This window comes from Notamacropus eugenii, chromosome 5 (genome assembly GCF_028372415.1).
Source record: "Notamacropus eugenii isolate mMacEug1 chromosome 5, mMacEug1.pri_v2, whole genome shotgun sequence".
Taxonomy (NCBI): Eukaryota; Metazoa; Chordata; class Mammalia; order Diprotodontia; family Macropodidae; genus Notamacropus; species Notamacropus eugenii.
In genome coordinates, this window is record NC_092876.1 from 169,837,094 (window position 1) to 169,981,272 (window position 144,179).

A 144,179-nucleotide genomic window follows, 5' to 3' on the forward strand; every position below is an offset into this window, starting at 1 on the left:
AAAAAGAACCCCCAAATATGAATTCTGACAACCAAAAAGGAGATAAAATTGGAAATAAAATAAAAATCATTGGGTCAAAAAATGAAACTAGGAACTGACCTTTTAAAAATAGCTAGTAAAATCAACATACTACCAGTGAATTTTATCAAAGAAAAGAAAAAACAAGTTACCACATGAAAAACTAAAAAGAAGAAATCACAATAGATGAAGAAAGAAGAAAGGAAATTGTAAGTATTTTGTCAGCAAAAACTGAAAAGTTAAATGAAATATATGAAATTTACAATGCAGCATAAAAATAAAATTTAGAAAAGGTAAACAATCTGGCATCAGAGAAGATATCAAACAATCTGTAAATAATATGACATTATATATATATATATATATATATATATATATATATATATATATATATATATATATATATATATATATATATATATTTGTAATGAGACTATCCCCTACATATAGCAAATGTCTTGTGAGTATTCAAAGGGAAGTCAGAATAAACTTATCTCTTGGGACTCCTCAATTAATCAATTGGCAAGCATTAATTTATTTAAACATTTTATTTTGCATCTTCTTTTATTTATTTAAAGATATATATTTATTTAAACATTTATTAAGGGCATATGGTGTGCCATGTAATTCATTCAGTAGTGGGGATTTTTTTTTTTAAACAAGAAAGAAGCAAAAGACTGTCCCTGATGTCAAAGAACTAATGGGGAAAACAACATAAAAACAAATGTATACAAAATGATACACACATATGTGTGTGTGTGTGTATACATATATAATAAAAAATTTAAAAAGGAAAGTCAATGGAATTAAGAGGAGTTGGAGAAAGTTTCTTGTAACTAAGTTTCTTAGTTGGGACATAAAGGAAATCAAAGAGGTCAGTACTCACAGCAGAGAAGGGTAATAACTCCAGGTGTAAGGGACAAACAGAGAAAATGTGTAGAGTCAAGAGATGCAGTGTCTTGTTCATGGAATAGCTAGGAAGCCAGTGTCACTGGATCAAACACTACATATTAGGATGTAAGGTATAAGAAGACTGTAAAGGTTGGAGGGGATTGCATTGTGAAGGGCATTGAATGCCAAACAGAGCATTTTGTATTTGTTCCTGAAAGCAATAGAATGCTACTGGACTTTACTGAGAGGGAGAGAGTGGTGGTATATAATAAGATCACTTCTGCACTTTAGGAAAATCACTTTATTTATATCATGGAGGATGGATCAGAGTGGGGAGAAACTTGAAACCTCTAGCCTCACCAGGTGAGCTCTTTTATCAGGATGCGCAAAATGTGGGCATCTGTGTAGGCAGCAGGAAATGAGCCGGTAGAGAGAAAATGATTGAAAATAAGTGAAAGAGTCAGGAAAACAGAGGGATCAATTTGTTGGAGGAAAGAAGATAGGGTCATTTTAATAAGTGGAGGGGTGAGTTTATCATGTGACACAGGGGTTAAGGGAAAAGGCCCTGAAAGTCACAGGAAGCATCTGAGTCAAAGGAGATCAGGAAGTGTGGAAAACAGAATTCACAATGAATGGCTTTATTTTTTTCTGTATTATATGAGATAAGGTTCTCAACTGAAAGAGTGGATGGAGGGGAAGCCATGGGATATTTGAAAAGGGACGAAAAGTTTTGAAAGAGCCAATGTTGAGAGTGGGATAGTGAGTTGATAAGGAAAATACAGTAGGATTATGTAGCAGCGGTAAGGGCCCAGTTGAGGTTATATAACACAAATTTTTAGTGAATTCAGTCAGAATGATTGTGTGATTTTCTCCACCTTTATTCAGTGCTACATGTGTAGGAGCAAGGGTGACAAGTAGTCAGAATAATCCAAAGCTGAGGCTTGACTAGATGTGATTGGTGATATGGTAATAGGTATAGACATTCAAGAAAAGTATAGAACTGAATTGGTTTACCAAGTGATAAAAATGGAGAGATGAAGAAAAAATGGTTAGTCCAAGAGAGATGGCCTGAGAAAGAATTGAGGGGCCAAAGGTTTGGAGATCACAGTGTAGATGAATAATAAGATTTTGAAAGGGAAGGGAGAGGGAGAGGTGAAAAGTTAATAGAGTATAGTCAGGTAAGGGGATTCCAGAATTCTTGATTATAGAGGTGATGCATTTGTTGGTGATGGGATGGTCATGGGTGTAATTATCTTTGTGTGTGGCTGAAGTGGAATGGAGGAATAGCTCTTGGGAAGTCAATAGGTTAAATAATTGAGGGAGAATCCATACGTGTGTTGAAGTCTTATGTTATGAGGTTAGGAGTTGGAGAGGAGAGAAATATTGTGAGCCAGGCAATAAACTTATTAAAGAGGAACAAGTAGTGACCTGGGGGTCTATGGACAAGAACTACATGGATTTTGATTGGGTGGGATATATAAGTGGCATTAACCTCAAAGGATGAAAGATTATTGAGTGATGGAGGAAAATGGAGAATCTTTTGGGGAGTAGTTTGGAATTATGCCCAATGAGCTATTAAACTGCCTATACCCTTTGACCCAGAAATATCACTATTTAGTCCTGTTTTCCAAGATAATTAGGGAAAAAGGAAAAGAACCTTTATGATCCAAAATCTTTATAGCAGCTCTCTTTTTGATGGCAAAGAACTGGAAATTGAGAGGATGCCCATCAATCGGGGAATGGAACAAGTACTCTAAGAAATGAAAAGTTTGATGATTTTAGAAAAAAATGGAAAGATATTCAATAATGAAGAACAAATTGAGTAGAACCAAGAGAAAGTTGTATATAACAACTACAATATTCTTTTAAGAACAACTTTAAGTGAGTTGTCATCTTGACTATTATAAATATCAACAATAAACAGAAAGGACCTACGAAGGAAGAAACTATCTGCATCCTAAGAAAGAACTTATAAATATAAATGGCATGGTTTTCTAGACAGACAGACAGACAGACAGATAGATAGATATTGATAGACACACATTTGTGTCTAATGATAGCTGTCTCTATGGTGGTTTGGGAAGGAGGAGGAAAAAGAAAGTTACCTAGTAACTTTATTATATATTTAAAAGAAAAACGACTTGTACATAATAGATCTGCAGTTTTATCGCAATCTTCTTCTATCATGTTTGATAAATTCTTGTTTTGTTTTCTAAGTTCAGGATAAAACATTAAATTAAAAAAAGAAAGTGGAGAGCATGGAAATTGCAATGGTGAACAAAGAGTACTGTCCCCCACCCCCACATCTAAACTAGTGAGCTAAGGAAAATGTGTGAAGGTTCAGCCAGTACTAGAAAGGTGTCCAGGTATGCTGTGTCAACAGGGGGAAACCAAGTTTCAGTAAGAGCTGGTAGATGGAAGGAGTGGGAGAGGAATATATTTAAGATGAAGGGAAATTTGTTGCCAATGGACTAGGCATTCCAGAGGGCACAGTGGTAGGGCTGGGTAGAATTAGGATGAGACTTTGGATTGGGATGGTCGAAGAGGTTGGGAGTGGGGAATTTGGTGTTAGGGTGTGTGGAATGGGGTTTGGGTGATATTCAGAGTCACTGGGATGTTAAGGGTATGACCAATGTGAGAATTCTCATCACTGAGGGAAGGGTAACTCTTATCTACCCTCAAAGGACAAGTGCATTAGGAACTTGAAGGGAAACTCCTGATTTTCTACCAAAAAAGAAAGCAGGAGGTCAGGGCTGGAATTTACTACTAACTATTACTACTAATCATTCTGTTTCTTCAGAAAATCAGAGTACAAGGCTAGACTTATATCTATTTACTACCTTAAATATTATTAGTCTAGGAGATGTAGTTTTCAAATTTAAATTAAACTCCTGACTTCTCTTTCTTAATGAGGAAAAGAAGACCCCCCCCCAAGCTTTATATCCAATGCTTGACCCCCTTCCCTCCACATACCAGTTTCACAATGAGTACATATATCAAAAGGCAAAGAAAACCATTTATCTAAGTTATTAGAAAGACAGAAGTCAGAGGAATACACATATGAGAATATATACGAGACAATTTGTGTTGAAGGAGCTCTTCCATTGGGAGTGAGGTAACACAGCTCAATTAAGAGAGAGTTCCAGGTCTCATCCAAAAGAGAAATTGTCTTAGTATAACCAAAGTCTCTTAGCATAGCCCTAAAGACAGTTTCTGAATCAAATATCATTCATTCTAAGACCAGATCTCTATTTACTATCATTTATAAAATAAACACCAAAAAGCATAGAATTTAACTTCATAATAAGCTCTAAATGATTATATGTCTTCATGGTGACCATGTGCCCGCTTAAGGGACCTAGACTTTGGAAAAAATAGGGTTGGACAATCAAAAGCCCTCACCTTTAGGTTCTGTACCAATGGAACAATTTTGCCAATTCCTCCCTTTGCATCTAATTGTGCATCACCCAGCAGAGAAACATGCTCTCCATTGAATCAAATAATTAGGTAGGAGTAGTTGTAAGTACTTTAAAGAACAGCAAAGATGGGATGGGTTCAATGCCAATCTGAACGATGGATTGGTAATGCCATATTTTGCTTTGTACTGGACTATGTGGTCCCTCAATAAAGATATGATATCTATTCAAGACCAACTATATTCCTTGTGCAAGGATGATCATCCAGCTAACCAAAGTGGTCCTTAACCTCTTCCCAACTGATGAAATGTCTTTTTTGCCCCTTCTTTGAGCAAGAAATTTACCCCAAATCATCAATAGTTGTATCAACATTCATCTGATCTTCCAGGATGGTGCAGATAACTCCTTCCCAGAAGGTCTGAAGGACAAAGAGATGGTATTAATAGAAAGTGCCTTGGGTTTTTAACAGTATGCAGACATACCATTCTATTTAACCATACCCTATATCTCTCATATAATCATGGTTAATGTATATTTGCTTGGAAGGAAAGGGATCCTTAAATTAACTTGGGGATAATTCATGATAAATCTGTAGAATAGTCCATGGAAGAAGATTGCTGTCCTTTAGAGGCCTCTAAGGAGCGAAAGATTTAGTATCATCCCCCTGTTGATTCAGGTAGATGGCATAGTAGACATTCCCAGGATGGAGTCAGGAAGTCACTATCCAGAGTTCTCATCAGAGAGGATCAAATGGAATAATGTTTGTAAAGTGCCTGCCACATAGTAGACATTGAATAAGGACTTTTTTCCTTCTTTCCTGATGTAATGTAGCTCCCAAGGAGATTTTGTTGGGTGATCTGGGAATTGAGTGAGTAAAAATGTACAGAAAGTCTCAGTCTTAACTTAGCTCTTAGGACTAGCTTCATGCAAAAAATTTATGATCTCTTAGCCATTTTACTACAGATGACCATGACATATGAAAAAATGCTGATTTGTGCTGCAGGTGTGGTCCTGATTTTCCTCATGCTCCTCTTGCCTATCATTACCACTCTGCATTAAGAGGCCCACTACAAACTATAGATATTAGACATCATTCATTATATGGACCTGATTATCATAATCTAAGACTGTTATTGAAGTGGGAAGGAAAAGCCCAGGAATTCAGGCTCTTTTCCTCCAGGTGGTTGTTTTTATCCTACCTTTTCCACATGATGACTCCTTGAGAAACCTTTTTCTTTTTTTATAATTATTGTTCTGTCTGTTTTCTTTTTCCTTTCCCCTCCGTAGGTATACTATCTCTTCCTGTAGGCCTGCTCACAAAATGCTACAAATGCATTTAAGTGGTAAAGGAGTCTTCATAAGATAACTCAGAACCTTGCGCAATGGGGTCATATGCAATAACATTAACATCTACGGAGTTCTGCTCTCTCTCCAAAAGACAGGTTGAGCTAAATCTTTTTCCTAAGAGGTGAACCAGTGACTCCTGATATTTGATTGGTCCACAGGATAAGGACCAAGCTATTCCTACATTCCTACATTAATACACCTTATTATGGCCTCTGACCATGTTGGTGTGTCTTCCTTATGACCTAGAAGCATCAAAAATTTTACCCTCATGTAGTCATATTTGGCATATACTCCAACACCACGTTACCACTCCCTGACCTGACCTGATTTTGTATCAAAGTAGAAGTCTTCTCAAATAAAGTTCTATACTCTCATTGAATATCCTTTCCGTTCTGTGACTATTAACTTCCTTTTGTTAACTGTTCAATGACCTAGGACTTCCTCATTTAGTTTTAACATCCAAACTGAACTAACAGGATAACTAACTGAGGCAGGGCTACTCCTACCTATCACATTGGTAATGTTATTTGACTCTGTGGAAGAGGTATGATACTGATGAAATTAATGATTTTTTGATATACGGAAATATTGCCTTCTCTATGGTATCAATTTCTTTTCAAAAAAGCCAAAATACTATTTGCCAAAATGGAAACTAAAGTGATTTTTTTCATTTGTTTGATGCATAATATAAACATATAACAACAATAAGAGCAGCAGCTAGCAATTCTATAGCATTTACTATTTGTTAGGCACTGTACCAAATACTTTACAAATGTTATTTCATTTTATCCTCACAACAAGCCTGCGAAGTAAATGCTATTATTATTCCCATTTTATAGTTGAGGAAACTGGGGTTCATATAGATTGAATAACTTGCTCAAGCTAGCACAGATAGTTTCTGAAACCAGATTTGAACTCAGATATTCCAGACTCCAGACCAGTACTCTACCCACTGGAGCACCTAGCTCTTGTCCAAAGAGTAGCTGAATTAGGTATTAACCTTTGATCAGGGTGTTGAATGACTGAGGAAATATACATACTGACCATGTGTCACTACATTTAGCAACACACCTGTGATGAATAACTGATTGTACTAATGTGTGTAGACCCAATATGTCATCAGTCCTCTTTCTACATTGAACATGACACATAGGATTCTAACTCATAGGATATTATAGCTCAAATAGAACTTGGAGATAATCTATTCCTGTATCTCATTGACATATTCTATATTTTAATTTGTATTTTCCTCAATTGCATGTAAAAACAATTTTTAATATTAATTTTTTTCAAAATCTGGGGTTCCCAATTCTCTCTTTCATTTTCTCTTCTCCCTGTTCCTCTTTAAGAAGGCAAACAATGTAGGAAAACAATACTATATGTCAGCCATATTAATCAATATAGTTTTAGACTATTTAAACTAATTTGACAATATAAAGTTAGAATATTGTTGTGGTTTAGGATATGATGAGTTAGTAAACTTAGAAAAGTATGGAAAGACTTGGATTTATGAAGGGAGGTATTATCTACCCTCAGAGAAACAGAGGACAAGCAAGTATAGTATGGTTCTACATAGATGCATATGAATATATAGGTCTAAATTTGAGCATGATTATAGATATCTAAGTATGTGTATTTGTAAGTGCATGCATGTGTAACTGCATGCATTTATATATGTATGTGTGTATAGATTGTGTATGTACATATATATGCAGAAATATACACTTATATGTGTGCATATACATATATGCGTGTGTATCCACACTTAATTGTAGCTTTCTTGGAGGTGAGCTGAGAAAAAGAACAAAGTAAAAATGCCTAGAAGAGAATAAAAGAGAATAAAAGAAAACTTAGGAAGCAAGGAAAAGGTGGACAGCTCAGAACACAATGTGTAGTATTTATTACATAGGCTTTCTTGAAGTGTAAATTTATTGCTGTATATTTTGATTCTTCTCTTTCTGCTATGCACATGACAATGATTTTTTCTATTCTTAATGTGTATTTGTTTTAGTATTTAAGTTTATAATGTTTCTTTTTCTTTTCATATTTTGTATTTAAGTTTAAAATAATTGAATAAAAAAGAGGGCAAGCAATTTGATGTAGATTATATATGTGCTGTCATTCAAAACATATTTCAATATTAATTATGTAGCAAAAGAAAACAGACCAAAAACTGCAAGAAAAATAAAGTTAAGGAAAAAGGTATGCTTTGATCAGCATTCAGATTCCATCAGTTTTTTCTCTGAAGGTGGATAATATTTTTCATCATAAATTCTTCACAATTGTCTTGGGTCATGGTGTTGCTGAGAAGAGTTGGTATTTCACAGCTGGTCATTATTACAATATTGCTGTTTCTGTGTATAATATCTTCCTGGTTCTGCTTGCTTCATTTTGAATAAGTTCATGTAAGTTTTTCCAGGTGTTTCTGAAGCCATCCTGCTTGTTATTTCTTATAGCACAATGGTATTCCATCACAATCATCTACCATGACTTGTTCAACCATTCCCCAGTTGATGGGCATCCCCTCAGTTTCCTTTTTTCTTTGATACCATAGAAAGAGCTACTCCAAATATTTTTGTACATATAGGTACTTTCATTTACAGATTTGAAAAAAAAAGCATTTCCACAACAGGGACATGACTTGCCTAAGGTTACACAGTTAGTTAGGTTACACAGAGCCAGCTATTTTATAAATACTTTAAATGTTCTTTTCTCCAAATATCTCTAATAATAATTTTTGATGGTCCGTAGGTTTCCTGAGAGTAAACTATGTATTTGGGGTACAGGGAAAGAATTGGATCCCATCTTATAGGGAACATGAGGACTGACATAAAATTAACAGAAATAAATCAAAAGGATCCTGGGAGGATGCTGGCGTAGGTCAGAAAATTTCAAGCTCTCAAGATTTTCCTCCGAAAAAGAGATGAAATAGTGCCTCTGGGCAAACATAGAGCCATGAAAACAAATAAGAGTAAGGGTCCTCTTGGGATAACAGGAGAAGATCTAAAGCAAAAACCCAAGACTAGATTTCCTCCCTGTGAAGAGTAAGCATCTTCAGGCTAGAGTCCCATTTAATTACAAGTGGCCAGCTGCTTAAACAATAAGCCGCAAACTCTGGGTTTAGCTGGGTTGGGGTCTGCCTTGGCCCCAGCCACAAGAACTTTTACCCCCTGGACAGTGAGGAAAGTTGGGCAGCTAACTTGGGGAAGATCTAGGGAACCTCTCCTGACAAGAAATGCCAGACCCAGCTGCGCTGTGCTGCAGTGAGTGGTAGGGTGAGAAGCAATCACCACAGGCCTCATGAATGCAGAAACAGTGGGGAAGGAACATCGCTGAGTGTATGGGCACTTATGGGAGGCTGGAGGTCTTGTTTTGAGTTCAAGATCAGAGGGGAGAACTGAAAAGGATCAGAGGCCAGAGGCACCATTCCCTCACCCCAGGACGAGAAGTGATTAAAAAACTAAACTATTAATAAAAAATGCAAAGGCAAAGGGGAAAGAATCCAACGATAGAGAGCTACTATGGGAATAGAGAAGATCTGGACTCATCCTCAAAGGAGGATATTGAAGCAAAGAAACCCTTTTCTACCCTAAAGAGTAATTGTCAAGTGGTCACATGTCCAAAAAGAATTCACTGAAGGACTTAAAAAAGACTTTAAAAATCAAATGAGAGAGGCTGAGGTAAAATTAAGAAGAAAAATAAGAACAATAAAAACAAGATGATTATGAGAAAAAATGTCAACCAATTAGAAAAGGAGATTCAGAATCTTAAGAAAATGACTCTGAAAATCAGGATTGGAAAAGGTGAAAATAGCGAATTTATAAGAAATTTAAAAAAAAAGTATAAAGAATGAAAAAATAGAAGAGATGTGAGATGTATCATAAGGAAAACAATGGATCTAGAGAATAGATGAAGAAGAGAAAACATAAGAATAATTGGCTACCTGAAAGTTTTGATAAAAAATCTTGATATATTAACACAAGAACTAATTAAAGACAATTGTCCTGAAGCATTAGAACAAACAGGAAAAGTAGAAATTAAAAAAAAATCCATTGATCATCACCTGAAAGAGATCCTACAAGGAAAACTCACAGAAATGTTAAAGTTAAATTCTGAAACCCCCAGATAAAGGACAAAATATTATAAGCAAAAGAAAAAGAAAAACAATTTACATATGATGGTAACACAATTAGAATCACACATGACCTAGTGTTGGTGACACTAGAAGATCACAGGTTTAGGAACACTATATATCAAAGAACCAAAGAACTGAGCCTCCAGCTGAAAATATTTCCAGTAAAGTTAAGCAGAATTCTGAATGTAAAAAAAAAAAAACATACATCTGATCAACTGTCAGACTTTGAGGACTCTGTTAAAAAAAAAAAGCCTGAACTCACTAGAAGATTTGACATAAAAAAGCCAAGAGAAATCTAAAGTACATACCAATGACCATTTACAAGATACTAAATAAGAATAGAATGTTTACCTTCTATATATGGAAAATGTAAAACTTCTGTCTAAGATTGTTATTAGTAATTAGGTAGCTTATATGAAAGATTGGGGTAGATCTGAGTATGACATGACTTCAGAAAGTAAAACCATTCAAGATCACCTAAAAGTGTAATTATTTTATACAAAGAAGTGCAAGAGGAAGAATCAATACAGAAGAAGCAATTAGATGGAGGGGAGTTTCTGTTAGTTCTGGAAACCTACTTTCATCAAGAAAGGGTTTAAGAGGGGAAAATACATATACATCTAGAAGAGTATAAAAGTCTTCTAAATTTAGAAAGAAATAAAACTCTAAGGGAATAGGGAAGGGAAGGAAGATAATGAGGGAAGCTTTAGAGGGGAGGGTAAGGGAATAGGTTAAAAGGAGGATATAGAAGGGTCTTTAGATTTAGGGGAATGGAGGATAAGGGAGAGATTGCTGGAGTGGTGATAGGTTAAGTAATAAGAGGGCAAGGTAGTAGATAGGAGAGACAGAAAAAAAAGACATGCACAAATATAAAAAGCAAGATGAGGATCTCTTAGGGAAAGTAGACTTTTACATATGTATGTATGTATACATGTATATATCGGTATAGGTATAAATGTATATGTGTATGTATATATCAATACCTATATATTAATATATCTATGCGCAATTGTAACCTTGGGATGGTGTGTAATGGGGGAGGAATGGAGGAAAAAGAACAAAGTAAAAAGTGTATATCAGAGAACAAAAAAACCTACAAGAAAGAAAAGACAAGACGAATAGCTTTCAATAATAATACACAGCATTTAATAAATTGGCTTTCTTGAAATGATGTTATTGCTACATAGTCTGAATCTTCTCCTGTGTTCCACTGTGCACATGACATTTTTTCTTATTTTGTATTTAAGTTTATAATGTTTCTTTTTCTTTTATTATGTATTTAAATTTTAATATCTGTCTAAAATTAAAAAAAATTTAAAAAGATGTATATCAATGTAATAATTACAAAAAGGTATCAATGAATAAACTTGAGTGAGTGATTATACTTTCTATTTGAAAATGTGTTGTGCTACTCAAGGTAACCTTCAGTTCTAATTTTAAAAAGAAAGATTTATTATGGTGGAAAGGAGAAGTTTTCACAAATGAATCACATGAATTCTAGGGGGTAGTTTTTCCCTCTTTTCCCCAAGCAACATCATGCCCAACTTGTAGATTTAAATATATAAAGTCAGACAGCAGTGATGGTAACTTGTAATTTCCCAGAGAGTAGCACTTCCTGAAGTTCTCTCAGTTTCATTTCTGTAACCCTGCCACCTTCAATTGGAATATGGGGGTGATAGCTAATTTATCTGGCAGCAAAGTCATGGGGCAGTGAGTTATTAAAAAGGTAAGTTTTGCTGAAGTAAAGGATTATGGAAGGCCAGGGCTAGGTGAATGGGATAGATAAAGAGGGTTTGGGAAACTAGGTTAAATTGGGGAAACAACTGATGTTGGGGTATTTGGGTGAGAAGAAGGAATGAAAAGAAGTGGACACTGAAAGGGTGTATGTCATAACTCTATAGCAGAACGTAAACTTTTAAGGTCAGGAATTGTTTTATTTTTTTCTTTACATCTCTAGTACCTAACAAGGCAAATTTTTTGAACTTAGTGCTGAATTAATATTTGTTAAATGAATGTTTGAATGAAAATTAAAGGTTCTGAAATTGTAGCCTCACCATCTTCACAATGTTTTCCAAAGGTAATCCTCATTTCATTGGGAAACTGGTTATTTTTTCAAAGTAGAAAGAAAAATCAAGATTATTATTGCTTTTACTTTTTCTTGATGCTACATAGGCCTGGAAAATATTGTACCTCTCATGATTTTCTTTAGTACATCCTTGACATCCTTATTCCTCATGCTGTAGATTAGGGGATTCAGCATGGGGATGACTGCGGTATAAAATATAGAAGCCACCTTCTCTTGAGTCATGCTACTGCTTGATGGTGGCTTAAGATACATGAAAATAATGGTGCCATAAAAGATACCAACAGCTGACAAGTGGGAGCTGCAGGTACTAAAGGCTTTAGACCTCCCTTCAGCAGACTGGATGCGAAGGATGCTAGTGAGGATGAAAGCATAAGAGATGAAGATGGCAGTAGTGGTTGAGAATACATTGAATGTACCAAGAACCATCAACAGAAGCTCATTGAGGTGGGTGCTAGAGCAGGAGAGCTTGAGAAGGGGGATGATGTCACAGAAATAATGTTTAATGATGTTAGGACCACAAAAATACAATCTGGCCATGCAACTTGTGTGAACCAGAGTGGTAAAGGTACCCATAGCATACACCCCTGTCGTCAAAAAGGAGCAGACCAATGGAGACATGATGACATTATAGAGCAGGGGCCTACAGATGGCAACATAGCGGTCATAGGCCATGGCTGTCAGCATAAAACATTCAGAAACAATAAAGAAACAGAAGAAAAAAAGTTGTGTCATACACCCATTGTAGGATATGATGTTTTTACCCCCTATGAAACTCACCAGGAGTTTGGGAGTAATGGCAGAGGAGTAGCAGAAATCCACAAAGGACAAGTTGCTGAGGAAATAGTACATAGGAGACTGTAGTTGAGGGCCAATAGCAATTAGTAGGATCATTCCCAAGTTTCCCACCACAGTGACCACATAGATGCCCAGGAACAGAATAAAGAGGAGCAGTTGGAGGTCAGGCTGGTTTGTTAATCCCTCTAAGACAAACATGATTACAGTCGAGTGATTCAGTGAAGGCATTTCTTTGTAGTGTATCACAAAGGCAACAGTGTGGGGAGAAGACACATAGAAGACATAAATTATTTATCATTGTTTGACATTCTTGTGTTTGTAGTAACTAAATAAATAGATATTAGAAAATGGTGGTACTTTAAGATTTACAATACACTCTATATACATCATTTCAGCTGGGTTTCACAATAAAACCTGAATCCCAGTACTGAGTATTATTATGCTGCAAGCAACTTGAAAGCCCAAACTATATTTTGATTTTCTTTGTATCCTTAGCCAGAGGAAAAGAAGGAAGGAAAGGAGGGAGGAAAGGGAGGAGAAGAAAAGGGAAGGGAGGGAAGGGAAGATAAGCTATTTCTCCAGTCCACCTCAACCACATAAAAATAGTCATCCCCCTCATCTTGCCATCACCCACAAATGTACCACCTCTATGATCAAGAATTCTGAAATCCATTTGTCAGACCATACTCTATTAGGTTTTTCACCTCTCCCTCTGCCTTCCCTTACAAAATTCTACTCTTCATCTGCACTGTGACCTCCCTTGACTTCTCAATTCTCTCCCAGGCCATCTCTCTTGGACTAGCTACTCTCTCTTCTTCTCCCCCTCTTTACCTATTGGCAAACTGATTTAACTCTGTATTTTTGTTTATTGAATACTTATCCCCATCATCATATCACCAAATAAGTCCAGTCAATGCAGAGTCTTGTATCACTCCCACCATTTGTCACCTTTGCTCCTACATGCATACTGCTGAATGAAAGTAGAGACAATCACACAACCATTCAGACTTGGCCTCCTACAGATTTATGTTCTAAACTCAACTGAGCCCTCCCTGCTGATAAGCAATTCTGCTATCTCTTCCTTATCAGCTCACTTTCTAAACCTTTTTCATCCCTCCTTAAATCTCCTATGGTTCCCCTTCCACTCACTCTCTCAACCAACCTAAAACCTTACCTCATATATTTCAGAAAAAATATTGAGACCATTTATTGTGAATTGTCTTTTCCCTACTTCCTTATCTCCTATGGCTCAGGTGCTTCCTATGAATTTCTTTTCCTTCATTCTCTTACATGATGAAGTGATCTTACTCCTTACCAAGGCTAACCCTTCTACTTATTCAAGTGATGCTATTTCATCCTTTCTCCTCCAAGAAATTGACCCATCTGTCATGCCTATTCTTTCACTTATTTTCAACTTTCCCCTATCTTCCATATCATTTACTGTTGCCTACAAACATGCCCATCCATTCCTAAACATGCCCATATCCATTCTGATAAATGCCCTCACTTGATCCTTCCATCCCCACCGTCATCCTATATGTCTTCTGTCCTTTGTTGCTGAACTCTTCAAAAAGTCTGTTTACAATAGGTGCCTCCACTTTTTGTCTCTTTTCTTAACCCTTTATAATGCTTCTACCTTATCCCATGGAAACTGCTCTCTTTAAAATCACTAATGATTTCTTAGTTGTCAAATTCATTGGTCCGTTCTCAATTCTCATTCTGTCTGAAACCTCTGAGACTGCTGATTCCTCTCTCTTCCTTGATACTCTTTTGCAGATTTTTCAGGACACCATTAGAATACTGCTTCTCTTCTTAAGTATTTGGGTGTTTCTCTGACTCTCTTCCTAGATCCTCTTCCATATTAAACCCTCTAGCCATAGCTATTCCTCAGGGTTTTTTTCCTGGGCCCTCTTCTTTTTCCCTTTTATACTGCTTCATTAGATGATTTTATCTGCATCCATGGGTATAATTACAATCTCTATGTTAATGATTCTCAAACATACCTATGCTTTCCCAATCTACCTCCTAACCCCTAATTTGTTATCTCCAGGTGCCTTTCAGATATCTCAAAATGGATGTCTTGTAGACATATTAAATTCAATATGTCCAAAATAAAATGTACTATCTTTTCCCCTAAAACCTCCATCCATCCTACCTTCCTTATTAGTATAAAGGGACATGCCATCAAAATTCACCCTGGATTCCTTTCTATCCCTTTCTCCCCATATTCAAGCTATTGCCAAGGCCTGCTGGTTTCACATTTGCAACATCTCTCAAATATGTCCTCTTCTCTCCTCTGACATTGCCACCACTTTATTTTAAACCCTTATGACCTTAAGCCTTCAGTACTGCAATGGCATCCTGGTCTACCTGGTTCAAGTCTCTTTCTATTTTAATCCTTCCTCTATTCAACAACCAAAAATATTTTCCAAAAGTGTTTTTCTGATCATAAAATTTTTATGTTTCATTTTCTGACATGTACTTTTCAATATGACTTCCTAGCTGTCATACACCAGATACTTCATCTCTCAGTTTCAGGAATTTTCTCTGTCTCCCATGCCTAAAATGCTCATCTTCCTCGGCTCTAACTGTTAACCTTCCTGGCTCCTTATAAGTCCCAACTAACCTTCAGTCTTTCACTGGAAGCCTTTCCCAACTTATCTTAATTTCTGTACCTTCCCTCTGGTAATTATTTCCTTTTTATCCTACATATAGCTGTTTGTTTATCTGACATATAGAAATACATACAAATAACATGTCTGTATCTATATATTCTCTTGCATGTTGTAAGTTCTTCAAGGGAAGGGGCTCATTTTTGTCCCTTTTTGTTTACCCAGGCTTTAGTACAGCACCTTTCACATAGTTGTTGTTTAAAAAGTATTTATTAATTGAGACAGGAAAAGTAGGTTGGACAAGCCTTTCAAAGGTAAAAATAGAAGTTTATGTTTTTTGTCCCAGAGGCAATAGAAAACCACTGGAATTGGTTGTGTAGTTTCATGGGTGTCTTTTTTGACTAAGGAATATGACTGTAGCTGCAGTGTGTAGAATGAACTAGGCTGGTAAAAAGTTGAGGGAGGAAGAACTAATCAGAAGGTTGTTTCAATGATTTATGTGATGGATAATGAGAGCTTGAATGATAACGATAGCTATGTGAGTGTAGAGCAGTGATTGTCTTTGAGGAATGTTGTAAAGGAAGAGATGACAAGATTTCACAAGTGAGTGGATATGTTAAGTGAGAGAGAATGAATAGTCTGAGAGAATGACAAAATTACGAACTGAGGCACTGCCAAGATAGTGCTATCTTCAATAAAAAAGAGAAAGTTTAGAAAAGTAAGATTTTAGAGGGAAAAACCTTAAGCTCCATTTTAGACATGTTGAGTTTAAGATATTTCCAGAACATCCAGTTTGAAACATAAAATAGGTAATTAATGATACGAGACTCAGACTTAGGGGAGAGACTGGAGGTAGAAATCTAGAAGTTGTAAAGATGCGTAAAGATGACCATGGGAAATGATGGGATTACTGGAAGAGTGAGTATAGAGGGAAAAGAGAAGAAGACTCGGAATCATATCCTGTGGAAATCCCACAGTTAATATATCCATATAAATGATAAGTCATCAAACACGTTTGAGAAAGAGGAGCCACACAGATAAGAAATAGCCAGGAGAGAGTGTGTAATGAAAACTCAGAGAGTTCCCTTCAAATTTTAGCTCAAGCACCACTTTCACCATAAAATTTTGTAAAATCTTCAGCTGCTTCATGAAACTATCTTTTATTTATTTATATTATTTCTTAAATGCATATTTGTATATGTTGCATTTATCCAGTAAATTACAGTGACTTTTTTTATTAGTTGATTGATTTATGATCTTACACAAAACAATTTAACTCCTGAAATTCCCAATTTTCTTGTTTCCAAATCAAGTAGTTAAACTAATCAATTCTTTTCAACTATCACATCCTATGATTCTGTGATTAATCTTCACTGAGTTCCCAGAGTCTATTGAATAACTATGAATGCAAAACTCTGCATTATTTCACTCACTATACGTTTGTAGCATTGTCTGATACTATGCATGTCCATTGTCTTTCCTTTTGTCTAGCCAAAACATTCTTTTGATTCCCCCAAGAATCTCCCAGTTTTTTAATAAAAACGACAACTATGTTTTTGTCCATGTCATGCTATGCCTGAAATGCTTTTCATTTTCAATTGGATATATCTAATTCTTACCACTTTATTACCCAGCTTAAAGCCATCTCCTCCATGAAGTCTTCAATTATCAGGAAGGCATTTTCATTTCTCTGATCTCAGTTATTAGTTAATCCTTTTAAAATCATATTTCAATATTTTATTGATATATTTTATCTCCTTAATATCATTTCCAAATATAATCTTTACCCCTCCCCTACATATTAAGCTATTTTTGTTAGCCAAGAATTTAAAAGAAAGATAGTAAAAACAATTCAGTAAAACTAACAAATACATCAACTGAATGTGAAATGTTCCACACCCAGGGTCCTTTACCTTTGCAAAGACAAAAGGCATATACATCTTCTCATTTTTATTTTGGGATCAAACCTTGTCATTAAATCACACTTTAACATTATTATATCTTGCTTATATATTTCATATCTTCCATCATAAATTTTAAAGTTCATGATGACAGAGAATGTGTTTTATGAATCTTAGTGTGCTTTCACAGTGCCTTACCCATAGTTTTGTCTCAATAATATTAATTAAATTCAGTTAAAAGTAATTGTTTGAACTCACATAATATCCTTTGTGAGTCTGAAACTAAATTACAAGCAGAACAGAACTTGGTGAAAAGAGCACAACTCCAATTAGAATAAAATGCCTTTCAGGCTCTGCTACCTTTCTTTTCCCTTCCCTTCTATCTTATCTCCTTCTCTTTATTCTTTTCAGGAATAGTTGATCATTTTTCTTTCCTCACTTAGTAGGCTAGTCCTTTCCTAATAAATTATACTGTGCATCAATAAAAAGTATGGTTTCTTTCTCAAAATCAATTCCACTATCCAAGACTCAAATATGGTGATTCTTACTGACTTAGATCCTGGAAATCTTATGAGCAAGTGGGATTGCTTTATCTTGTAATAAATGGAGCCAAGGTGAAAGTGGGAAGGAGAAGAGGAATCATTTTTCAAAAAAAATCATCAATTTTTAGGAACAATGAACTTTGGTAGGAAAATATTTGAAAAGCAATTAAAATTTGTTACAGGCTGATGTCAGTCCATGGCTGCCAGTCAAAAAATAGTGCTGTTTATCAAGGTGCTACTTTTCCCTATCTTCCTACTCCTATAACTTCTAAAAAAAACATTTAAGATCATCTTCTTGCTGTAACTTTCTTTTTCCTTTCTTAACACAATTTTAGTTACGTCCATTCTTCTACAGATTCTAGAGCAGCATCACATAGAGCCACTGACAATTGCATACATATCTTCTACAGATGTTACAGATCCTAGAGCAGCATCATATAGGGCCATTGAAAATTCCATATATATCTTTCTTCATATCTTACCTACACCTTGTCTTCAGTCATGCAAGATGGCTTATAGATGGAATTGAAATAAAAGCTAGTTTGAGTTCTGCCAGTAATACTGACTAATTCATTTCCTACCCATCTCTAACTAATTTGTATTGTCTCCAACTGTTTCCTCATCTGTGAAATCAAGATAATCTTACCCAAGGTATCTAACTCAAGGAGTTTTTTTTGAGGTTAAAATGAGAATATCCATGGGAAGTCTTCTATGAACTTTAAAGACACATTTAATTTTTGGTTATTCTTATTTTCACTGTACTCAAACCTTGAGTTTACACTAAATGACAGATATGCAGCTAAAAATCCACTCAGCTTTTATGGTTCTGCTGGTGTTAGTCATGTTCACCTCCTGCCTGTGCTGCTGCTCATAGAAGGTAAGATTTGGGGATTTATAACTAGAAGATCATTTAGAGATTCTCTCATTCAAGCACTTCATTACACAAATAAGTAAAAATATGTTAAAGGGTGAATAGGGGAAGATATTATTGAACTTTCAGAACTAAATGTAGTTTATATGCTTCATACAATCAACAGCTTAGGGATTACTTAATCATTAGAAATAGGTGAAAGGAAAGATTTTTTTCATCTTCAGTAGACAGAGATCAGGAGTGGAAAAGTAAGAAGAGAATCCATAAGCAAGAGAACTGATGTATGGAAGGTAGAAAAGATCCTATTCTGTCTCATCATCCTTGGCTCACATTCCTATGGGAACAGAAGAGACAGGGTGTATCTCTAGTCTCTTCTTGATAAACTGCCTATTACCACATTGTGTACATTAGGAGTAGTTCTTTTGTAAGGGAACTTTCTACCTCAGTTCCCACAACCTGATTTATTCCAAACATTTCCTGAAGATATAGGGAAACTTGGTTACTTACCTCGGTCTTTTTGGGATTAGAGGAGTCACTCCTCTGACATAACTATGAGGCAGCAACAAGATGTTATAATGGATAAAATTCTGAAATTTGAGTCAGAAAGAGCTGCAATAATATCCAGCCACAGGCATTTAATAGCTCTCTACTCTTGGGAAAGTCACTTAAACTTTGTCAGTCCCAGTTTCTTCATTTATAAAATAAGGATAATAATAAAACCGAGGTCCCAAGATTTTTATGACAAAAATGAGATATTTGGAGAGTTTTTTTTCAAAACATTAAAATGTTACATAAATATTGGTTATTATTATTTGGACTCTTGTAATATAAAAATAATCTGTGGGGCTGTTTCTACAGCAAATTGTCACTGATCAGCATCCCAAAGAAATCATGCTTAGAGAATGGAACTTCTGGTGTTTTTAAATGAAAATATAATTTCCAAAATAGGAACCTTTCATTCTCTCCAAAGATACCAGACAGAAATGAGATTTGAAAGCATGCAAAATCTGAGCTTCTTAATTGAGGTGAAACAGAGTTTTCATTTATTTGTGGTAATGAGATCTTTTGGTCCCAAGAATGTTATTAAAGAAAGAATCCCCCTAGGATCCCATAACTTCAGATTCAGATCCCAAGGGGAAATGCTGCCATGATGAAATGGAAAAATATTTTTTTAAATATATAAATTGCCTAGGTAAGCACAAGAAAAAAATACAATATGTAATAGACTTATTTTAGAACATGAGATTGAACAGGCTGTAAATGGACTTCCTACGAAAAAGCACCAGGAGCAGATGGGTTTACAAGAGAGTTCTACCAAACTAATCAACTAATCTGAATGTTAAATAAATTATTTGGAATAATAGACAAAGAAGGGATCTTGCCAAACTCCTTTTATGCAACAAATATGATACTGATACATACCCCAGGAAGAGTAAAAACAGGGAAATAAAATTATAGACTAATTTCATTAGTGAATATGGATTCTAAATCCTAAATATTCTAAATGCTAAAATGAATTCTAAAAATTCAAAATAAAATATGAGATAAAAGATTGCAACAACTTATTGCAAAGATTATACATTATGATCAAATGCGAATTTTACCAGGAATGCAGGGATGGCTTAATATAAGGGAAAATTATTAACATAATTGATTATATCAATAATAAAAGTAAAAAAATGGGATTATTTCAATAGAGGCAGAAAAAGCTTTTGATAAAGTGCAGTATTCATTTCTATTAAAAATACCTGAAGCTATTGGTATAAATGGATTTTTCCTTGAATAAATTTTTTAAAAAACATTTACCTAAAATCCATCATCAAGCATTATTTATAATGTAGCTAAGCTAGAAGTCTTCAAAGTAAGATTAGATGTGAAGCAAATATGTCCCTTTCACCAACATTATTCAATATTATATTGGAAATCCTAGGAACCCCTAATGAAAGAAGAAAAAGAAATAGAAGGAATTATAAGAGGAAATAAAGTAATAAAACTATCTCTTTTCAAAAACAATATGATGATGTAATTGGAACATCCCAAAGACTCAATAAAAAAGTTAATTGAAACAATAATTTTAGCAAAGTCCCATGATATAAAGTAAATTCACACAAATCAGATCCATTACTTTTTAAAGTCTAGATAATCAATGAAACAATAAATCCATTCCTGAATTTTAGTCTTTCCTGATATCTGAGGGTATAAACGCTAACTTTGAAATTTTAAAATTGACTCTTGGTGCTGGTTGGAGCTGGCCCTAGCACACCCCTTTAGCCCTAGGTTAAGAAATCCTGCTTTAGATAACACTTTTTCTAGGTGACATCATATTGGTTTGATATGGAAATATCCAAGGATTCATTGATAGGTACTGTTGTCAATTGTACTTATCAATGCATAGATTTATTTTTAAGAATTAGTTTTTATCAGAAGCAGAGCCAAGATGTCAGAGTGAGACCAACAACTCACCTAAGCTCTTAGACAAATTCCTTCAGATACCTCTAAAAAGAGAATCTGACCAAATTTTGGAGGTGCAGAATCCAATAGGAGATAGACTGTGGCAGATTCAAAGCCCAGGACAGACTAAAAGGTCCATGGGAAGGATCTGTTCTGCGGGGGTGAGCCCATAGCATAAAGCTCAGTGAGTCCAGCACAGAGGAGCAGGAGGGCCCCAGAAAATCTGGGACAGCAGCAGGCAGAACCAGTGGAGCTGCAGCCCAGGGTGAGAGACCAGCAGAACTGAGCAGTGATAGCCACTGAGCACCAGATATCAGTGCAGCAGCTCCTGAGACTTTCAGCCCACAGATAAATGTCTGTAAGTCACCTACTTGAACTTCTGGGAGCCAGGATGGTGGAGTGATCAGTACATGCTCTCTCCTCTCCCCTTGATGACCTTGAAAGAACCATGAAATATTTCCCCAGAAAAATCCTGGATCAGTGGAAACAGCAGAGGGGGCAAATAGTCTCATAACATGTGAGGCTAGGAAAATAGCTAAGGGGGATTCCTCCTACTGTGGTGGAGGCAAATTGGAAGGAAAAGGGACCAAGGACAGAGGAAAATCGCACTAGGACCCAGGTAAGCCTCAGCACCAGGAGAGGAACCCCAGGAGGGGTGGAAACTCACACTAGCATCTAGGCATACCTCAGCACTCCCAGGGAAATGGGAAGACAATAGGGCAGCTGGGATCACCATCCCCTGAGCTTGGCTTTGCCTCAGTTCAGCTGAGGAGATCTCCCCTGACCAGACCACCCTCCCCCCCCCTGCCCCAACTTAACAAGCTAACTCCGGAGCTGATCAGGGAAACATGAAACAAAAACCTATTCTTAGTTTTTTTACACAAGTCAGCTCAACACCAAGTTCTGCAGCTTCCAACTGAAAGAACCAAAATCCAAAACACACAATCACCATTATGAACAAGAAAAAGAAAAAGAAGGGAGAAAAAACCATTGAATCTTTCTATGGGGACAAAGACCAAAACACAAATACCAAAGAGGTCAATGGTGTGACTGTACTTCCATCTGAAACTTGAGAAGAGACCATAAACTGCTCACATGCACAAGCAGCTCTCCTGGAACAGCTGAAGAAGGAAATAGGAAAAAAAAAACCTGGCCAATGATTTTAAAAGTATAAAAAAAGCATTCACTGATGAGAACATATCTTTGAAAAGGAAAATTGAACAAATGGAAAAGGAAGTACAAAAATTAGCTGGAGAAAATAACTCCTTAAAAGGAACAATTGGACAGATGGAAAAGGAGATACAAAAGTTAACTGAAGAAAACAATTTGATAAAGATTAGAATTGAGCAAGTAGAAACTAATGATTCCATGAGAAAACAAGAACCAGTCAAGCAAAATCTAAAGAAAGAAAAGATAGAAGAAAATGTAAAATATCTAATTGGAAAAACAACTGACCTGGAAAATAGATCCAGGAGAGAAAATTTAAGAATTATTGGCCTGCCAGAAAGCCGCAATGAAAAAAAGAGTCTGGACAACATCTTCCAGGAAATCATCAAGGAAAACTGCCCAGAAGTGCTAGATCCAGAAGGCAAAATAGTCATCGAAAGAATGCACCGTTCACCTCCCAAATGGGATCCCAAACTCAAAACCCCAAGAAATATCGTTGCCAAATTCCAGAACTACCTAGTGAAGGAGAAAATACTACAGGCAGCCAGAAAGAAACCATTCAAATATCAAGAAGCTACAGTCAGGATCACACAGGACCTTCTAGCTTCTACATTGAAAGATCAAAGCAATTGGAATCCAATATTCCATATGGCAAAGGAGTTGGGAGTACAACCAAGGATCAACTACCCAGCAAAGTTCAGCATAATATTTCAGGCAAAGAGATGTTCATTCAATGAAATAAGGGATTTCCAGACCTTCCTGACATAAATGCCAGAACTTAATAGAAAATTCTATCTTCAAGTGCAGGTCTCAAGAGAGGCATAAAATGGCAAATGGGGTAGGGGGGGAAACTTGTTACTCAATTTGGGCAAACTGTTTACCTCCCTATAAGGGAAGATGATACCTGTTAATCTTGAGAACTGTGCATCTATTAGGAAATGTAAAAGGGATATACATAGAGGGAACAGGTATGAAGTAAATGATGTCATGTTAAAAATATGATTTAAGTATGCGAAAGGATTGTAATAGGAGGTGTGAAAAGTAGGAAACAGAAAATGGTAAATTAAATCACAGGAAGAAGTGCAAAATTATAGTAGAGGGAAAGAGGGGAGAGAGATGAGCACTCTTTGAGAGGTACTCTCATCTGATTTGGTTCAAGGAGGGAACAATAAACTTTAGTATATAATCCTAACTAGCTCTATAGACAGTAGGAGGGGAAGGGGGAAGAAAGGGGAGAGAAGCTAAAAGGGAGAGAAGAAGCAGTAAGGGTAAAGGGGAATAAAAGGGAGGGGGGCTAAAAGAAAGAAGGGAAGGCTGCAGGAGGTGGTGGTGAAAAGTGAAAACTACTGAGGAGGGGAAGGGAGACGGGAGAGCTAAAAGCACAGACGGTGGGAAAGAGGATGGAGGGAAATACACAAATTGTAACTGTAACTGTGAATGTGAATGGCATGAACTCTCCTTTAAAACGGAGATGGACAGCAGAATAGATTAAAAGCCATAATCTAACAATACAAGAAACACATTTGAAATGGGGGGATACACACAGGATAAAGGTCAAAGGTTGGAGCAGAATATATTGTGCTTCCACTGGTGTAAGAAAATCAGGAGTAGCAATCCTAATCTCAGACAAAGCAAAAGCAGAAATAGATCTAATCAAAAGAGATAAGGATGGAAACTATATCCTGTTAAAAGGCACCATAGACAATGAAGCAATGTCATTACTAAGCATGTATGCTCCAAGTGATATAGCATCCAGATTCTTAGAGGAGAGGTTGGGGGAGTTGAAGGAAGAAATTGACAGCAAAACTATACTAGTGGGGGACCTCAACCTCCCCCTCTCTGAACTTGATAAAGCTAACCTCAAAATAAACAAGGAAGAGGTTAAGGAGGTAAATAAAACTGTGGATAAGGTAGATATGAAAGATCTCTGGAGAAAACTGAATAGGAATAGGAAAGAATATACCTTTTTCTCAGTGGTATATGGCACATCTACAAAAATTGACTATGTACCAGGACATACGAACCTCACAACCCAGTGCAGAAAGTCAGTCAATGCATCCTTCTCAGATCATAATGCAATAAAAATTATATGTAATAAAAGGCCATGGAAAGATAAACCAAAAATCAATTGGAAACTAAATAATCCTAAAGAAGGAGTGGGTTAAAGAAGAAATCATAGAAACAATCAACAACTTCATTCAAGAGAATGACAATAATGAGACAACCTACCAAATCTTATGAGATACTGCAAAAGCAGTTCTTAGGGGAAGTTTTATATCTTTGAATGCCTACATAAATAAAACAGAGAAAGAGGACATCAATGAGTTGGACATGAACCTGAAAAAGCTAGAAAAAGAACAAATTGAAAATCCCCAAGTAAATGCCATATCAGAAATACTGAAAACCAAAGGAGATTTTAATAAAATTGAAATTAAGAAAATTATTGAATTAATAAATAAAATCAATAATTGGTTTTATGAAAAAAACTAATAAAATTGGTAAACCTTTGGTCAATTTGATTAAAAAAAGAAGAAAATCAAATTACTAATATCAAAAATGAAAGTGGTGAACTCACCTCCAATGAGGAGGAAATTTAAACAATAATTAGAAATTATTTTGCCCAACTTTATGCCCACAAATTCAATAATCTAAACGAGATGGATGAGTATTTTAAAAATACAAATTGCCCAGATTAGCAGAGGAAGAAGTAGAATACTTGAACAACTCCATTTCAGAAAAAGAAATTGAACAAGCCATCAATGAACTCCCTAGGAAAAAATCTCCAGGGCCAGTTGGGTTTACAAGTGAATTCTATCAAACCTTTAAAGAACGGTTAATTCCAATACTATATAGACTATTTTTGAAAATTGGGGAAGAAGGAGTTCTCCCAAATTCTTTCTATAATACAAATATGGTTTCGATACCTAAACCAGGAAGAGACAAAACAGAGAAAGAAAATTATAGACCAATTTCTCTAATAAATATAGATGCAAAGATTTTAAATAAGATTTTAGCAAAATGAATACAGCATCTTATCATGAGAGTAAAACATTATGATCAGATAGGATTCATACCAGGACTGCAGGGCTGGTTCACTATTAAGAAAACTATTAGCATTATTGATCATATCAACAACAGAACTAATAAAAAGCAGATGACTATCTCAATAGATGCAGAAAAACTTTTGACAAAATACATCACCTATTCCTATTAAAAATACTGGAGAACATAGGAATAAAGGGAACTTTCCATAAAATAATAAGCAGTAACTACCTGAAGCTTTCAGCAAGCATTATATGCAATAGAGAGAAGTTAGATACATTTCCAATAAGATCAGGGGTGAAACAAGGATGTCCATTATCACCACTATTATTTAATATGGTACTAGAAATGTTAGCTGTAACAATTAGACAAGATAAAGAAATTGAAGGAATCGGAATAGGCAAAGAAGAAACTAATTTATCACTATTTGCAGAAGATATGATGATATACTTAAAGAATCCCAGAGATTCAAGTAAAAAAACTACTTGAAATAATAAACAACTTTGGCAAAGTTGCAGGTTACAAAAAAACCCCATACAAATCTTCTGCATTCCTATATATTAGCAACAAACTTAAATAGCAAGAGATAGAAAGAGAAATCCCATTTAAAGCCAGGATAGACACTATAAAATACTTGGGAGTTTACATGCCAAAACAAACCCAGGGACTATATGAACACAATTACAAGACACTTTTTGCACAAATAAAGTCAGATTTAAGTAAGTGGAAAAATATCAGTTGCTCATGGGTAGGCCGAGCTAATATAATAAAAATGACAATTCTACCTAAATTAATTTACTTATTTAGTGCCATACCAATTAAACTATCAGATAATTATTTTCTAGAGCTGGATAAAATAATATCAAAATTCATCTGGAAGAACAAAAGGTCCAGAATATCAAAGGGACTAAGGAAAAAGAATGCTAGGGAAGGTGGCACTGCGCTACCAGATCTCAAATTGTATGTATAAAGCAGCAATTATCAAAAGCATTTGGTACTGCCTAAGAAACAGAGAGGTAGACAAGTGGAATAGACTAGACCCTCAAGACACAGTAGGCAAGGAATATAGCAACCTCCTACTTGATAAACCCAAGGACCCCAGCTTCTGGGATAAGAAGTCACTGTTTGACAAAAATTGCTGGGAAAACTGGATAACAGTGTGGTGGAAACTAGGCATAAGCCCATGCCTGACACCGTACACAGAAATTAAGTCCAAATGAGTACATGATCTATGTTTAAAGACTGATACCATGGACAAACTGGAGGAGCAAGGAATAGTGTATTTATCAGATTTATGGAGAAGGCAAGAATATTTTACCAAAGAAGAGATAGAAAGCATTATGAAATGCAAGATGGATAATTTTGATTACATTAAACGGAAAAGTTTTTGCACAACCAAACCCAATGCAACCAAAATTCAGAGGGATGTAGTAAATTGGGAAAGAAATTTTACAGCTAATTTCAGGGATAAAGACCTCATTTCTAGAATATATGGAGAACTGAGTCAAACGTACAACAACACAAGTCATTCTCCAATTGATAAATGGTCAAAGGGTATGAACAGGCAATTTTTAGAGGAAGAAATTAAAGATATCTATAATCATATGAAAAAATGCTCTAAATCACTTTTGATTAGAGAGATGCAAATCAAAACAACTCTGAGGTACCACATCACACCTATTAGATTGGCAAACATGACAGAACAGGAAAATGATAAATATTGGAGAGAATGTGGGAGAGTTGGAGCACTAATTCATTGTTGGTGGAGCTGTGAGCTCATCCAACCATTCTGGAGAGTGGTTTGGAACTATGTCCAAAGGGCTACAAAAATGTGCATACCCTTTGACTCAGCAATATCACTACTAGGACTATATCCCCAAGAGATCATAAAAATGGGAAAGGGTCCCACATGTACAAAAGTGTTTATAACATCACTCTTTGTAGTTGCCAAAAACTGGAAATCAAGGGGATGCCCATCAATTGGGGAATGGCTGAATAAATTATGGTATATGAATGTAATGGAGTACTATTGTGCCATAAGAAATGATGAACAAGATTTCAGAGAGGCCTGGAAGGACTTATTGATCTGACGCTGAGTGAAAGGAGCAGAACCAGGAGAACTTTGCGCACAGCAATGACGACAGAGTGAGAGAGTTTTTTCTGGTAGACTTGGAACTTCGTAGCAATGCAAGGACTAAAAAAAAAAAAATTCCCAATGGTCTTCTAAGGCAAAATGCCTTCCACACTCAGAGAAAGAACTATGGAATTCATTTGCAGAATGTGGCAGATCATTTGTGTGTGTGTATGTGTGTGTGTGTATTGTGTTTTGATTTGTTATATGATTTCTTCTATTTATTTTAGTTTGACTACACAACATGACTATAGTGAAAATGTATTCAATAGGAAAATATGTGTGGATCCTACATAGAATTGTTTTTCATCTTGGGAAGGGAGGGGGGTGGTGGAAGGTAGGTAGGAAGGAAAAATCTAAGTTTTATGGTAGTGATTGTAGAACATTAAAAATAAAAAAAAGAATTAGTTTTTATTATCCATCATTAGAACATAATCTCAGTCTTCTAAATGACCACTGAACCCCATATAAAGTTTTCATTAAACTTATGTAGTTTCCAGTTACATCAGGGAAAAAAAAAGATATAATTGGTAATTACAGTTTCTAAAAGGGAAAGATTTAGATTTCAAAGATAAACTTGTAAAATTTATAACAGATTATTGGAAAAGTATATTTGAATATCAAATGTAGCAACAGAAAAGTTACCTCAGATCAAATGGTAAATTGATTAATAAATAGTGAGAGAAATCGTGCTAGAATTTACAACCAGCAAAAGGTTATTTTAGGTCTTAGCCACAAATTCTTTAGTCATCTTGAGTTAAATTATTGGAAAGCCTATCAGGAAGGCCTCAGTCAGTTGTCTGATTTTCCTTACAAATAGAATCCTGGAGCTAACTAGAAAGTAAATTAAAAACTTTGAAATGATAGGTTGCAGCAAACCCCCAAACACTTCAGAGTCTCAAGGAAGATATTTGTATTCATTCAAATACTTTGGGCTGCCCATCTAAACAAGACAAAAATATGGATGAAGGATCAAGAAATCAATCAACAAGCACTTATCAAGGTCTTACTGTGTGTGAGGCATTAACTAGGCATTTGTTATATAAAAGTAGAAAAGAAAAAATTTCTGTCCTCAGTGAACTCATGTTCTGTTGGAAGGAAGAAAAAATGTTTATATTCTCATTAAACATATATGAAATAAATCTAAGATAAGTGAGAGAATCAAGAAAGTTCTCATATACAAAGTTACATTTGAGTTTAAAGAAAATTAGATATTCTGAGGCAGAGATGAGCAAGGAGTGCTTTCCAGGGATGAGTGGCAGGCATACTATGCATAAGCACAAAGAAGGGTGATAGAATACTGTGTGAGGCACAGTGAGGTAACAAGTTGGTTAGACTAGACTGTGTGAAGATGCATAATGTAGAGCAAAGCTGTTAGGACACACGTTGCAAAGAATTTCCATTTTCCACATTATGATACACAATTGGGATGGATAACCTGTAGACCCACCTTGTCTATCAGTGTAAATATTTGGGCATTTGAAATAGCCAGTACAGATGGACAAGGAGTCAAAATCATTCTGTAGAAGCAGAGCTGAAAATTGTTTTGGGGAAGGTGTAGCTTTCTTTTGATGACCCAGAATTTCTCCCAAAGAAGCCAATATTTTCATACCAACATTTATTAAAATGCAGTATGGATAGAGCACTTTGAGAAGCCAATATGACAGTCAGAGTAAGCAGTAAATCGCCATAACTCTCCCATATGCAGCTCCAAACAACTATAAAAAGCACCCCAAAACAAATCCAGTATAAATGATGGGGTGAAACAATCTTGTAGGCCAAGAAGCTTGGGTGATTCCCAAGAAAGGCATTTGGGCAAAAGCAGAATGCAGTCCAGGACAGGAAACATCTCAGCAAGCCACTGGGAGATCTTGAGCCCCAGTGCCATAGAGCAGGCTAATGGTACCCCCTCTAGCCTCAGTATAGCAAGGGAATGGGCAGATTCTAGCTTCAAGAATTACCATATGCTTCAGCATTGCCCAGGGCAAATAGGCAGTTTCAGGAAAGGTATTCAAGTGCTAAGTTGTGGTTAGTGAAATTTTTGCTATTTAAGGTGAAATTAAGACAATTTAATGTAAAAATTCCTGTAATTTACTATTGTTTTGATTATAGGATTAATTGTCTGAATTGTCACAAAGCTAATAGTAGAAAATGGCATGTACTGCAGTCTCTTCCTGAGAAAAGTTTTGAGGAGGGCCTGGTTATGACCTAGGTAGGATCTTCCTGACTTTATTTCTCCATTGTGCTATTTCCTTTCTGAAAAAGAAATTTTCCATCTGGCTAATTTTGAGCCATGCTTTTGGCACTCTGTGATTTGGCACCTACATGATTATCTCTCAGATGTGACTTATGCCTGGAATAAAAAAAAGCTAAGGGAGTTTTTCTTCCTGTTATAATACAAGACATTATTATAATTGTGTCCCTCTTTTTCCTTTTATAGCAAAATTGTATAATCAAGAAGTTATGTTAGAGTACTAAATCTATTAAATAACAGATTGATAATGGAACATCTCTAAGTTAAAATAGGAGACAAGTATGAACATACTATAATTTTAACCAGTATTTTTGGTCAAATTAAATTATAGAGATTATATCCTCCTAAGAGGGAAATGATTAGACAAAATAATAAGAAAAATATGAAATGTGAAAGTTTTCTAATTAAGTGGAATAGCAAATCTTGAGAAAAGTAATACTATTAAATTGTTTTTTCCAAGAACTATATACAGAAGATTAGCTGCAAAAAATTATCTATTGTGGAAATGTAGACTTGGAGTACATTTTAGTAATAAGTTCTCAAAATTGGATTAAGGATTTATTAATTAAGGATTAATGATTTTATACATAAATTTTATTGATAATTGTAAAGAAATCCATTTTGAAGTATTTGTCTAATAATTTCAAAAGACAGAATAGGCTATAAATCAACTACTTGAGAGAAGTCACTATGACTAGATTGATTTGCTAATGAATTCTATCAAACATGTAGAGATCAACTAATTCTAATTTTAAATAAATTATTGGCAATAATAGGCAAAGAAAGGATCCTATAAAACTCTGGTTCTGTATGTAGCCTGGTGAATAATCACAAGATTCAGTGAACCTTAAGACTTAAGACAATCACAAGGCTCAATGATTCTGATAACTTGGAAACTGTTCCCCCAGGATCCAAGAATGCCTACCATGGGACTGTTTATTCAAAACCTAAAAATGACTACATTGGATACTACCTCTTTGTGGTTTTCATGCTTAAAAATCCTACCCATGCCACTGCTTCTTAGGAAGACTTCTATTTGCAAGTGTTTTCTTCCCTTAGAAATTAAGCTTCTGTTTGATCCCTGACCCTCCTGTCTCTAGCCTGCTGTTTGGCTGGTTCTGGTCCAGTTGACAAAGTGAATCACATTTGTCTTTGATGTCTTCCTTATTTCTCCTTTCAGGGTCTCACTTTCCCTTCTTCATATCTCAACTACCTCTCTAGTTTTTCCTTTCCAAAAGTGTTTGCATATTGACAGGGGACTCCTGAAACAGAAAAAATAATAAAAGAAGGAAAGGAAGCATATAATCCACAATGGTGCTATTTCAAGCTGTGAAGAAATTTGTGGTTAGATACCTTAACAGTACATCTCATATCTCACTATATCTAAACTATTCAATACTTCTGCTACTCAGGCGCCCAGTCTTGTCAGCTAACTCACCACCTTTTGAAGGAGGCCTTACTGGTCCCCTAGTCAATGGCACCTTCTGCTTGGAGGCTACCAAGAACTGCATTGTGTATATTTTGTATGTACATGTTATCTCTTTAAAATGTAAGCTTTCTGAGGGCAGGTACTTTTTCACTTTTATATTTTTATCTCTAGCATTTAGCATGTTGCTTGGCATATGTTAAGTGCTTGAATGGTCTCAATAGTTGTTGTATTCCTTTAGGGATACAGTTTTTGTTTGTCTTTTAAAGCTCTCTGTGACATGGCCCCAACCTATAAATCCATGCTTATTTATATGTTGTTGTTCTCTCTTTTTCAGTCATGTCTAACTCTTCATGATCCCATTTGGATTTTCTTGGCAAAAGTATGAGAGTGATTTGCTATTTTCTTCTCATTAGAGAGGAGGAACTAAGGCAAACAAGGTTAAGTTACTTGCCCAGAGTCGCACAGCTAGTAAGTGCCAGAGGCTGGATTTGAATTCACAAAGATAATGTTGGGGTTTAGGTTTTGCCCACTCAGGAATGTCCAAAACTGTTGCAGTTTCATGATGTGTTATGGTGGCACCATCTCAAAGAATTCAGAGTCAGACCACCTCTAATCCAAGTTTAGGCATTTATTGAGATTGACACCTCTCATGAAGCAGGATAAGTTCTAAAAGCAACCAGCAACTTCAGAGAAAGCAAGATGAATTTATATAGTAAAGATTCAATTACATAACAGAAATTATGAATATTAAAAAGGTAAGAGGAGGTTGTTAAGGGATTAGGTAATAGGGGAGGGATCCCAGCCAGGGTGGAACTGTGTATGCTATTACCCACAATGCTTACAGAAAAACCCATATTGTGGTGTATGTATGATAATTACATTATAGTAAGCCTCTCTTTGTCATAAGTTCTTTACTATTACTGAGCCAGTGCCTATTTAGGGAAAGTCCCTTCTATTGTTTTGGGGTCCACATCGTGCTTGGGTGTCCTGATGGTTCTACTTTCTGATTGGCTAAATCTTATGGTCCTGTCTGAGACTAGATGGATGTGGTTGGGGTTGAGTCCATGGACACACCTACTATTCCTGTGGGAAATATGATAAATGGTACTAGGGGCAGTGGCTAGCTAGAGGCAGTGACTGGAATCTCATCACATGGACACATGTGCTTTTTCTGTGAGAAATATGAGTTCATGGATACATCTGTTGTTCTAATGAGCACTCAGGCCTATATGAAGATGTTGGGATATTGAGTGGGGGGAGGTGGCTGGGTAGGAGCAGTGGACCTCTAAGGAAGTTAGAATACTGGGGCTAGGGGCCTCTTTATTAGGATTCCATCAGATAAGTCTTCCTTATTCCAACCTTAGTACTCTATTCATTGCATTAACTAGCTTCTCCTTATTTACATACTATTCTCCTTAATAGAATATATGGTCCAGTCAATCTGGCCCTCTTGCTCTTTGTCATGTGTGGAAGTCCATTCCCCAAGTACAAGACTTTGAATTGTCTCTTCCCCTTCTTCAGAATGCACTTTCCCCTTAATTTTCAAGACTCAACTCAAGTGTCACTTTGTACATGAAGCCTGATTTCCCAGACTGCTAGACTGTTTCCCCAGTCACCCTGTATCTAATGTGTATATGCCTATATGATATATATTTTCTCTCTCAGGCATAATGTGTATATGCCTATATGATATATATTTTCTCTTTCAGAGCAGACTGTTTTACATTTGTCTTTGTATTCCCAATACTTATCTTAGTGCCTGGCACAGAGGAAGTTCTTGATAGATGCATCTTGAGAGATTTTGATTGATTGATGACTGAAGTCATGCTTAAAGAACATCTTAGCAACTTTCAGTGAGCTGCCACTGCTTTTTCCACTCTTGACCTCCATGATGAACTTGATGACTTCTCTCCATTTGGAGCTTCTACAGAGTGTAGTGTAATAGAAATCACACTTGATTTTGACTTAGTGAACCTGAGTATGAGGAAACCAGAAATAAGCAGAATCTTTGAAATGTAAACAAAGGGGACAAGAGAATCTTCAAAAGCTAAACATATTTGATCAATATGAAGGAGGATAAATTATGATCTGGAACCTACCTCTTAATGGACATTGGGGGGGTGGTGGTGGGAGAAGCAGATAATTGTTCCTTTGGACTCTAATTGTCTGAAAAAGTAAAACAAGGAACAAAGACCAACTGAAGATTTGGATGTATGTGATTGAAGAAAGAAAAGAGAGAGAGATCACTGTGGAAGAAATGAGAAATAAATAATTCAATACTTCTCATAATTAGGACATGACAGAAGAATACAAAAAAATGTAGGCAGGGGGACCAGGGAGAGCAAGAATCTCATGAAGTTCACTCTGATCTAAAAAAAGCAAAGTGTTGAACATATATATACACAATGAGTTTAGGATAGAAATACATAGCAGTTAATAAGGAAATACGTATGAGAGTGAGCAAGAAGAAGGACTAAGATTTAAGAAAAGGAAAAACTGAGGAAGGGAAAATGACAAGCCAGATAAACTTCATCTATGGATACTCTCCTGAATATGCTCCTCACCTCTAGTCTTTGGCACCATGCCTCACCAGTTTTCTAACCTTGAAAAATGCCTTCTCCCATGAGGGCTTCTTATCCTGGATAATCCCTCTCTGCTCCTGTGTCCCCTTCTTCTAATTAGTAAGTTTTTCCTAGAATCTCTTTTTTAAGGAAGTGTCTTCGTTCCACTCTGCTTCTGACTCTTTAGAATTCTCTCTTCAATCTCTCCTTCTCTAGGTTTCTTCTGGGTACTCATGTGTTGTCTTCCCTCATCAAAATGTGAGCTTCTTAAGGGCAGAAACTATCTTTCTTTTTGCTTGTCTTTTTTTCCCCAGGGCTTAACACAGTTCTTGATACAGAAAAAATGCTTAATTTATTCTTTGACTTGATTAGGCTATGGATGGCTGACGAAAAAGAAGAAATTGAAGAGAGAAAGGAAAATGATAATATTTATACCTGGGTCTAGGTTGAGTGAGGAAAGGGAGAGAAGTAAAGTGGGATAAGATCACTCCAATTCCACATTACTAGTCTTGATCTGATTCCTTTTTTCCCTCAACTTCTTTGTCTTTGTAAAGAAGAAGGTGAATCACAAGCAGAGGAAAAAGTATAATAAGATATGAAGGAGGGACAAATATGTCTAAAAATATAACTAGGAATGACAATGGGTTGTCACCAAGAAAGACAAAAGGATGACAGAATGTATTAGAAAGAATATTTTGTTTATAAGAAACGTTAATGATTGTGAAACAGAAATGACTAGAATAAAACCTAAAACAAATTTCAAAAAAACCTCAACATATTAACAATATAAATGTTCACAGAGTTAAAATGAGAGTCTGGAGTAAGAAACATTTCCTGTAAAGTGAAAAAAAAAAAGCAGGTGTAGAAATCAAGATCCCAGATAGTAATCATAGATGTAGTTAAAAGAGACAAACAAGGAAATTACATCATGCTTAAAGGACATACTGGTAACAAAAAAAATTAACACTAAAGTCAAAATACTGGGAAGAGTAGATAGTGAAAAAAAATTAGTGGGAACTTTAATGTGCTGCTTCTAGACATAGATAATTTTTTTTAAAAGCCAAAAAAAAAAAAAATTAAGAACCTAAATGGAATTAAGTTAGCTAAGATAGACCTCGGGCAAAAATTGAGTAGGATTCATAAGGATTACATGTGTTTTGAACTTTGCATGGCATATTCACCAAAAAAAAAGATTTGGCACTGTTACAAAAAATTGTTAAATAAATACAGCAAAATTATTAAACACATCTCTTTCTGACCAAATCACAATTAAAATTATAAACAAGGAGAATTAGAAGAAAATATTCAGACATAAGTGGACTTAATAAAACAATCCCAATGAATGAATATGTCAAACAAGAAATGAATTATTTTATCAAAAAATGACAATAATTGTGAAATATATTGAAATTTTTGTTATGTAGACAAAAAGTCTATTAAAAAATCTACATATCTAAGCATTTTCATGAACACAACAAATGAAAAACACCTGGAAAATCAACTAATTAAAAACAACCAAAAAAATTGAAATTTTGACAAAGAAGACATAAAATTGAAAACAAAGCAAAAAATCAGAGTTGAAAAAATAAAAGCAGGACCTGTTTTTTAATAATTAACAAATTGACAAATGACTATTTAATTTGATAAAAAAAAGGGTGACAATTTTTCATATAAAAAATTAAAAAGTAGAAATCATAATGGAAAATAAAGAAAAAAATTTTCAGTATTTTACCAATAAAAAATGAAAACTTAAATGAAATGTATGAAATCTACAGAACTGAAAATGACCTGATTAGCAAATTAGACAATATAAACAACCTGTCATCAAAGAAGATATTGAATAATCTGTAAGTAATATGATTTATATATCTGTATTCAGATTGTCCCCTACATATAGGAGTAATAGGTGTCATGTGTGTAGCTCAAGGGGATGTCTGGATAGACATATCTTTAAGGTCTCCTCAATCAATCAATTCATGAATATTTATTAAGTGTATATGGTATGCCAGGCACAGCACTAAGTACTGGGGATAAAACAAGAGGTGAAAGACAGCCCTTACCCTCAAGAATTTTATAGTCTAATGGTGGAGAAAACATAAAAACAAATATACAAAGTGATATGTATATGCATACATATATATGTGTGCATATATATATATATATATTTAGTTGTAAATTAGAAATAAGTAAAAGACTACAGTCACTGGAAATAAAAGGAGTTGGGAAAGAGTTTCTTGTAGCAAGTGGGATTTTATTTGGAAAATAAAGGAATCCAAAGGAGCAGAATGTTCTAGGCATGGGGGATGACCAGAGAAATTATTATCTAGATCCAAGGGATGCAGTGTTTTGTTCATGGAACAGCCAAGAAGCACGTGTCACTGGATCAAATAGTATATATTAAGGAATAAGGTGTAAGAAGAGTGGAAAGGTAGGAGGGAACCAGGTTATGAAAGGTATTAAATGCAAAATAGGATTTTGTATTTGCTCCTGAAAGCAATAGAAAGCCACTGGACTTTATTTAGTGGGGACAGGGTGTATGGTGGTATGTGATAGGATTAAGTCTGTACTTTAGAAAAATCATTTTGCTTATTGCATGGAGGATGGATTGCAGTGGGAGGGAACTTGACATCCACAGACTTATGAGGCTATTTCATTAATCAAGACATGAGGTGATGAGGGCCTGCACCAGAATAGTGGCAGTGTCAGAGAAAAGAAAGGTTTATTCAAAGGATATTTCAAAGGTTTCAGCAGTTCTTGGCAAAAATTTTGATATGGCGTATGTGTGTGTGTGTGTGTGTGTGTGTGTGTGTGTGTGTGAGAGAGAGAGAGAGAGAGAGAGAGGGAGAGATATGGGTATGCATGTAGGAAATAGGAAATGAGCCAAGTGACAGGGAGAGATTGACAATAAATGAAAGAAAAGGGATGACAGAAGGGGCAATCTGTTGGGGGAGACAGGATAGAATAAGATTAACTGAATAAATAGAGGGATTAGCCTTGGTATGGAGTAAGGTCATTTCATCATATGAGACAGGGGTAAAATAAAAACACCTGAAAGTCATAGAAGGCATGTTAGTCATAGTAGATGAAGAAGTGAGAAAAAGAGAATTCACAGTGAATGACATCATTGTTTCCCAAAATATATACGGTAAGGGTATCTCCTGAAAGAGTGGATGGAGCCATAGTTAGTCTGAGGAGAGATGAAAAAGTTTGGAAGAGCCAATGAGGAGACTGGGATAGCGAGTTGATAAGGAATGTATAGTTGGATTGCCAAGTAGCAGTAAGGGCCCAGTTAAGGTATGTAAAATAAATTTGTAGTAAACTCAGAATAGTTGTGTGTTTTTCTCTACTCATTCAGCAGAATGAGTGTAGAAGCAAAGGTAACAAATGATGGGAGTGATCCAAAGCTGAGACATGGCTCAGTGTAATTGGTGATATGATAAGGGTTGGGTAGGGACTCAAGAAAGAAAAGAAGAGCTGAATTGATTTACCAAGAGGTAAAGATAGAGAGAAGAATAGAGAGAGGCCAATGCAAGGGAAATGGCCTTGGAGAGAATCGAGGAGTCAAGGAATTGGAGGTCACAGTGTAGATGAAGGATTGGATTTTGTAATGGAAGGTAGAGGGAGAAATGAAAAGCTAATAGATTATGGTTAGATAAGGGGATTTTGGAATTTTTGATAATAGAGGTGGTACATTTGGAGGTGATGGAAATATTATAGGTATGACTGCCTGTGTGTGGCTGAGGTGGGATGAAGTATTAACGCATGAGAAAAAAGTAGTTGAAGTCTGAGTAAGGGTTTTTGAGGGAGAATCAATATGTAGGTAAGTCTTTTAGGATGAGGGCAGGAGTTGGAGAGGAGAAAATAATTGTGAACCAGCTATCAAACTCATTGAAGAAGTAAAAGAAATGACTGGGGGTATGGTATCTATATATGACAACTACTTGGATTTTTGCTGAGTGGTAGATGTTACTGACATGAATCTCAAAGGAAGACAGGTTATTGAATGGTGGTGGAAGGTGGAGAATATGGAAATTTCAGTGTAGAACAAGAAATATTCCAATACCCCCATCCTCAACTAGTGAGCTGAAGAAAATGTGTGAAAGTGTAACCAGTATAAGAAAGGTTGTCCAAGTAGATTGTGTCATCCAGAGGAAGCTAGGTTATAGTAAGACCTAGAAGATGGATGAAGTAAGAGAGGAATAGATTTAAGATGAAGGGTAGTTTGTTGCCTAAGGAAGAGGCATTCCAGAGGCTATAATGGAAGATTTGGGTGGAGCTAGGAAGAGACTTTGAGGATATTTGAAGAGATTGGATGTGAAGAATTCAGTATTGGGTGATGTAGAATGGGCTTGGTGTGATGATCTATAGGAGTCTGGGGTCACTGGGATGTATGACCAGGTGTGAGAATGCTCATCACTGAGTGAAGGGCAGCATTCCTTTACCCTCAAAGGATAGGTTAAGTTGGAAGAAGTTGAATGGAGATTCCTGATTTTCTTCCAAGAAAGAAAGCAGGAGGTCAGAACTGGCATCTACTGCTACTCTATTTTCCTCAGAAGGACAGGGTGCTAGGCTAGAATTATATGTATTTACTCCTTTAAAATTATTAATCTAGGAGAAGTAGTTTTCAGATCTAAGTTAAACTTCTGACTTTTATTTAATGAGGAAAAAAAACCCCAAGCCTTATATCCAGTGCTTTACTCTCTCTCCACATACCAGTTTCACATTGAATACACATATCAAATGGCAAAGAAATACATTTATCCAAGACATTAACAAAACATATACCAGAGGAATACAAATACATATATCAGACAATGCAAATTGAAGGAGCTCTTTCATTAGGAGTAAGGTAATGCAGCTCAATTAAGAGAGAGTTCCAGATCTCACCCAAAAGAGAGATTCTCTCAAATCTCTTACCATAGCTCTGCAGACAGGATCTAAATCAAATATTCCTCATTCCAAGAAGAGGTCTCTATTCACTATTATTTATATAATAGGCACTAAAAAGTATAGAATTTAATTTTACAATAATTAAATTGCAATAATTACAATAATTCTGGCTGCCTCATTGGATCGTATTCTGGAGAAAACAGGACCAAGTAATCAAAATCTTCCACTTTGTGTTCTGAACCAATGGAACAATTTTGTCAATGCCTCCTACTGCATCTAACTATTTGTGGGGCATGTTATCACTTATCAGAGATACATGTTCTCCACTGAAGTAAACAACCAAGTAGGAGTCATTACAAGACAAGCAAAGACTGAGGAATGGGTTCAGTGCCAATCTGAACATTGGATAGGGAAAGTTAAGTAAGGGGTTATACTCTGAATTTGAGGATGTGCGATGATACTCAAGTCAACCTTGATTTCTGCTTTTAAAAAGAAAAGACATTTATTATGGGGGGAAAGAAATGTTTCCTTGGATGAAATCCATGCATTCTAGGGGATGACATCCCTCTTTTCCGTAAGCAACCACCATGTTGTAAGGTTAATGGAATAAAAGATCTTCCCTGTGCATTAAAAGACCTATGTGACCACATGTGTTCCTTTTCTCCTTTGGAACATGGGCTGTGTTCCCAGGTCTAAAGGTACACAGATATTTCAATCACAGAAGTCTTATTGCTTTGAACTCTGGCCCAGCTTCACAGCTGTGACACATCCTAAGTCACACAGAACCTGACACATAGCCAGTCAGGCTCTGGGCCATGGGAACTTTCATGCCTTTCCAATTAAGTGCTGAGTCACATAGATTTTCAAGCTTCTCTGTGCTAAGCCACTCTGGTGCTGAGTCTTAGTTTGAAAACTGCATATATTCTTTGAGGGGACAGGAAGTGGCATGGTAGAGGGAGGAACTTGCCCAAGGGGACTTGCTTGCGGGAAGCTTGTTTGTGGGCAGGCTGAACTGGAAAGAACACTTGAGATGTTGGTGTTCCCTGGATTGATGATGTGTACAAATATTTCTATTGCTTCATTAAGTTTTGCCTTCTGGTATCTCAATTGTGATGTTCTGAATAAATGTTTTGGTTTGGTCTTGAATGAAGAAAGCTTATTATATTTTGGGGTTCAACCTTGCTATGAACATCACATTAGTGTTATATTTGGTGATGAGGATGGGATTGCAGAATATAATGCCTCTATTTGGAAATGGAAACTCTAGAGAAAGAAATGAGTTTCCCAGGATGGGAGGGTTTTCCTTATTCCTCCCTAGTGAGAGAATAGCCTAAAAACACAAGACTTTGTGAAAACTGGGAACTGAGGCTACAGAAGGGTAACCATAGATCTAGAACAATGTTTTCAAGAAATACGAGTAGAAATATTGAAAGTAATGATAGGGGTTTGTAGAGGTTACTGTATTATGGTTGAAAGTAGAGACAAATTGTTGGAGAGAAAGGTTCAGGAGAAAAAGGAGTTAGCTGATTTGCATGAGAAGCTTTCTATGTCAGGAGGTCAGAACTTCCTTTTAGAGGAGCAAAGTATCAGGTGATAGAAGAAAAGCAGTTGTGAGAATAACTGCATATATATCAGAAAAGGAGTGGAAAAGTTAGCTAAAAGAAAGTATATGTAGCCCTTCTACTTGTGGGGCTGGATTGGGACCCAGACACATGGGAAGAAGATATATGGGAGGATAAGGAAGATGAAGCAAACGAGGAGGTTTATGGGTATCATAAGGAAAAACATTATGAGGATGCGGATGCTTGTCCAATAATATGGAAGAAGCAGGAGAACTGGGGGAAGAGTGTTTAAGGAAATAACTGAGGATTTTACACAATAGGAAGTTGCAGATATATTAATCTGATTCACCCCCCAAAATTGGAGAATCCCTAGTATCTTGGATGGTGAAAATCAGTGATAAGAGAATTGGAGGAGTATGGGTAGATAAAGTAAATTGCTTGATATTTATGGGTATCAGTCAGAATCCCTTTCTACAACAATCTTTTAAGGATTACCATATTCAAGGAGTCAACAATGGGACTAGTTTGTTAGCTTTAGCCACTGAAGCATGCGATAAATAGTACCCCACTGATTCTATGTGGCTGAGTAGAGACAGACCTTGCTATTCACTTAGCATGTGATCATGTGAGGAAGTCAAAGGAAGAGGTGATGAAAATTGTAATTATGGTAGGGATGCAGACACCTATCATAACACTCCCTTAGTGGTTCCTCATAGAAATACAATAGTACAACGTGCTCCTTCCATTTATGAAAACACAATTCTGACTCTAGTAATTGCGGAAATAGGACACCCTCTTTCAGAGGTACTGGATAAAATCTGACAGTTATGTGACCTAGGAGAATGGGGAAAAGATAATTATCTCAAGATAAAAAACAAAATAGCCAGAACATTCAAAGTCAGTATAGATTAGCAAGGTGAGAATTGTTTATTGCTTTACTGAGAGCAGGGATAGATTGTGGGAAAATAGATGGTGCTCCAAATAAGAAATTGTATAGAATAAACTGGGAAAAGGGACTTGGTATTAGACAGAATAGGGAAGTAAAAACTGTCCCTACAGCTCTTCTTGAACCATTATATCCAAGTTTATTGCACCTAATGGGGGATAGGAAATTAGACAAGCCACAATTCAGATTAAAGAAGTACACAGATGGTATTACAGACCCCACATCAGTTTAATCATATCCTAGAAAAATGGATCAACCACTGTAGCTTGGGCATTAATAGATCCAGGGACAGAGGTCTCACATATATGGAAACCCTAATAAATTTAAAAAGGGAACCCCTATTAGGATCACAGGACTTGGAGGGGCTGCAATACCAGCCAGACAAGTTAAACTAATGATAAAAATTGGGCAACTACCTGAAAAGGAATATATGATGGTAACTGTACCTGTTCCTGAATGTATCATTGGAATATATATGAAAGGTATGATTCTAAATTTGCTGAGGGAAGATACCAATTTGCAGTAAGGAAGAATTAAGGCAGCCCTCATGGGTAAAATAAAAATGGACCCAGTGATTTTGCCCAAATATTCTAAAATAATTACTTTGAAATAGTATAACATACTGGTAGACAAGCTGAAATTACAAATGCTATAAAGGAATATATTGAGGAAGGGGGTGTTAGTCCCTACAACCAGTCAGTGGAATAATCCTGTTTGACCAGTGGAACAGTCAAATGGAATGTGAATAATGACAGTGGATTATAGACAATTGAATAAAGTGACTCCTCTCTTGTATGCTGCTGTTCCAGATACTGTTACCTCAATAGAAAGGACCCAGAAATATGATTTGACTTCATACGCCAATGCTTTCTTTAATATCTCAATAGATTCTAAACAATGGGACCAATTTGCTTTTACTTAGCAGGGTAGACAGTACATCTTTACGTGCTTGCCACAAGGATATCTGCATAGTCCTACTATGTGACGTAGTTATGACCTAGTCATCATGGAATTGTGGCTGAGCATTTGGATGGCAAAGAGCTGCAGCTTCCTCACTACATACATAATATTGTGTTACAAGGAAAAAATGTAGAAGAAGTGGAGGAGTCTGATGCTTTTAATTGAGCATATGGAAAAGCAAGGATAGGAAGTTAACCCTGCAAAGGTTTAAGGACCAGCTCAAACACTGAAATTCTCAGGTATACAATGGAATAAGGGCCTAAGAGAGATTCTCCCACAAGCCTGACAAAAGATTCAGGATTTTCCTATCCTTACCAATAAGAAAGAGGCCCAACAGTTTATAGGATTATTTGGATATTGGAGATATCATATACTGCATTTAAGACAGATTCTGAAACCCTTATATAAGGTTGCTAGGAAGAAATATGAATTTTATTGGAGATCTGAGCAGAGTAATGCTTTTGAAGACACCAAGGCTACCATACAGTTGTCCATAGATTTATGGCCTATGCAAAGTGGTCCAGGGAAATTACAAGTACAGGATGAATATGCAAATTAGGGGTTACACAAAAAGAGCAAGGTCAATATGTACCCTTAGGATTTGGGTCTAGGAAACTTTCTTCATCTGGACTTCAATAAACCCCTTTTGAAAAGCAGTTAGTAGCTGTGTACTGGGTCTTGATGGAGACTGAACAATTAACTCTGAATCATGAAGTAATTTTAAGACCTGGAATCCCAATTATAACCTGGGTAATTAGTACCCCAGTTTTCCATGAAATTGAACACGTGCAAGAGGCTAGTATGATTAAATGGAAATGGTACGTTCAAAACAGATCTAAAGTAGGTAAAAGTGGATTTTCTGCTGTACATGAAATCATAGTTCACATTGATACTGAAGGAAATAATTCATCCCCTAAACTAAAGCAACAGTTGGTACAGTCCTTGGTAAAATGGAATGAGGGATATGATAGATTAAATGAGGAAAAAAAATATGCATGATTTATGGACAGAATAGCAAAATATTTAGGCCATAGAAGACACTGGAAAGCTGTGGCCTGTAAACCATGTACTAGGCAGACTTTGGAAAGTACTGGAATAGGTGGAAGTAGTCAATATGCTGAACTTATGGCAGTACATCAAGCTGTTCAAACAGAACAAAGAGGACAGTGTCAAATATCTACAAATTCATGAGTTGTAGCCAACAGGTTAGCTACATGGATGCACATGTGGAAGAATAAAAATTGGGAAAATTCATGGTAAACAAGTCTGGGACAAAGAATTATGGGAAGATATATGAGATATGTCTTAGCTTGCTAATTTGTCAGTTTTTCATGTAGATGCTCACATTACCCTCACCACACAAGAGCACAAGTGCTGACTGAGTAGCAAAGATTTCTACTCAGCATGTTGTCCCTGCTTTGAAGCCAGTTGATGATCTGATACTAGCTAAATGGGTTCATCAAACAGCTGGCTATTTAGGAGTCCAGTTCACATGCAGGCTATGACAGTGGGTTCAAAGACTCCAGAAGCATGGCTGAGATCAATAAATTCCACAAGCCACTCAAAGGGAACATGATCCTCTACTATTAATAGGTGGAGTTTTGTATCTGAGAAAAAGCTGTGAGGATAATCTTAGTGTCAATCTTGGACAGAATCCTCCTGGCTTAGTTTCCTCATTGTGTTCTTTTGAAAAGGAATATTTTCCACCTGATTATTCCTGAGTTGGGCTATGAGGTCAAATTAATACTACACAGTTGGAATCGCCATCACATTTCACATGGTCCTATGTGAAAGATACCAGCCTGTATTTACCCTGCTTCTGGTTATTGACTCTTTCTTCTTTTTGACCTTTATTTACTTAGCCTTTTTGCTAAATTTGTCTCCCCCAGGCTTAGTGCTCTCCACTTGTAGATGCCCCACTGCTTAATCTGGATATTACTCTCTGTCTGAGACCATGATATGTCACCCCTGGACCTCGCATTGACCACACTCTGAAGACTGGCTAAGGAACTGACCCCTTGAATTGGACCTCTCAAGTCAGGGACAGCTCTACATCCAATCTCAGAAGGAAGTAGTTTTAGAAGCTGAGACCTTTGCCCCTTACTCCAAGGGATTTTGGGTCCCATTCATTTGAGGGGGGAATGATGGGGTGCTTGTGCTTAGGCCCCTACACTAAGATCCTATAATGTTTATTGTTTTATTATTCTTTGATTGATGCATATTGTATAAGCTTTATGATATAATGATTTTGTGTTACTTCTTGTGTATTGATATGAGAATTATGTTGATCTGATATATTTTGACTTATTTTTAAAAGCTTTCTAGATGCAGGTTCTATCTTCATCATCATCATTTTTCTCTACCAGTCACTGTTCTGAATGTCAAAGAAAGAGGTTTTTCTTTATTCTCTTAATAATTAACATTCTGGAGGTGGCTACTACCTCTTTTCTGGTTGGGATGACTTCCAGGATCTGTGCAACAGATCAGAATGGGACCAGGGGAAAGAATTTCAGTTCCTAGATTTGTGGTCTGAACTGAGTCTCCAAATGTACATGGCTCTCAAGGAGAAGCATAGGGATATGCATATATAGGTGTTACATATATAAGTAGAAACATTTAGCACAGAGAGGGCCACTCTCATGGAGGCACAGGAGCATATACTCCTTTGTCCTACACAGAGTCATATGCCACAGACTTGTGCAGATTCATGGACACACATTTCCTCTTCTCTGTGGACTTGATTGGACAATCTGAGCGTCCTTGGAGAATTCCATTCCCAAAGAATCAGAAAGCTTCATTCCCATCCTACAGGTTTTCCCACCTCAGTTCTCAAACCTTTGGAATGAGTATGATTTTGGAGACATTAATTATTAATGCCATTTACAAGAAATTGAATGCAAAAAGAAAAGAAAAAGCAGAGATGAGTAACTCATTTCCAATGGCATTAATTATTAAAACCTTTTGGAAGGTATTTTATGACAGTCCCCTGGCATAAAGGAGTCCCTCTTGGGAGGATTTAGAGTTCCCATCTTGAATATAGCTTTCTACAATTAGACTCTCAATGTTCAACTCTCCCAGAGTAGGTGTAGCTGTCAATAGGTTAAGTCCTTGCTGAGACTTCCAATTTATGTCTAAGGAAAGGTCAGTGGACCAGCCAGAGACCTTGGGGCAAACAACCCCTTAATAAGTTCAGGTACTGAGAATAACATTTAAAATAATGGGAATTGATTCAATGCAAAACTTTATTGCAACCAATGGGGAACAGGGGGAAGGAGAAAGGAAAAGCAAATTCATCATACAACTCAGGCATACAATCTAGCAGTATAATTTGCATAAGGGCAGTGTTGTATTGGGGAGCATAGAAACAGACCTATATTGAGCAGAAAGGGAGAGTGCTCCTGCAGGAAGGTGTGCTCCTCCTGGAGGGGAGAGTGTGATCCAAAGTATCTTTCCATTCTTTCAGAGAGTGGGGTACTTATCTTAAGATTTTGGATGGCCTTCTTGGAGCTGGCCAATTTGCATATCAGAGGTCAGGGCAAAAAAAATATTTGGTGGGGCTTGTCATCAGGGAAACAAACAAGCTGTTAGTAGCCAAAATACTAATTGAGGGACACAGCTGTACCAACTTTTAATAAGTGGTATTGTAAGTATTTTTCCATGAGTATGTGCTATATGTTCACACTCTCTTTTAAAGGGAGACTGTTATGGTGGTCTCAACACTTGCAAGACCAGTCTTATAACAGAAAGTTTTCTCATCGTTGGGAAAGGTGAACAAAAACAGTAGTTTGGATTTAATTGTTAATAAAAAATAGAAAACATGGAGACTAGATATACCAAGATCATTCTGAAGTTTTTGGAAAACCTTTGCCATCATATTCACAGCCATAATCCTTGGGGAATATCATCTCAAGGGAATTTGGTTGTTATTCTAATCACTAACATACCTTAATGATATATATCTGGGGGACAAACAATGAGTAATTATTTGCTACCAAGAAAGCCCAACCTTTGGGACATAGAAGTCTTGTGGTGGTTTTGTCCCCGTCATTTCCCTGAGTCTCAAAGAACAAATAAAACTCCCTCACTGGAGGCTTGGTATTTTAGAGGCAGCGGAGTTCCTATCCTTGGTTCTGGCTAACAAATCCAGTGCTAATGAGGATGCTGTCCTTCATTTCCCTTTGCGTCCAAATGTCTCTTGGATTTTAAAACAATCCCATAAATAACCTTACCCTTTAATCAGAATTTGCAAGGTACTACATTTATAATGATTTGCCAGGTGAAATGTGCTCTCTTCCCCTTTTAAGAGAATGAAGGTAAAAAACCAAGAAATATCAAATGACTTCTCTATTTCTGAAAAATCTCAGGTCAGTATACAAATTCCACCTGATTTTCATAAGATATTTGAAGTGAAATGCAATTCCTAAGAAAATGACACATTCATCTTCAGGAGAGCTGTCCCAAACTTAGAAATATATGGCCTTACCTTAACAGGCAGTGTGATGCAGTGTATATACTGGTTAAGAAAGGCTCATAATTTCACATCTCTCTAGACTAATCTGTAACTCCAGAAACTGAGGAGATATTGCTGAAAAGCATCGGTAATGAGTGTTTTTTCATCTTGGAGTTCCCCATACTAATTAAATTACTGGTACATTTCTAGTCCCCTATTTTCTTTTAATAGTAAGCTATACTGTGAGTGTTTAAGCAACATGATGGTACCTCTTTTTCCTTTTATATGTTCTGTGTATCGTGTTGTTGTCGATGATGTTCAGTTGTTTCAGTAGTGTCCAACTGTTCATGACCCTGTTTTTTGGGTTTTCTTGGCAGAGACATTGCAGTGGTTTGCCATTTCCTTCTACAGCTAATTTTACAAATAAGCAAACTGAAGCAAAAAAAAAAAAAAAAAAGCAAGGGTTAAGTGACTTACCCAGGGTCACATAGTTGGTAAGACTCATGAAGAGAGTCTTCCTGATTTCAAGCCCAGTGCTCCATCCACTGTGCCACTTAGCTACCTCTGTGTCATAACACTTGATTTTTCCATCTTACTTTAGTTTCTCCCATATGTTGTCTATACCTCTTATTGGTCATTTGACATTAGACTATATATAAAAACTTCTCTAAACCTCATTTTTCTCATCTTTGAATGGGGTCCTGGCTATGTCTAGAGCAATAAGGTGTTATTTAAAAAATGTTGGACTTCTAGTTAGGTGTTGACTTAAGTTTCAAAAACTGCCTGACTATGAGAAAGTAGCCGATGATCAAATGACATGTAGTTGCAAAGTTTCATAATTATATATATATGTATATGTATGTATAGATATATACATACATATACATATATACACTTACATTATTATTATTTCTGCTATTAATGTTATTCATTCTAAGTCAAAATGTTCTTCAGATTACAAGCTATTCTCGTATTTATTCTTTGCCCATGTTGGCCTTGTAAGAGCCACCAGAGATGACCTTGTGATATCCAAGAAGGGGATATGCTCTCTCTTTGCAGCCACCTCTCTTTCTGTCTGTGAGCTCTAGAGGCACATTTTTAGCATTATCTTATCAGAGGAATGCACTGTTCCATGCACTATTCATCTGTATGTTACTATGACACTGATGGTCTTTCTTCAAGCAGGAGATCAGCTTTATCTTTGGTCATGCTCCGTTTGTTTTTTTAAGGGAAGCAATGGGACATTGCACCAGAGATCTAGGATCTTCCTATCCTGACACTCAGTAAAATGTTTTTCCTTAGACATTTTAATCTGAGCGAATACCACTCTCGGGGTTCAACAGTCTTCCTGCAAGGGATCTTTCTCACTAAGTGTCAAACAAGTATAAGATCTAATAATTTTGAAAGGACCGCAGACGATTCAACATTAGTTATTAGTTTAAATGCACCTTTTTCACAAAAGCGACATGTACCATGAAAAATTCAAAATCAGATCTTTGCCAACTGTGTCATATTGTTTGTTGCTTTATATTCATTTTAAATTAGTTTTTCCTTATGTGGCTGTATCTAAGTTGTTAACATTAGCAAGTGGACTACAGAGGGAAGGGAAAGTAAAGTTTAAATATGATCACAGATTTACAGCCAGAAGGGGTCTCAGAGACCATCTACTCTGCCACCCTTATTAAAGAGAAAGAAAACAAGGCCTAAGAAGGCTAATTGACTTGGTCAAGGTCATATAGGTAATAACAGTTTGAACTTGTATCTTCTGACTTTCAAGCCAGTACACTTTGCATTGCACCAAACTTTATTCCCTTGTTAGATGTCACCTATATATTAGGAATATGTCACAGAGAAGCAGTGATGTATGTCCACACCCCTCACAGGACACATAGACTAACATACTGAAAGGAGAAAACCCAGATACACAAAAAATTGGAAGGGATTAAGACAGTCAGTGGAAAAGGTACCATAGAATACAGCTACTGCCAAGGCACTTAAAATAAATATTAGGTACTGGAGAGCACTCTGTGGCTAACTTGAATAAACTGGAGGCAAGTTGGCAGAGGAGAAAATTTGGCATCTGGAGAAACTTCCTATTACTTAATGATAACACCACTGATTAAAACATGGTTCAGGTATGGCAGTACCAGAAAGAGAACTCCACCAGGGCACATTTCCTCACTGCATCTTGATAAAGGCTAGAAAAAGCGACATTGTACTAGTATAATGTGTGTGTGTGTGTGTGTGTGTGTGTGTGTGTGTGTTTATTCACTGGGTCTTCCAGATATTGAATGTATAACTTTAAAATATCAGTGATTTCTTTCATGTGCAGACTTCTACACATTCAGATTATGATTCTTCCCCATCTTGATATTTGGTTTAATGAATTGTCATAGTCAAAGCAATATAGCTAATATAAATAAACTTTCTGGTGATGAGATTCAGTTGATAAACATATAATTCGATTACCATAATCCTGTGCAAATAATTTCCAGCACCACAGAAACTTGGGAGGCAGCATGAGTGTGAGGAAACAAGGATGGGTCCTGATCAGAGGACCTGAATTTGGATCACCCCCCTACCACTTAGAACTTTGTGACATCTGTGTCCTCATCTGTCAAATGGCAGGATGAGGGGTAGGGTAGACTACATGACCTTCTAGTTTAAATCTCTGATGTTAAGAGCTCTCCCAGAATACACAGATGCCACAACTTTTGAGACTCCAGAGTAATAAGAACCAAAGGTAAGACTTTAGTAATGACAAATACTAATTGACAAGGATTAAATTGTTCTGAAGAAATGAAATTTCCCGCTTCGTTCTGTTAAAAAAATTACTTGTTACTATAAAATGACTATTTTATTTCTTTGACTTTTTTCTTTCCCACAGTTGCCTAGAAATGGCCTCAGAAAATCAGTCCTCCGTAACAGAGTTTTACCTTGAAGGATTAACCAATGAACCAAGCCTTCAGTTTCCCCTTTTCCTTCTATTCCTGTGGGTGTATGTGATCACTATGTTGGGGAACCTGGGCATGATCTTCTTAATTGCTGTTAGTTCTCAGCTCAAATCCCCCATGTACTATTTCCTCAGTAACTTGTCTTTCATAGATATCTGTTACTCCTCTGTTGTTACCCCTAAACTTCTGGTGAATTTTGTAGAGGATCAAAGCATTATCTCTTATGCTGGATGCATGACACAACTGTTCTTCTTTTGCTTTTTTGCTATTGATGAATGCTACATGTTGACAGCCATGGCTTCTGATCGTTATGTTGCAATCTGTAACCCACTGCGCTATAATGTTGTCATGTCCCCAAAGGTCTGTTCCCTACTAGCAACAGCAGTGTATGTGATAGGGACTGTTGGTGCTCTTGCACACACAGGATGTATGGCCAGATTGTCTTTTTGTGGTCCTAATCTCATTAACCATTACCTCTGTGACATTCTTCCCCTCCTGAAGCTCTCCTGCTCCAGTACTTACATTAATGAGCTTTTAGTGGTATTTCTCCTTGGATTCAATGTGTTGGTAACCACTCTGGCCATCTTGATCTCTTATGCTTTTATCCTTTCTAATATCTTCTTCATTAACTCTGCTAAAGGCAGGTACAAAGCCTTCAGTACCTGTGGCTCCCACCTTGTTGCTGTGGCCATTTTTTATGGCTCCATTATGTTTATGTATTTTAAACCAGCATCAAGCAGCAGCATGACAGAAGAGAAAGTAGCATCTGTCTTTTATACCACAGTGATTCCTATGCTGAATCCCCTCATCTACAGTCTAAGGAACAAGGATGTGAAGGAGGCATTGAAGAAAATCATAGGGAGGAGGATTTATTGCACAAAAATATAATTTAAAAAATGAAGACCCTAGCAATATTTTACCTTTTTCTATCCTACATATTATAAGTGAATCACAAAAAGTCAGATCCATAGAAGCGTAAAGACAGAATATAAAGAATCTGAGAGATCATCTGACCCAACCAATTTCAGGGGACTACATAGCCAAACCATGTGATAAAGTCTCTCTTCGAGTGAAAGTTGTGGATGGGGATGAGCAGTGGATTCTGGCAGAAGTTTTCAGTTACAATTATGCTACTAACAAATATGAGGTGGCATATTTGCCTTCTCATTGGTGAGAAAGGCAAAGAGAGACATATCTTGAGCCAAAGACGAATCATTCCACCACCCCAGTGGAAGGACAACCCTGGGACAGACCCTGAAACTTTATTCCAGAATGATCAGCTTATTCTGGCATTGTACCCCCGTGTGACTTATTTCCACTCAGCTTTGATTCACATTCCCCCATATTAGCCCCAGAAAGGCTACTCTGTCCTGTTTGAAGAAACCTTCTATGTAGATGGCTACTCTTTTCCTCTCAGTGTGGCCCAAAGGTATGTTGTGGCTTGCAATTAACCCAAAAAAAAGTGAGGTTTGCTTCAGCTGAATCATGGACTTCTATTACCTTGCCTTTGTTTACCTGATTCTTCTGCCATTCTCTTGGAAGGGTAGGGGAAATTAATGTATCATTCTCTGCAGACAAATAAATATACAGCCTTGTTCCACCCCCACAATATCTATCTATCTATCTATCTATCTATCTATCTATCCATCTATCTCTCTATCTCTCTGTCTATCTGTACATAAAGTAAGCAGCTCCAAGGAGTTAAAGTGACTTAACAATGTTATATATCATGTTCTTTTTGATGAACAATTTAGTAATCTCAGACAGATCCCCTCATCTCACAATGTGGATTTTGTCTATTTAATCCTGATTTTCAGGTAGCTGAACAAGGGTTTCTTCCTATCTTTTATCTTCTAGCACTTAACCATGAAGACATTCAAGGAAAGGTGTGGCAACATGACGAGGATGGTAGGATGCTAGAGTTTGAATCAGTAAGACTTGAGTTCAAATTGCTTCTCTCTGAGCCTGTTTCCTTATAAGTAAAATGAGATAGTTGAATAAGATGGTCTTTAATTCAACTTGTAAGTCTAACAATCTAGTTCTATGATAAGAGGAGAAGAGTATATTCTGGATCCACAAACAAGAATGAATTTAGCTGAACCTTTCAACACTGAGTCCACTCTGGCAAAAATTAAAAAGTGAATCACATTGGTCTTTGATTCCTTCCTGATTTTTCTTTTCAGGGTTCTATTTTCCCTTCTTCATATCCCAACTACCTTTCTAGTTCTTCCTTTCCAAAAATATTTGCATGTTGACAGGGGAATATTGAAATGGGAAAATAATAAAAGAAAGAAAGGAAGCACACAATCCATAAAGGTGTTAGTTATTTCAAGCAGTGAACAAAGTTGTGCTCAGAGACCTTGACAGTGTGTTTCCTATCTGACCATCTACATTTACATAGCTGTTGAGTACTTTGGCTACTCAGGAGCCCAGCTCTGTCACCACCTTTTATAAGAGGCCTTACCTGACCTCATGGTCAATGGCAGCTTCTGCTTTGAGACTACCAAGAACTACATTGTATGTATTTTGTATGTACATGTTATCTTTTTAATTAAAATATAAGCTTTTTGAGGGCAGGTACTTTTTCACTTTTATATTTTTGTCTCTAGCTTTTAGCAAAGTGCTTGGCCTATGTTAAATGCTTGAACATTCTCAATATTTGTTGGATTCCTTGAGGGATGCCTTTTTTCTTTGCCCCTTAAAGCTCTCTGTGACATCGCTCCAACCTACAAATCCATGTTTATTTAAATGTTGTTCTGTCCTTTTTCAGTCATGTCTAACTCTTCATTATCCCATTTGGGGTTTTCTTGGCAAAGATGTGAGAGATAATTGCTATTTCCTTCTTTAGCTCATTTTACAGAAGAGAAACTAAGGTAAACAGGGTTAAATGATTAATCCAGGGTCATATAGCTAGTAAGTGTCAGAGGGTGGATTTGTACTCATGAATATGAGTCTTTCTGATTCCAACCCCAGTATCTATTTCATCAGCTAGCTGCCCCTTATTTACAGACCACTCTCCTTAATACAATGTGTGGTCCAGTCAATCTGACCCTCTTACTATTTGTCATATGTGGAAGTCTATTCCCTAAATACAAGGTTTTGAATTGTCTCTTCCCCTTCCTTAGAATACACTTTTCCTTTAATTTTCAAAACTCAATTTAAGTGTGACTTCATACATGAAGCCTTTCCAGATTCCACAGACTGCTAGATTGTGTTTCCCTAGTCATCGTGTATCTAACGTGTATATGCCTATATTACATATATTTTCTCTCTCAGTCAAATGGAAGCCCTTTCAGAGAAGTGTTTTACTTTTGTCTTTGTATTCCTAATACTTATCCTAGTGCCTGTCACAGAAGAAGTGCTTGATAGATGCATCTTGACAGATTTTGATTGAGTGATGACTGAAACGATGCTTAAAGAACATTCTAGCAATTCTCAGCTAGCTTTCACTGTTCATTTCACTCCTGACCTCAATGATGAACTTGATGACTTTACACTATCCATTTGGAGTTTATACAAAGTATAGGGTAGTAGAAAGAGCATTTGATTTTGAGTCTGAGAACCTGAGCATGAATTGTGGTGAGAAAACCAGCAATGGGTAGAATCTTTAAAATGTGAACACAGTGGACAAGAGATTACTCAAAAGTTAAATATATTTGATCAATTTGCAGGAGAATAAATTATGATCTGAAATCTACCTCTTAATGGACATGGGGAATGGGGAAGCAGATCATTGTTCTTTCAGGCTCTTACTGTCTGAAAGTATAAAAGAAGCAACAAAGACAAACTGAAGATCTGGATGTATGTGACTGAAGAAAGAAAAGGGAGAAAAAGAGGACATCACTATGAAAGAAACAAGAAAGACAGAAGAATTTGACATTCCTCATAATTGGGGCATGCCAGAAGAAGAATACAAAAAAAATATAGGCAGGAGGACCAAGGAGAGCAGAAATCTCAGGAAGTTCATGCTAATCTAAACAAAGCAGTGTGTTGAAGACATAAATACACAAAGAGTTTAGAATAGAAATTCATAAAAGGTAATAAGGAAATTGGTATGAGAGTGAAATTTAAGAAAGAAAGAAAAATTGAGGAAGGGAAAATCAAGCCAGATAAACTTCATCTTATGGACATTCTCCTGAATTTGCTCCTGACCTCTAGGCTTTGGCACCATGCCTCACAAGCTTTGTAACCCTGAAAGAAGACCTACCATGAGGTTTTTTTTCCAGGATGATCCCTCTGCTCTTATATCCCCTTCTCCTAATTAGTAAGCTTTTCCTCAAACCTTCTTTTCAAAGAAATGTTTGCTCCAGAATTTCTTATTCCATTCTGCTCCTGACTCTCTAGAGTTCTCTCCTCAATGTCTCCCTCTCTACCTTTTTATGGATACTCATGTGTTGTCTTCCCACATTAAAATATGAGCTCCCTAAAGACAGGAACTATATGTCTTTTTGCTTATATTTTTATCTCAAGGGAATAGCACAATTCTTGAGACAGAGAAAATGCTTAATTTACACTTGTTGACTTGATTAGAGTATGGAGGTCTGGTGAAAGGAGCAATTGAATGGAGAGAGGAAAATGACAATACCTAGTACCCTGAGTCTGGGTTGAGGGAAGAAAGTGAGAGAAAAAAGTAGACTCAGATCATTCCAATTATACATTACTATTGTTGATCTCATTCCTTTTTTGCCTAAACTTTGTCTTTGCAAAGAAGAAGGTAAATCACAAGAAGAGGAAGAAGTATAATAGGATGTGATGGATTTACAAACATATCTTAAAATATAGCTGTGAATGACAATGGGTTGATGTCACCAAGAAAGAGACAAAGGTGACAGAATGTATTAGAAAGTATAATCCAATAATATTTTCTTTATGAGAAACATATTAGCAATATAAATACTCACACAGTTAAAATGAGAAGCTGGAGTAAGAAACATTTTTGTCTCAGGTGAATAAAAAAAAATCTTGGCAATTAGTATCTCAGAGTAGGAGGTAGTAATCACAGTCATAGTTAAAAGAGACAAGCAAGGAAATTACACCATGTTTAAATAACCTACAAATAATAGTAATAATAATAATAAAATATTAACACTATAATCAAAGTATAGGGAAGAGTAGATAGTGAAAAATTCAGTGGAAACTTTAATGTGCTGCTTTTAGACCAAGATAAGTTACACAAAAAGCTAAAAAATAAAGATATTAAATATCTAAATGAAATTTTAGAAAAGTTAGCTATGAAAGACTTCTGGCAATTACTGAGTAGGATGCATAAGGAATACATGGATTTTGAACTTTGCATGTTACATTCACAAAAATAGAAGGTACTAGGTCACAAAAAATCTATTAAACAAATACAGTGAAAACATTAAACACATCTCTTTCTTACCAGATCACAATTAAAATTATAATCAAAAACGATAATTAGAAGAAAATATTCAGATGTAAGAGGACTCAATAAGTGATTCTAATGAATGAAAATGTCAAAGAAGAAACAAAAAAGAATTTTATTAAAGGAAATGATAGTAATTGCAAAGCACTGAACTTTTTGTGATGTATACAAAACAGTCTTTAAAGGAAATTTTACATACTTAAGCTTTTTCACCAACACTGCAAAGAGAGAAAATGCAGGTGCATGAACAGGGCATATAACTGAAAAACAATAAATGAGAAAAAAGAACCCTAAAATACAAATTTTGACAATCAAAGAAGACATAAAATTAGAAACAAAGGAAAAATCATTGAGTTGAAAAATAAAAGTATTTTTTTTTTTTTACTAGTCGTGAGGTACAGCCTAGATGGCAGAGTGAGAGTACAGATTCATCTGAGCCCTACCACAAATTCCTTCTGATACCTCTAAAAAGAGAATTTGAACAAGTTTTTGAGTGGCAGAATTCATTAGGAGGCAGTGTGTGGCAGATTTCCAGTCCAGGACAACCTGGAAGGTTGGTGGGAAGGATGTTTTAATTTTTTTTAACTTATTTTTTCCTAATTAATTAATTTATTTTCAGTTTTCAACAATTGCTTCGAAAAGATCTAAATTTTCTCTCCGTCTCTCCACCCTCCTTCCCCAAGATGGCATGCAATTTTATACGGGTTCTACACATACATTCTGCTTAAACACATTTTCACATTAGTGATGTTGCATAGAAGAATTAAAATGAAAGGGAGAAATCATGAGAAAAATCAAATCAAACCAAAACACAACATAAGAGAAAATAATCTGCTTCATTCTGCATTTCAATTCCATAGTTCTTTCTCTGGATGTGAATGGCATTTTGCTTCAAAGGGTTTGGACATTTTTATAGCCCTTTGGGCAGAGTTCCAAATTGCACTACAGAATGATTGGAATATCTCACTGCTTCACCAGCAAAGAATTAGTGTTCCAACTCTTCCACATCTCCATTTATCATCTTTCTGTTTTATCATGTTAGCCAGTCTGATAGGTGGGATGTGGTACCCCAGAGTTGTTTTGATTTCCATCTCTCTAATCAATAGTGATTTACAGCACTTTTTCATATAACTACAGATAAGTTTAATTTCTTCCTCTGAAAACTGATTGTTCATATCCTTTGAACATTTACCCGTTGGGGAATGACTTGCATTCTTGTACATTTGACTCATTTCTTTATATAAAAATGAGACTTTATCACAGACTCTAGTTGAAAAATTCTTTCCCAGTTTTCTGCTTCCCTCCTAATGTTGGTTGCATTGGTTTTGTTTGTGCAAAAACTCCTTAATTTAATGTAATCAAAATTATCCATTTTGCATTTCATTGTTCTGTATCTCTTGTTTAGTCATAAATTTCTCCATTCTCCATAAATCTGACAACCAAACTATCCCTTGCTCCCCCAACGTGTTTATATTATCATCCTTTACACCTAGATCATGTACCCATTTGGACTGTATTCTTGTGTATGGTGTCATTTAATGGTCTATACCGAGTTTCCACCACACTATTGTCCAATTTTCCCAGTAGTTTTTGTCAAACAGTGAGTTCTTATAAAAATGTGCACACCCTTTGACCAAGCAATATTGCTTCTAAGACTGTCCCACAAAGAAATCCCAAAAATGGGAAAAAGTTTCGTATATGAAAATATTTATAGCAGCTCTTTTTGTGGTGATCAAGAACTGGAAATCAAGGAAATGCCCATAAATTGAAGAACGGTTGAGCAAGTTGTGGTTTATGAATGTAATGGAATATTATTGTACTATAAGAAATGATGAACAGACAGGCTTCAGATAAACCTGGAAAGACTTATATGAACTGATGCTCAGTGAAATGAGCAGAATCAGGAGATCATTATACACAGTAAGAGCCACAGGGTGAGAGGATTGTTTCTGATAGACTTAGCCTTTCACAACAATGCAAGGACCTACAACATTCCCAAAGGACTCTTGATGCAAAATGCCACCTACATCCAGAAAAGAACTATAAAATTGGAATGCAGAATGAAGCAGAATATTTTTTCTTATGTTATGTTTTGTTTTGGTTTTTCTCATTGTTTGTCTCATTCATTTTAATTCTATACAACATCACTAATGTGAAAATGTGTTTAATAAGAATGTATTTGCAAAACCCATATAAGATTGCATATCATTTTGGGGAGGGAGGGAGAAGGGAGGAACAGAAAATTTAAAACTTATAGTAGTGACTGTTGAAAACTGAAAACAAATAAGTTTTAAAAATAGTTAACAGAATTGACTAACTACTATCTAATTTGATCAAAGAGTATGAAAGTTTTTCACAGGAAAAATTAAAAAGGAGAAATCATTATAGATAATGAAAGAAGAAAACTGTCAATATTTTGCCAAGAAAAAATGAAAACTTAAATGAAATGGATGAAATCTACAAAACTGTAAAATGACCTGATTAACAAAAGAGACTTAGATAATATAAACAGCCTGTCATCACAGAAGCTATTGGATAATATAGAAGTAACATGATTTCTATGTCTGTATTGAGAGTGTCTCTTACATGTAGCAATAATAGGTGCCATGTGTGGTTCAAAGGCATGTCTGAAAAGACATAGCTTTAAGCTATTCTCAATCAATCAATTCATAATTGTTTATTAAATGTATATAGAATGCTGAGCACTGCACTAAGTGCTAGGGATAAAAAAGGGGTCATAGTCCCTCCCTCAAGAAGTTTGCCCTCCACCATTAGAAGGAGACAATATAGAAATAAACATACAACAATAGACAGATAGAAAGACAGAAGACAGACAGACAAACAGATAGACAGACAGACAGATAGATAAGAAATAAGAAAAAGAAGGAAGACACTAAAATTAAGAAGAATTGGGGAAGAGTTTCTTGTAGCATGGGATATTTTATTTGGAAAATAAAGGAAGTCAAGGAGGTCAGTACTCACAGCATGGGGAAGGTAGTATTCCAGCTATGGGGGACAAAGAGAGATAATGTCTAGAGTCAAGAGATGTAGTGTCTTGTTCATGAAATAGCCAGGAATCCAGTGTTACTGGATCAAATAGTATATATTGGGACATAAGATGTAAGGAGACTAGAAAGGTAGGAGAGGGACAGATTACAAAGGGCATTGAAAGCAAAACAGGATTTTGTATTTGCTCCTGAATGCAACAGGAAGCCAGTGGACTTTATTTCATGGGGAGAGAGTATATGGGTGGTGTGTGATATGATCACATTTGTACTTTAGAAATATCACTTTAGTTATTGAAAGGAAGATGGATTGCAGTCGAGGGAGACTTGATTCCCATGGCCTCATGAGCAGGCTATTTCTTGGATCAACATGCGAGGTCATCAGGGTCTGCACCAGAGAAGTGGCAGTGTTAGAAGAGAGACGAGGATGTATTCAAGAGACATTTCAAAGATGAAATCAGCACGTCTTGGTAAAGACTTGAATATGATATGACATGTACTTGTGGTGTGTGTGTGTGTGTGTGTGTGTGTGTGTGTGTGTGTGTGTGTGAGAGAGAGAGAGAGAGAGAGAGATGCACATTCATGTAGAACATAGGAAATGAGCCACTTGAGAAGGAGAGATTGAAAATAAGTGAAACAGTGGGGATGACAGAAGGGTCAATCTTTTGGATCAGACAGGATGGAATAGGATCACTTGAATAAGTAGAAGGGTTAGCCTTGGTAAGGACTAAGGCCATTTCTCATCATGTGAGACAGGCATGCATGAAAAGAAAAAGCCCCTGAAAATCACAGAAGTCACCTGAGTCATTCACAGTGAATGACATCATTGTTTTCTAAAATATCAAGGTAAGGTTCTCAGCTGAAATAGTGGGTGGAGGCGGAGCCATGGTTAATCTGAGGAGGGATGAAAAGGTTTGAAAGAGTCAATGTGGAGACTGGGATAGGGAGTTATTAAGGAAGATACAGGAGGATTGGCAAATAGTAGTAAGGGCTGAGTTGAGGTTATGTAAAATAAATTTGTAGTAGACTCAAAATGGTGGTGCTATGATTTTCTACACTCTTATTCAGCAGTATGTGTGTAGGAGTAAGGGTGAGAAATGAGGAGAGCGATCAAAATCTGAGGCTTGCCTTGGTATAATTGGTAACATGATAAGGATTGGGTAGGGCTTCAAGAAGGAAAAGTAGAACTGAGTTGGTTTACCAAGAGATAAAGATGGAGAGAAGAATAGAGAGTAGCCAGTGCAATGGAGATGAACTTGGAGAGAATTGAGGGATAAAGGGATTGGAGGTCACAGTGCAGATGAAGAGTAGGATAGATTATGGTCAGTTAAGAGCGTTTTGGAGTTCTTGATCATAGAAGTGGTAAATTTGTGGATGATGGAAGATCGTAAGTATGATTGCCATTTTGTGAGGCAGAAGTGGGATGGAGTATTAGCTCATGAGAAGTAAATAGATTAAGTCTGAGCAAGAGTTTTTGAGGAAGAATCAATATGTATATTAGTCTATTAGTATGAGGGCAGGAGTTGGAAAAGAGAAAATAATTGTGAACCAGCTATCAAACCCATTGAAGAAGGAAGGATAGTGACTTGGGCAGGGGGTCTATAGATAACAGCTACCTGGATTTTCATGGAATGGTAAATATGAATGGCATGAACTTCAAAGGAAAAGAGATTATTGAGAGGTGGAGGAAGGTGAAGAACCTGGAATTTGCAGTGTGGGACAAGGTGTATTACAATATCCCCATTCTCAACTAGTGAGCTGAGAAAATGTGTGAAAGCACAACCAGTATGAGAAAGGCTCTCTAAGTAGGCTGTGTCATCCAGAGGAAGCCAGGTTACAGTAAGACCTAGTAGATGGATGGACCAGAGAGGAATAGGTTTAAAATGAATGGTAGTTTGTTGCCTATGGAAGAGGAATTCCAGGGGTTGCAGTGATAGGTCTAGGTGGAGTTAGAGACTTTGAGGGGGTATTTGAAGAGATTGGAAGTGAGGAATTCAGTGTTGGGTGATGTGGAATGGGCTTGGTATGATGACCTATAGGAGTTTGGGGTCACTGACCTGGCGTTGGAATGCTCATCATTGAGTGAAGGGCAACACTCCTCTACCTTCAAATACAGGTACAGTTGAAGGAATTGAAGGGTGACTCCTGACTTCCTGCCAAGAAAGAACTCAGCAGGTCTGTACTGGGGTCTAGTACCACTCTATTTTCCTCAGAAAGACAGTGTGCTAGACTAGAATTAAGGCTATTTACTTGCTTAAAGATTATTAGTCTAAGAGATATAGTTTTCACATTTAAGTTAAACTTCTGAGTGCTATTTCCTAATGAAAAGACCTTCAAGCTTTAAATCCAGTGCTTGACATCCTTTCCCTCCACATACCAGTTTCACAATGAACACACATATCAAATAGCAAAGAAATGCATTTATCCAAGTCATTAGCAAACAGATATCAAAGGAGTATGGATATATGAATATATACCAGACAATACAAATTGAAGTAGCTCTTCAACTGGGAGTGAGGTAATGAAGCTCAATCAATAGAGTTTCAGATCTCACCCAAATGAGAAATCCCCCCCCAAATCTCTTACTATAGCCCTAAAGACAGGATTTAAATCAACTATTTGTCATTTCAAGAACAGGTCTCTATTCACTATTGTTTATATAATGAACACTAAAAACCATAGAATTTAAATTTACAAGAAGTTCTAATTGGCTACATGACCCCCGTTGGCTGCCTCAGTGGATTGTGTCCTGGAGAAAACAGGATCAAATAATAAAAAATCGTCCCCTTTGTATTCTGAACCAATGGAACAATTTTCTCAATGACTCTGGCTGCATCTAATAGCTTGTGTCGCATGTTATCACTAATCAGAAGTACATGTTCTTTATTGAATCACTCAGCCAGGTGGGAGGACAATAAATGTTGTGGAATAGGTTGAATGCCAATATGAACGTTGGACAGGCAAAGTAAAGAGGTTATTCTCTCAGTGTGAGGACGTATGGTTTTACTCAAGTCAACCTTCAGTTCTGATTTTAAAAAGAAGAGAGATTTATTATGGTGGGAAGGAGATGTTTCCATACATAAATCCATAAATTCTAGAGGGTGGCTTGTCCCTCTTTTCCCCAAGCAACAACCACATGCAACTTGTAGACTTCAATATCTAAAAGCCACAGATAGTAGTGATAGGCAACTTGAAAAAGAATGTTAGGAGTGTTGTAACTTCACAGAAAATGGCATACCTTGAAGTTCTCTCAGAGTTTTACTTTTATAACACTGCTTCTTAAAATTGGAATTTGAGGGGAATGGCTAACCTACCTGATAGCAAAGCCATAGCGCAGTGGGATATTAAAAAAGTAAGTTTTGCTGAAGTTATGCTGGCATTATGGAAGGCCAGGTCTGGGTGAATAAGGTAAGCAGGGAGGCTTTAGGAAACTAGGCTAACTTGGGGAAACTGAACTAATTTTTGAGTGTTTAGGTGAGAAGAAGAAATGAAAAGGAATGCACACTCAGTGGGTGTATCTGTTGTAACTCCACTGAAGAAAGTAAACTAAGTTCAGGCATTGTTTTGTTTTCTGGTACCTAACAAGATGTATTTCTTAAAGTTGATGCTTAATTAACACATGTTAAATGAATTACTAAATGAATGAATGAAAACTACAGTTTTGAAGTTATGGTTTTACCTGTTTCACAATGTTTTCCAAAGTTAATCCTCATTTCATGGGAAATTATTGACTTTCAGAAAAAGTAGAAAGAAAAATCAAGATCATTGTTGTCTGTAATTTTGCTTGGCGCTACATGGACTTGGAAAATATTGTACCCCTCATGATTTTCTTTAGCACATCCTTGACATCCTTATTCCTCAGGCTGTAGATTAGGGGATTCAGCATGGGGATGACTGTGGTATAAAATATTGAAGCCAACTTCTCCTGAGTCATGCTACTGTTTGATGGTGGCTTAAGATACATGAAAATAATAGTGCCATAAAAGATACCAACAGCTGCCAGGTGGGAGCTGCAGGTACTAAAGGCTTTAGACCTCCCTTGAGCAGACTGGATGCGAAGGATGCTAGTGAGGATGAAAGCATAAGAGATGAAGATGGCAGCAGTGGTTAAAAATACATTGAATGTACCAATAACCATCAACAGAAGCTCATTGAGATAGGTGCTAGAGCAGGAGAGCTTGAGAAGGGGGATGATGTCACAGAAATAATGTTTAATGACGTTAGGACCACAAAAGGACAATCTGACCATGCAACTTAGGTTAACCAGAGTGGTAAAGGTACCCATAGTGTACACTCCTGTCACCAAAAAGGAGCAGACTCGTGGAGACATGATGACATTATAGAGAAGAGGCCTACAGATGGCAACATAACGGTCATAGGCCATGGCTGCCAGCATGTAGCATTCAGAAACAATAAAGAAACAGAAGAAAAAAAGTTGTGTCATACATCCGTTATAGGATATGACGTTTTTGTCCCCGATAAAACTCACCAGGAGTTTGGGAGTAATGGCAGAGGAGTAGCAGAGATCCACAAAGGACAAGTTGCTGAGGAAATAGTACATAGGAGATTGTAGCTGAGGGCCACTAGCAATTGGTAGGATCATTCCCAAGTTTCCCACCACAGTGACAACATAGATGCCCAGGAACAAGATGAAGAGGAGCAGCTGAAGCTCTGGCTGGTCTGTTAATCTCTCAAAGATGAACATAATTACTGTAGAGTGATTTAATGAAGCCATTGATTTCCAAAATACCAAAGATCAACCCTGTGGAGAAAAGAAGACACGTAGAAGATGAAATATTATTTACCATTCTTTAACATTCTTGTGTTTCTGGTGGTAGGGGAAGAAAATAGGTTATTAGGAAATGGTAGATAGGAGCATATGGTTTACAATGCACTTTAATACATTATCTCATGTAAGTTTCACAATAAAACAGGTAAGTTCGGTATTCTAGGTTTCATTATACTGTGAGCACCTTGAGAGCCTGGACTATCTTTTGATTTTTTTTGTATCCTTAGCCAGAGGGCTTATTTTCCATCTATATCAGTGAGTGATTTCTTTATATCTTTTACCTCCTTCTTTAGGTTTTATAAACATACTAAGATCCCAAATACATTATATATAGGTGTATATATATATATATATACATACACATGTATATATATATATACATACACATGTATATATATATATACATACACATGTATATATATACATACACATGTATGTGTATATATATATAGACAATCACAGATGCTTCATAATACGATTAAAGAGAGGGCACCATTCTTTTCACTTATCTGTTAATCTTTCCAAGAGAAATTCAGTTATTTTAAGGTTCCAATTACTAGAAGGACCAAATGACTGTCATCATTTCCTTGCATGGTAAAAAGTATGTGAAACTATTGGGAAGTTAGGAAGTGGAGGGTATAGAGTGCCAGACCTGAAGTCAGGAAGATTCATCTTCCTGAATTCAAATCTAACTTCAGACACTTAGTAGCTGTGTGATTTTGGGTAAGTTGCTTAACCCTGTCTTCCCCAGTTCCTCATCTGTAAAATGAGTTGGAGAAGGAAATGGCAAACCACTCCAGTATCTTTGTCAAGAAAACCTAAAATAAGATCACAAAGAGTTGGCCATGACTGAGATGACTGAATAACAGATAAAAAGTTTCCCAGGATTTATAATATAAATCCTTTTTTTATGCTCTCAAATTTTCTCCTTTGTGGTTTCCCCAACACAAATTATACTGAAAGGATAAATGCTGAAGAGCATATGTAATAATAGGTACACTAATGCATTGTGGAAGGAATTGTAAATTGAGTCAATTATTCTGGATGACAACTTGAAACTATGCCAAAAGGGCGGCAAAAATGTACATATGCTTCGACCCAGAAATAATACTGCTATGTCCGTCAACCAAAGTACATCTAGTAAAGGGACTTATTTGTAAAAAAAATAAATAAGTTCTTATGGTTGTTGTTTTTGAGGTGGCAAAGAATTGGAAATTAAGGGGATGGCCATCAGTATGGGAATGAATGAACAACCTGTGGTATAAGATTGTCATGGAACACTGTTGTGGTATGAGAAATAATAAACAGAGTTGTTTCAGGAAAAAGCTGAGAAGACTTATATGAACTGATTCAAAGTTAAGTAAACAGAGCAAAGAGAACATTATACAAAGTAACAGCAAAAATGTACTATGAACAACTGTGAAAAGTAGTTACTCTGTTCAAGACAATGATCCAAGAAAATTCCAAAGAACTTAAGATGAAAAATATTGTCTACCTCGAGAGAAAGAGAAAGAGTGAAAGAGAGAGAGAGAGAGAGAGAGAGAGAGAGACAGAGAGAGAGAGAGAGAGACAGAGAGAGAGAGACAGAGAGACAGAGAGAGAGAGAGACAGAGAGAGAGAGACAGAGAGAGAGAGAGAGAGAGAGAGAGAGAGAGAGAGAGAGAGAGAGAGAGAGAGAGAGAGAGAGAGAGATGTCATATTGCTTGCCTTCTTCAAGAATAGGGAAGGTTTAGAAAGGAAGGAAAGGATTTGGATCTCATAATATAAAAAAATTGAATGTTAAAAATTTAAAAATGTAATTTGAAAAAATTCAATCAAAATACTAATAGTAATTAACATTGTAAAGCACTCTTCAGAGTTCATCTCATTTGATCATCATAGTAACCCTTTAAGTTACATCCTGAGTGACACAACCAGAAAGGATTTGAGGCCTTTTTCCTCTCAACACCAAGATCAACACTTTTCCCACTATGTAACATATCTGCCACATCATCAATGTCAAATGTTAACTTATAACCCCTATTTAGATTTATGTTGAAACAGTATCTCTAACCTAGCCTCTCTCACAATTTTAAAGAACATTTTTAGGTATACATTGAACACTGCAAATTCAACATCTCCAACTCAACTCATTCTCCCTTTAAGATGTCCTCCTCTTGATTTAAAAAAAAATTGTTAAAGTTAGTATGATACCCCCAGACTGGAAACCTCAGACACACCTTTGACTTCTCACTCTCCTTCCCCAACTAGAGTCCATCATTTACTCCTATTAAAGTTTCCCTACAATATTTCTTCCAATTAATCTATTGTCTTTATCTCTATTTTTAAAAATTTGTTTACTTATTTTTACTTTTCAACATTCATTTCCACAAGATTTTGAGTTTCAAACTTTCTCCCCATCTCTCCCCTCTCCTCTCCCCAAGACACCATGCATTCTGATTAACCCTTCCCCAATCTGCCCTCCATTCTATCACACCCCTCCCTTAGCTTATCCCCATGTCCTCTATTTTCTTGAAGGGCAAAATAGATTTCTACACCTGTTCCATTTCCTGTATTTCTTCTTTCCCAGTTGCATGTAAAAATAATTTTTAACATTCGTTTTTACAACTTTGAGTTCCAACTTCTCTCTTTTCCTCTCTCCCCATTGAGACAGCAAGCAATTTAATGTAGGCTATACATGTGTAGCTATGCAAACAATATCCATAAAAGTCATGTTGTAAAAGACTAACTGTATTTCCCTCCGTATTATCCTGCCTCCCATTTATTGTATTTGCTCTTTTAATCCTGTCCCTCCTCAAGTGTTTACTTCTAATTACCCACTCCTCCTGTTTCCCTCCCTTCTATCATCTCCTCCACCCACTTGTCCCCTTTTCCCCTATTTTACTGTAGTGTATGAGATTTTCATATCAAACTGAGTGCATGCTATTCCCTTCTTAAGCCAAATCTGATAAGAGTAAGCTTCACTTTTTCTCTCTCACCTCCCCCCTTTTCCCCTCCATTGAAAAAGCTTTTTCTTGCCTCTTTCATGAGAGATAATTTACCCCATTCCATTTCTCCCTTTCTCTTCCCAACATATTCCACCCTTTAATTTTATATTTTTAGATATGATCCTTTCCTGTTCAACTCACTCTGTGCCCTCTGTCTGTAATCCCTCCAACTACCCAAATACTGAGAAAAGTCTCAAGAGTTATAGATATTATCTTTCTGTGTAGGAATGGAAACAGTTCAACTTCAGTAAGTCCCTTATGATTTCTCTTTCCTGATTATTTTTTCGTGCTTCTCTTGATTCTTGTGTTTAAAAGTCAAATTTTGTATACAGCTCTGGTCTTTTCATCAAGATTTCTTGAAAGTTCTCTATTACATTGAATGACCATTTTTTACCCTGAAGTATGACAGTATGTTTTGTTGGATAGGTGATTCCTGGTTTTAATCCTAGCTCATTTGACTTCTAGAATATCATAATCCAAGCCCTGTGATCCCTTAATGTAGAAGCTGTTAAATCTTGTGTTATCCTGATTGTATTTCCACAACATTCAAGTTGTTTCTTTCTGGCTGCTTGTAATATTTTCTCCTTTACCTGGGAACTCTGGTTTTTGGCTACAATATTCCTAGGAGTTTTTCTTTCCAGATCTCTTTCAGGAGGTGATTGGTGGATTCTTTCAATATTTATTTTACCCTCTGCTTCTAGAATATCAGGGCAGTTTTCCTTGAAAATTTCATGAAATATAATGTCTAGACCCTTTTATTGGTAATGTTTTTCAGGTAGTTCCATGATTTTTAAATTGTCTCTCCTGGATCTATTTTCCAGATCAGTTGTTTTTCCAATGAAATATATCACATTGCTATTTTTTCATTCATTTGGTTTTGTTCTATAATTTCTTGATATTTCATAAAGTCATTAGCTTTCATCTGCTCCATTTTAATTGTTAAGGAATTATTTTCTTCAGTGAGTTTTTTGATCTCCTTTTCCATCTGGCCAGTTCTGCTTTTTAGAACATTCTTCATCTCATTGGCTTTTTGGATCTCTTTTGTCATTTGGGTTATTTTTTAAAGTGTTATTTTCTTCAGCATTTTTTTGAGTGCCCTTGTTTTTCATGATTTTCTTGCATCACTCTCATTTCTCTTCTGAATTTTTGCTCTGTGTCTCTTACTTTATTTTCAAAACCTTTTTTGTGCTATTCCATGGCCTGAGATCAATTCATATTTTTCTTGGAGGCTTTGGATACAGGAGCGTTGACTTTGTTTTTTCTGTTTGCATGCTTTGTTCTTCCTTTTCACCAGAGTAAGATTCTATAGTCATTCTTTTTCCAATTTTTACTCACTTCCCCAGCCATTTACTTGACTTCAGAGCTCTTTGCCAAAGTAGATAGATTTCCCCCTCAGCATGTGGGCCTAGAGCTCCAGAAACAGTGTCTGCAGCTGCCCCTGCTGCTGCTTTGGTTGCTGTGGGATCTTCTGTCCCTTCCCCCCTCTGCCTTCCTGAACCTGTGGCCAGACCATTGGTCCCACAAGCTTTTTCCACTGAACTTCTCATTTGTCCTCTGCATTTTGGGGTCATGAAGTCTGGAAACCACCACAGGTATGAGAGAGATTCAGTCTCCCCAAGAACTACTCAGGTCCCATCTGTGCACTCACAGCCCACACTGGACTGCTCTCTGTTCCTGCTGTGGCTTGTTAGACACTTCCCAGCAACCTTCCAAGCTGAATTGGGCTGGAGATCCACATACTCCTTCATTCTGTGAGTTCTGCAGCTCCAGAATTTGTTTAGAGGCATATTTTTCATGTATTTGTCTGGACGTGGCAGGAGTGCTCTAGAAATTCTTTCACCTTGGCCCTGCCCCTTCTTTATCTCTATTGTCACTACAATTGTTCAGGGACTTTCTTCTATATTATTGAAATATTGCCTTTACTAGTAGCTCTGTCTTATGCTGGATGAAAAGTAATGTACATTGATTCCCATTTTTATGTTCAGGTTTTTCTTCTCTCTATCACTCTGTAAACCCTCTTCCTCTGAGGCTCCTGTTATTAATACCTTTTGTCCAATCAAAATATTGGTGCCTGTTGTCTACATACCCTTGGTCACCACTCTTCCTTCCTTGATTCATTCAATATTTCACTCACAGTTTTTCTGTCCTCCCAACTCCTTTCCTCATACTACTAGTCTACAAAATACATATCGATTCTCCCTCAATTACCCTAACCACTCAATTCCTCAATGCACTCACTTCCCTTGAGATACTCCTGTAACCCACCTCAACCACACAAAAGATAGCCATTCCCTTGATCTTGTCATTACCCACAAATATACCACCTGTATGATCAAGAATTCTGAAATCCCCTTATCTGACCATACTCTACTAGCTTTTCACTTGTTTCTCTGCCTTCCCATACAAAATCCTATTCTTCAATTGCACTGTGACATCCAAACCCTTGAACTCTCAATTCTTTTCTAGGCCATCTCTCTTGTGGTAGCTACTCTCTCTTCTCCCCATTTTTACCTCTTAGTAAGCCAATACAACTCTATACTTTTCTTTGTTGAATCCCTCTCCTCCCCTTATCATATCATCAAATGCAGCCAGCCAAGCTTCAGCCTTGGATTACTCCCACCATTTATCACCTTTGCTTCTGCATCCATAGTGCTCAGTAAAGGTAGAAAATATCACAATCATTTGACTGTGTTCAGCACAAATTTATATATAATCTTAACTGGGCACTGACAGCTTCTAGTCAATCGTACTTATAACCTCACTATCCCATTCTTATGTCCACTCTTGCAAACCATTTCATTCCTCTTTAGACTTCTTATGTTTCCCCCTCCACCCACTCTCTTTGCTGAGAATCTAACCTCATTTATTTCAGAGAAAAGGAAGCCATTCATGTGAATTCTCTTTCTCCCACTTCATCATCTACTATAAGTCAGGTGCTTAGTCAGGTGCTTTCTCCTTCACCTATGTCTCTATGAGGAAGTGGCCTTGTTCTTTATCAAGGCTAACCTCTCTACTTATTCAAGTGATCCTGTTCCACCCTGTCTCCTCCAACTAATTGTTCCCTCAGTTATCCCCATTTTTTCATTTATTTTCAATCTCTTCCTCTCAAATGACTCATTTCCTATTGCCCACATACATTTTCATGTTTCTCCCAACATGGAAAAAAAAACCCTCACTTGATCCTTCCATCCCTCCTATCATCCTGCCTCTCTTCCACCTGTCATAGCCAAGCTCCTCAAAAAGGCTACCTACAATAAGTGCATCCAAATTCTCTTCTCTCACTCTCTTCAAAAGCCTTATAATCTGCATTCTGACCTTATCATCCCACTGAAACTGTTCTCTCCAAAGTTACAAATCTCTTAATTATTGAATTCCATGATCTTTTCTCAATCCCTGTTCTCTTTGACCTCTCTGAAGCCTGTTGATTGCTATCTCATTCTTGATACTCTCTTCTCTCTAGGTTTTCCTAACACCACTCTCTACTGTTTCTCTTCTTAAGTATCCAACTGCTTCTTCTTTGTCTCTTTTTCTGGATCCTCTTCCAGATTAAGCTCTCCAGCCAGGGTTTTTTCCTGGGTTGTGTTTTCTTCTCCCTCTACACTGCTTCACTTGATGATCTCATGTGCTCTCATGGTTTAATTACACTATATAGGTTATTGATTCTCAAATATACCTAAATTGACCCTGTCTCTCTCCTAGCTTCCAATTCTACATCTCCAACTGCCTTTTGGACATCTTGAACTGGATATACAGTAACTTCTTATACTCAATGTCTCCAAAACCCAACTAATCATCTTTCCCTCTAAACTCTCCCCTCCATCCTAATTTCTTTGTTTATATGAATGGCTATACCACCTTCCCAACTCATTAGGCTTACAACCTAGGATTCATCTTGGATTCCTTACTATCTTTCACCTAGCCTCCCACTCCTCCCCATATTGAAGCCATTGGCAATTTCTCCTGAATTCCGCTTTGTAGTATCTCTTGAATAAGTCCTTTTTTTCTTGTACCTCTGATATTGCCACCTCTAGAGATCAGGCCCTCATCACCTCATTCCTGGAATATTTAAATAGTTTCCTGGTGGGTCTACCTGCTTCAAGCCTCTCCCTACTCTAATCCATCCTCTATTCAACAACTAAAGTGATTTTCCTAAGTTGCAGATCTGACCATGAACTTCTTATAACTTGTTCCCTGCTATTTACTCTTCAATCAGGCTTCTTGGCTGTCACAAACAAGATGCTTTCTCTGTCAGTTTTGCGACTTTTTCTCTGGCTGTCCCCCATGTGTGGAATGCTGGAATATTCTCCTTTCTCTGCTTGATGGGTAATTTCCTTCCCTATCACTGAATCCCAACCAAAATTTCATCTTTTACTAAAAGACTTCACCAATGCTTCTTAATTTTAATGTCTTTACTTTATTAATTATTTCCTATTTATCCTATATATAGCTTTCGGTGTAATATATATATATATATGTATATTTATATACACACATGCATTGATTCATTTTCATGTTATCTCCCCCATTAGAAACTCCTTGAGGACAGTGACTCTCTTTTGTGCCCTTTTGCATCTTAAGTGTTTAGGACAGTGCCTGTCCCATAGTAGGTTCAATGTTTACAGATCGATTGAATGATACAGAAAAGGTAAGTTGGGGCTAGGGTAAGTCTTTAAGAGGTAACCATAGGAGTTTATTTATTTATTGTTCTATAAGCAATAGAAAGTCACTGGAATTGATTGTGTAGGGGAGTCACATGCACATAATTGTGACTAAGGGAAATTAGTTTAGCTGCAGTATGTAGGATAGACTAGATTGGTAAAAGGCTTGAGGGAAGAAAAACTAATTAGAAGGGTTTCAATGATTTGTATGATGGATGATGAAAGCCTGAATTATAATAATAATTATGTGAATGTAGAGCGGTGATTTTATTTGAGGGTTGTTGTAAAGGAGGAGATGACAAGATTGCACAGTTGGTTGGATAGGTTGAGTGAATAGTCTAGGAGAATGCCAAGATTGTGAAGTTGAGACACTGCCAAGATAGTGGTCTTTTCCACAGAACAGGAGAAGTTTAGAAAAGTAATAGTTTAGATGGAAAGACCTTGAGCTCCATTTTTAGAAATGTTGAGTTTAAGACGTCCTAAGGACATCTAGTTCAAAACATATCATAGATAATTTGTGATATGAAACTGAAACTTAGGGGAGAGACTGGAACTAGAAATCTTGAAATCTTAGTCATAAAGATGATAGCTAAACATAAGAGTAATGATGTGGCTACTGGGAGAGTTAGTACAGAGGAAAAAGAGAAGAAGTCTCAAGAGTAGAACATGGGGAAATGTCATAGTTAGGATATGTGATATAAATTACTAGCAAGCACATAAGTTTGAGAAAAGTAGTCACACAAGAGATGAATCAGGAGAGACTAATGTAATGAAAACTCAGAGAGAAGATAGTGAGGAGGAGGAAGGGTAGTTAACATTATCAAATGCAGCAGATTAGGTCAAGAAGGATCAGGACTGAAAAAATAGACTGTTAAATTCAGCAAAATGATCATTAGCATTGTTGAGTCTAGTGAAGATATTTAAGGTCAGAGGAAAGAGGAATGTTTGAAGGCAGTGAAAAAGGAACAAAATGATAGGAAAGGCTGAAGATTTGAGAGGAAGGAGAAGTGATTGAGGATACAATTAACTGGCGATTATGAGAGAGGATGATATCAAATATCCATGTATTTTTGGGTTGTTCTTAGCAAGGAGAAGTGTTACCTCCTTACTTCTACTTGTTCAAAATTCCTAGTTTCCTGCAAATCTCAGATCGAGCAGTATTTTCAACATAAAGTTTTATAAAATCCTCAGCTGCTAGTCCCTCTTCAACAACACTACCTTGAATTTATTCATAGTTTTACTTAAATTATATATATGCATGTTATTTTCACCCAGAAAAATACAGGGGCTTTTATTGATTGATTGATTTGTGGTCTTGGACAAAGCAATTTATTCCTTCAAATCCCCAATTTTCTTATTTCAAAATGAAGTAGTTAAACTACATAATTTCTTTTGGATGCGACAACCAATGATTTTATGACTAACCTTCAGTGAATCCCAAGAGGTTACTGAGTAACTGGGCATGCAAAACCCTACATCATTTTCTTCAATGTACCTTTATTACTTTATCTGCTACTGTACATATTCAAGTAATCTATTGTCTAGAAAAGCCATTGTTTTGTTCCCCCAAATATCCCTCCAATTTCCAAAGAAATTTATGTTTTTGCCCATGCTATGCTATGCCTGAAATGCCTCACTCTCAGTTGTACATATGTAATTCCTACCACTTTATGGTCCAGCTTAAAAGCCTCCTTCATGAAGGCTTTAATTATCTTTCATCAGGAAGGCATTTTTATGTATCTAAGCTCAGTTATTAAATACTCTTTTAAAAAAATATTCTTAAAATATTTTATTGATATATTTTCTCTATAATATCTTCATCTCCAAGTACAGCCTATACCCTGTTTACATAGTAAGCTGCTCCTAACAGCAAAGAATTTAAAAAGATAGGAAAAAACACTTATTTAATCTAGCAAACATCAACCAAATGTGAAATGTGTGGAACATTTCACATGTGTAGTTTTTCACTTTTACAAAGACAAAAAGGATATATGTCTCTCTGTGTAAACATATATATATATATTCATATATATGTATTTATAATCTCTTCTCTAGGAGCAAATTTTGCCATTAAATCATACTTTGACGTTCTACTATGTATTGTAACTGATTATATATGTTATACTTTCAAGCTCATATTGTAAAGTTCATGAGTACAAGCAGTGTGTCTTATGAATCTCACTATAATTTCATAGTGCCTTTCACATAATTCTACCACAAAATATATTAAGAATTCAATTAAAGTAAATTGTCTAAACTCAGAAAATAATCTGAGTATGTGTGACTCTGAAACTAAATTAAGAACCATAGAACTCCTCGGAAAAAATACAGTTCTGTTTAGAAAAATCACATATTTCAGCAAACCTCACTGACCTTTGTATCTTTCTAATCCTTTCCCTTCTATCATATGACTCTCTCTTCATTCTTTTCTGAAGTAGTTGATCATTTTCTTTCCTCAGCTAGTAGGTTAGTCCTTTCCTACTTTATTATACTGTGGATCAATAAAATATGTAATTTCTTTCTCAAAATCAGTTCCACTATCTAAAACTTCAATATGGTGATTCTCAGTGAATCTGGAACTCTGGTGTTAGGAGCAAGAGAGATTGCTCTGTAGTGTTTTCAGTGGAGCTAAGAAGAAAGTGAAAAGGAAAAAAGGAGTCATTTAAAAATATTGTAGGTTTTAAGGAATTTTGGTCGTAAAATATTTGAAAAACAACTAAAATTTGTTATGGACTGATGTTAGTCCATGTGTTGCCAGTCAAAAAATTGTACCATTTTCCAAGGTATTGCATGTTCTCTTTCCTTTCTATCTTCCTACTCCTACAACTTTTTTAAAAATTAAGATCATCTTCTTGCTGTAACCTTTCTCTAACCTATCTCCACTTGCATTTTTTACAGATCCTAATTCACCTAGAACACCATCACATAGAGCCTCTGACAATTCCATACATGCCTTCCTTCAAATTTTACCTATATGCTGTCTTCAGTAGTGTAAGATGGCATCTAGATCACTGGACTTGGAATAAAAGTTAGGTTTAAGTTGTTCCAGTAATACTGACTTATTTAATAGAGATCAGGAATAGAAAAGTAAGAAGAAAATCCATAAGCAATAGACCCAATGAATAGAAGGTAGAAAAGATTCTACTCTGTCTCCTCACCTTTGGAGCACATTTGTATGGGAACAGACTAGACAGGGAATATCTCTAGTCTCTGCTTGATAAACTGCATATAACCACACTCTGAGTACATTAGGAGCAGCTCTATTGAAAGCTGACTTTCTACCTCATACTCTACAATCTGATTTATTCCAAGCATTTTCTGAAGATACAAGGGAACTTGATTACTCACCTGAGTCCTTTCAGGATTAGAGGAATTTCTCTTCTGACATAACTATGAGGCCAATAGGTGGCATGATGGATAGAACTCTGATCCAGGAGTCAGAAAGACCTAAGTTAAAATACAACCAGAGGCACTTAATTGTCCTGTGCTCTTGGGAAAGTCACTGGAACACTGCCTGCCCCAGTTTCTTCATCTATATAATGAAAATAACTATATTTTAGTGGAGACCAAAATGAGACATTTGGAAAGCTCTTTGCAAATGTTAAAATGTTATGTAAATATTAGTTACTATTATTTGGTCCTTTGTAATATAAGAATAATACATGTTACTGTTTCCACAGCAAATTATCATTGTCAGTATCCCAAGAAATCATGCTCAGAGAGTGGAATTGCTGATGCTTTTAAATGAAAATCCAAATCACTGTGAAGGGAAAAAAACCCATAAAAAGGACCTCTCATTCTCCCAAAAGATACTAGACAGGAGCAAGAAGTGCAAGTATACAAATCCTGAGCTGCCTGGGTGAGTTTTTATTTGTTGTTGTGAGATCTTTTGTTCCCAAGAACATTATTAAAGAAAGAATCCCTCCAGGATCACATCACTTCAGAGTGGACTCCTAAGGGAAAAAGCACCCAGGATGATGATACTTCCATTAACATCTCAGGTAATTTTCTTCAAATTGAAACTTGTCTCTCATTGAAAATGAGTCACAGAATTTATGCTGAGAATGAGGGCTAAATCTTCTACTACTTTGATTTGAGTATGGTCATGGCTGACCAGTGACAGGAAGGACACATCTGAAGCAATTCTGCTGCTCTTTGACTTCATTGTCCTCTGCCGTCATTCCCCTTCCCAACAGTCATTAACTCACAGTCCAGTGGTCTTCATACCCTATATATACCACAAAATATATCCTCTTCCCTTTATTTTTATATTCTATTTGGTAACTAGATGCAGACAGTTGAGATTTTAAGATCCTTCAAACAATCTCCAAAATGACATCGAAAATTCATTGTTTCTCCTTCCTAACAGGATCCTTCTATGTTTCATAGATTAAGATTGATTGATTGATCAGTCATATGATTTTCATGAATCCTAACGAAGATCACCACATGAACCACTAAATGACAGAGTCAGACTTGTTCCTTAGAATAAGGGACATATATAGATGAGATCTCAGTGATGAGTTAGTTCAGTATTTTACCTAATGAGTAATCGAAGCCCCAAGAAAAGTCTCACTTCTGGATCCTTGCTATCAGGGATAAGAGTAGCTTTTCTGGGGAAAAACTGTTCAATGTCACAGATGAGTAGGGGACATTTTACTCTTATATTTGTAAAGCATTTAAGTTGTTCCCAGGAAAAATCTGGAGATTTCAGAATCTAAATTAACTTTCTTTTGCTATTGTTGATAGTTAAGGCATAATATTTAGGCAGTTACGAAGTAGAAGAAAGATCATTTTATTTTTGAATCAGGATATGCAGGTGCTAATATGAGCCTAATTACTAAGTAGAGCTGTTTGTTCATTTATATATGTTTTGGGACAGGGCAATTAAGCAGAAGAAAATGATAAATTTCAATTAGTGTTAATGAAAATAGGAATATGATTTTTCCCATTCAAGTTGATGAACTATCTTCCAATCTATTTATAAAATCAGGAGAATACTTGTAAATGTTTATCAGCTAGCTCTGAAGAGAAAAAAAGTACACAGGACTTACTTTTAAATTTTATTTGCCTTATTAACATTTCATCCATTACTTTATTAAGCTAGGATCAAAAAAGCAGTAATGTAAGCCCTGACTTGTAGTCTTTGTTGACATCTGAGGCATAAATATTAACACTGAATTTTCAAAAATTGGCTCAAGGAGTTGATTGGAGCTGGCTCTAGTATACCCCTTTAAACCTAGGTTAACAACTTCTCCAGAATATAATGTTTCTGGATGACAATGTGTTGATTTGATATGGAAAAAGACAAGGATTCACTGATAAGTAATGTTTTCAATAATACTTATCAACACAGAGAAACTTTAAGAATTGATTTTATTATACATAGCAGACTATTAATTTAGGCTTCTAAATAACCATTTAACCTGAGATAAAGTTTTCCTAAGACTTACATAATTTCCAGTTACATCAGTGAAAAAAATATAACTGGAAATTTCAATTTACAAAGGAGATTTAGATCGCAAAGATAGACTTGTAAAGTATATACCAATGTTTAGAGAAGGAAGTTTACATGTTAAATGATAAGAGAGGGAGAAAAGTTGTCTCAGATCAAGTTATAAGTTGATTAACAAATACTGACAGAAATTATGCTGGAATGTACAACTTTTTATTTTAAAACTTAGCCAAAATTCCTTTTACCCCTAAATAGTCATCTTGAGTTAAATTATTAGAAAGTCTATAGGAAAAGCCTGAGCTGGTTGCATTATTTTCCTTACCAACAAAATGCCTATATTGGAGCTAAATAGAAAGGAAATTTAAAACTCTGGAATGACAGTCTCTATCAAGCCCACAAAAGCTATAGTATCTCAAGTAAGAGATCAATAGTCATTGAAATAATTTGACCTGTACATCTAAACAAGACAAAAAATTTGGATAAAGTATCAAACACTAAATCCACAAGCACTTATTAAGTTCCTACTGTATGTGAAACATTGACTAGGCCTTGTCCTCAAGATGAATATTTTCTATTGGAGGGAAAGTACAAATACACATACACATTTATATTAAAACTACACAAAATAAATCCAAGAAATTTTTGAGAGAATCAAGAAAGGTCCCATGAAGAAAGTGGCATTTGAGTTTAAAAGAAAGTAAAAAGTTCTAAGTAGCTGAGATGTGTAAGGAGTACTTTCCAGGGATCAAGGGAATCCTAGGCAAAAGCACAGAGGAGGCTGATAGAATGTTGTGTAAGGAACAGAATAACTATTTTGCTGGACTAGAGTGTGTAATGAGGATTAATGTACAGCAAATCTGGTAAGAAACGGGTTAAAATTTTTTCTATTTTCTACATTATAACATGCTGTTAGATGGATAATCTATTATAGCAGGAAGCACCCTGGCATACACAGGAGGACCTGCTTCACAGATTTTTAGATATGCTTTTCTAAAAGGAAAGCAACTTATAAGGGGTCAACAATCTACTTTAATTACATATACCAACAGTGAAAATATAAGCAGAGAAATAAAGACCAACAGACAGGGCTTCTGACTATCTGACTATAAGTAATACATACATCACAGATCAACAGATAAATTCAACTGTCTAAACATTACATACAAACATAGTTACCAGAGAGAGAAGCACCAACATCTGGGTTTTAAAAGGAGGGGGGGATCCCTTAATGGCTACCCAGAGTCTCATCTAGCACATGAACCTTCTTCCAAGAAACCAAAGAAAAATGGCTAATGCAGGGTTAAATGATTCATCCAGGGTCATACAACTAATAAATGTCAGAGGGTGGTTGTGTACTCATCAATATGAGTCTTCCTGCCACAGTACTCTATCCCCTTTACCACCTAGTTGCCCCTTATTTACAGACCACTCTCCTTAATTCAATGTGTGGTCCAGTCAATCTGACCCTCTTACTATTTGTCATATGTGGAAGTCTATTCCCTAAATACAAGGATTTGAATTGTCTCTTCCCCTTCTTTAGAATACACTCTTCCTTTAATTTTCAAGACTCAATTTAAGTGTGACTTTGTACATGAAGCCTTTCCAGATTCCACAGACTGCTAGATTGTATTTCCCTAGTAGTCGTATATCTAATGTATATGTGCGTATATCATATATATTTTCTCTCTCAGTAAAGTGGAAGCTTTTTTAGAGCAGATTGTTTAACTTTTTTCTTTGTATTCCCAGCACTAATCCTAGTGCCTTGCACAGAGAAACTACTTGATAGATGCATCTTGACAGATTTTGATTGATTGATGACTGAAACCATGCTTAAAGAACATTCTAGCAATTCTCAGCCAACTTTCACTGTTCATTTCACTCCTGACCTCAATGATGAACTTGATGACTTTACACTATCCATTTGGAGTTTCTACAAAGTATAGGGTAGTAGAAAGAGCATTTGATTTTGAGTTTGAGAACCTGAGCATGAACTGTGGTGAGAAAACAGCAATGGGTATAATCTTGAAAATGTGAACACAGTGGAAAAGAGAGTACTCAAAAAGTAAATATATTTGATCAATTTGTGGGAGGATAAATTATAATTTGGAGCCTACTGCTTAATTGACATGGGGGAGGGGGAGGAAGATCATTGTTCCTTCAGACTCTTACTGTCTGAAACTGTAAAACAAGGAACAGAAAGAAACTGATGATTTGGATGTATGTGATTGAAGAAAAAAAAAGGAATAAAAAGGGAACATCACTATGAAGGAAACAAGAAAGACAGAAGAATTCAGTATTTCTCATAATTTGGGCATGCCAGAAGAAGAATACAAACGGAGGACCAAGGACAGCAGAAATCTCAGGAAGTTCATGTTAATCTAACTGTAGCAATGTGTTGAACACATAAATACCCAATGAGTTTAGAATTGAAATTTAGAATTGAAATTCATAAAAGTTGATAAGGAAATTGGTATGAGAGTGAAATTTAAGAAAGAAAGAAAAATTGAGGAAGGAAAAATCAAGCCAGATAAACTTCATCTTATGGACATTCTCCTGAATTTGCTCCTGACCTCTAGGCTTTGGCACCATGCCTCACAAGCTTTGTAACCCTGAAAGAAGACCTACCATGAGGTTTTCTTTTCCAGGATGATCCCTCTGCTCCTGTATCCCCTTCTCCTAATTAGTAAGCTTTTCCTCAAACCTTCTTTTCAAAGCAATGTCTGCTCCAGAATTTCTTATTCCATTCTGCTCCTGACTCTAGAGTTCTCTCCTCAGTCTCTCCCTCTCTACCTTTTTAAGGATACTCATGTGTTGTCTTCCCACATTAAAATGTGAGCTCCCTAACGATAGGAACTATCTGTCTTTTTGCTTATATTTTTATCTCGAGGGAATAGCACAGTTCTTGAGACAGAGAAAATGCTTAACTTATACTTGTTGACTTGATTAGAGTATGGAGGTCTGGTGAAAGGAGCAATTGAATGGAGAGAGGAAAATGATAATACCTAGTAACCTGAGTCTGGGTTGAGTGAAGAAAGTGAGAGAAAAAAGTAGACTGAGATCATTCCAATTATACATTACTATTGTTGATCTCATTCCTTTTTTCCCTCAACTTTGTCTTTGCAAAGAAGAAGGTAAATCACAAGAAGAGGAAAAAGTATAATAAGATGTGATGGATTTAGAAGCGTATCTGAAAATGTAACTGTGAATAACAATAGGTTGATGTCACCAAAAAAGAGACAAAGGTGACAAAATGTAGAAAGTACAATCCAATAATATTTTGTTTATAAGAAACATATTAACAATATAAATACTCACAGAATTAAAATGAGAAGCTGGAATAAGAAACATTTTTTTCTCAGATGAATAAAAAATCAGTCGTGGTAATTATTATCTCAGACTAGGAAGAAGTAATCATAGTCATAGTTCAAAGAGACAAGCAAGGAAATTATGCCATGTTTAAATGACCTATAAATAATAGTAATAATAATATTAATAATAAAGATAATAATGGAACATTAACACTATAATCAAAGTATTGGGAAGAGTAGATAGTGAAAAACTCAGTGGGAACTTTAATGTGCTGCTTTTAGATCTAGATAAGTTAAACAGAAAGCTAAAAAACAAAGATATTCAAAACATAAATGAAATTTTAGAAAAGTTAGCTATGATAGACCTCTGGCAATTATTGAGTAGGATTCATAAGGATTACACATATTTTGAACTTTTTATGTTATGTTCACAAAAATAGAAGGTACTAGGTCACAAAAAACTATTAAACAAATACAGTAAAAATATTAAACACATCTTCTTCTTTCCAGGTCATTGATTATATTCAATAAGGATAATTAGAAGAAAATATTCAGATGTAAGAGGATTCAATAAAATAATCCTAGTGAATGAAAGAAAAAAAAGAAAGAAGAAAAAAAGAATTTTATGAAAGAAAATGACAATAATTTTAAAGCATTGAAATATTTATGATATAGACAAAACAGTCTTTAAAGGAAATATTACATGTCTAAACTTTTTCACTAACACTGCAAAGACAGAAAATGCAGGTTCATGAACAGGCATATAACTGGAAAACAATAAATGAGAAAAAGGAACCTCAAAATACAAATTTTGACAATCAAAGAAGAGATAAAATTGGAAACAAAAGAAAAATCATTAAGTTGAAAAATAAAAGCAAGAGTTGTTTTTTTTTTTAAATAGTATTGGGGCAGAGTCAAGAAGGCAGAGTGAGAGCACAGATTCACCTGAGCCCTACCATAAATTCCTTCAGATACCTCTAAAAAGAGAAAGGGAACAAAATTTTCAGTGGCAGAATTCACTAGGAGCAAAGTGTGGCAGATTTTCAGCCCAGGCCAACCTGGAAGGATGGAAGAAAAGATCTTTTAATTTTTTTACTTATTTTTTCTTAATCAATTTATTTGTTTTCAGTTTTCAACAATTGCTTCCAAAAGTTTTAAATTTTCTCTCCCTCCCTCCCACCTTCTTCCCCAAGATGGCATGCAATTTTATATGGGTTTTACACATACATTCTAATTAAACACATTTTCACATTAGTGATGTTGTATAGAAGAATTATAATGAATAGGAGAGACCATGAGAAAAATCACACCAAACCAAAATATAACAGGAGAGAAAATGATCTGCTTTATTCTGCATTTCAATTCCATAATTCTTTCTTTGGATGTGGATGACATTTTGCTTCAAAGGGTATGGACATTTTTATAGCCCTCTGGGCAGAGTTCCAAACTGCACTAAAGAATGATAGGATAATCTCACAGCTTCACCAACAATGTATTAGTGTTTCAACTCTCCCACATCTTCTCCAACATTTATCATTTTCCTGTTTTGTCATGTTAGTCAATCAGATAGGTGGTATGTAGTACTTCAGAGTTATTTTGATTTGCATCTCTCTAATCAATAGTGATTTAGAGCACTTTTTCATATGACTATAGATAAGTTTAATTTCTTCCGCTGAAAGCTGCTTGTTCATACCCTTTGACCAATTTGCCAGTTGGGGAATGACTTGTATTCTTGTTCATTTCACTCATTTCTTTACATAAAAATGAGACCTTTATCACAGACACTAGTTGAAAAATTCTTTCCAAGTTTTCTGCTTCCCTCCTAGTCTTGGTTGCATTGATTTTGTTTGTGCAAAAACTTCTTAATTTAATGTAATCAAAATTATCCATTTTGTATTTTGTTCTCTATGTCTTGTGTGGTCATAAATTTTTCCATTCTCCATAAATCTGACAAATAAATTATCCCTTGTTCCCCTAATGCATTTTTATAGTATCAGCCTTTATACCTAGATCATGTACCCATTTGGACTTTATTCTTGTGTATGGTGTCAGACATTGATCTATACCCAGTTTCCACCACACTATTATCCAGTTTTCCCAGCAGTTTTTGTCAGACAGTGAGTTCTTAAAAAAAGGTGCATACCTTTTGACCAAACAATATTGCTTCTAGGACTGTACCACAAAGAGATCACAAAAATGGGAAAAAGTTTCACATGTACAAAAATATATATAGTAGCTCTTTTTGTGGTGATCAAGAACTGGAAATCAAGGGAATGCCTATCGATTTGTGAATGGTTGAACAAGTTGTGGTTTGTGAATGTAATGGAATATTATTGTACTATAAGAAATGATGAACAGGCAGGCTTCAGATAAACCTAGAAAGACTTATATGAACCAATGCTCAGTGAAATGAGCAGAATCAGGGGAACATTATACACCTGTGGTAAGAGCCACAGGGTGAGAGGACTGTTTCTGATGGACTTAGCCTTTCACAGCAATGCAAGGAACTAAAACATTCCCAAAGGACTCCTGATGCAAAATGCCACCTACATCCAGAAAAGAACTATAAAATTGGAATGCAGAATGAAGCAGAACATTTTTTCTTATGTTATGTTTTGTTTTGGTTTTTCTCATTGTTTGTCTCATTCATTTTAATTCTATACAACATCACTAATGTGAAAATGTGTTTAATAAGAATGTATTTGCAGAACCCATATAAGATTGCATACCATTTTGGAGAGGGAGCGAGAAGGAAGGAGCAGAAAAGTTAAAACTTATGGAAGTAACTGTTGAAAACTGAAAACAAATAAATTTAAAAAATAGTTAATAAAATTGACTAACTACTATCTAATTTGATCAAAGAGTATGAAAGTTTTTCACAGGAAAAATTAAAAAGGAGAAATCATGATAGATAATGAAAGAAGAAAACTATCAGTATTTTGCCAAGAAAAAATGAAAACTTAAATGAAATGGATGAAATCTACAAAACTGTAAAATGACCTGATTAACAAAAGAGCCTTAGGTAATATAAACAGCCTGTCATCACAGAAGCTACTGGATAATCTAGAAGTAATATGATTTATATGTCTGTATTGAGATTGTCCCTTACATGCAGCAATAATAGGTGTCGTGTGTGGTTCAAGGTCATGTCTGAAAAGACATAGCTTTAAGCTATTCTCAATCAATCAATTCATAAATGTTTATTAAGTGCATATGGAATGTCGGGCACTGGACTAAGTGCTAGGGATAAAAAAAAGGGGTGATAGTCCCTCTCTCAAGAAGTTTGTCCTCCACCATTAGATGGAGGCAATACACAAATAAATATATAATATTAGATAGATAGACAGACAGACAGAAAATAGACAGGCAGACAGACAGATAGATAGACAGATGAGAAATAAGAAAAAGAAGGAAGACACTGGAATTAAGAGGAATTGGGGAAGAGTTTTCTGTAGCAGGTGGTATTTCATGTGAAAATAAAGGAAGCCAAGGAGGTTAATACTCATAGCATAGGGAAGGCAGTATTCCAGCCATGGGGGACAAATAGAGAAAACGTCTAGAGTTAAGAGATGTAGTGTCTTGTTCATGAAATAGCCATGAGGACAGTGTCACTGGATCAAACAGTATATATTGGGGCATAAGATGTAAGGAGACTAGAAAGGCAGGAGAGGGTCAGATTATGAAGGGCATTGAAGGCAAAACAAGTTTTTGTATTTGATCCTGAAGGCAATAGGAAGCTAGCGGTCTTTATTTCATGGGGAGAGAGTATATGGTGGAATGTGATATGATCATGTCTGCACTTTAGAAGTATCACTTTAGTTATTTCATGGAAGATGGATTTCAGTGGGGGGAGACTTGATACCCATGGACTCATGAGCAGGCTATTTCTTTGATCAAGATGTGAGGTCATCAGGGCCTGCACCAGAGAAGTGGCAGTGTTAGAGGAGAGATGATGATGTAATCAAGTGACATTTTAAAGATGAAATCAGCAGGCCTTGGCACAGACTTGGATATGATGTGTGTGTGTGTGTGTGTGTGTGTGTGAGAGAGATAGAGAGAGAGAAAGAGAGAGAGAGAGAGAGAGAGAGAGAGAGAGAGAGAGAGAGAGAGAGAGAGAGAGAGAGAGGCACATTCATGTAGAACATAGGAAATGAGCCACGTGAGAAGGAGAGATTGAAAATAACTGAAAGAGTGGGGGATGACAGAAGGGTCAATCTTTTGGAACAGACAGGATGGAATAGGATCACTTGAATAAGTGGAGGAGTTAGCCTTGGTAAGGAGTAAAGCCACTTTATCATGTGAGGCATTAAAAGAAAAAGCCCCTGAAAGTCACAGAAGTCACCTGAGTCATTCACAGTGAATGACATCATTGTTTTCCGAAATATGTGAGGTAAGGTTTTCAGCTGAAATGGTGGGTGGAGGGGGAGCCATGGGTAGTCTGAGGAGGGATGAAAAGGTTTGAAAGAGCCAATGTGGAGACTGGGATAGGGAGTTATTAAGGAAGACATAGTAGGATGGCTAAGTAGCAGTAAGGGCTGAGTGGAAGTTATATAAAATAAATTTGTAGTAGACTCAAAATGGTGCTGTGATTTTCTCCACTCTTATTCAGCAGTATGTATGTAGAAGCAAAGGTGACAAATGAGGGGAGCGATCAAAATCTGAGGCTTGCCTTGGTATAATTGGTAACATGATAAGGATTGGGTAGGGATTCAAGAAGGAAAACTAGAACTGAGTTGGTTTACCAAGAGGTAAAAATGGAGAAAAAAATAGAGTAGCCAGTGCAATGGAGATGACCTTGGAGAGAACTGAGGGATAAAAGTACTGGAGGTCACAGTGCAGATGGAGAGTAGAATTTTGTAATGGAAGGCAAAGGGAGAAATGAAAAGCTAATAGATTATGGTCAGGTAAGTGCAGTTTGGAATTCTTGATCATAGAGGCGGTACATTTGTGGGTGATGGAAAGATCATAGGTATGACTCTCCTTTTGTGAGGCAGAAGTGGGATGGAGTATTAGCTCATGAGAAGTAAGCAGATTAAATCTGATCAAGAATTTTTGAAGGAGAATCAATATGTATGTAAGTCTCTTAGTATGAGGGCAGGAGTTGGAGAGGAGAAAATAATTGTGAACCAGCTATCAAACCCATTGAAGAAGGAAGTATAGTCACTTGGGCAGGGGGTCTAGAGATAACAGTTACCTGTATTTTCATGGAATGGTAGATATGAATGGCATGAACCTCAAAGGAGAAGGGATTATTGAGTGGTGGAGGAAGGTAGAAAACCTGGAATTTACAGTGTGGGACAAGGAGTATTATAATACCCTTATTTTCAACTAGTAAGCTGGAAAAATGTGTGAAAGTGCAACCAGTATGACAAAGGCTGTCTAAGTAGCCTGTGTCATCCAGAGGAAGCCAGATTACAAGAAGACCTAGTAGATGGATGGAGTAAGAGAGGAATAGGTTTAAAATGAAGGGTAGTTTGTTGTCTATGGAAGAGACATTCCAGGGGTCACAGTGACAGGTCTAGGTGGAGTTAGAAACAGACTTTGAGGGGGATATTTGAAGAGGTTGGAAGTGAAGAATTCAGTGTTGGGTGATGTAGAATGGGTTTGGTATGATGACCTATAGGAGTTTGGGGTCATTGGGACGTATGATGCGAGAATGCTCATCACTAAGTGAAGGGCAACACTTTTCTACCTTCAAATACAGGTGTGGTTGGAAGAAGTTGAAGGGAGACTCCTAATTTTCTGCCAAGAAATAAAGCAGGAGGTCAGGAGTGGGGTCACTATTGTCACTATTTTCCTCAGAAAGACAGGGTGCTAGGCTAGGATGAAGTTTATTTACTTTCTTAAAAAGTATTGGTCTAGGAGATATAGTTTTCAGATTTAAGTTAAACCTCTTAGTGTTATTTGAAAAGAAGACCTTCAAGCTTTATATACAGTGCTTGACTTCCTTTCCCTCCACATACCAGTTTCACAATGAACACACATATCAAATAGCAAAAAACTGCATTTATCGAAGTCATTAGCAAAATAGATATCAGAGGAATATGAATATATGAATATATACCAGACAATATAAATTGAAGGACCTCTTCTATTGGGAGTAAGATAATGCAGCTCAATCAAAAGAGAGTTCTAGATGTCACCCAAATGAGAAATCCCCCCACCCTATAGCCCTAAAGACAGGATCTAAACCAACTACTCCACATTTCAAGAACAAGTTTCTATTCACAATTACTTATATAATGAACACTAAAAAGCATAGAATTTAATTTTACAAGATGTTCTAATTGGCTATATGACTCCCTGGTGGCTGCCTCAGTGGATTGCATCTTGGAGGAAACAGGAACAAATAATAAAAAATCTTCCCCTGTGTATTCTGAACCAATGGAACAATTTTTTTTTAATGACTCCCACTGCATCTAATAGCTTGTGGGGCATGTGATCACTTATCAGAGATACATATTCTTCATTAAATCAAACAACCAGGTGGGAGAACAGCAAATGTTGTAGAGTAGGTTGAATGCCAATCTGAACACTGGATAGGCAAAGTTAAGAGGTTATACTCTCCATCTGAAGATGTGTGGTTTTACTCAAGTCAACCTTCAGTTCTGATTTTAAAAAGAAGAGAGATTTATTATGATGAGAAGGAGATATTTCCATAGATAAAATACATAAATTTTAGGGTGTGGCTTGTCCCTCTTTTCCCCAAGCAACCACCATGTGCAACTTGTAGACTTCAGTACCTAAGTCACAGATAGTAGGGATAGGCCACTTGAAAAAAGAATGTTAGAAGTGCTGTAAATTCATAGAAAATGGCATACCTTGAAGTTTTCTCAAAGTTTTACTTTTATAACCCTGCCTCTTAAAATTGGAATTTGAGGGGAATGGGTAACCCACCTGGTAGCAAAGCCGTAGGGCAGTGAGATATTAAAAGAAAGTAAGTTTTGGTGAAGTTATGCTGGCGTTATGGAAGGCCAGGTCTGGGTGAATGTGGTAAGTAGGGAGGCTTTAGGAAACTAGAATAACTTGGGGAAATTGAAATAATTTTTGAGCATTTATGTGAAAAAGAGGAAATGAAAAGGAATGCACACTGAGAAGGTGTTTGTATTGTAACTCTATTGAAGAAAATAAACTAAGTTCAGGCATTGTTTTGTTTTCTTTACCTCTCTGGTACCTAACAAGTTGTATTTCTTAAAGCTGATAATTAACACATGTTGAATGAATTACTAAATGAATGAATGAAAACTAAACTTTTGAAGTTATAGTTTTATCTGTTTCACAATGTTTTCCAATGTTAATCCTCATTTCATGGGAAAATATTGACTTTTTCAGAGAAAGTAGAAAGAAAAATCAAGATCATTGTTGTCTGTAATTTTGCTTGGGGCTACATGGACTTGGAAAATATTGTACCCCTCATGATTTTCTTTAGTACATCCTTGACATCCTTATTCCTCAGACTGTAGATTAGGGGATTCAGCATGGGGATGACTGTGGTATAAAATATTGAGGCCACCTTCTCCTGAGTCATGCTACTGTTTGATGATGGCTTAAGATACATGAAAATAACAGTGCCATAAAAGATACCAACAGCAGTCAAGTGGGAGCTGCAGGTACTAAAGGCTTTAGACCTCCCTTCAGCAGACTGGATGCGAAGGATGCTAGTGAGGATGAAAGCATAAGAGATGAAGATGGCAGTAGTGGTTAAAAATACATTGAATATACCAAGAACCACCAACAGAAGCTCATTGAGGTAGGTGCTAGAGCAGGAGAGCTTGAGAAGGGGGATGATGTCACAGAAATAATGTTTAATGACATTAGGACCACAAAAAGACAATCTGACCATGCAACTTAGGTTAAACAGAGTGCTAAAGGTACCCATAGCGTACACCCCTGTCACCAAAAAGGAGCAGACTCGTGGAGACATGATGACATTGTAGAGAAGAGGCCTACAGATGGCAACATAACGGTCATAGGCCATGGCTGCCAGCATGTAGCATTCAGAAACAATAAAGAAACCGAAGAAAAAAAGTTGTGTCATACACCCGTTGTAGGATATGATGTTTTTGTCCCCTATAAAATTCACCAGAAGTTTGGGAGTAATTGCAGAGGAGTAGCAGAGATCCACAAAGGACAAGTTGCTGAGGAAATAGTACATAGGAGATTGTAGCTGAGGGCCACTAGCAATTAGTAGGATCATTCCCAAGTTTCCCACCACAGTGACCACATAGATGTCCAGGAACAAGATAAAGAGGAGCAATTGAAGCTCTGGCTGGTCTGTTAATCTCTCAAAGTTGAACATAATTACTGTAGAGTGATTTAATGAAGCCATTGCTTTGCAAAATACCAAAGATCAACCCTGTGGAGAAAAGAAGACACATAGAAGATGAAATATTATTTACCATTTTTTGACATTCTTGTGTTTGTGGTGGTAGGGGAAGAAAATGGGTTATTAGGAAATGGTAGATAGGAGCATATGGTTTACAACGCACTTTAATACATTATCTCATGTAAGTTTCACAATAAAACCATTAAGTTCAATATTCTAGGTTTCATTATACTGTGAGCAATTTGAGAGCCTGGACTATCTTTTGATTTTTTTTTTGTATCCTTAGCCAGAGGGCTTACATAGAAAGTGAATCACCATCTATATTTTCCATCTATACCAATGAGTGATTTCTTTATATCTTTTACCTCCTTCTTTAGCTTTTATAAACATACTAAGATCCCAAATATATTATATATATGTGGATATATACATATATATATACGTACACATATGTGTATATATAAAAACAAATGCAAATGCTTAATAATAGGAAAAAAGAGAGGGCACTAGTCTTCTCACTTATCTGTTAATCTTTCCAGTTACTTTAAGGTTCCTGTTACTAGAAGGACCACATGACGGTCATCAATTTCTTGCATGCTAAAAAGTATGTGAAACTATTGGGAAGTTAGGAAGTGGAGGGTATAGAGTGCCAGGCCTGAAGTCAGGAAGACTCATCTTCCTGAATTCAAATCTGACTTCAGACACTTAGTAGCTGTGTGAGTCTGGGCAAGTTGTTTAACCCTGTCAACCCCAGTTCCTCATCTGTAAAATGAGCTGGGGAAGGAATGGCAAACCAGTCCAGTATCTTTGTCAATAAAACCTAAAATAAGATCACAAAGAGTTGGCCATGACTGAGATGACTGAATAACAGATAAAAAGTTTCCCAGGATTTATAATGTAAACCCTTTGTTTCATCTTCTAAAATTTTCTCCTTTGTGGTTTCCCCAACACAAATTGTAACTTAAAGGAGAAATGCTGAAGGGCATATGGAATAATAGGTACACTAATGCATTGTTGGAGGAATTGTAAATTGAGTCAGCCATTCTGGATGACAACTTGAAACTATGCCAAAAGGGCTACAAAATTGTGCATATCCTTTGACCCACTAATAATACTGCTATGTCTGTCAACTAAAGTCCATCTAGTGAAGGGACCTATTTGTAAAAAAATAAAAAACTATTATGTTTGTTGTGTTTGTGGTGGCAAGGAACTGGAAATTAAGGGGATGCCCATCAGTATGGGAGTGAATGAACAACTTGTGGTATAAGATTGTCATGGAACACTACTGTGGTATGAGAAATAATAAACAGAGTGGTTTCAGAAAAAACCTGAGAAGACTTGTATGAAATGATTAAAATTAAGTGAACAGAATAAAGAGAACATTGTACAAAGTAACAACAGTAATATACTATGAAAAACTGTGAAAAGTAGTTACTCTGCTCAAGACAATGATCCAAGAAAATTCCAAAGAACTTAAGATGAAAAATGTTGTCCACCGAGAGAGAGAGAGAGAGAGAGAGAGATTTGTCATACTGCTTGCCTTCTTCAAGAGTATGGAAGGTTTAGAAAGGAAGGAGAGGATTTCGATCTCATAATTTAAAAAAAAATTGGATGTTAAAAATTTAAAAATGTAATTTGGAAAAATTCAATCAAAATACTAATAGTAATTAACATTGTAAAGCACTATTCAGAGTCCATCTCATTTGATCATCATAGCAACCTTTAAGTTACATCCTGAGTGACACAACCAGAAGGGATTTGAGGCAAGATTTAACCCTTTTTCTCTCAACCACAAGATCAACACTTTTCCCACTATGTAACATATCTGCCACATCATCAATGTCAAATGTTCAGTTTATAACCCCTATTTAGACCTATGTCCAAACAGTATCTCTAACCTAGCCTCTCTCACAATTTTAAAGAACATTTTTAGGTATTCATTGAACACTGCAAGTTCAACATCTCCAACTCAACTCATTCTCACTTTAAAACGTCCTCCTCTTGATTAGAAAAAAAAATTGTTAAAGTTACTATGATACCCCTAGACTGGAAACCTCAGACGCACCTTTGACTTCTCACTCTCCTTCCCCAAGTAGAGTCCATCATTTACTCCTATTAAAGTTTCCCTACAATATTTCTTCCAATTAATCTATTGTCTTTATCTCTATGTTTAAAAATTAATTTACTTACTTTTAGTTTTCAACGTTCATTTCTACAACATTTTGAGTTTCAAATTTTCTCCCCATCTCTCCCCTCTCCTCACTCCAAGACAGCATGCATTCTGATTATCCCTTCCCCAATCTGCCCTTCATTCTATCACACCCCTCGCTTACCTTATCCCCATCTCCTCTGTTATTTTGGAGAGCAAGATAGATTTCTACACCTGTTCCATTACCCGTATTTCTTCTTTCCCAGTTGCATGCAAAAACAATTTTAACATTAGTTTTTAAAACTTTGACTTCAAACTTCTCTCCTTTCCTCCCTTCCCACTGAGAAGGCAAGCAATTCAATATAGGTAATACATATGTAGTTATGCAAAAGTCATCCATAAAAATCATGTTGTAAAAGACTAACTATATTTCCCTCCATCCTATCCTGCCTCCCATTTATTGTATTTGCTCTTTTAATCCTGTCCCTCCTCAAAATTGTTTACTTCTAATTACCCACTCCTCCCATTTCCCTCCCTTCTATCATCCCTTCCACCCCACTTGTCCTTTTCCCCCCATTTTCCTGTAGTGTATGACAGATTTTCCTATTAAATTAAGTACATGCTATTCCCTCCTTAAGCCAAATCTGATAAGAGTAAGCTTCACTTTTTCTCTCTCACCTCCCTCCTTTTCCCCTTCATTGAAAAAGCTTTTTCTTGCCTCTTTCATGAGAGATAATTTACCCCATTACATTTCTCCCTTTCTTTTCCCAATATATTCCATCCCTGAATTTTATATTTTTAGATAGTATCCCTTCCTGTTCAACTCACTCTCTGTCCTCTGTCTATAATCCCTCCAACTAACCAAATACTGAGAAAAGTCTCAAGAGTTATAGATATTATCTTTCTGTGTAGGAATGGAAACAGTTCAACTTTGGGAAGTCCCTTATGATTTCTCTTTCCTGTTTATTTTTTCATGCTTCTCTTGATTCTTGTGTTTGAAAGTCAACTTTTCTATGCAGCTCTGCTCTTTTCATCAAGATTGCTTGAAAGTTATCTATTTCATTGAATGACCAGTTTTTACCCTGAAGTATTATAGTATATTTTGCTAGGTAGGTGATTCTTGGTTTTAATCCTAGCTCGTTTGACTTCTAGAATATCATAATCCAAGCCCTGTGATCCCTTAATGTAGAAGCTGCTAGATCTTGTGTTATCCTGATTGTATTTCCACAACACTCAAGTTGTTTCTTTCTGGCTGCTTGTAATATTTTCTCCTCTACCTGGGAACTCTGGATTTTGGCTACAATATTCCTAGGAGTTTTTCTTTTTGGATCTCTTTTAGAAGGTGATTGGTGGATTTTTTCAATTTATTTTACCCGCTGGTTCTAGAGTATCAGGGTAGTTTTCCTTGATAATTTCAGGAAAGATAATATCTAGACTCTTTTGTTGATCATGGCTTTCAGGCAGTTCTATGATATTTAAATTGTCTCTCCTGGATCTATTGGCCAGGTCAGTTGAATTTCCAATGAGATATTTCACATTGCTATTTTTTCATTCACTTGGTTTTGTTATATAATTTTTTGATATTTTATAAAGCCATTAGCTTTCATCTGCTCCATTCTAATTGTTAAGGAATTATTTTCTTCAGTGAGCTTTTGGATCTCCTTTTCCATCTGGCCAATTCTGCTTTTTAGACCATTCTTTATCTCACTGGCTTTTTGGATCTCTTTTGTCATTTAGGTTATTTTTTAAAGTATTATTTTCCTCAGCATTTTTTGAGTGCCCTTGTTTTTCATGATTTTCTCACATTACTCTCACTTCCCTTCCGAATTTTTGCTCTACCTCTCTTACTTTATTTTCAGAATCTTTTTTTGAGCTCTTCCATAGCCTGAGATCAATTCATATTTTTCTTGGAGGCTTTGGATAGAAGAGCGTTGACTTTGTTTTCTTTTGTTTGCATGCTTTGTTCTTCCTTTTCACCAGAGTAAGATTCTATAGTCATTCTTTTTCAAGTTTTTACTCATTTCCCCAGCCATTTACTTGATTTTAGAGCTCTTTGTCAAGGTATATAGATTTACCCACAATCTGTGAGCCTAGAGCTCCAGAAACAGTGTCTGCAGCTGTCCCTGCTGCTGCTTTAGTTGTTGTGGGTTCCTCTGTCCCTTCCCCCCTCTGCCTCCCTGGAGCTGGGACCAGACCACTGGTCCCACAGGTTTTGTTCCACTGACCTTCCCATTTATCCTCTGCATTTTGGCATCATGAAGTCTGGAAACCACCACAAGTAGGAGAGATTCAATCTCCCCAAGAATTTCTCAGGTCCACTCTGTGCCCTCACAGCCCACACTGGACTGTTGTCTATTCCTGGCGTGGCTTCATAGGCACTTTCAGCAACCTTCCAGTAAGTGGCTGAAGATCCACTTACTCCTTCATTTTGTGAGTTCTTTAGCTCCAGAATTTGTTTAGAGTCATATTTTTCATATATTTGGCGGGGATTGGCAAGAGTGCTCTAGAAAGTCTGTCATCTTGGCCCTGCCCCCTCTTTATCTCTATTGTCACCACAATTGTTCATGGATTTCCTTCTATATTATTGAAATATTCACTTTACTAGTAGTTCTGTCTCATGCTGGATGAAAAGTAGTGTACATTGATTCCCATTTTTATGTCCAGGTTTTTCTTCTCTCTATCACTCAGTAAACCCTCTTCCTCTGAGGCTCCTGTTATTAATATCTTTTGTCCAATCAAAACACTGGTGCCTGTTGTCTGCATAGCCCTGGTCACCACCCTTCCTTCCTTGATTCATTCAATATTTCACTCACAGTTTTTTTTCCCTCCCCAACTCCTTTCTTCATACTACTAGTCTTAACATACATATCGATTCTCTCTTGAATACCCTAACCACTCAGTTCCTCAATGCACTCACTTGTCTTGAGCTACTCCTGTAACCCATCTCAACCACACAAAAGATAGCCATTCCCTTGATCTTGTCATTACCCACAAATATACCACCTGTATGATCAAGAATTCTGAAATCCCCTTATCTGACTCTACTAGCTTTTCACTTGTTTCTCTGCCTTCCCATACAAAATCTTATTCTTCAAATGCAGTGTGAAATCCAAATCCTTGACCTCTCAATTCTTTCCTAGGCCATCTCCCTTGCTGTAGTTACTCTCTCTTCTCCCCATTTTTACCTCCTAGTAAGCCAATATAACTCTATACTTTTCTTTGTTGAATCCTTCTCCTCCTCTTATCATATCATCAAATGCACCAAGCCAAGCCTCAGCCTTGGATAACTCCCACCATTTATCACCTTTGCTTCTGCATCCATACTGCTCAATAAAGGTAGAAAATATCACAATCATTTTGACTATGTTCAGCACAAATGTATATATAACCTTAACTGAGCACTGACAGCTTCTGGTCAATCCTACTTATAACCTCACTATCCCATTCTTACATTCACTTTTGCAAACCATTTCATTCCTCTATAGACTTCCTATTTTTCCCCCTCTACCCACTCTCTTAGCTGAGAGTCTAAGCTCATTTATTTCAGAAAAAAGCAAGCCATTCATATGAATTCTCTTTCTCCCACTTCATCATCTACTATGATTCAAGTGCTTTCTCCTTCATATCTGTCTCTATGAGGAAGTGGCCTTGTTCTTTATCAAGGCTAACCCTTCTACTTATTCAAGTGATCCTATTCCACCCTGTCTTCTCCAACTGATTGCTCCCTCTGTTATCCCCATTTTTTTCATTTATTTTCAATCTCTTCCTCTCAAATGACTCATCTCCTATTGCCTACATACATTTCCATGTTTCTCCCAACATGGAAAAAAACCCCTCACTTGATCCTTCCATCCCTCCTATCATACTATGTCTCTTCCACTTGTAATAGCTTAGCTCCTCAAAAAGGTTACCTACAATAGGTGCCTCCAAATTCTCTTCTCTCACTCTCTTCTAAAGCCCTTATAACCTGCATTCTGACCTTATCATCCCACTGAAACTGTTTTGTCCAAAGTTATAAATCTCTTAATTATTGAATTCCATGATCTTTTCTCACTCCCCATTCTCTTTGACCTCTCTGCAGCCTGTTGATTGCTGTCTCATTCTTAATACTCTCTTTTCTCTAGGTTTTCCTAACACTACTCTCTATTGTTTCTCCTCTTAAGTATCCAGCTGCTTCTTCTTTGACTCTTTTTCTGGATCCTCTTTCAGATTAAGCTCTCCAGCCAGGGTTTTTTCCTGGGTCTTCTTTTCTTCTCCTTCTACACTGCTTCACTTGATGATCTCATGTGCTCTCATGGTTTAATTATACTCTGTACGTTATTGATTCTCAGATATACCTAAGTGGCCTCTGTCTCTCTCCTAACTTCCAATTTCACATCCTCAACTGCCTTTTAGACAACTTGAACTGGATATACAGTAACTTCTTAAACTCAGTGTTTCCAAAACCCAACTAATTATCTTTTCCTCTAAACTTTCCCCTCCATCCTACTTGCTTTGTTTATATGAATGGCTATACCACTTTCCCAACTCATTAGGCTTACAACCTAGGATTCATCTTGGATTCCTTACTATCCTTCACCAAGCCTCCCACCCCTCCCCATATTCAAGCTATTGGCAATTTCTCCTGAATTCAGCTTTGTAATATCTCTTGAATATGTCCTTTTTTTTTAACTTTGATATTACCACCACTAAAGACCAGGCCCTCATCACCTCATTCCTGGAATATTTAAATAGATTCCTGATGGGTCTACCTGCTTCAAGCCTCTCCCTACTCTAATCCATCCTCTATTCAACAACTAAAGTGCTTTTCCTAAGTTACAGATCTGACCATGAACTTCTTATAACTTATTCCGTGCTATTTACTCTTCAATCAGGCTTCTTGGCTGTCACAAACAAGATGCTTTCTCTGTCAGTTTGGAGAATTTTTCTCTGGCTATCCCCTATTCCTGGAATGCTGGAATATTCTCCTTTCTCTGCTTTGATGGCTAATTTCCCTCCCTATCTCTGAATCCCAACTAAAATATCATCTTTTACTGGAAGACTGCACTAATGCTTCTTAATTTTAATGTCTTCCCTCTGTTAATTAGTTCCTATTTACCCTATATATAGCTTTCTGTCTAACGTATATATATATATATATATATATATATATATATATATATATATATATATATATATATATACATATATATATGTATATATACATATATATATTTGTATTTAAATACACAAATATGTTGATTCTTTTTCATGTTATCTTCCCCATGAGAAGCTCTTTGAGGACAGGGACTTCCTTTTGTCTCCTTTTGCATCTGAAGTGTTTAGGACTGTGCCTGTCCCATGGTAGGTTCAATGCTTGTAGATTGATTGAATGATACAGTAAAGGTAAGTTGTGACTAGGGTAAGTCTTTGAAAGGTAACCATAGGAGTTTATTTATTTAATGTCCTGGAGGCAATATAAAGTCACTGGAATGGATTGTGTAGAGGGGTCACATGAATACATTTGTGACCAAGGGAAATTACTTTAGCTGAAGCATGTAGAGTAGAATTGAGTGATAAAAGGCTTGGGGGAGGAAGAACTAACTAGAAGGTTGTTTCAATGATTTGTATGATGGATGATGAAAGCCTGAATTATAATAATAGCTTTGTAAATGCAGAGCAGTGATTTTATTTGAGGGATTCTGTAAAGGAGGAGATGACAAGATTCCTCAGTTTGTTGGACAGGTTGAGTGAGGAAGAGTGAATAGTCTAGGTGAATACCAAGATCATGAACTTGAGACACTGCCAAGTTAGTGGTCTCTTCAACAGAAAAGAAGTTTAGGAAAGTAATAGTTTAGCAGGAAAGACCTTGAGCTCCATTTTTAGAAATGTTGAGTTTAAGATGTTTTAAGGATATCTAGTTCAAAACATATAAGATAATTTGTGATATGAAACTGAAACTTGGGGGAGAGACTGGCACTAGAAACCTTGAAGCATTAGTCATAAAGATGATAGCTAAATACAAGGGTAATGATGTGGTCACTGGGAGAGTTAGTATAGAGGAAGAAGAGAAGAAGTCTAAGAGTAGATCCTGAGGAAAGGTCATAGTTAGGATATGTGGTATCAACGATAAGCAAGCATATAAGTTTAAGCAAAGTAGTCACACAAGAGATGAATCAGGAGAGACTAATGCAATGAAAACTCAGAGAGAAGACAGTGAGGAGGAGGAAGGGTAGTTAACATTATCAAATGCAGCAGATTAGGTCAAGAAGGATCAGGACTGAAAAAAAAAGACTGTTAAATTCAGCAAAAAATCTTTGACATTGTAGAGTCTAGTGAAGATATTTAAGTCAGAGGAAAGAGGAATGTTTGAAGGCAGTGAAAAAGGAACAAAATGATAGGAAAGGCTGAAGATTTGAGAGGAAGGAGAAGTGATTGAGGATACAATTGACTGGAGATTATGAGAGAGGATGATATCAAATATCCATGTATTTTTGGGTTGTTCTTAGCAAGGAGACGTGTTACCTCCTTACTTCTGCTTGTTCAAAATTCCTAGTTTCTTGCAAATCTCAGCTGAAGCAATATGTTCAACACAAAGTTTTGCAAATTTTCGAGCTGCTAGTCCCTCTTCAACAACACTACCTTGTATTTATTCATAGTTTTTCTTAAATTATATATATGCATGTTATTTTCACCCAGGAAAATACAGGGGCTTTTATTGATTGATTGATTTGTGGTCTTGGGCAAAGCAATTCATTCCTTCAAATCTCCAATTTTCTTATTTCAAAATGAAGTAGTGAAACTAAATAATTCTTTTTGGATGTGACATCCAATGATTTTGTGACTAACCTTCAGTGAATCCGAAGAGATTACTGAGTAACTGGGCATGCAAAACCCTGAAATATTTCCTTCATTGTACTTTTATTACTTTATCTGTTACTATGCATATTTAAGTAAAATTTTGTCTAGAAAAATCATTGTTTTGTTCCCCCAAACTTCCCTCCCATTTTGAAAGAAATTTATGTTTTTGCCCATGCTCTGCTATGCCTGAAATGCCTTTCATTCTCAGTGGTACATATGTAATTCCTACCACTTAATGGTCCATATTAAAAGCCTCTTTCATGAAGGCTTTAATTATCTTTCATCAGGAAGACATTTTTATGTCTCTAAGCTCAGTTATTAATTGCTGTTTTTAAAAATTATGCGAAAATTTTATTGAAATAATATTTTCTCTATAAAATCTTCATCTCCAAGTACAGCCTGTACCCTGTTTACATATTAAACTATTCCTAACAGAAAAGAATTTAAAAACAAAGGAAAAAAACAGTTCAGTAAATCTAGCAAACATCAACCAAATGTGAAATGTTCCACACGTATAGTTCTTCACTTTTCCAAAGACAAAAAGGATATGTGTGTGTGTAAACATATATATACATATATACATATATAAAATCTCTTCTCTAAGAGCAAGTTTTGTCATTAAATCATACTTTGGCATCCTACCATGTATGGCAATTGATTGTATATGTTATATTTTCAGTCCCAGATTTATGAATCTTAGAATAATTTCATACTGCCTTTCACATAAATCTACCACAAAATATATTAAGAATTCCATTAAAGTAAATTGTCTAAACTCAGAAAATACTCGGAGTATATGTGACTCTGAAACTAAATTAGGAACCATAGTAAAACTCCTTGGAAAAAGGACAACTCTGTTTAGAAAAATCACATATTTCAGCAAACCTCACTGACCTTTGTATCTTTCTAATCCTTTCCCTTCTATCATATGACTCTCTCTTCATTCTTTTCTGAAGTAGTTGATCATTTTCTTTCCTCAGCTCGTAGGTTAGTCCTTTCCTACTTTATTATACTGTGGATCAATAAAATATGTAATTTCTTTCTCAAAATCAGTTCCACTATCTAAAACTTCAATATGGTGATTCTCAGTGAATCTGGAACTCTGGTGTTAGGAGCAAGAGAGATTGCTCTGTAGTGTTTTCAGTGGAGCTAAGATGAAAGTGAAAAGGAAAAAAAGGAGTCATTTTTAAAAAATTATAGGTTTTAAGGAACGTTGGTAGTAAAAGTTTTGAAACACAACTAATATTTGCTATGGACTGATGTTAGTCCATGTGTTGCCAGTCAAAAAATTGTACCATTTTCCAAGGTACTGCTTGTTCTCTTTCCTTTCTATCTTCCTACTCCTACAACTTTTTTTAAAATTAAGATCATCTTCTTGCTGTAACCTTTCTCTAACCTATCTCCACTTGCATTTTTTACAGATCCTAATTCACGTACAGCAGCATCACATAGAGCCTCTGACAATTCCATACATGCTTTCCTTCATATTTTACCTATATACTCTCCTCAGTAGTGTAAGTTGGCATCCAGATCACTGGACTTGAAATAAAAGTTAGGTTTGAGTTGTTCTAAATAATACTGACTTATTTAGTAGAGATCAGGAATAGAAAAGTAAGAAGAAAATCTATAAGCAATAGACTCAATGAATAGAAGGTAGAAAAGATTCTACTCTGTCTCCTCACCTTTGGAGCACATTTGTATGGGAACAGACTAGACAGGGAATATCTCTAGTCTCTGCTTGATAAACTGCATATGACCAACACTCTGAGTGGACTCCTACATTAGGAGCAGCTCTATTGAAAGCTGACTTTCTACCTCATACTCTACAATCTGATTTATTCCAGGCATTTTCTGAAGATACAAGGGAACTTGATTACTCACCTGAGTCCTTTCAGGATTAGAGGAATTTCTCTTCTGACATAACTATGAGGCCAATAGGTGGCATGATGGATAGAACTCTGATCCAGGAGTCAGAAAGACCTAAGTTAAAATACAACCAGAGGCACTTAATTGTCCTGTGCTCTTGGGAAAGTCACTGGGACTCTGCCTGCCCCAGTTTCATCACCTATATAATGAAAATAACTATAAGAAGAATTTTGTGGAGACCAGAATGAGATATTTGGAAAGCTCCTTGCAAATGTCAAAATGTTATGTAAATATTAGTTACTACTCTTTGGTCCTTTGTAATATAAGAGTAATATATGTTTCCACAGCAAATATGTGTTTCCACAGCAAATTATCATTGTCAGTATCCCAAGAAATCATGCTCAGAGAGTGGAATTGCTGATGCTTTTAAATGAAAATCCAAATCACTGTGAGGGGAAAAAAACCCACAAAAAGGACCTCTCATTCTCCCCAAAGATACTAGACAGGAGCAAGAACTGCAAGTATACAAATCCTGAGCTTCCTGGGTGAGTTTTCATTTGTTTTTGTTTGTTCCCAAGAACATTATTAAAGAAAGAATCCCTCCAGGATCACATCACTTCAGAGTTGACTCCTAAGGGAAAAAGCACCCAGGATGATGATACTTCCATTAACATCTCAGGTAATTTTCTTCAAATTGAAACTTGTCTTTCATTGAAAACAAGTCACAGAATTTATGCTGAGAAGGAGGGCTAACTCTTGTAGTACAATGATTTGAGTATGGTCATGGCTGACCAGTGACAGGAAGGACACATCTGAAGCAATTCTGATGCTCTTTGACTTCATTGTCCTCTGCAATCAATCTGTTTCCCAATAGCCATTAACTCATGGTCCAGTGGTCTTCATACCCTGTATATACCACAAAATATCTCCTCTTCCCTTTATTTTTATATTCTATTTGGTAACTAGATGCAGACAGTTGAGATTTTGCTATAAGATCCTTCAAACAATCTCCAAAATGACATCGAAAATTCATTGTTTCTCCTTCCTAACAGGATCCTTCTATGTTTCATAGATTAAGATTGATTGATTGATCAGTCATATGATTTTCATGAATCCTAATGAAGATCACCACATGAACCACTAAATGAGAGAGTCAGACTTGTTCCTTAGAATAAGGGACATATATAGATGAGATGTCAGTGATGAGTTAGTTCAGTCTTTTACCTAATGAGTAATCAAAGCCCCAAGAAAAGTCTCACTTCTGGATCCTTGCTATCAGGGATAAGAGTAGCTTTTCTGGGGAAGAACTGTTTAATGTCACAGATGAGTAGGGGACATTTTACTCTTATATTTGTAAAGCATTTAAGTTGCTCCCAGGAGAAATCTGGAGATTTCTGAATCTAAACTAAATTTCTTTTGTTATTGTTGATAGTTAAGGAATAATATTTAGACAGTTAAGAAGTTGGAGAAAGATCATTTTATTTTTGAATCAGGATATGCAGGTGCTAATATGAGCCTAATTACTAAATAGAGCTATTCATTCATTTAATAACGTTTTGGGACAGGGCAACTAAGCAGAAGAAAATGATAAATTTCAGTTAGTGGTTAATGAACATAGGAATATGATTTTCCCCATTCAAGTTGATGAACTATCTTCCAATCTATTCCTAAACCCAGGACAATAGTTGTAAATGTTTAAGAGCTAGCTCTGAAAAAGAAAAAAAGTACACAGGACTTACTTTTAAGTTTTATCTGCCTTACTAACATTTTATGCATTACTTTATTAAGCTAGAATCAACAAAACAGTAATGGAAGCCTTGACTTGTAGTCTTTGTTGATATCTCAGACATAAATATTAACACTGAATTTTCAAAATTTGGCTATAGAAGTTGGCTGGAGCTGATTCTAGCACACCCCTTTAGACCTAGGTTAAGAACTTCTCCAGAATATAGTGCTTCGGGATGATATTGTGTTGATTTGATATGGAAATAGAGACGGATTCACTGGTATGTATTGTTTCCAATCCTACTTATCAACACAGAGAGAGCTTTTTGAGAACTGATTTTATTATATATCATCAGACTATAAAGTTAGGCTTCTAAGTGATCTCTAAACCTGAGATAAAGTTTAGATAAGACTTACATAGATTCCAGTTACTTCACAGAAAGAAATATAAATGGCAATTATAATTTAAAAAATGGATTTAGATTGCAAGATAGATTTGGAAAGTATATGCCAATGTTTAGAGAAGAAGGAAGTTTACATGTAAAATGATAACAAGAGAAAAGTTGCCTCAGATCAAGTTATAAGTTGATTAACAAATACTGAGAAAAATTATGCTAGAATTTACAACTGTTTATTTTAAAACTTAGCCAAAAATTCTTTTACCCCTATTTAGTCATCTTGAGTTAAATTATTAGAAAGTCTATAGGAAAAAACTGAGCTGGTTGCATGATTTTCCTTACAAATAAAATGGCTATGCTGGAGCTAAACACAAAGGAATTTTAAAACTCTGGAATGACAGGTATCAAGCCCTCAAATGTTATAGTGTCTCAAGTAAGAAAACAATAGCCATTGAAATAATTTGGCCTGTCCATCTAAACAAGACAAAAAAATGGATAAAGAATCAAACAATCAATCAACAAGCATTTATTAAGGTTCTACTGTATGTGACACTTTGACTAGGCCTTTGTTACAAAGGCAGAAAAGAAAATGTCTTTGTCCTCAAGGTGCATATGTTCTATTGGAGGGAAACAACAAATATACAAACACTTTTGTATTAAAAATACACAAAATGAATCCAAGAAACTTTTGAGAGAATCAAGAAAGGTCTCATGTAGAAAGTGGCATTTGAGTTTAAAAGAAACTAAAAAATTCTAAGTAGCTGAGATGAGTAAGGAGTACTTTCCAGGGATGAAGGGAATCCTAGGCAAAAGCACAGAGGAGGCTGATAGAATTGTGTGAGGAACAGAATGATAACTATTTTGCTGGACTAGAGTGTGTAAAGAGGATTAATGCATAGCAAAAAGATTTTCTACTTTCTACATTATGACGTGCAGTTGGATGGATAATCTATTGTAGCAGTAAGCACCCTGGTATGCACAGGAGGGCCTGCTGCACAGGTTCTTAGATATGCCTTTCTAAAAGGAAAGCAACTTTTGAAGGATCAAAAAATATGAGCAGAGAAATAAAGACCGACAGGGCTTCTAACTGTCTGACCATAAGTAGTACATACATCACAGATCAACAGACAGATTCAACTGTCTGAACATTACATACAAAACATAGTTATCAGAGAGAAGCACCAACATCTGGATTTCAATAGGAGGGGGGAACTCCTTAATGGCTACCCAAAGTCTCATTTAGCACATGAACCTTCCTTCAAGACCCCAAAGCAAAATCTCACTTCAGAGTATATATGCACTTTAAAGAGCCAGAGGTCATCACAGTTTCACATTAATTAACAAAAGGTGTAGGCCTTCCTACAAAACAAGCCTCCCCTAATCAAACTCCCCTTCATGAACTCCAAGTGAGGCCTATTAATGGACAGGGAAAATATTTAACTCTAATTAATATTACACCTATAGGTGGGGAACCTGCAACCTTGAGATCACATATAGCCATTTAGGTCCTTGTGTACAGCCTTTTGACTGAGTCGAAGTTTTACAAAACAAATCCTTTCATTAAGGGGATTTGTTCTGTGAAATTTGAATTCAGTCAAAGGGCCACGTTTGTGAACCTAGACGTCCATATATGACCTTGAGGCCACAGGTTCTCCAACCCTGCTATGGACCTTGTACATCAGTATATATATTTGGATATTTTGAACAAATAGTACAGATAGACAAGGAATTTGAATTATAAAGGAGAAGCAGAGTAGGAAATTATTTTGGGACACTTGCAGCATTTTTTTGAGGGCCCTGAGTTTCTCCCAGAAAAAGAAGTCTATCTTTTCATACCAGTATCCTATTTAAGATGCAATGTGACATACTTGCTAGAATATTGGTTCTTACAGTCCAGAAGACTCAAGTGAAAGCCAAATCTCTGACACATACTGGCTTTAAGATTCTGAGCACTGTTATGTGTGTGTGTGTGTGTGTGTGTGTGTGTGTGTGTGTGTGAGTCCATTGGCCAAGTATTACTACCAGTCACCACTCCAAAAAATATGAGAGAAAATTCCAGTATATTACATTCAGAGTTCAGGCTGTAGTACACACTTTTCAGTTAGTCAACACTGAGCATCAGTTTCAACCTTATATAGAATGTGAATATATAATTAGAGTGAGTACAATGTGATTTTACAAAGAACTTAAGGGGAAGATAAGAATTTCCACATCAGAAAGCAGACAGTGGAGGGGGGAGATATAGTTGTATCAAAGTCAGTGAATGAGGTGATTAAAATGAGAGCTTTGGTTGGCATCTCAAGCTTTATTTCTGGAAACTTTAGCAGTGTTTGCAACTGCTTATATCAAGGAAAAAGTATCAAGAAGGTCAAGGTAGAGGGAAGAATTTTTCTTAGCACAGCAGCAGCAAGGAAGGCTGAGCCAGTGATGAAGGGAAATCCACCACCTAACAAGGCAGTACTAGTTGTTAGATAGATTGTCCTGATATCAAACCTGCATTTACTTCTTTGAAATTTCTACTCTCTTGGTCCAAACTGAATTCCTTTTCATTTGCTCTCCCTTAAAATACTTGAATAAAACTGTCATATTTTCCTTAACTTTTTCTTCTTTGGTCTAGACATCATTGTTTCCTTTTGTCAGTCTTCACAGAAAATAAATTCAAGACCCTTGACCAGTCGAGCTGCCCTTCGTTGGATGCTCTCCAGTTAATCACCATGTCGTCCACTGCTAAACACAAAAGAGCTGATGAGGTCTGGACAGGGCAGAGGATAGAGGGACTGTTATATTCTTCTTCCTGGAGTCTATGCATCTTAAGGGAGATTTCTAAATAGAATTTCAGTAACTGTGTTGGTTTCCCCACTACACTGCTAACTCAAGTTGACCTCACAATACAATAAATCCTCAGATCTCTTTCATATCAATTGCTGTCTAGTTCTGTTCTCCATATTTTACCTAAGGAATTGATTTTTAAACTCATATTATCCTTATTGTGTAGAATCAGAACACTATTTTAGCCTATTAAGATCCTTTTGGATCCTGTCTACTGTTGTGTATTATCCTTCCTTGCTTTGTGACATACAAATTTGATAAGCGTATCATTCTTCCCATTATTCAAATCACTAGTAAAATGCTAAATGGCACAGGGTCATTTGCATACAAGTCTATGAATATTTCGCTGGGAATATACTTTACATGAACATTAAACTATTTACTGGTTCCAAATTTACCTAATTAAATTATTCTCTAGCCTATACCTCTATCTTTTATATGAGGACAGCATGAGAAACCTTACAAAATGATTTGGTAAATCTTAAATATAGTTACAGTATTCCCCTGGCCAGTCAGCCTAGTAACACTATAAAAAGGAAATGAAATTAATTTGGCATGGCAATCTTGATTAAGCCACACTGACTCTTTGTATTTTCCAGTTAATTTTCTAGTTATTTACTAAGCATCCTTAAATAATACATTTTAAAAGGCAGGGAGTAGCAATCATGATCTCAGACAAAGCAAAAGCAAAAAATAAACCTAATTAAGAGAGAAAAGCAGGGAAACTCTGTTTTGCCAAGAGGTACCATAGACAATGAAGTAATATCAGTATTAGACATATGCACTAAATGGCATAGCATTTAAATTCTTAAAGGAAAAGTTATGATGAGTTACAGGAGGAAATTGACAGTAAAATTACACTAGTGGGAGAGCTCAACTTTCTCATCATATGATTAGATATATCTAACTATAAAATAAATAAGAAAGAAGTTAAATAAATAGGATTTTAGAAAAGTTAGATATCCTAAACCTCTAGAAAACTGTATGGGAATAAAATGGAGTATAAATTTTTTCTCAACTGTATTTGGGAGCTTTTTGAAAACTGACCATATATTACAGCACAAAACCCTCAAAACAAATGCAAAAACCCAAAAATATTATATACATCCTTTTCATATCATAATGCAATAAAATCATATTGAATAAAAGACTATGGAAACATAGATTAAAAATTAATTGGAAACAATGATCTGATCTTAAATAATGAAGGAGTCAAAGAACTGATCATAGAAGCTTATCAATAATTTCAATAAGGGGAATAAAAATAATGAGACAACATACCAAAATTATGGGCCACAGACAAAGCAATATTTAGGGGAAATTTTACATCTTTAAATGCTTATATTAATAAAGTAGAGAAAGAGCAGATCAATGAATTTGGCATGTAATTAAAAAGCACTTCAAAATGAACAAAAAAAAAATTCTCAGTTAAACAAAATGGAAATTCTAAAAATCAAAGAATAGATTAATAAAATTTAGGTAAAAAAACCACAAAACTGTTAAACTAATTATACTAGATGTTTGTTTTGTGAAATAAAAACCTAATAAAATAGATAAACTATTGGTTCATTTGATTAAAAAAAAATAAAGAAGATAACCAAATTATCAGTAACAAAAATGAAAACGGTGAACGTGCCACCAATAAAGATTGTAGCAATTATTAGGAACTAGTTTTTCCCATTAAATCTGAAAAAAACTGACAATCTAAGCAAAATGAATATATATTTAAAAAATATAAATTACCCAGATTAACAGAAGAGGAAATAAAAAAGTTAGATAACTGTTTAGAAAAAGTAATTGAACAGGTAATAAATGAATTCACTAAGAAAAAATTCACAGAACCAGATAGAATCACAAGTGAATTCTGCTAAGTATATTTTAAATTTTATTTTTTAGTATATGAAATGAAAGAAGCATTTCCATAACACAGTAGAATTTTTAAAAAAAAATATGAATGCATATGAACTTGCCAGTCTATTGCCTTGCTATTCCTTTGAAACCTGTAATAAAGTTAAGTAAAATTCTTTCCCCCATACCCCTAGGCACACATGTGTATGTTGTGTGTGTGTGTGTGTGTGTGTGTGTGTGTGTGTATAAAATCATTCTTCACATAGTTTTTTTTTTTTAATAGTTCATTCTCTAATGCAGATAGCATCTTCCTTCACATGTCCTTTGTAGGTAATTTGGGTATTCATGATAGTCAAATTTTGTTGTCAAATTCTATCATGATCCTCATAGTCAATGGCTTTAGTGTAGTTAATGAATCAGAAGCAGATGTTTTTCTGGGACTCCCTTGCTTTCTCCATAATCCAGCAACTATTGTCAGTTTGGTCTCTTTTTCCTCTGCCTCTTTGAAAACCAGCCTGAATTTCTGGTAATTCTTCTTTAACAGTATTATACTTGGGGATTTTAATGAGTTCAGCTGGAATTATCTCAACTCCAGCAGCCTTATTGTTAGCAATGCTTTTAAGGGCTGCTGGATTTTATTCTCCGGGTTGTCTAGATCTTGATCAGTAACCACATCATTGTGGTTTTTGGTGATGTTAAAAACTTTCTCATATAGTGCTTCATATAGTCTTGCCACCACTTCTTAATCTCTTCTATTTCTGCTAAGTCACTACCATTTTTGTATTTTATTATGCCCATTTTTTGCAAGAAATGTTCCCTTGATCTCTAATTGTCTTGAAGAAATTTCTTCTTTCCAACCCTATTATTTTTCATATTTCTTTAATTTAAGAAAAAACTTATCTCTCCTTGCTATCACCAAAAATTCTCTTTTCTTTCCTTTTTTCCTCCAATTTGTAAATGGTCAAAGGATATAAATAGGTATTTTACAGAAGAAAAAAAAGTTATCTACAGTGATGTGAAAAAATGCTCCAAATCAATCTTGATTATAGAAATGCAAATTAAAACAATTGTGAGGTACCACTTCACCCCTATCAGATTACCTAACATGACAGAAAAATAAAAATGATAAATGCTGAAAGGAATGTGGAAAAAATGGGGCACTAATGCACTATTAGTGGATTTGTGAACTGGTCCAACCATCCTGGAGAACAATTGGAACTATGGCTAAAGGGTTGTAAAACTGCATTCCCTTTGACCCAGCAATAACACTACATGGACTGCATCCCAAAGAAACCAAAGAAAAAGGAAAAGAGACTTACACATACAACAATATTTATAGCAACTCATTTTATGGTGGCAAAAACTGGTAATTGAGGGGATGCCTATCAATAGAGTAATAGCTATGGTTGTGATAGAATATTATTGTGCTATAAGAAATGCTGAGCAGGATTGTTTCAAAAAAAATGTGAAGACTCATATGGACTGATGCAAGGTGAAGTGAACAGAACTAGGAGAATATTGTACAGCAACATTCATACTGTATGATCAACTGTGAATGACTCAATTATTCTAATCAGTAAAATGGTCCAAAATAATTTCAAAGGACTCATGAGTAAGAAATACTATCTACTTCCAGAGAAAGAACTGATGAAGTCTGAGTGCAGATTAAAGCATAATTTTTGCCTTTTTTTCTTGGTTTTTTCAACATGGCTAATATGAAAATGTTTTGCATGATTTCAAATGTATAACTGAGATCACATTTCTTGCCTTCTTAATACATTTTTCCTTCCCCTCTCTCTTCATCCTTTTCTCCTCTTTTTCTTTCATTTTCTCCCTCCCTCCTTCTCAACAAAATAAAATCTATGAAATAAAATTTGCCTGGTTTTTACCAGGCAAACAACCAAAAGAAACAGAGCTTTCTACCCACTGAATTTTTGATATTAATAAGTGTGACCATACAGATGTGTGACCATACCTATGCATATACACACAGATATATGTATATACATACACATACATACACACACTTACACACAGACACATATATACACACATGTATTCCATTTATAAGCATCCAAATATATGTTTTATTTGAAGGCAAAAAAGGGATATGAGCAAATCATGATGTAAACCACTAAAAGCAAAGTGTCCAAAGGAAAAAAATATACACAGGACAAAAATTTAACAGTGATCATTAAATGGAACATGTGAATAATAAAGTAATGGAACATTTGCTACTTCACAGAATCATTGACTTTCAGAATTGGAATAGATCCCAAAGATCAAATAATCTCTACAAAAACCCAAAGTAACTGACTCTCAGCTTCCATTTAATGACCTCTATTGATTGGGAAGCCTGACTTCCTGAGGCAGTCCATTACATTTTAGGATAGCTTGAATTATTAGTAAGTTTTCTTTTACCTTGAGTTTAAATCTTTTTTTAGTTTTGAAATTTCACCAATTGCTTCTATTTCTGTTCTCTTTAGACAACCAATTCTTCTCTCATAAATCATTTTTTCATATACTTGAAGATAGTTGTAATGTTGATCATATTCCCTTCTCCTCCCCTCCTCCCCTCAAGGCTCTTTTTCTGTCTAAACAAACCTTTCCACTGGTCTTCACATGGTCAGATATTTGGTGTCCCTGTTGTCCGGATGGATCTCTTCTGACTGTGTCCTGATGCATAAATAAGGCAGCAGAATTTTCATATCCATCATTCTGGACCCTCTACCTCTAAATGCTCTCAAATGTCAAAGGAAAAAGTCAACTTATAAACATAGGTATATAAGAAAACAAATAGACCCAATATTAGAGGCCATTATCATAAGAGTATCTACCAGTGAACAATTCCGCCCCCCCCCCCCACAAAAAAACCTATATAACCTTAACCATTTACATAGAGGCACTGTGTAATATTTTTGGCTATAATATTCTTCAGAACTTGTGTTTTATTTAGGATCATGTAATCATTACTCAGGTTTTATTTCATCATCTATTTCCCTCTGCCTATAACCCTTCTCAGTTCCAAGTATATAGAAATGGCCCACTCTCTGCATGGCATTAAATCCTGTATTATACATCACTCTACCCTTTACCATTTCTAAGAGCTGTCAGTGGTCAGCAGGAGGTGGTCCAGTCAGATCATATATCAAGTGAAGCTTTCCAACTGGACTGACGATTTCTTCCAAATTTACTTTAGTGTTAGCCAAGAACTCAAAGGCACCATCTACCTGAACATTTAAGGACTCTGCTTTGGGTTTCTCCTTTATGCTATAATAATATAATCATAATATTTCATAGTATATGTCCAGCTGTCAAGAGTACTCTCCTAATGCTGAAGAAAATAACACCTTTAAAAATAGGCTAACTCAATTAGCCAAAGAGGTCCAAAAAGGCAATGAGGAAAAGAATGCTTTAAAAAGCAGAATTAGCCAAATGGAAAAGGAGGTTCAAAAGCTCACTGAAGAAAATAGTTCTTTAAAAATTAGAATGGAACAGATGGAGTCTAATGACTTTATGAGAAACCAAGAAATCACAAAACAAAACCAAAAGAATGAAAAAGTGGAAGATAATGTGAAATATCTCATTGGAAAAACAACTGACCTGGAAAATAGATCCAGGAAAGACAATTTAAAAATTATGGGACTACTTGAAAGCCATGATCAAAAAAAGAGCCTAGATATCATCTTTCATGAAATTATCTAAGAAAACTGCCCTGATATTCTAGAACCAGGGGGCAAAATAAATATTAAAAGAATCCACTGATCACCTCCTGAAAGAGATCCAAAAAGAGAAACTCCTAGGAACATTGTTCCTGGAACAAATTCCAGAGTTCCCTGGTCAAGGAGAAAATATTTCAAGCAGCTAGAAAGAAACAATTCAAGTATTGTGGAAATACAATCAGGATAACACAAGATCTAGCAGCTTCTAAATTAAGGGATCAAAGGGCATGGAATATGATATTCCGGAAGTCAAAGGAACTAAGACTAAAACCAAGAATCACCTACCCAGCAAAACTGAGTATAATACTTCAGGGGAAAAATGGTCTTTCAATGAAATAGAGGACTTTCAAGCATTCTTGATGAAAAGACCAGAGCTGAAAAGAAAATTTGACTTTTAAACACAATAATCAAGAAAAGCATGAAAAGGTAAACAGCAAAGAAAAGTCATAAGGGACTTACTAAAGTTGAACTATTTACATTCCTACAGAAAAAGACAATATTTGTAACTCTTGAAACTTTTTTCAGTATCTGGGTAGTTGGTGGGATTTCACACACACACAAGCACACACACACACACACAGAGCACAGGGTGAATTGAGTAGGATGGGATCATATCTTAAAATAATGAAATTAAGCAGTGAGAGAGAAATATATTGGGAGGAGAAAGGGAGAAATGGAATGGGGCAAATTATCTCTCATAAAAGAGGCAAGTAAAAGACTTTTCAGTGGAGGGAAAAACGGAAGTGGTGAGAGAAAAAACATGAAATTTGCTCTCATCACATTTGACTAAAGGGATAAAATGCACGCTCATTTTGGTATGAAAGCCTATCTTACAATACAGGAAAGTGGGGGAGAAGGGGATGAGCAGGGTGGAGGGGATGATGGAAAGGAGGGCAGTGGGAGGAGGGAGCAATTTGAGGTCAACACTCTTGGGGAGGGACAGGATCAAAAGAGAGAATAGAAGCAATGGGGGGCAGGATAAGATGGAGGGAAATATAGTCTTACACAATGTGACTGTTATGGAAGTCATTTGCAAAACTACACAGATATGGCCAATATTGAATAGTTTGCCTTCCCAAAGGGAATGGGTGGGGAGGGAGGGATGAAGAGAAGTTGGAACTCAAAGTTTAGGAACAACTGTTGAGTATTGTTCTTGCAACTAGGAAATAAGAAATACAGGTAAAGGGGTATAGAAAATTATCTTGCCCTACAGGACAAAAGAAAAGATGGGGATAAGGGAAGGGAGGGGTGTTAGAAGGGAGAACAGATTAGTGATAGGGGTAATTAAAATGCTCGGTGTTTTGGGGTAGGGGGAGTGGAGAAATGGGGAGAAAATTTGGAACCTAAAATTTTGTGGAAATGAATGTTGAAAACTTAAATATAAAAATTTAAGTTTTAAATTAAAATTAATTAAATTTAATTTAAATTTAAATTTAAATTAAAAAAAGAGTACTCTCCTTTTTCCTAATCATACCTCAATCTATTAATCCGTTCATTAAAAAAAAAAAACACTCAGGCATTTGCCTCTCTACGAAAGTTTTCCTACACTATCTAAGACGGAACCATCACAATCTCAAGAGTTTTTCTGACTTTCAGAAAGGGAATGTGATCAGGGAAAGGTAGGTATAAATCTTAATTCATGCTGAATGGCCCTCCTGCTTGCAGTCAGAATCTCATTTTTTCCAGCACTGCAATAAAGTCCTACTCTTACTTTGTTATTCTTTAAAGCTAACTTTGGATCCTTGAGAAATATGCCACCGAGTCACAAACTGTGGAGATTCCCATACATCTGAAATGTCCTTGAACATAAGTATAATGACAGATAATATAACCTGGGAACCATAGGGATGCTTTCCATTTAATTATCTCTGTCCAAGGGATGATGTTTTTTCATTACTTTCACATCAAGATGAGGCATCAGAAGAAAAGCTTGCATTTCATAGTATATGTACCTCCTTAATATTTATCAAATTCTGATTTTAAGGATTTTCATTAATATTTTTTGCCTTTTTTATGAGGTTAATTCTCTTCAAAATTTCTTGTCTTGTTCTCACTTCCACACTGATTTTTCCTCTACCATTTTTCAAATTTTTTGAAACAATTTTTACTCTTTTTAAAGACATTTTAGAAATTCTTACTTGGCTTCTGTCCAATCTGCATTTCCTTTGAGGCTTTGCTTGCAGAGATTTTTCATTCATAAAAATTTTTCATTTTTCATTGTCTTCTGAGTTTGTCTTGAGTTTCCCTGACACCTTGGTAGCTTTAATAGTCATGTGCTTTTGCTGTTGCTCTTGTTGTTTGCTCATTTCTCCAATCCATTTCTTGACTTGGGGCTTTATTTTAGAGTTGGGTTTTGTTCACCATTAGTGGTTGGGGGTGGGTGCTTGTCTGGCTCAATCTTTTGACTTTTATATCTTTCTGCTTTCACAACTAGGTCTAAAGACCCGTAATTTTTCAGAGCTTCCAAGGAGACATGTCTTATTTTTATAGCTAGAATTTATTTATTTATTTTTATATTATTTATTTTCAGTGTTCTACAATCACTACCATATAAATTAGATTTTTTTTCCCTTCCCTCCTCCTCACTACCTGCTATCTCCCCCCTCCCTCCCCGGAAGAGCATACACTTTTATATAGGTTCTACACATACATTCCTTTTAAATACACTTTCACCATAGTCATGTTGTATAGAAGAATTAAAATGAATGGGAAAAATCATATAACAAACCAAAGTGTAATGCAAAAAAAAAAATGATCTGCTACATTCTGCTATTGAATTTCATAGTTCTTTCTCTGGATGTGGAAGGTATTTTGCCTTAAAAGACCATTAGGAATTTTTTACGTCCTTGTATTGCAATGAAGTTCTAAGTATACCAGAAAAAATCCTCGCACACTGTGGTTGTTGCTATGTACAAAGCTCTCCTGGCTCTGCTAAAGGAAGTATGTTTTTAGGAGAGTTCTGGTCACTACCACCCTGGCACCTACTCCCTTGAGATGACAAATCTTCCTCTCCACCCTGGAAATGGGAATTTATTTAGATGGGTTTTTAAAAATTGTTTAGAGAGATATGTTGGGAATACTCAGCAAAGTAGCTTACTTCATTCTTCTATCTTAGCTACGCCCCCTCCTATTTCATAGTGTATGAGTACACATTTAAGAAACTTGGAATGTTTAGCTGAGAGAAGAAAAGAATTCAAGGGCACATCATAGCAATCTTTAAATGTAAAGGGCTCTCATATGTTCTGTTTGTCCATAGGTAGGAAACAGGAGAAATAAGTAAAAGTTGTAAAGTGGAAAATTTAGGCCTGATACAAGAAAAATATTTTTAATAATTATAGCTATATAGAAGAGGAATGGGTTATCTAAATATGTTGTGGGTTACTCCTCACTTGATATATTTAAGTAAATGTTGGATGACCAATTTGCTGAATAAGTTATAAAGGGGAATTGTTTTTTTTCGATTCTGCATTAGATACGTGGGCTCTGAAGTGTCTTCCAAATCAGAGATTTGGTGATTCTCAATAAACCTTCTGAAATTTGTTTTCTTAATGTCTAAGGTACACAAGTAAAATCTTATACAACAATTTAATGACTTTCTTATTTGCATCTTGACTCCATGAATATATTATTGATTTCTTGAAGATAGGATTGTTCTATTTTTCTTTGGAATTTCCCTTCCTACCAACATCTAGGTATTATATATACATACATACATACACACATATGTGTGTATGTGTGTATACATATATATATATATATATGTATATATATATAGTACAAAAACATGTTCTTCATGGTCAAGTTTTGTTGAAAATGGTGATGATGATGTGATAGAAAAGTGAATTCTAGTTCGACTCTTCTTAATTTATTGTGTGACTTTCAACAGGTTACAGAATTTTGGGGCCTCACTTTACCTATTTTAAGAAATATGAATAATAATTTTTGCAGTTAAATATGTTGTAAAACTAAAACAAGATAATGGAGGAGAAAACATTAGAGAAAACCTAAGTATTAACAAAAGAGAAGTCATTATTACAGGAAAATAGAGAAATACAAACTCAGAGAGTCCATCTTTTCATCTACTTATTGTAACTGACAGTAAATAGCATTTCTCAAAGCTCCCTTCCTCTAAGAACTTTCCTCAATGCTTTCTTTACATCTTTATTTCTCAGACTGTAGATCAAGGGATTGAGCATAGGAATCACAGTTGTATAAAATACTGAAGACACTTTTTCTTGTTCCATAGACTTGCTAGAAGGTGGTTTGAAGTACATGAATGTGATTGAACCAAAAAAGATAACCACAGCCATGAGGTGGGAGCTACAAGTGCCAAAGGCTTTGGATCTGCCTTCTGTAGGGTGGATGCGGAGAATGCTGGCAAGGATGAAAGCATAAGAAATAAGAACTGCCAAGGTGGGCACTAAGGTATTAAATCCAGCAATGACATGAAGCAGTAACTCATTGATTTGGGTGCTTGAGAAGGAGAGGTTGAGTAGGGGAAGTACATCACAAAAGTAATGGCTGATGATGTGGGACTTGCAGAAGGAGAGTTTCATCATGAAGCTTGTATGGGCCATGGCTGAGATAAAGCCCAAAGCGAAGGCAGCTGCCACCATCAATGAGCAGACCTTATAGGACATGATCACATTATAAAACAATGGGTTACAAATAGCAACGTAACGATCATAAGCCATCACCATAAGAAGGTATCCTTCTGCAACCACAAAGACCACAAAGAAAAAAAGCTGGGCCATACACTTAAAATAAGGGATAATATTCTTCTTCCCTAAGAAATTCAGCAACATTTTAGAGGTAATGGCAGAGGAGTAGCAGAAATCTACAAAGGACAAACTGCTGAGGAAATAGTACATGGGCGTATGAAGTGGAGGACTGGCAACAATTAATAGGATCATGCCCACATTTCCCACCACAGTGATGACATAGATACACAGGAATAGGAAGAAGAAAGGAAACTGGAGCTCTGGTCGATTTGTTAATCCTTCAAGAATAAACTCAGTCTCTGTGGAGTAATTTCCTGTAGTCATTTTCCTCTAGAGAGATCTGTAGGGATGGGAGAGAAGAGTCACATTAGAAAATACCTCACCTTGACCATAGGAAAAGTACATAGTCACAATAATATTCAGGATTCTCTTGAGGTGTTTCCCCAGGTCAAGGAGTATCTTTGTATCTCTAAAATACCATGAAAGACCTGAGATAAAGGATGCTATGTTGAAAGAAAAATCTTAGCTATTCAAAGTGCTGTCTCATTTTCCTGGTTCGGTAAGATTCTTTAATTCTTTATGTGTGTATGACTTACAGCCCCCTAATTTCATTCTGACACCTACAGGAAACACAATGCTTATCAATTTCATTTCATAGAATCACAGAATCTCAGAGATAAAATCTTCATGGGGAAATTCTATTCTGATATAATTCTTCCCAACAGGCAGAATTTGTTGGAGGGGTGGAAATTATAGGAATTCCCTAAGGAAATGACTATTGCATCATAGTGATATGATAGAAGACAGAAAAGTCAGATTTGGTTAGACAGGCATCCTAGATTTATAAGGAATGGATTTTTTTTAAAGGTTTCACAAAATGGGCACATAGAATGGCCTAAAATTCTAAGGTGATCAACAATTCAGGGATAAAGGTAGATTCTCTAGATAGAAATTCTAAGGGCACTAAGAAAGAACTGTGATGAAGGGAGAAAGCTGAATTGTCTAGAGAGGCTGATGTGATTATATGGGGGCCTCAGCAACCAATATAGATTTTTAAAATATATGCAAAAGATGGAAGCAAGGGCAGACAATTGAAGAAAATAAATTAAAAAGTGTGGAATACGATCTTATAAGAAAAGTGTCAGGGTATTTGGAAAGAAAGGAAGGGGGTAGTCTGACTTCCTTGACTATATTTATGATGAGGTTGGGATCCAACTAGGGCAGTGAGGGAGTAATTACAGAAAAGCCTCAGGTAATTTTTAGTATCAGCTGGCAGAACTTCCCTTTCCAGTCACCTCTGTGAGACACTACTCAGCAGAGTACCTTCAAAAGATGGACCTACAGAACATACATACAGATCATGCAGAAATCTATTTTTGAATTAGAGAATATTCCTACAAACTGGCTATCTTTTCTAGTATTAATACAGTTTGTTATGCTTTGCCTACATACCAGGCGAGAAGATGAAGTAGACAAACTCCTTGCTCTTTACTGCTACTTCCAAATCCTTTTTTCTGCCTCTGAAACTTATGTAGCTCTCCTCCTTTGATACTGTTCTCATTGATATCACCCAGATCAAGATTCTATTTACTATTATTTATTTACTCCAACATATTTTTTCTTTTTTGTATATTAATTTTATTTATTTTAGTGTTCTACAATCACTACCATAAAACTTAGATTTCTTTCCCCCTCTGTACCCTCCACTACCCCCTTTCCTCCCCAAGATGGCATACTATCCTATATAGGATCTACACATACATTCCTATTGAATATAGTCATGCTGTGTAGAAGAACTAAAATAAATGGGACAAATCATATAACAAACCAAAACATTAAATACACACACACACAAATGATCTGCTTCATTCTGAGATTTAATTCCATAGTTCTTTCTCTGGATGTGGAAGGCATTTTGTCTTAGAAGATCACTGGGAATTTTTTTTTACGTCCTTGCATTGCTATGAAGATCCAAATCTACCAGCAAAAATTCTTGCACACTGTAGTCGTTGCTGTGCATGAAGTTCTCCTGGTTCTTCTTCCTTCACTCAGCATCAGATCATATAAGTCTTTCCAGGCCTCTCTGAAGTCTCCTTGTTCATCATTTCTTATAATGCAATAGTATTCAACTCCATTCATATACCATAATTTATTCAGTCATTCCCTAATTGATGGGCATCCCCTTGATTTCCAGTTCTTGGCCACTACAAAGAGTGCTGCTATAAATATTTTTGTACATGTGGGACCCTTTTCCATTTTTATGATCTCTTGGGGATACAGTCCTGGAAGCAATATTGCTGGGTGAAAGGGTATGCACATTTTTGTAGCCCTTTGGGCATAGTTCCAAATTGCTCTTCAGAATGGTTGGATGAGCTCACAGCTCCACCAACAATGAATTAGTGTTCCAACTCGCCCACATCCTCTCCAACATTTATCATTTTCCTGTTCTGTCATGTTTGCCAATCTTATAGGTGTGATGTGGTACCTCAGATGGGTTTTAATTTGCATCTCTCTAATCAAAAGTGATTTAGAGCATTTTTTCATATGATTATAGATATCTTTAGTTTCTTCCTCTGAAAATTGCCTGTTTGTATTCTTTGGCCATTTATTAATTGAGGAACGCAATTTTTATTTTTCAAGGAATTCATCACCTCATTTACAGTCTTCGTTTCCACTCCTAACTTGACATCCAGACTTTGGTGCTTCACCATACATGTTCTTGTCTCTTAAAACACTCTGGCCTTCTATTTGATCAGACTTCTTAGCTCCCATGATTGTACTTCATTCCTTGTTAGACACACCTAAAATGGTGACACACTTGATTTCATTATTATCTAGACTGGTTCAAGCCCCTGTAGTTCAGCTGAAATATTTCCATTGATATTATATATAGCATATAATATTCATTATGTCCTATATATAATATTATATATTGTTATACATTATATTAATTAATATTTGAATTTTTGTAGATTCATCTATGTTTATCTTGCTTTATTTCCATTTGAAAGATTTTGCCTTGATCAGCCAAATCAGAGAAAGTGTGTGCATAGTGTTGTGAAATTGAAAATTGATTTTTAATTGGATTTCATTAACTTAATCAAGATAGTATAGATTGAACATTCTCCTTTGCTGTATCTACCTAAATTCTTCACTCTTGAAAGTTCATTCAAGTAACCTCAGGTTATTTAGGTCACAGTTCTACTCTTGTGACTTGTAGCTCCACCCCTATGTTATCATTTGTACTCCCTCATTTGTAACTTCACCCATCACCCACTTTCAAGAGAAACTTAACACAAAGGTCAGTTTCATCAATTTAAAACTATTGTCCTACAGGTCAATCCAATTAATTTAAAATTTGTTGAAGCAGCTCCCTTGCCTACAGACCAATCCCATAACGGGAGAACTGATCTCATCTCCCAATGATGTAATGGAGAGGAGTTGAGATGACACTTATCCCACTTCCTCATTGAAACATCTAGCCCATCGAAGAAAACACACCTATGTTTCTCAAGGTTTTGATCTGTCCTCTTGTTAATCACCATAAAAAGATTGCTAACTCTGGGAAATTTGGTCATTGACCCCAGTTACTGACAATCGCTAACCTTGCTAATAAATGGATAATGCTTGGAACTTTATCTCACAAAATTTCAGTATTCATATTTTTAGAGGTTATAATGAATCTCTCTTTGTAGCTATCTCAGGAGGCAATAAAAAAATATTCCTTGACCAAGTATCTAAGTAGAAAATAACTGAATTATTTCTTCAACAGGCCCTTCTGTATTCACTTCAGGGAAAAAGAAAAAAAAATGAGAGAATTGTCTAATATAGAGGGAGGGAAAAAACCAAACCTGACATCTAGGCCAGATAAGACACTGTCAGAAGGTCATAAGGGTCATTGGCCTTGTGACATTATAGTCACTGAATTGACAGAAAGTCAATTCAAGACATGGATTGAACATCTACTCTGTGCACACTACTATCTTAGGTATCATAGGGAGTCTGTGATCTGAAAGAAGTCAAAAGGCTAACCACCTCAAAATGTCTTCCCCTTTGTGTTGCTATAATTCCTGAAATTTTAGTTTTTAAAATTTCTTCTTGGCATGAATTAAGGCATTGTTATCTGGGGTTGGACTGTGAGAACCATTTATAAGCTAATAACAACAAACATTGTTTTATCTCATTAAATTTTCACTTAGCAGCAGTTCTTGATGTCAAAGATCATAAGATAAATATGATCCTATGGTGGAATCCATAAATTAAAAGTTAGGAGACTTGGTTTTCAGTTTGGGACCTAGCACTAATAAACTGTACAGCCTTGAGTAGGTCACTTATATTCTTTGAGACTCATTTTCATTACCTATGAAAATAGTATTTTGATTTAAATTATTTTTAAATTTCCTTACAGTGATAATTTTATATGATTTTAATTCTTGAATATAATGCAAGAGTAGAGGTAAGAGCAAAGGAGAGCAAAACAAACAGTTGGATTATATGGATTCTGAGTTCTAAACTAAGATACTTTTTTTTACATTGAATTTTGCTGCCAGGGAAGAATTCAGCTGGGTTGACCCTGTATAATTAGGACACATAAAGGACATATAAAGGCAAGAACTCTACCACTGGGTATGGATATCAAAGAGAAATTTAATGATCTTTCTCTCTTTTCACTGAAAAGATACTTAAGACACCAAGGTAAAAGAAGGATGGGGAGAGTGACAGGGAAAGAGAAAAAAGACAGAGAAAGAAAGAGAGAGAAAGAGAGAGAGAGAGACAGAGAGAGAGAGACAGAGAGAGAGAGAGAGAGAGAGAGAGAGAGCAATATATGTTTAATTGAATTATTATTGTTTTTATGTATTGGCAAAAAATTTCTGGGTAGAAGACACAGTGGCTAAAGTACCAGGCCTGAAGTCAAGAAAATAAGTCTTTATCATCTTCGTGACCTAAAATCTGACCTCAAACACGATGTCACTATGACATCGGGTTTCTTTACTTAAGAGAAAATGATCTAAACTAGGTTTGGAAAATTATGCCTAGATAGAATAGATTAGCAAGTATACTAGTTTGGGATTAAATAATTTTCCATTATTTTTATTTCTAATTGTTTTCTGATGCATCCTTTCTAAATCTGTAGGTACATTACAATATGTCAAAGTACATGATATACAAACAGAGCTTTACCTTTTTGGTAAATAAATATTAAAATACCCACTCTTATTGCCTTGGATATATAGAGGAATAGCTTGGTTCAGAGGAGTAAAATAAGCAACAGTTGCATAGAATTATAATGGAATTGACAGAAGAGAAGGGGAGCTAATTAGGCATCTGGCTTAGCTAATCTTGGATTTTAAAGTGTCAAGCAAACTATGTAAACAAGGAAACTAAAGAAGTGTGGTTCCTCATATAGTGTTTTAAAAATCAGGGAAGATTTAAATAGCAGTGAAATATTAAAGACCAGATGCTCAAGGGAAGACCTCCTTGCTTTGTCCTAAGAAAGAAGTGGCATCACTGAAAATTGATCAAAATCAACAAAGTCTAAAGCCCAAGCCTGAATCCTTTATAATAATGATAGTAAAAGAGGAATCCAGATACTTACCCTGCTTCTTCTAAAGGAATGATTGTAGCCTTTGCCTGTGCTTCACACATAAGGATCATCTGCCCTATCACTTTCTAGTTTTCCAAATTCATTGGTGAGTGCTGTTTGCTGTCTTTAACAAATAAATAAAATACATGTGGTCTGGTCTTATAAGCTCCTAGGGTCAGAAGATAGAATTAGGAGATTTACCTTTAATAACCCCAGGGAAGGAGGGTGCAATGACTTAGGTGTTTTCATTTTTCAATCTTAGAGTTCAGGGACCTGATTAGAAAAAGAGTAATTCACTAATCCCTGCAGGATCTCTTTACCTCAGGGAAAGCTGTATTAGAGAAAGAAATAATAGAGAGATCTTTTAAAGCATTTAAATGAGGAATAACATGATACTGTAGAAAGGAATGGGCATTCAGAGGGCATGGGTTCAAGTCCTGAGTTTTCTACTAATTTAGCTGCGTTCTCATAGGCAAGTCACTCCTACTTCTTTGGGGCCCAGTTATTTTAACTCTAAAACTGAAGGGTTCGTGTGATATCATCTGGAAAATATCTGCCAGGTCTAAATCTATGATGCTTAAGTTTGCATTGTTTTACTTGAAAAAGTTTTCTAGGCCACCCCTTCTTGATTATTCAGTTTTCTCCGTATGTCTCATGTGTGACCAATGTCTGAAAATCTTCCTGGCCTTATAAATAGGATCTTATTTCAGGGATTGGGAATGGCTTCAGTCTTTTCCCTTTTAATTTCCAAACCTGTTCATAGATGCCTTGATATTTGTCTTTATATTTTTTATCTTAAGTCTTTGTGCTGCTTAAATGTTAATATCCCTTGGATGGATGATCTCATAAGATCCCTTCCAGTTCTAGAGACATATTTCTTTAGCAAGTAACTAAATGTGCTATGACATTTAGCGAGCAAAGAGTTTCAGAGAGCGGATATAGTGTAGTATGAGAGGCTTGGGCAGGCAGTGGAAATCTGGGTCCATATATCGGCTTCTTTGCTAAGGAAGTACATGAGAGGGGTGTCAGGTAACCTCCATGGGTCTCAGTTTACTAATTACTAAAATGAAGAGGTTGGTTTTAAGTGTTGTATTAGGTAATATTAAGTTAGACTGAGGCATAAAGTCCCAAGAACAATCAAATTTTTAGTAAAGTGTGATTTTAGCCATCAATATGATCTCAGCTTCCCAGCCAAGCTAGGACCCCTGAATGAGCAGAACAGCTCTCTTTTATAGTTTGGGGGGAATACAGAAAATAGGAAAAGCCAACATCATAGATGGAAGAAAATATGACTGGATAGTAATTGAGAATGATGGCTGGCAACAACTCTTTCCTTCCCTCTTATGACTTAGAAATGTTCGTTGTTCAAGTCTAGCTGTATCTGTAAGGAGAGAGATAGCAAGTCAGGCTTTTAGGATATCAAACCAGACCTTGAAGCATAGCTTGGTGGTGTAATGATACTAGACCAAAGTCCCTGGTGTCTACCTGCATCCTTTAAGCGTAATAGACTTCCTTGACATAAGAATAGAACAGTGATTAACAAGAGAATTAGATTTCTAAATCTAACTCATTACAGGACAACTGAATATCTGAACTAAATTCAGAGACAAATAATCATGATTTAAGCAATTACAGGATGAAATCAATTAATTGTAAATAGGATCAACTAAAAAAACAGAATCCATCTGATTATTTCTGTGTTCTTAACTTGGGTTCAAGTCTGAATTTAAAAAAAATCCTTTAATCATTGTATTTCAAAATAACTATTTCCTTTATAATATATATATATATATTTGCATTTAGACACATTCTAAGAAGAGGCTCAAAGGCTTTACCAGATACCAAAGATATCCATAGCACACAAAAATGTTAAGAACTGCTAGTCTCAATGTCCTGTTTCAGTTCTAAATTCTTTATCTAAAGAAACTGGTACTGTAATCGATGAAGTCATTTCATATCATACTGAGAACTCTCTGTCAATGATATTCTCTATCCGTTTGTTAACTGAAATTTCTAATGTTGACCACTTTTTCTCTTTTCCCTTTGTCCTAAGGTTCCTATCTTTCATCTCCCCACTCAGAAGAGAAGCAGCTAACTTGTAATAGAAGTTACCTTAAAATACTGTAACAAAGGACTTTATTGTTGAAGCTAAAATATCCCCAAACTCACAAAACTTAATGGAAAAAAGGGAAGCAAGCACCAGCTTCATAAAGTGACACATTAAAATAAGGCCAACGATTGCCTATATGTGTAGGGAAAGGAGAGCTATAACTAGAGGCTTGGAGGCTGTGGTGGGCAAACAAAGCCAGTTTTTAAAAGGCCAAAACTATAACAAAAGGGGGAAGGGAATACACATTTAAATAGCACCTACTACAGCCAGGCACTATGCTAAGGTGTTTGTAGCTCTATGTGTCCTTTGACTTTAGGCTTCCCATCTTCTGTTGTGCCTATCCATTAAGGGTAGAGGAGTGGTGTCCTCCACTCGATGAGCATTATCACCCTTGGTCATATTCTTCACATTCCAATAACTTAGAACTCCAGTAGATCATCACCAAAACATCATTTCACAACCCCTAACATTCAGTTTCTCATTCCCTTCCCCCTTGGAGCAGCTAGAGAATCAGTGGAGAAGTCAGGAAGACGTGAGTTCAAATCTCACCTCTGACACTTGACATTAACTAGCTGTGTGACCTTGGGCAAGACACTTAACCCCAATTGCCTCATCCTGGGTCATCTGCAGTCATTCTGATGATTATCTGGTCATTGGATTCAGATGGCTCTGGAGGGGAAGTGAGGCTGGTGACCTGCACAGCCCTCCCTCACTCAAAACAAAGTCAACTGGAAGTCATGTCATTATTTCTCTGATAGAGTGGTCTTCTTCAGCAACAAAGGACAAACACACCCTTAACCATTCCACTCCAAAGTTTCATCCTAACTCCAGCCAGCACTTTTACTGTGCTCTCTGGAATTCCTGTTCCATAGGCAACACATTTCCCTTCATCTTAAATCTATTTCTCATCCACTCCTTCCATCTGCTAGCTAATTACTGAAATTTGTCTTTCCCATAATGACACAGCTTCCTTGATTACCTTTTTCCAATACTGGTTGTACCTTCATTCATTCTCCTCAGCTCAATGGTCAAGGCAGGGGAGTTGGTACCCATTTTCCCCATTACCACTTCCTAATTCTCCCCCTTCCTTTCTCACTCAATAATCTTTTTTCTTTTGAGGCTCATGCCATTCATATCTATCACCCAATTAAAATCCTAGTAGTTGCTGTCTATACACTGCCAGGCCACTCCCCTTTCTTCCACAATGAGTTCAGTATTTGATTTACAAGTTTTCTTTCCTCTTCTCCTCTTGCCCTCATCCTGATCTTATCCTTTACTCCCCAACACATTTTGATGAAACCGGCTTCCTGGCTGTTCCATGAATGGGACACTCCGTCTCTTAATTCTAGACATTTTCTCTGGCTGTTCCCCATCCCCAAAATGCTCTCCCTCCTAAATTATACCTACAGATTATAATGGCTTCCTTTAAGTCCCAACTAAGTCCCACCTTCTACAGAAAGCCTTTCTTATTCCCAGTGGCCTCCCTTCGTTAATTACACTCATTTATCCTGTTCATAGGTTGTTTTGTTTATATTTGTTTGCATGTTGTCTCTCTCATTAGTTTGTAAATTCCTTGAGGTTAGGCTATCTTTTGCCACTTATTGTATCCTTAGCACTTAGCATGGTGTTTAATAAATGTTTCTTGATTGGTACTGAATGATTAAATTGATTAAAAAGACTGTTCAAACCCAGATTCATCAGTAAATATCTTTGGATTATTGTAATTTTATATAAAATCGTTTGGATAGTTTTACACACAAAAAAATGCATTAATTTTTCATCATAGCATGGAAGATAATTCTGAGTTCCAGGAAGTTATGCAAGAGAACTATAAGCTCTGGCAAGTCCTATTGGGTTTTAAAGGCTTGACACAAATGCCCAATGATAAACTGTATTCTTATTATTTGAAGAACAATCTACAAATTTGGAGGCTCACATGTGTGTATCAGGCATCAGGAATTGACTCTAAGACTCACTTTCTATGCAGTCATATATTCCCATGGCTGAATGCATCTCTATACCTCTGTACTGGCTATTCCTCAAGTCCAGGATGCACTTCCTCCTGATCTTTACTTCTTAGAATTCCTGAAAATCTTTGAGACTCAGTTCAATTCCCCAGCTTATCCCCAGCTATGAATGCCCTCCCACTCACATTCACATACGTATATATACTTCCTCACTAAAATTTAATCTCCTTGAGGACAGGAATTGTTCATTTCTGTCATGGTAACCTGGAACTTTAGTGCAGTGCCTGGGCACAAAGGATGGCCTTGATAACTGCTTATTCATTGATCAATACTATGAATATTATGAATCTCATTTTATTACGGAGTAAATTGAGGTTCAGAGAGTGTATAGTTGGTCATATTGTATACTCAATAACTGAAACGATTTGAAACCTAGAACTATCCTGATTCTTAAGCTAGGGCTCTTTTCATTCTGTATCATAATGAAATTAAAACCAAAAAGAACACCAAAATGAGCATTTCAGATAATTATATTTCCTCTAATGTTTCTCTCAATGCCACTCCAAGAAACAAAAATAAAAAGAAAAGTGTTTGAGTTCCCCTTATTCCTAACTACCATCTCTATAATGGCTTGAAAATTTGCCAAAACTTATGTATTTAAGAAGGAGCTGTTCAAATTTATTATCTGAAATAATAAGAAAACTGAGGATAAAGTTACTGAGTCATCTAAGATTGAATTTGCAAAGCTAGAATTTGCATATCAAATCAGGTCACCTGATTCCCCAAAGGTCACCAACCCCGAATGATTAACAGAGCTGATTTTTATGACAAAAAAGAGGAGCTTTTAAAAAATGACAGAAACTTGTTTTGAACATAAATCAAGTGGACAAGCCAGGTCACCTGACTAGGTGGTATCTCCCAGGCTTTCTTAATCCTACCAGTAAGTCCTTTCCTTACAGGAAAGGTGCCTTTTGTAACTAGAAATCATACTGGGAAAGAGGAACTTCCAGTCATTAGTTAGACACTCTCTGCCTCACTCCCCCATCCCATCTTCCTTAGAAGATTCCATTATTCAATTTAAACTATAGTCCAAGAAAAAAAAAAAAGGGAGCTTATCCACTTAGACTGAAAAGAGGAACTTAACCTCTAGACCTTTCTCCAGCTTCCAGAAAGGAAAATTTAGCCTCTGCTCAACCTTTCTGCTACAAAAGGGAACTTAGATTTGGTCAATCCCCCTTCCTTCTAGAAAGGGAAATTTAGCCTTGTGAGAAAAGAGCTTATGATTATTTTATTCTTCTAAATGATCTCCTTCTAAAGGAGAAAGTCTTATCAATTTACAAATTCACTAAATCTATAGGTAACTCAGATTGAAGAGACTTTTTTGTGTTAGTCTGACTTAGTTGTTACTGCTATCTTTTCCCAAAGAAAGAAGTTTAATTCTATAATCAAACTAAAAACGAATCAAAGCAATCAATGCTAATTTATTTCCTTTTCAGAGCTTGTTAGGAATTCATCCTAGAGCTCTAAAATTCATTCTGACCCTTCATCTCTAGATCATAAGCCAGAATAAATCAAAGACTTCTTTGCATGATGAAACCCATTAAGTAAGCCGTCTGGTTGGGCTGCACCTACCAAAGGCTTCTTCCAAGAAGAACTAAAATCCCCAGTGAGGTAAGGCTTTTCCTCAGTCTTTGTCAGTATTTCTAATCAGGTCTCAAGACTCGTTGCTCCCAAGAGACAGCATTCATTTCATATAAATCTACATCACTTGTGTAATTGATGGGTGATATTTTCTCCCCTTCATTTGCAGTGAACTCTGAAAAAGCCACAATCAGAAATTATAATAAGGGAAGCTTAGAAGAGGAGATTCATACACTAGATCATGCATAACATTAACTGGAGCATAAGGGATCATGCTAAGGATCGCTATGATTGATTTTGTCAACGTTATTTCCCCTCTAGGATATTGTTAGTGAAGAGCCTACATATTAGAACTTTGAATGGTGAGTGTCTGATCAATTTTTCCTCTTTCCAAATCCACAGTCATGAGCCCTAGGGCCCCAGGAAACATGGTCTCTCTACCCTATACTGTCTTCAGTAACTCCTGACATGGACTGGTTAAGAGTCACAGTACAATGGGAGAAAGAGAACAGACAATGCTTGTTAAGGTGGAGTCATTCTTTTGATATTTTAAGAACCTCTCACTGAAAAGATAACCAGAGTTCGATCAATGTTCTTACTTTGTGACTTCAAGCTGTTATTGAAATCTATTTATAAAATGTTTCTTTAATTTCTTTTAAAAAATAAGAATCATGGCACCTTACTGATCCTAGCCCCATTTGAAAGACAGTAAAATTTCAGTTGATTTTAGAAACATGAGCAGGTCCTGGAAAAGAACAAGGACAGATCAGAGACTATGAAGAAGAACTGGCATTTATTATTTTTTCCCTGAATCCCCATCTCTCAGGGCTGTTAGATACTGGGCTCTCTGCCCTAAGAGCAGAGTCATCCTTACCTAATTAAATAAAAATTGGGCAAAGTTCATTCTCTTAGGTGAGTTTTAATATTCCATGTTCTTGGGAGTCATTGAATATCACTGGGTATCCAGAGATACTAGAAACACACACAAAAGACCCCAAAGAGCCTTGGAATAATTCTTCTATTATGTGAACAACTCCTCTGGGTAAGAGGATTCACAAGAACTTTTTCTAATGTGCTGCTTTGTTCCATCCCAACAAAGCCAAGAGAATGGGTAAATAAAATAATTCCACAGTGACTGGATTTGTTCTTGAAGGATTATCAGATTGGCCAGTGCTCCAGATTCCCCTTCTACTACTATTCCTGAGCATCTATGTGGCTACCATGGTGGGAAACCTGGGCATGATAACACTGATTCACATTTCTTCTCACCTTCACACTCCCATGTACTATTTACTCAGCAGTTTATCTTTTATTGATCTCTGTCATTCTACTGTGATCATTCCCAAAATGTTAGTGAATTTTGTGTCAGAGAAGAATATCATCTCCTACAATGAGTGCATGACTCAGCTCTACTTCTTCCTCATTTTTGTAATTGCTGAGTGTCATATGTTGGCAGCTATGGCATATGACCGTTATGTTGCCATCTGTAGGCCCCTGTTGTATAATGTTATTATGTTTCATCAGGTTTGCATTTGGTTGGTAGGTGGTGTATACATAATGGGCTTAGTTGGTGCCACAGTTCACACAGGCTTCATGCTTAGAGTGTTCTTCTGTAAAAACAATGTCATCAACCATTACTTCTGTGATCTCAATCCTCTCCTAGAGTTTGCTTGTTCCAGCACCTATTTTAATGAAGTGATGGTTATTTGCCTCAGTGGATTTAATATCCTCATACCAATTCTGATCATTGCAAGCTCTTACATCTTCATTATTGCCAGCATTCTCCATATTTGCTCCACTGAAGGGAGGTCCAAGGCTTTCAGAACCTGCAGCTCTCACATGGTAGCAGTGGGCTTCTTCTTTGGTTTTGGTGCATTCATGTATCTACAACCCTCTTCAGCCGGTTCCATGGAACAAGGGAAAGTATCCTCTGTGTTTTCCTCAATCCTTGTCCCTATGTTGAACCCTCTGATCTACAGCCTGAGGAACAAGGATGTGAAAGTTGCCATGAAGAAATTCATGGATAGGAGAACATTTTGGTGAGAAAAAGAATCATCAGTGATGAAGTTGGACTTTGTTCTGGATAATGTGGATATTTTGTGTGATCAAGGATATTTCTTTGTCATATGTGAGAATCCATTGGTATGCACATTTCTCTTACTCCCTTTTTCTATTTCCTTTTCCTACTGTAGGGTCCTTTTTGCCTCATTTTTTTTATTATAATAACTGTGTTGGAGGAATCACAATGGTCAGATCAAATATTAACTCATAGTTTTTAAGTACTATTGCATATTTTAGAACTAAGAATGGCATAACTGCCAGGACACATAAGATTTCCACTCCTTAAGAGCATCAACTGCATATAATTTCCCTTAACCATTGGAATGGAATACTTGTGTATTTATACTATTTTTTTCCCTTTCTAATTTCATCTGTCTTCCTTTAAGTTATCTCAACTAATCCAAAACTGATATTTCAATATATGCTTGATCCACACACTGAATGAATTGAATATTGGCTTATGTCCTAGAGTAACTTTTCATTATCCTCTTGACCAGACACTTTATTCTCCTAGGAAAATTTGTCTCATTTACTGAATATTGAGTCCCTTCGCCCTGACTGATGCCCTTCTTCTCACTCCTGAAGACCACAGTTGCCCTCTGATTTTTGTTGTTTTTGTCACTTTTCAGTCATGCCTGACTATTTGTAATCCAATCTGAGATTTTCTTGGCAAAGAGACTAGAGTTGTTTGCCATTTTCTTCTCTAGCTCATTTTACAGATGAGGAAAAATGACGTAAACAGGATTAAATAACTTGGCCAGGATAACAAAGTTAGTAAGTGTCTGAGTTCAGATTTGAACTCAGGAAGATGAATCCTCCTAAGTCCAGTCCCAGCCCTCTATCTACTGTGTCACCTTGCTGCCCCTGCCATATGATTTAAGAACACAAATATTAACTGAGAAGTCATAGTTTATCAAAGTAAATACTTCATAGAGGACAGCAGTGATATTGAAGAGGATTAAATCACTTATAATTTCAGGTACCATACCACCTATAGTGTGTGAGGAGACTGACAGTTGGTAGTTCTTATAAAGACATTTTTTTGAAGTTAACTTTCACCAGGAATCTTTGCACACACTACCTCTTTGCTTCCAAAATTGTGTAGAAATAATAAATTGTTAGGAATTTCCTCCCAACCCCATGTAATATAGCTATAGCTGTATCTGTACCTGCTAAAATCCTTGAGCCACAAAATATTGCCTCAAATTAATTGGCAAACACAAGAGGCCTTGAAAGGGTAACTCTTATTCTCTTTGCAACAAAGATTACAGAGGTATCCCCTTACAGGAACAAAGAGGAGAATCAGCAAATGTGGTGAATTTGTTGTAACACAAAGAGAAAGAGTAAGTGCAACAAAACAGAGAAAATGGGAGCCTTCATTGTAGAGGTGAATCTTTCCCAAGTTGGATATTGGAGGTAGGATTCATAGTCAGGGAGTAGAATCTATTAGAGCAGATGAAATAATGATAAGCACTAAAAGACATATTCAACCTCATTCAGGATTATGCAAATAAGGGGGAGAATTTAGTTTGCATTCAGATTTTCTGTACAGAAGGAGAATAAATGAGGATAGTTGGGGTGAGGTGAAGGTTTGGAGGAACAAGAAAACTAATGAAGGAATGTGAAAATCATCCTATTCTCTTCCCTCATCAGTCCATATCAGCAGAGTTCTGATCAGAACATTTCAAGAAGAATGTTGACAAGAGATAGCAATTTTAGGGCAGAGGAAACAGGTTGGTGAAGGTACAATTAGCTGAAGGAAATGGGGGTTATTTTCCTTCACTCCAAATAGGATGTGAGGGGAAAAAATTCTTATACATTAGAACTGTCTCAAAATGAACTGGATGATACAAAGGTAGTAGGAAATTTCCCATCACTCAGTGTCTTTAAGAAGAGACTGAGTAACAAAATGCCAGTTAATGAGAGGGAACTCCTGATTTAGCTATCAACAGATCTATATTACCTCTGAATTCCTATCTCATATTGTAATCTTTTGACTTTTATTAGAAATTATGTGGGCATGAGTAAAGAAACCAATAATACAGTGATGAGGTGGGGATTACACAGCTTCCTCCCAATAAAAAAAAGTTATCATTGTTTTCTGTGATAGGGAATTCATTAAAGAAATACGAAAAAGAGGACTTACAGATATATGAAGTGGCAACCCAACTACCTAGCTCATCTCCTAAGACCAACTCACTTGAGAATGGGGAACCTCCCTAAATAATTAATTTATTAAAGATATTTGTTGTTAAGGAAATGTTCAGCACCATGGCTGTTGCCTGGGAAGTTGGATATTTTTTTACATCTTCTTAAAACAATGCAAGGATGCCTTTAGAGAAGATAATCCAAAAGAGGAGAAAGGGCTATTACAACTTGCCAATTGAAAACTATGCTGACCAATGTTTTGCCTGGGTGTGGTTTAGATTGTAAACATATTGACTTAAGCCAAGGCAGCCTTCTGCAGAAATTCCATGATCTGATAGCACCAAAGAGAAATCCTTGTTATAGTTTGAGGGTTAGCAGTTTCTGTGTGTGTGTATGTGTGTATGTATGTGTGTGTGTGTGTGTGTGTGTGTGTGTGTGTGTGTGTGATGGAGATATGTATCAGAGACAGAAATAGAAATATAGGTAGAGAGACAGAGAGGGATAAAGACAGAGAAGAAGAAAATTCCATGGCACTGAATAACACTGTCCACTAAGGCAAAGTATTAGTTTTTTGCTAAAAGCTCAATATGTGACAAAATTGGCTACATTTCTGACACAATGCTTGCTCTGAGACTCTATCTCATCCCATAACCTTAAAGGTGCATTTGAGAGACCAGATGTAATAGTTCTAGTGAAATATCAGGCAAATTATGATTTCTTCCATTATATCCCTTGAGCACCTGATAGAGGCTCAGACAATAAGCACAGCAGAAGCACCCTGTGACCAAAAGGCTGGTCTCTCGGGAAGAGTGGTCTATTATTTACTTAGGAGCTGTGCCTTCAGTACAACTAGCTGCAGACAGACAACTTTGATCTTAGCTAATTAAACCATACACTTCTCTTTATAGTGCAGCAGAAACAGATATTAGCCTGCCTTGACTAGTATGAACTAGCATTTTAATATCATGTAGTAACATGCACTTTCATATTTCTATTATAAAATAAGGCATAAGTATCTTTTCCATGAATGATTAAGAGAGACTATTCTGTATTGGACAATAACTGGAGGAAGAGAGGAGGTCACTAGTCAGAAATGGTCAGAAGTTTAAGATAAATGGACATTTGGAAGTATCTCCTATCCAAATAATTTATAACTATATAAATTGTTAGCTTATATTAGTGAGAGTTCCATCTTGGTTAGAGCAAGGCATTAGTATTGAAAGAATCTTATGAGATCCTATGTGAGAACCTGAAAGATAACCTTGCAAGGCATCCTATAGAAAGAGACTTGATGACCACTAATGATATAACCATGTACCTTTCTGATTGCCCAGAGGATAGGAATAAGGGTCAACTTTAGGGTCAAAAATATTTTACATATTTTTCACAAAAATAAATTTAACATTTGTGAAACATTTTCATCACAGAAAATGTAGGAGTTTTTTTTTTTTGCAAGTTATGAAACAGATCATAGAAGCTAAGTGACTTACCAATGTTCACAAAGATAGTGAATACATGAAAAAGGACTCAAACCTATGTCACTTGATTCCATGTCCAATTCCTGTACTACTACACCACATTGCACCCTAAAAACCAAGAATATATAAATTTGTTGGGGTGATCCAAAAGTTTCAAGTATCTAGTAGACAATCAGAGAATATAGCCCTATTGGAGTGGAAGTGTTCTTTACACAGAGTTGTGTTTTTTAATGTAGTGTCCTTGATCATGTATCCAGCTTGTGCCACTATGTCAGGGACTATAGAAGGAGACTATTAAGAAGAAAAGAGAATCCAAAGCCTGATTAGGGAGAGCCTATCCATAGTCTCCCATAAAGTCCCACATCTTGATTGAAAGGACTAAAGTTTCGAATATGGAGACCTAGTCAGTGTGGGGATACCATACCAAGGAGAAGAGGTTTATTATCATCACAAATAGAGGTCCCAAGGTTGTGGTAAATTTTTTTCCCTTGATATGCTTGAGGAAGGATTTACCCAATAAGTTCAGGAAGCAGAAATGATTAGTAAGTATTGGTTCTGGGTCCACATGATTTTAGAACTCCCACGTTTTAGCTGTATAGTGGGATGAGCAACCCTGGAAGATGCTCCCATGCTGATCATTTACAATTCAAAGGACAATTCTGGAAAGTGGGTTGTTAGGACTGATAACCATTCCACTCAATTCACAGAGAACAGGTCTCTCTGGTTAGAAAGTGTGGAAGATAGCCAACATGGTCTCTAGAGATAAGTAAAATTAAGCAATATTTTTGTTAGTGAACCTATGATGATGATAGATTGAGTGTGGAAGGAGAGAAGAAGGAAATAAGCACTTTTTAAATATTTACATGTGCCAAGCACTGTAGTAAGTACTTTACAAATATTAACTTGGCTTGATCTATAAAACTGTAGAAGGTGAGAGTTATAATTACACCCATTTCACAAAAAATAATACAAGAAAAATGCAGTTGATAGAGAGAGATGGCATGATTTTCTTAGGGTCACACAGTGAGTAAACATCTGAGACTGGATCTGAGCTTAGGTCTTCCTGACACTAGGCACAACATTGTATTTATTAGACCATATGCTTGTCTCTGCACCAACTATCCTGGAGGAAAGGACAGAGGCAGTAACACAAAAGTCACTGCATTTTACACTGAGAACTCTGAGGTTGAGAATGATTTAGTCACCTGCCCTAGGTCACATAGGCAGTAAATGGCAGAGATCCAATTCAAACTCAGGCCTAATGAAATTCAGTTTAATGGCCCAAATTCAGCACTATCACTACTCAACCGCAATGCTTGAATCATGGTTTGGAAGGTAGCCCTATTTCTAGAAGACAGTGCCAAAGAGTAAAATTTCTTTCTTGTCTCACCAAGCTCAAAAGGTCTGTGTTACATACACAGAAATGTGTTGTATGCTTTTTATTTGAAGTGAAGAGTGGCTAGATTAAAAACTCATTTGCCTTTGTAACCACGTGCAAGTAACCGAACTTCTTAGATTCTCGTTCCTCCTCTGTAAAACGAGAAGATTAGGCTAGTTGACTTTTAAAGTATTCTCCAGTTCTATATCTTTATGTAGGAGGTTGGCTGCAAGGTGACACATTTTTGTCCATAACATATCTCAAAGACAATAAATGCTGAGCCACAGAGGCATAGTTGGCTGTATAGGCGGAAAGAGCATCTATACTAATGGAATCATGGATGCTTGCAGTATTGGAGCCTTAACTTGGCAAACTAGTCATAAAAATAAAGTATACTCAACAATAAAATTATAGGCAAATCAAATTATGTACTTGTACTGTATAAATAACATAAAATGACATTATTATATAAGCAGGCATATATATATATATGATTATATAGTATTGATATATAAATATATAGTGATGAATTTCACAATAATAATAACTCTTACTAAAGCTTGTAAGGTAATATTATTCCTATTTTATTGATAAGGGAATTGTACTCAGAAAGGTTTTATCTTTTGGTAATCTTGGATATCATGTTGTTGAGAGACTTCAGTCCTGTATGATTCTTTATGATTCTGTTTGAAGTTTTCTTGGTAAAGACACTAGAGTGATTTGCCATTTCCTTCACCAGCTTATTTAACAAATGAGGAAACTGAGGCAAAGAGGGTTAAGTGATTTGCCCAAGGTCACACAACTAGGGCTTGAGGCCAGATTGGAATTCCAAAAAGGGAGTCTTCCTGACTCCAGTATTATATCCACTGCACCATTTATTTGCCTCTAGCCTTATAATATATTTAATAAGATGGAACCATATTTGGATCATTCTTTACTCCAAGATTCCTAGTCCTACTACAGTAGCATGATACATGTTTTAAAGAAAGCAGATGAATCTAAGAATAACGTTATAAGCAGTCCAATTCTCTTTAAAATTTCCCCTTTCTAAAAGAAGAGGAAAAGGTTTGCCTTCTCTCCCAACATCATGGTAGCTTCAAAATTTCACCCACTAGTACATATCTAAGAAGGGGGATGTGAAATACTCATTGTAGAGTATTGATACTTTGTATGACCCTTTCCCTCCACCCCATAAGGCAGAAACTCAGTCTAAGCAAACCTATTAACAAGAGAAAAAAAGAAGGGCGAAAAACAAATATTGACATCAGAAGTATCCCCAGTGAGAATGATGAGAGAGTTCAGTAGCCTCTCTCTGTATTTCTAATTAAATCCCAGGACTCTCCAGTCCTAAGAGAAAACCCTCATACCAAACAAACCAGAAACTCTGGTTATATTGATGAGTGATGTTTTCTCCCTTTCATCTGAAATGAAAACTCCCCAAAAAGCCGTGATCATAAATTGGGATTTCTAGTTCAGAATTCTGAGACAAGTTCAATGTGTGAGATCTATATTGTGAATGAGGCTGAGAATAAAAATGACACATGAGGGTCAGTTTCCAAGACTGTCACCATTATCCTCATCAAGGCCATTTGCCTTCTAGAACACTGGGTGAGATACCCTCAGTTCTAAGACTGACAGGTGAGTAAATGCCCTCCTTCTAAGGCTAAGTCATAGGAGCCTAGGATTTTGGTGAACCACAACTTGAGAAGCCTACTTGGGCAGCAAGAGATCTGAACATGAGGTTGGTGAAGAAAGGCAGTACTATGAGGGAAAGTGCAAAGTCACTATTTGTCAAGTTGGCTCCAACCCATCTGTCTTTCAGTAGTCGTTCATTAAAGAGACGATCACAGATTCACTGGATTTTTCATTTTTTGACCTATGTAACAAATGAACATCCCCAAAAATATTTTCTTACCTCTGAAATGCATACAGAAATTATTGTTTGTGGTCATCTGTGTTTTTATTAAGTTTACAGGTGTTAATCAGGATATAGACAAGGAAAAGGATTTCTCAATGACCCCAAAGAAAAACTAACGAGTAGTCATGTCTTTTGAGACTGATCTTTTACTGTCACTCTTATTGCTAACATTGCCCCAACCACAAGACTCACTGGAGGAATGTCAGGTAAAACTTATTTTAATAGTTTGCTATACATGTCTCATAACCCTGTGAGGCTGCTAAAGACATGGGGTATACAGAGGCAACATGGAAATACTGATTGGTTGCCAAAGGGCCCTGTGTTCAGTGTGGTATCATTTTTATTCAATTATTTATTTATCTTGGGTGAGGCAATCAGCATTAAGTGACTTGCCCAGGGTCACACAACTGGTAAAAGTCTAAGACTGGATTGGAACTCAGGTCCTTCTGACTCCAGTCCACTGCACCACCTAGCTGCTCCCCAGTGTCCCATTCTCTAGGAACCACTGTAAAATCATTATGATCTTCTCTGATGTGCTGCTTTTTTTCCATTCTCACAGAGCATCCCTTTCAAATGGACAGAGGGAATAACACTGCAGTGTCAAAGTTCATCTTTGAAGGGCTAACACAGAGGCCAGAGCTCCAGATTCCCCTCTTACTGCTATTCTTGAGCATTTATATGGTCACCATTGTGGGGAACCTGGGCATGATAACCCTGATTCACATTTCTTCTCTCCTCCACACTCCCATGTATTATTTACTCAGCAGCTTGTCTTTCATTGATCTCTGTCAGTCTACTGTGATCATCCCTAAAATGTTGATGAATTTTGTGTCAGAGAAGAATATCATCTCCTACAATGAATGCATGACTCAGCTCTACTTCTTCCTCATTTTTGTAATTGCTGAGTGTCACATGTTGGCAGCTATGGCCTATGACCGTTATGTTGCCATCTGTAGGCCCTTATTGTATAATGTTATTATGTCCCATCAGGTTTGCATTTGGTTAGTAGGTGGTGTATACATGGTTAGTTTAGTTGGTGCCACAGCACACACAGGCTGCATGCTTAGAGTGTTCTTCTGTAAAAACAATGTCATCAACCATTACTTTTGTGATGTCAATCCCCTCCTAGAGCTCTCTTGCTCCAGTACCTATATTAATGAATTGATGGTTATTTGCTTCAGTTCGTTTAATATCTTTGTCCCGACCCTGACCATTGTTAGCTCTTACATCTTCATTATTGCCAGCATTCTCCATATTCCCTCCACTGAAGGGAGGTCCAAGGCTTTCAGCACCTGCAGCTCTCACATGGCAGCAGTTGGTTTCTTCTTTGGTTCTGTTGCATTCATGTACCTACAACCCTCTTCAGTCAGCTCCATGGAACAAGGGAAAGTGTCCTCTGTGTTTTACTCAATCCTTGTCCCTATGATGAACCCTCTGATCTACAGTCTGAGGAACAAGGATGTGAAAATTGCCATGAAAAAATTTATGATGAGGAGAACGTTCTGGGTAAAAAAAAGAAATATCAGTGATGATGCTGGACATTTTTCTTGATAGTTTGGGTGTTTTTTGAGATCAAGTATATTTCTTTGTCAAGTGTTGGAACCCATTGGTATGCATATTTCTCTTAAACCCTTTTTCTATTATATTTTCCTAATATAAGGTTTCTTTCCCTTCATTTTTTATTATATGTTTGGAGGAATCATAGGTTCAGATCAAATAATATCTCATAGTTTTTATGGGCTACTGCGTATTTTAGAACTGGGAATGGCATAACTGCCAGGCCATATGTAAGATTTTCACTCCTCAAAAACATCTGCATATAATTTTCCTTGAACGTTGGAATGGCAGTCCCATCTACTTGCAGTATGTGTGCTCCCTCTCTAATTTCATCTCTCTCACATTAACTTATTTCAATTACTTCAAAAATGATTTTTCAAAATATAGTTGGTCCACTCACTGTGCATTGAATATTGCCTTATGTACCACACCAACTTCTTCCTATCATCCTGGTCCGATCCTTTAGTCTCCTAGGAAAATTTGTCACCTTTAATGAATTCACCACCCTGACTAATGTCCTTATTCTCACTCATGCAGAGTTCAATTGCCTTCTGATTTTTGTTGTTCTTCAGTCATTTTTCAGTTATGTCTGACAATTTGTAATCCAATTTGATGTTTTGTTGACAAAGAGACTATAGTATTTGGCCACTTTATTTTCTAGTTCAATTTACTGATGAGGAAAGTGAGGCAAACAGAATTGAGTAACTTGACCAGAATGACAAAACTACTAAATTTCTGAGTCCAGATTTGAAAGTGGGAAGATTAATCTCCTTGCCTCTAGGCCCAGAACTCTATCCAGTGTATCACCTAGCTGCCCCTGCCATCTGATAACTTTGGCAAATCCTTCAGTTTCACAGTAATCCTAAGCTCACTAAGATCCCATACAAGATGTTGAATGTTTTATAGAACTATATACTTCCTAGAGAACAGCAGGGACATTGATGTGCATTAAATCACTGTTGCAGTTTCAGATTTCATACCAGCCATAGTATGTGAGGAGACTGCCAGCTCCTAGTCCTGGCAAAGACATTTTTTTCAAGTCATCTTTAACCTGGGAATCTGTGCACAAACTCTGTCCCTGCTTCCCAATTTGTAGAGAAATAATAAATTGTCAGAGACTTTCTCCCAAGCCCATGTATCTATAAGTTATAAACTATAAGTATATATGTAACTGCTAAATTCTCTGAGCCACAAATTTGTCAACTCCGATTACTGAGAAGGTACAAGATGCTTTCAAAGTGTGATTCCTTATTCACTTTGCAACCAAAGATTACAGAGGTTGCCCCTTGCAAAACCACAGAGGAGGATGAGCAAATGTGGCAAATTCATTTAAAGACAAGGAGAAAGAGTAAGTGCAACAAAACTGAGAAAATGGGAGTCTTCATTGTAGAAGTGGATCTATTCCAAGGTAGACATTCTGATGTTGGAGGTGAGATTCAAAGTCAGGGCACAGAATCTATTAGAACAGATCCAATAATGATAATCACAAAAAAACAGACTCAACCTCACACAGCATTATCCAAATAAGGAAAACAGTTGAATTTGCCTGCAGGTTTTCCTTACAGAAAGAGAAAAAAGGAGGATAATTGGGGTGAAGTGAAGGTTTGAAGGACCTGGAAGATCAACAAAGGGATGTGAAAGTCATACTACATTCTTCCCCGAGCAGACCATATCAACAGCGTTCTGATTAGAACATTTCAGGAAGGATTTTGACAAGCTGTAGAAATTTTTGGGCATAGCGTTGTGAAAGTATGGAAGACCAAGAAGAATGCAAATTAACTGAAGGAAATGCGGGTACTTTCACTCCAAATAAGTAAATCGAATGTGAAAGAAAAGCATTACTAATAATTGGAAGTGTTCCAAAATGTAACTGGATAGCTAAAAAGTAGTTAGAAATTTCCCATCATTCCATGTTTTCAAGAAGAGGCTGGGTAACAAAGTGCCAGGGTTATTGAGAGAGAATTCCTGACTTTGCTATCAACGGAACTATATTACCTCTGAATTCCTATCTCATACTGTATCCTTTTGACTTTTACTGGAAATGATGTGGGTATTAGACTATAACCCCCTAATATTCTGATGAGATGGGAATTATGCAGTGTCTTCCCAATAGAAAATTGTCATTGTTTTCTCTGATCAGTCACAGATTTAAAGAAATACAAAAAAAGAATTCATATATATTCTTATATATATATGTATATATATATATGTGTGTGTGTGTCAACTGCCTAGCTTATCTCTTAAAATTGATCTTTCTTCAGAAATGGGAAACCTGTCTAAAAAATTAATTTTTAAAATATATTTGTTATTAAAGAATTGATCAGCATTGTTGACTTAGAGGTTAGGTATTTTTTAAAATGTCTCCATACAACACTTTGCAAGAATGCTTTTAGAGAAGACACATCCTTAAAGAGAAAAATGGTTATTACTGCTCGCCAATTATGTTTCCTAACTTTTTCCTTAGGTATGGTTAAGGTAAGCTTCTTCTGAAGAAATTTCCATTATCTGATAATACCAAAAATAAAGTAGTCTGACAGAGTTCCTTGTTACAGTTTGGGAGTTAACAGTTAGTGTGTGTGTGTGTGTGTGTGTGTGTGTGTGTGTGTGTGTGTGTGATAGAGAAATACATACAGGTATTGACAGAGATATAGATAGAAACAGAGGATGATAGAGACAGAGAAAAAGAAAATTCCATGGCACTGAATAGTACTGTCCCTAAGGCAAAGTATTAGTTTTCTGCTAAGGGCTCAATGCTTGACAAAATTCTGACTGCATTTGTGAAACAATACTTGCTCTGAGACTCTATCTCATCTTGCAACTTTAAAAATGTATTTGAGAGTCCAGATGTAATCATTCTAGTAGAACATGAAGCAAATTATGATTTCTTCCATTATAGCCCTTGAGCTCCTGGCAGAAGTTCAGAGAACAAGTACAAAAGAGACATCCTGGGCAAGACCAGCAGAGCAGGAGATAAGCCAGGCCGAGCCGGTGAGAGCCACTGAGTGCCAGACATCAGCGCAGCAGTCCTTGAAATCTTCAGCCTGAAGACGGACTTCGGTGGGTCACTACTTGAACTTCCAGGAACTGGGATGGCAGAGTGATCAGTAAGTGCTCTCTCCTCCCCCCTGATGACCCTGAGGGAACCATAAAATTCTTCCCCAGATTAATCCTGGATCAGCAGGAACAGCAGAAGGGGGCGGGTGGTCTCATAACACCAGAGGCTGGAGAGGTGGCAAAGGGGGATTCTTCCTACCGTGGTGGAGGCTATCTGGAGGGACAGACGACCCAGGGCAGAGAAAAATTCGCACTGAGACCCAAGCAAGCCTCAGCCCGGGAGACGAGCCCCAGGAGGGGCGGGAACACGCATTAGCCTCTAGGCGTGCCCCAGCCCTCCAGGGGAAAGGGAAGACAATAGGGAAGCTGGGATCAGCATCCCCGGACCTTGCCTTTGCCTCAGGCCAGCTGAGGAGATATCCTGAGACCAGACCACACCTCCCACACACCTATCAAGCTAAACCCAGGGTTGATCTGGGAAACAAACAACAAAAAAAAGCCTGCTTTTAGCCTAGACAAACATCAACTCAACTTAAAAGATCTGTATCTTCTGACTGAAAGAACCAAAAGCTACAACACTCAGCCAACATCATGAATCGGAAAAAGCAGACGAAAAGTGAAAAAACCATAGAATCTTTCTATGGGGATAAGGACCAAAACACAAACACCAAAGAGGTCAGAGCTGAGACTGTACTTCCATCTGAAACCTCAGATGGGACTATGAATTTCTCGCAAGCACAACTAGATTACCTGGAACGTCTGAAGAAGGATATAAAAGAAAAACTGGCCAATGATTTTAAAACCATAAAAAAAGAATTCACTGATGAGAACATCAATCTGAAAAAGAAAATTGAAGAAATGGAAAAGGAAGTTCAAAAATTAACTGGAGAGAATAATTCCCTAAAAGGAAGAGTTAATCAAACGGAAAAGGAAACTCAAAACCTAATAGGGAAAATTGATCAGATGGAAAAGGAAACCCAAAACCTAACTGGGAAAATTGGTCGAATGGAAAAAGAAGTACAAAAATTAAATGGAGAAAATAGCTCCTTAAAGGGAAAAATTGGCCAGATGGAAAAGGAGATGCGAAAGCTAACTGAAGAAAACAATACGATCAAGATTAGAATTGGGCAAGTGGAAACTAATGACTCAATGAGGCAACAAGAATCAGTCAAACAAAATCTAAAGAACGAAAAGATAGAAGAAAATCTAAAATATTTAATTGGAAAAACAACTGACCTGGAAAATAGATCCAGGAGAGAAAATCTAAGAATTATTGGCCTGCCAGAAACCCATGATGAAGAAAAGAGTCTGGACAATATCTTCCAGGAAATCATCAAGGAAAACTGCCCAGAAGTACTAGACTCAGAGGGCAAAATAGTCATCGAAAGAATCCACCGTTCCCCACCGGAAAGGGATCCCAAACTCAAAACCCCAAGAAATATAGTTGCCAAATTCCAGAGCTATCAAGTGAAGGAGAAAATACTACAAGCAGCCAGAAAGAAACAATTTAAATATCAAGGTCACACAGTCAGGATCACACAGGACCTTGCAGCTTCTACATTAAAAGATCGAAAGAATTGGAACCCAATATTCCGTAAGGCAAAGGAGTTGGGACTCCAACCGAGGATCAACTACCCAGCAAAGTTCAGCATAACATTTCAGGCAAGGAGAAAGTCATTCAACGAAATAAGGGATTTCCAGAGCTTCCTGACCAAAACACCAGAACTCAATAGACAATTTGATCTTCAAATGCAGGTCTCCAGAGTACCATAAAAAGGTAAACAGAGGGGAAAAAACAAAAACAAAAACTTGCAACTCAATTAGGGCAATCTGTTTACCTCCCTGTAAGGGAAGATGATACCTGTTAATCTTGAGAACTGTGCAGCTATTATGATAAAAGGGATATATGTAGAGGGAACGGGCATAAAGTAAATGATGTCATGGCAAAAATATGATTTAAGTATGAGAAGGGAATGTAATAGGAGGTGTGGAAAGGGGGAAGCAGAAAATGGCAAATTATATCACATGAAGAAGTACAAAACTATAGTAAAGGGAAGGAGGGGAGGGAGATGAGCCTTGTTTGAGAGTTACTCTCATCTGATTTGTTCAAAGGAGGGAACAATAATCTTAAGTAGATAAGCCTAACTAGCTCTATAGGTAGTAGGAGGGGAAGGGGGAAGAAAGGGGAGGGTGGCTAAAAGGGAGGAAAGAAGCAATAAGAGTAAAGGGGACTAAAAGGGAGGGGGGCTAAAAGAAGGAGGGGAAGGCTGCAGGAGGAGGGGGAGAAAAGTGAATACTATTGAGGAGGGGAAGGGAGACGGGAGAGTTAAAAGCACAAATGGTGGGAAAGAGGGTGGAGGGAAATACACAGATTGTAATCATAACTGTGAATGTGAATGGGATGAACTCTCCCATAAAACGGAGACGGATAGCAGAATGGATTAAAAGCCATAATCCAACAATATGCTGCTTACAAGAAACACATTTGAAACGGGGGGATACACATAGGATAAAGGTCAAAGGATGGAGCAGAATATATTGTGCTTCAGCTCATGTAAGAAAGGCAGGAGTAGCAATCCCAATCTCAGACAAAGCAAAAGCAGAAATAGATCTAATCAAAAGGGATAAGGATGGAAACTATATCCTGCTAAAAGGCACCATAGACAATGAAGCAATATCATTACTAAACATGTATGCTCCAAGTGGTATAGCATCCAGATTCTTAGAGGAGAGATTGGGGGAGTTGAAGGAAGAAATTGATAGCAAAACTATACTAGTGGGGGACCTCAACCTCCCCCTCTCTGAACTAGATAAATCCAACCTTAAAATAAACAAGAAAGAGGTTAAGGAGGTAAATAAAACTCTAGATAAGGTAGATATGATAGATCTTTGGAGAAAAATAAATGGGAATAGAAAGGAATATACCTTTTTCTCAGCGGTACATGGAACATTTACAAAAATTGACCATGTACTAGGACATAAAAATCTCACAATCCAGTGCAGAAAGGTAGAGATAATCAATGCATCCTTTTCAGATCATAATGCATTAAAAATTACATGTAATAAAAGGCCATGGAAAGAGAAACCAAAAATCAATTGGAAACTAAATAATCTAATTCTAAAGAAGGATTGGGTTAAAGAAGAAATCATAGAAACAATCAACAACTTCATTCAAGAGAATGACAATAGTGAGACAACGTACCAAAACTTATGGGACACTGCAAAAGCAGTTATTAGGGGAAGTTTTATATCTCTGAATGCTTACATAAATAAAATAGAGAAAGAGGAGATCAATGACTTAGGCTTGCAGTTGAAAAAGCTAGAAAAAGAACAAATTGAAAATCCCCAAGTAAATACCAAATTAGAAATACTGAAAACCAAAGGAGAGATTAATAAAATTGAAATAAAGAAAACTATTGAATTAATAAATAAAACCAATAGTTGGTTTTATGAAAAAACTAATAAAATTGATAAACCTTTGGTTAATCTGATCAAAAAAAAGAAAGAAGAAAACCAAATTACTAACATTAAAAATGAAAGGGGTGAACTCACCTCCAATGAGGAGGAAATTAAAACAATAATTAGAAACTACTTTGCCCAACTTTATGCCCACAAATTCGAAAATCTAAACGAGATGGATGAATATTTTAAAAAATACAAATTGCCCAGATTAACAGAAGAGGAAGTTGAATACTTAAACAACCCCATCTCAGAAAAAGAAATTGAACAAGCCATCAATGAACTCCCTAGGAAAAAATCTCCAGGGCCAGATGGATTCACAAGTGAATTCTATCAAACATTTAAAGAACAGTTAATTCCAATACTACATACACTATTCTTGAAAATTGGGGAAGAAGGAGTCCTCCCAAATTCTTTCTATGATACAAATATGGTTTTGATACCCAAACCAGGAAGAGACAAAACAGAGAAAGAAAATTATAGACCAATTTCCCTAATGAATATAGATGCAAAAATTTTAAATAAGATTTTAGCAAAACGAATACAGCATCTTATCACGAGATTAATACATTATGATCAGGTAGGATTCATACCAGGACTACAGGGCTGGTTCAATATTAGGAAAACTATTAGCATTATCGACCACATCAACAACAAAGCTAACAAAAACCACATGATTATCTCAATAGATGCAGAAAAAGCTTTTGACAAAATACAACATCCATTCCTACTAAAAACATTGGAGAACGTAGGAATAAAGGGAACTTTCCATAAAATAATAAGCAGTATCTATCTAAAACCTTCAGCAAGCATTATATGCAATGGGGATAAGCTAGATGCATTCCCAATAAGATCAGGGGTGAAACAAGGTTGTCCATTATCACCACTATTATTCAATATGGTACTAGAAATGTTAGCTGTAGCAATTAGACAAGATAAAGATATTCAAGGAATTAGAATAGCCAAAGAAGAAACTAAGTTATCACTCTTTGCAGATGATATGATGATTTACCTAGAGAATCCCAGAGATTCAAGTAAAAAATTACTTGAATTAATAAACAACTTTGGCAAAGTTGCAGGGTACAAAATAAACCCACACAAATCCTCTGCATTCCTATATATTAGCAACAAAGTTCAACAGCAAGAGATAGAAAGAGAAATCCCATTTAAAGTTAGGGTAGACAGTATAAAATACTTAGGAGTCTACCTGCCAAAACAAACCCAGGGACTATATGAACACAATTACAAGACACTTTTTGCACAAATAAAGTCAGATTTAAGTAAGTGGAAAAACATTAGTTGCTCATGGGTAGGCCGTGCTAATATAATAAAAATGACAATTCTACCCAAATTAATATACTTATTTAGTGCCATACCAATTAAACTATCAGACAATTACTTTCTAGAGCTGGATAAAATAATATCAAAATTCATTTGGAAAAACAAAAGGTCCAGAATATCAAAGGGACTAATGAAAAGAAATGCTTGGGAAGGTGGCCTAGCGCTACCAGACCTTAAACTGTACTATAAAGCAGCAATTATCAAAACCACTTGGTATTGGCTAAGAAACAGAGAGGTAGACAAGTGGAATAGACTTGGCACTCAAGATGCAGTAGGCAAGGAATATAGCAACCTTCTGTTTGATAAACCCAAGGACCCCAGCTTCTGGGATAAGAACTCATTGTTTGACAAAAATTGCTGGGAAAACTGGATAACAGTGTGGCGGAAATTAGGCATAGACCCATACCTGACACCGTACACAAGAATAAAGTCCAAATGGGTACATGATTTAGGTATAAAGATTGATACCATGAATAAACTGGAGAAGCAAGGAATAGTGTATTTATCAGATCTATGGAGAAGGGAAGAATTCTTTACTAAAGGAGAGATAGAATGCATTATGAAATGCAAAATGGATAACTTTGAGTACATTAAACTGAGAAGTTTTTGCACAACCAAACCCAATGCAACCAAAATCCGGAGGGATGTAGTAAATTGGGAAAAAATTTTCACAGCTAAGCTCGGGGATAAAGGCCTCATTTCTAGAATATATAGAGAACTGACCCAAATGTATAATCATACAAGTCATTCCCCAATTGATAAATGGTCAAAGGATATGAACAGGCAATTTTCAGAGGAAGAAATTAAAGCTATCTATAATCATATGAAAAAATGCTCTAAATCACTATTGGTTAGAGAGATGCAAATCAAAACAACTCTGAGGTACCACATCACACCTATAAGATTGGCAAACATGACAGAACAAGAAAATGATAAATGCTGGAGAGGATGTGGGAGAGTTGGAACACTAATTCATTGTTGGTGGAGCTGTGAGCGCATCCAACCATTCTGGAGAGCAATTTGGAACTATGCCCAAAGGGCTACAAAAATGTGCATACCC

The 144,179-nt window shown here is 36.3% G+C and overlaps 6 protein-coding genes and 1 pseudogene across 6 annotated transcripts; 3 read left to right on the top strand and 4 right to left on the bottom strand.

The window, feature by feature from the left end:
- Nucleotides 1-11,971: 11,971 nt before the first annotated feature.
- On the bottom strand, nt 11,972-12,916 carry LOC140508976 (olfactory receptor 8D1-like). Its single transcript, XM_072616894.1, has one exon. It carries the CDS (start codon nt 12,914-12,916, stop codon nt 11,972-11,974), a length of 945 nt encoding a protein of 314 aa, XP_072472995.1.
- Nucleotides 12,917-48,298: 35,382 nt separating this feature from the next.
- LOC140507741 (olfactory receptor 8A1-like) lies at nt 48,299-50,299 on the top strand. The gene is made up of 2 exons (XM_072615683.1): nt 48,299-48,311; nt 49,353-50,299. The coding sequence occupies exons 1-2, from the start codon at nt 48,299-48,301 to the stop codon at nt 50,297-50,299; spliced, it is 960 nt and encodes a 319-aa protein (XP_072471784.1).
- Nucleotides 50,300-60,233: 9,934 nt separating this feature from the next.
- On the bottom strand, nt 60,234-73,745 carry LOC140508977 (olfactory receptor 8D1-like). The gene is made up of 2 exons (XM_072616895.1): nt 73,585-73,745; nt 60,234-62,564 (listed from the first exon to the last, which is right to left on the bottom strand). Exon 2 carries the CDS (start codon nt 62,535-62,537, stop codon nt 61,593-61,595), a length of 945 nt encoding a protein of 314 aa, XP_072472996.1. The 5' UTR covers nt 62,538-62,564; nt 73,585-73,745; the 3' UTR covers nt 60,234-61,592.
- A 12,638-nt stretch (nt 73,746-86,383) lies between these two features.
- On the bottom strand, nt 86,384-87,328 carry LOC140508978 (olfactory receptor 8D1-like). The gene has a single exon (XM_072616896.1). The coding sequence runs from the start codon at nt 87,326-87,328 to the stop codon at nt 86,384-86,386; it is 945 nt and encodes a 314-aa protein (XP_072472997.1).
- Nucleotides 87,329-112,814: 25,486 nt separating this feature from the next.
- LOC140508979 (olfactory receptor 8D1-like) lies at nt 112,815-113,747 on the bottom strand. Its single transcript, XM_072616897.1, has one exon. The coding sequence runs from the start codon at nt 113,745-113,747 to the stop codon at nt 112,815-112,817; it is 933 nt and encodes a 310-aa protein (XP_072472998.1).
- Nucleotides 113,748-125,832: 12,085 nt separating this feature from the next.
- On the top strand, nt 125,833-126,768 carry LOC140508980 (olfactory receptor 8G1-like; annotated as a pseudogene).
- Nucleotides 126,769-134,281: 7,513 nt separating this feature from the next.
- LOC140507742 (olfactory receptor 8G1-like) lies at nt 134,282-135,259 on the top strand. Its single transcript, XM_072615684.1, has one exon. The coding sequence runs from the start codon at nt 134,282-134,284 to the stop codon at nt 135,257-135,259; it is 978 nt and encodes a 325-aa protein (XP_072471785.1).
- The last annotated feature ends 8,920 nt before the right edge of the window (nt 135,260-144,179 follow it).

Bases quoted from the DNA above. Each gene is read 5' to 3' on its own strand.
- LOC140508976 (XM_072616894.1), bottom strand. From the start codon at position 12,916: ATGCCTTCACTGAATCACTCGACTGTAATCATGTTTGTCTTAGAGGGA.
- LOC140508977 (XM_072616895.1), bottom strand. From the start codon at position 62,537: ATGGCTTCATTAAATCACTCTACAGTAATTATGTTCATCTTTGAGAGA.
- LOC140508978 (XM_072616896.1), bottom strand. From the start codon at position 87,328: ATGGCTTCATTAAATCACTCTACAGTAATTATGTTCAACTTTGAGAGA.
- LOC140508979 (XM_072616897.1), bottom strand. From the start codon at position 113,747: ATGACTACAGGAAATTACTCCACAGAGACTGAGTTTATTCTTGAAGGA.
- LOC140507742 (XM_072615684.1), top strand. From the start codon at position 134,282: ATGGACAGAGGGAATAACACTGCAGTGTCAAAGTTCATCTTTGAAGGG.